This window comes from Oryctolagus cuniculus, chromosome 1, assembly GCF_964237555.1.
Source record: "Oryctolagus cuniculus chromosome 1, mOryCun1.1, whole genome shotgun sequence".
Classification (NCBI taxonomy): domain Eukaryota; kingdom Metazoa; phylum Chordata; class Mammalia; order Lagomorpha; family Leporidae; genus Oryctolagus; species Oryctolagus cuniculus.
Genome location: NC_091432.1, coordinates 141305679 through 141409509, shown reverse-complemented (window position 1 = coordinate 141409509; position 103831 = coordinate 141305679). Strand labels below are relative to the sequence as shown.

At 49.0% G+C, this 103831-nt stretch overlaps 2 protein-coding genes across 5 annotated transcripts; both read right to left on the bottom strand.

Moving 5' to 3' along the window:
* Window positions 1-12101: 12101 nt before the first annotated feature.
* On the bottom strand, window positions 12102-69901 carry SLC35D2 (solute carrier family 35 member D2). Of its 4 annotated transcripts, none has more exons than XM_051818600.2 (12): window positions 69677-69901; window positions 54863-54896; window positions 49700-49786; window positions 42542-42609; window positions 39326-39397; window positions 38572-38640; window positions 33457-33559; window positions 32252-32344; window positions 27214-27281; window positions 15636-15714; window positions 14284-14366; window positions 12102-12120 (listed from the first exon to the last, which is right to left on the bottom strand). In XM_051818600.2, coding segments are annotated over exons 1-12 (897 nt in total). In that variant the 5' UTR covers window positions 69817-69901; the 3' UTR covers window positions 12102-12119. The 4 variants fall into 4 exon arrangements, with proteins under 4 accessions (XP_051674560.1, XP_002708311.1, XP_008255974.1 ...); XM_002708265.5 differs by lacking the exon at window positions 12102-12120 and adding an exon at window positions 12531-12921 and having other exon boundaries at window positions 69677-69899; XM_008257752.4 differs by lacking the exons at window positions 12102-12120; window positions 69677-69901 and adding exons at window positions 12531-12921; window positions 68805-68986.
* A 2496-nt stretch (window positions 69902-72397) lies between these two features.
* ZNF367 (zinc finger protein 367) lies at window positions 72398-101181 on the bottom strand. The gene is made up of 5 exons (XM_051818581.2): window positions 100360-101181; window positions 83756-83906; window positions 80984-81103; window positions 78016-78154; window positions 72398-74967 (listed from the first exon to the last, which is right to left on the bottom strand). The coding sequence occupies exons 1-5, from the start codon at window positions 100771-100773 to the stop codon at window positions 74745-74747; spliced, it is 1047 nt and encodes a 348-aa protein (XP_051674541.1). The 5' UTR covers window positions 100774-101181; the 3' UTR covers window positions 72398-74744.
* Between the last annotated feature and the right edge of the window lie 2650 nt (window positions 101182-103831).

Sequence of the window (103831 nt, the reverse complement as noted above, 5' to 3'; positions counted from 1 at the left end):
CCTGGCAAGCTGCGTGGACTGACCGCAGGGGTCATGAGGAAGGCTTTTGGATTGATGGAGATGCTTTCCAAGCATGTCTTTGTGCCTCCATCAGAGCTCATGGCACTGGGCTAACGTCTGTGCCATATCTGAATTTTAAACAAACTTCAGCCTAGTTATTTTTTGGGTGGTGAAAAACTGACATTACCAGAAATAAAAATAGCATCCCATTCGTGGGCTTCTCCACCTTTTACTTTTCGACATCCAAAAATACATCATCGAGCAGGCCTTTCCCCTAGCTGTTAGCACAGCAGTTAAGATGCTCACATCCCACAGGGAGCGCCCAGGTCTGAGTCCTGGCTCCGGTTCCTGCCTCCAGCTTTTCACCAGTGCTGACCCTAGCAGGCAGCAGTGATGGCTCAAGTCATCGCATTCCTGCCACCCACAGGGCAGACCTGGGTTTGAATTCTCAGTGCTGACGTCAGACCCAGCATAACCCCAGCCATTGCTGGCATTTGGGGATCTCTGTCTCTTTTTCTGTCTCTCAAGTAAAAACTTAAATGGATGGGTGGATGGATGGATGGGTGGGTGGATGGATGGATGGATGGAAAGATAGATAGATAGATAGACAGATAGATAGATAGATGATATCCAATCCCATGTAATAGACTGAAAAAATTACATGGCATTATCTGACGATGAATTGAGCAAAGCTTTTTAAATGTCTATTTTACTGCTCACAAGATGCTATGGACTGAATCAGAGCCCCACCAACCCAGATTCGTATGCTGAAGCTGCAACTCCCAGCACAATGGTTGTTGGAGTGGGTGATTAGATCACGAGGAAGGAGCTCTTATGATGGCTTAGTGTCAGGGGCTGGTGCTGTGGCACAGCTGATAAAGCCACTGCCTGCGACACCAGCATCCCCTACGGGCACAAGTTCATGTCTCAGTTGCTCTACTTCTGATCCAGCCTCCCTGCTAATGTGCCTGAGAAAGCAATGGAGGATGGCCCAAGTGCTTGGGCCCCAGAACCCCACGTGGGAGACCCGGATGAAGCTCCTGGCTCCTGGATTCTGCCTGGTCCAGTCCTGGGGCCATCTGATGGGAAAATCTCTTTTTCTCCCTCTCTATCTCTCTCTACCTCTATCTCTCTCTATCTCTGACTTTCAAATAAATAAATAAGCCTCTTTATAAAAAGAGAAGAGACACAGATTGATCTCTGTCATCTATCATCTCTTGTGAGAGGACACAGCAAGAAGACAGGCATCTGCAAGCCAGGAAGAAGGCCTTCCCCGGGAAGCAGATGGGCCAGCACCTTCATCCTGGGCCTCACAGCCTCCAGACTGCGAGAAGCTCCCGCTCTGTAGGCCACCCAGTCTCGGGCAGCTTGTCTCACGGCCACGCTGCCACCAGGAGGGCCTCAGCACATGTGCAAATGCAGCTCTCCAATGCGAAGACGTGCTGCTTTCCAGCTCATGTCCACCGTGTCCCCAAGGGCTGTGGCCAATTGAACAGTGCTGTGAGAGCAGCTCCACTAACTCCACATGTTTAAATAGACTGCCTTGAAACCCCAACAAATGACGAGGGTCATATGCCTGCTGTACATCCAGGAACTCTAAAGTAGTTTGAGAATGGGATTTCAGGAAATGGGATCATAAACACCAATGCCTCTGGTCAAAGGCGACAGGCGAAGTCCACTGGGGTCTCCCAACACCCGCAGAGTGGGGAGAAGACCCCCCTGCCTTCCATTTTCCCTGCAACCTCAGTTCTCCTGAGCCAGCTGTTTTCCCCTGAGCTGTGAGGGACTGACACAGGCACAGGGAAGGAGAAAGACTGGCAGGGACCCTCAGTGTCAGGGACACAGAGGACCACCACCAACAGCAGCGAACCAGCAAAGGAAGCTGGGACAGGGCTTGGACGAGCGGCTAGGGCGCCTGCACCACGCTTCGGAGTCCCTGCCTCCAAGTCCCTGCTCCGGCTCCTGGCGCCAGCTTCCTGCTAAGGCAGACCCGGGCGAGTTCACTGAATGCCGTCTTCTCTTCCCCGCTGTGGAGTGGAGGGAGGGATGGAGGCAGGCGGCAATGCGGTGATTCGCATCCAGAGGAGCTGACAGCTCCAGGGAAGGACACAGGAAGTCGGGCAAGCCCAGGCCAGCGACGGCCCAGAGGGGACCCTGGATTTAGGACACAACGCACACCAACAGGGAAGGCAGTGAGCACCTTGTGGAGGCGCTGAGCAGAAAACAGCGCAAAGCCGAGGTCTGAAGAGTGTGCAGATCTGTGGAACGTTAAACTTCACCCATGATTGGAAACGTACGTTACGTGAACAAAAGACACGAAATGCGCACAAGCGAGGAAATGAAACGACAAGCTGCCGTGGGGCCCTGCATCGGGACACAGTGACACCGAGACCCTGCTGCGGCCCTGGTGGGGCCAGCACGAACAGGCAAACCTTTCTGAAACCCACTCTGTGCACACGCTCTTGAGCAAGTTCAAAGAAAATGCCTGTCGTGAAACGCCCACATTTTTCGTAGCAAGATTACCTTTTTTTAAATTTTTTCACAGGCAGAGTGGACAGTGAGAGAGAGAGACAGAGAGAAAGGTCTTCCTTTGCCGTTGGTTCACCCTCCAATGGCCGCTGCGGCTGGCGCGCTGATCCGATGGCAGGAGCCAGGTACTTCTCCTGGTCTCCCATGGGGTGCAGGGCCCAAGCACTTGGGCCATCCTCCACTGCACTCCCTGGCCACAGCAGAGAGCTGGCCTGGAAGAGGGGCAACCGGGACAGAATCCAGCGCCCCGAACGGGACTAGAACCCGGTGTGCCAGTGCCGCTAGGCGGAGGATTAGCCTAGTGAGCCGTGGCACCGGCCCGCAAGATTACCTTTTAATTCTACTTTCCCATCAACTTTTCAACTCCCCTCTTACAAGAGCTTACATGGGGCTGGGTGTGGGGCTGGGAACTGAGTGCAGGTGGGCACAGGGACACTTCGGGGGTGACAGAAGTGTCAAAAAACATATCATGGTAACGGCTGCATACTTTGATAAATTCACAAAAAATAGTAAAACCACACTCTTGGTGAATCTTCAAGTAGTCAACAAAGCTGTTTTTTTATTATTTTATTTTATTTTATTATTTTTTGACAAGCAGAGTGGACAGTGAGAGAGAGAGACAGAGAGAAAGGTCTTCCTTTGCCGTTGGTTCACCCTCCAATGGTCGCTGTGGCCAGCACACCGTGCTGATCCGAAGCCAGGAGCCAGGTGCTTCTCCTGGTCTCCCATGGGTGCAGGGCCCAAGGACTTGGGCCATCCTCCCCTGCACTCCCGGGCCACAGCAGAGAGCTGGCCTGGAAGAGGGGCAACTGGGACAGAATCCGGGGCCCCCACTGGGACTAGAACCCGGTGTGCCGGTGCCGCAAGGCGGAGGATTAGCCTAGTGAGCCATGGTGCCGGCCCAAGGCTGTTTTTTAAAAACCTGCACCACCCGATTCTTCCAGAAGGCGCCCCATCCCAGCTGCCACCCCCCTGCATCATGGCAACAGCGGGACAGCCGTGGGAAGAGAGGCCCAGTGATCTCAACGTCGGCAGCTTCTTCAGTCGATTCCCTCGGTAAAGCACACAGTGAGGACCGTCTCATTCAGCCACCAACGTGGTGACCCTACCCACACAATATTCTTTTCTTGAAAAATACTGACTTATTCATTCATTTATTTGAAAGGTGGGGGAGAAGGGGGGAGAGAGAGAGAGAGAAAGAGAAAGAGAGAGAATCTTCCAGCCGCTGGTTCACCCCCCACGTGGCCATAGCAGCCGGGGCTGGTCCAGGCTGAAGCCTGGGGCCTGGAACTCCACCTGATCTCCCACATGTGTCTCCCCAGAGAACCAGCAGTTCTTCCAGACCATTCCCAAGACCGCTGACCACTGGAAATGGCAAGAAAGCACACCGTGGTCCCTGGTCCCGGGAGAAGTTGTTACTGTGTCCTCCTTAGATTGTTTCTGCATGAGCTCTCCAGGATGAAAGGAGGGGGCAAAGAGAAGGCCAAGGTCACGTGTGACGGGCACAGGCTCTCCAGCCGCCCTCCTGGAGCCTCCGAAGGATGCACAAGCCTGAAACAGCAGTGATGGTTGCAAACACTGGGGGGGGGGGGGTGTCTTATCACTTTTACTAAACAACACTCAGTGGTTTGAAGGGTTTGAATTATTTTGTTTTGATCCATTTGTTTAACTTGAAAAATAAAGGAAAGGGAGAGAGATCACAGCCACAAATAAAAGTAGTTACCCCCATCGCATCCCAGAGCTCTAGACGGAGAAGTGAGTATTACTCCTACCCAGCTCGTGCCTGATGTCGAGGGGACGAACTCCAGGGTTCAAAATCTTGTGTAAGTGGAAATCAGGGGAAAAAACCACATGGACACATCTGAAGACCATTCATTACCTATCGGCCTGGAGAGGCAAATGACAGGAGAGCTGAGCAGTGAGGTTTAAAAATTTTATAAAAAGGGGGGGGGGGATCAGGAAAAAATTGTATCTGTACCTAATATACATAGACTTTTTTCTTGTCATCATTCTCTAAAAGAAAAAAAAAAAAACTGTGCAACACTATTGACATAGCATTTACATTGCATTGGATATAAGTAGTTTAAGATGATTTAAGGCACATGTGAAGATGTGCATGTTAAATGCAAATGCTAGGTTGTCTCACGTGTGAATTGTGCATCTGCAGACTTTGGTATCCATGGAGACTCCTGCATCCCATGTCCATGGATACTGAGGAACAAAGGAACTTTGTTATTGGTCCCATCCAATGACCCGTCAGGGCCAGGCTGGCCACACTGCAGCTCCCCAGTGCCAGGGTTCTATCTGTTGCACCAAGTCCCAATGTGTCCAGGATAATGACTGTGCTAGGGAACAGCCCAGAGCCCGGCCAATCTCAGTGCTGCCGATCTCCAGGTCTCTCATGCCAGGGCTGAGAACCTGGAGAGACAAGGAGGTCAAGAATAGAGACCCACACCCCACCAGGCAAACCTCATTCATTTGCAGGTTTCCTTACTTAGGAAGACAGAATTTTGCCTTCATTTTTCTCCTTATCTAAGTACATGAAGGGAAACAGTTTGAAGAAAAAAAAAATGGGGACATTATACCACTTGCCCCTTGAGTATATGCTTTATGAATTTGTTTGACAAGTGTTTTGGGGTGTGTGTGTGTGTGTATAGTGGACCTCTTCTCAGAATTTTTGGAGATGGCCTCATGAGCATAACCCCCACTTGAAGAATCACTGTCTTTCTGTGCCAGGGCCACTTAGAAGCCAAACAGCCAGGGCTGGCACTGTGGCATAGCAAGTAAAGCCGTCGCCTGCAGTGCCGGCCTCCCATATGGGTGCCAGTTCGAATCCTGGCTGCTCCACTTCCAATCCAGCTCTCTGCGATGGCCTGGGAAAGCAGTAGAAGATGGTTCAAGTCCTTGGACCCCTGCACCTGCATGGAAGACCCGGAAGAAGCTCCTGGCTCCTGGCTTTGAATCAGCACAGCTCTGGCCATTGTGGCCAACTGGGGAGTGAACCAGCAGATGGAAGACCATTCTCTCTCTCTCTCTCTCTCTCTCTCTGCCTCCCCTTCTCTCTGTGTAACTCTGACTTTCAAATAAATATATAAATCTTATTTTTTCAAAAAAAGAAGCCAAACAGCCACAAGCTTTTTTGTAGTAAGTGTTGCTGGTGTCCCTATCTGCGCTTTCAGGATAATTCATCCATACCTATGCTGAAAATGTGTATGAAGCTGAGGCTTAGAGAGCACAGCACAAAACAAACTCTACACACACTCTACTCCCAGGAAAAGAATGAGAAGGGCTGTGGGGACACTGTGCCTATGCAACACTCTGAGCTGCTTCTTGCAAACGTTGCTTGCTGCACCTCGAATGTCATTCCACTGCCTCCTGGCACCTGTTGTCTCTGATGAGAAGTCTGCTGTTACTCATATGGGGCTTTCCTTGTAAGTGATGAGTAGTTTTTCTGCTTTCAAGATTGTATGCTTGGGGCCGGCACTGTGGCACAGTGGGTTAACGCCTTGGCCTGAACTGCCAGCATCCCATATGGGTACTGGTTCTAGTCCCAACTGCCCCACTTCTGATCCAGCTCTCTGCTGTGGCCTGGGAAAGTAGTAGAAGATGGCCCAAGTGCTTGGGCCCCTACACCCACACGGGAGACCCAGAAGAAGCTCCTGGCTCTTAGCTTCGGATTGGCGCAGCTCTAGCCATTGCAGCCAATTTGGGAGTGAATCATCGGATGGAAAACCTCTCTCTCTCTCTCTCTCTCTCTGCTTTTCCTCTCTCTATGTAACTCTGACTTTCATATAAAAAAAAATAAATATTTTTAAAAAGATAGAATGCTTGCATTTGGCTTTCGCTATTTCACATCTGTGTCTTTATTTCAGTGTTTGACTGTGGATGTCTTCACATTTGTCTGTGGAGTTTTTTTAACTTACTTCCTCAACATTCCCCTCCTATCTCTGTCCCCTTTCTCCCACTGTGGTCTACTGGTGTGCTTTCCTTATTCGTCTTCCTTCATTCTTCTCTGTTCTTTGGAGTAAATCACTTTCTCCTCTCTCTGAGGTCACTGATGCTTTCTTGTATAAGTTTGAATTTGTGGAGTTCTCTAATAATTGTTTTAGTTGTATACTTTTCAACTTCAGAATATACTCATTTGATTCTTTTCCCTATTTTTTTCCTATTGATTTCTCTATTTCATGAGATGTTGTATTCATACACTCCCCAGATGGCCACAATGGCTGGAGCTGAGCTGATCTGAAGCCAGGAGCCAGGAGCTTCTTCTGGGTCTCCCACATGGGTGCAGGAGCCCAAGCACTTGGGCCATCTTATACTGCTTTCCCAGGCCATAGCAGAGAGCTGGATCAGAAGTGGAGCAGCTGGGACTTGAACCAGCGCCCATGGGATGCCAGCACTGCAGGCAGAGGGTTTACCCTCTATACCACAGCACCAGCCCCCACAGTGACTCATTTGAAGTCTATGGGTTTTTTTTTAAGATTTTATTCATTTGTTTGAGAGGCAGCGTTACAGACAGTGAGAGAGACAGAAAGAAAGGTCTTCCTTCCATTAGTTCACTCCCCAGATGGCTGCAACGGCTGAAGCTGCCAATTCGAAGTGAGGGTGGTCTTGGGACCCCCCAACATCTCAGTTGTCCAAAACTCACACAAAGCCCATAAAACAAGAGCTCCAAAGCACTCCCTAAAACTTTATTTGAAACAGAATGTAGGAGAAATCCATGCTTATGACACCTTGAAAACAGCCAGGAGCCAGGAGCTTCTTCCAGGTCTCCCACATGGGTGCAGGGGCCCAAGGACTTGAGCCATCTTCCACTGCTTCCTCAGGCAATAGCAGAGAGCTAGCTTGGAATTGGAGCAGCCGGGACTAGAACTGGCACCTATATAGGATGCCAGTGCCACAGGCAGAGGATTAACCTACTGCACTACAGCACCGGCCCCTTTAAGCCTGTGTTAGATGTAACACAGGTCCCTCTCACAGAAGGCTGCTCTGTAGCCTCTTTGTATGGGCCACACTTTGCTGTCTCTTTCACTGTCTTAAATAACTTCTTACTAAAAATCTGACATTTAGGGGCCGGAGCTGTGGTACAGTGGGTTAAAGCCCTGGCCTGAAGTGCCAGCATCTCATGTGGGCACCGGTTCTAGTCCAGGCTGCTCCTCTTCCAGTCCAGCTCTCTGCTGTGGCCTGGGAAAGCAGTAGAAGATGGCTCCTGCACACATGTGAGAGACCCGGAAGAAGGTCCTGGCTCCTGGCTTCGGATCGGCACAGCTCTGGCCATTGCAGCCATCTGGGGAGTGAACCAGTGGATGGAAGATCTCGCTCTCTGTCTCTGCCTCTCTCTGTAACTGTCCTTCAAATAAATCTTTAAAAAAATTGATATTTAGGGTAAGGTATCATAGCAACTCAGGATGCCGATTCCCCTCCCCAGTCCCCGAGGCTCGTCTTTGTTGTTGTGACTTAGCTAGGCACTAACCTGTTCTAGGGACACAGATCTTGCCCTCCGTGCCACTCCTGAGCTGTGCACACCTCACTCTGCAACCGCATTGGGTTTAAAAGCTCTCTTTGCCTCTTTCCTTGGCTTCTACTCCACAGGCTCTCTGCTGCGTTTGGGGTTACACCCAGTGGATGAGGCTCCAATTACCAACTGATCGCTCTATTGCTTTTGAGAGTACCCTGGGGCTTAAGTTGCTTGGCAGTCTGATCCAATTAAACTCTGGCAGGGGCGGATGTTGAGGCCGGTCTTTAAGGTTTGTGCTGACTCCCAAGAACTCTTCTCAGGGGCGAGCTGTTCTGATTCTCACCGGGGAACCTGGTGGCCTATGAGCCAACGTGCTACCCTTAATTAGGAGGAGCGCTGTTTTCAAGGTGTCATAAGCATGGATTTCTCCTACATTCTGTTTGAAATAAAGTTTGTTCTTTGGAGCTCTTGTTTTATGGGCTTTGTGTGAGTTTTGGACAACTGAGATGTTTGGGGGCCCAAGACCACCCCCACTTTTCATACCAGCTGCAAGTCTGAGGAGCTCCCAAAAACAACTTCAGTTTTGATCATTTGCTCATAGACCTCACAGAAAGCTGGAATGCATATGGCTATAGTTTATCACCAGGAAAATACAGACTAAGAGCAGCCAAGGCACGGCAGCTAAGCCACCACTTGGGAAACCTGCGTCCCATACTAGAATGCTCAGGTTCAAGTCCCAGCTCCTGCTTCCTACACGCAGACTGTGGGAGACAGCAAGTGACAGGTCAAGGAGCTGGGTCCCTGCCACCCCACATCTGACTCTGCTCAAGTTGCAGGCTCCTGGCTTTGGACTGGCTCAGCCCCAGCGGTGGGAAAATCTGGATGGGAAATCTCTCTCTCTCTCTCTCTCTGCATGTGTATGTGTATAAATATACATTTATATAATTAACAATTATAATTCAGCCAGGGGAAGCAAAGCATAGGGCAGAGTCTGGAGAAGAACCCTATGTGGAGATGCCCTGTCCTCTCTCCACGGAGTGGGACATACCACCTCCCAGCAGGGACGTGGGACCCTACACACAGAGTACTGCCACTCAGGAAACTCACTAGAGCCTCGGTAGCGTTCAGAGTCTTTATCCAGGCTCTGTGACACAGGCCCAGCTGCCTGCCCCATGGCTGATCTCCACCTCCAGTCTCCAGCCCTCACAAGCGTCACCCAAAGCCCCCACCCCTAAACCACACTGTTGGTCCTTCCGGTGTGGCCACCCTCCATTCAGATACAGCCACCTCCCAACCACAATCACACTCTCACGCTGTCCACTGCGAACCCGGGCAGCAACGGTGCCCCTGGGGGCAGGGACCAGGCAGCCCTGGGCACCTGGGGCATGGCCTCCGTCACATGGGAGTGAGAGCTCAGCAGAGGGAGACACTGTGCCCTCAGCTGCACTCACTACTAAGTGGGTGCCTTCACCTCGCAGGGAGTGAGAAATTCTGGGGGCCTGGCCCTCCCAAGGTAGCAACCCTCGGTTGAGAGCAGAGAATGGAAGAAGCCCCCTCTTTTGAGACACATCCACACCTGAGCTGGAGCCTCCATCAGGCTGAGTGAGAGGAGGAGGAGAGAGGGAGGGCGTGGCTCCAGTCTCCGGTGCCACTGCCTTTACTGCCATTAGGCTTTCTTGAGCCCACGTTTCTTTATTCGAGTCCTGTTCCTTCAACAATCTCAGCTCTCAGCCTGTGCCCCTGTACTTGAGACATATTGAAAATAGAGAAAAAATATTCAAATGGCAGGAGAAAGTCCAGATGAACAAATGGGATAACTGTTATTAATGCAGTACAACAAAATAAAACATCAAGGAAATTCGACTTTCTTTGACGTGTCTAGAACTGATTTTTTGTAGCGTGTTCTCTATTTGGGAGGCAGAGAGAGAACTCCCATCTGCTGGATCACGGTCAAGAGCCTGCAATGGCCAGGGCTAGCCCCACCCGAAGCCAGGGGCCAGGGATGAATGTGAGTCTCCCACGTGAGTGGCAGTGGCCTTCACAGATGCTTCTCAGGGTGCACATTAACAAGAAGCTGGAGTCAGGAAGAGGCACAGGGAATTGAACCCAGGCAACCAGGGTGGGAAACGAGCATCTGAACTATCAGCTGTCTTCCCTCCCTGCCCCAACCCCTGCAGCCCCCGCCACCCCTCCCCATAATGGTCTTTTTCAAAGACCTGGGTAATGGGACTACATTCATTTCTTCATGTCCTTGGGGCTCACAGAGCTCTTCCCACCACCTCTCTGCCTTCTGCGCTCCCAACTGACTCACTGGAAGCCAGTCAGAGCTCCCTCCAACCCCAGGCCTTGGGAACTTGGTTCTTAGGCAGTATGTGCAAAAATTGTAACTTTCAGCCCAGCTGAAAACAGTGTGCCCGGCTTCTCTTAGAGTGCCCTCTGCTGGCCAAATGTGGAAGCAGGGGGGCAAAGTTTTATAACCAGCAAACCTTCCTTTTAAGAATGCCAAGAATAAAAATTAGACATTAAAAAAAATTAGGGAAAGAACAGAAAAGCTAGATTTTATTTTGCTTAGCATTTTTGTCCTCTGGTTTTCAGGAACAATGCTAATGGTGCAACCTAAGGCAGTATCATAACAGTTTGGAAGTCCCAAACTCACACTCATGAAGCTCGTTATAAGTACATTGAGGGGCCGGCGAAGATGCTCTTGCTCGCCACTGTCATCCTAGATCGGAGTGCCGGTTCAAGCCCTGGCTGCTTCACCTCTGAGTCGGCTTCCCATTAATGCGCCCTGGAAGGCAGTAGATGATGGCTCAAATGCTTGGACCCCCGCCATCCACTTGGGAGACTAGGGTGGAGTTCCCAGCTCCTGGCTGCAGCATGGTCCACCCGTGACTTGCAGCCATTTGAGGAGTGAGCCAGTGGATGGAAGATCTCTTCCTGAGTGGCTCTGTTTCAATCGTTGCCCCTCAAATCAATACATACATTTTTTAAAAGTAAATTAAGCAGTAAAGAACTACAATGCAACAACCTAAGAAGTGAACAGTGGTAGGCACTTAGCCCAGCTCCCAGGTTCCATATTGGAGTATGTGGGTTCAACAGCCAGCTCTGGCTCCTGACTCCAGCTTCCTGCTAATGCAGACCCCAGGAGGCAGGAGTGGTACAGGTTCCTGCTGCTTGGAGTTCCTGGCTCATGGCTTAAGCCCATCCTAACGGCCTTTGTGGGCATCTGGAGAGCAAACCAACAGATGGGAGTTTCTCTCTCTCTCTCTCTCTCTCTCTCTCTCATAAAATCAAATAAATACAAGAAATGGGAAAAAAGGATTTAAATAGATATCTCTCTGAAGAAGATATACAAATGGCCAGCAAAAAAAATGCTCATTATCACTGCTGAATTAGAAAAATACAAAGCAAAACCACAACACTCATTTGGATAGCTAGTACCAAGAAGCAAACAAACAAAACCAAAATAATACACTCTTGAGGCTGCGGAGAACTTGGGCAACTGTCTGTGGGAATGTGAAATGATGTAGCCACTATGGAAAACATGACAGCAGTTCCTCAAAAACTTGACCATGACCCAGCCACTTCTAAGTATGTATGCAAAAGAATGGGAATGAGGCCGCTGCTGTGGCATGGTGGGTAAAGCCGCCACCTGCAGTGCCAGCATCCCATATATGCGCTGCTTCTAGTCCTGGCTGCTCCACTTCCAATCCAGCTCTCTGCAATGACCTGGGAAAGCAGTGGAAGATGGCCCAAGTCCTTGGGCCCCTGCACCAGCATGGGAGACCTGGAGGAAGCTCCTGGCTTCTGGCTTTGGATCGGCACAGCTCTGGCCGTTGCAGCCATTTGGGGAGTGAACATGAGGATGGAAGACCTCCCTCTCTCTCTGCCTCTGCCTCTCTGTAACTCTGCTTTACAAATAAATACATAAATCTTTCCCCAAAAGTCAACATAATTGAATACTTACAAAAATGATGGGAACCTGGGCTCCTGTACCCGCATGGGAGACCAGGAGAAGCACCTGGCTCCTGGCTTCGGATCGGTGCAGCGCCAGTTGTAGCGGCCATTAGGGGAGTGAACCAACGGAAGGAAGACCTTTCTCTCTGTCTCTCTCTCTCTCACTTTCTACGACTCTATATGTCAAAAAAAAAAAAAAAAAAAAGCTAACAAAGCTCTTTCTTGTCTGGCTGTTAACTGGGTAATTTTATTGAAATAACAGCATGTCTCTTTACACTGTGCTCTGTGTGTGTGTGTGTGTGTGTGTGTGAATGTGTGTAAACCTCACTGGCCCTTGGCTTTGGCTACTACCTTTGAAATGAGGGCCAGCGTGCCTGTCACACGGTCGACCCTGCAGCATCGCCAGCCGACAGAACAAGGGGACAGCACGGGTGTGTCCACAGCACCCAGCACTGCACCAGGGAGCTTCCAAAAGCTCACAGAAAATGAACTGAAAGAACTTGATTTGGTGTCTTTAAAAACGTTCATGAAAACACTTACTATAAAAATTATGCCTGGATTTCAATGAAAAAAATTCGACATCAAAACAAATTTAGCTTTTAATTCGGTTTTTCCAAAAACCTTCTAAAGGATCCTTATATTTGGGTACCAAAAACAAAAAAATTTTTTTTAATTATGCTGAGTTTCACGGTAATGCCAATCACCAGGGTTTCCTGAAGACCCCTCGTGTCGACGCCAGTCTTGGCGGCTTATTTCAAAAAGCCTCGCTCTCAGCTGGTAAGGGCTCCGGGACGGCTCGCGGGGCAGTGGGGCGTGAGGTAGTTCTCCTTGCGTGCTCCTGGGAGCTCCAGGGGCTTGGCCTGCGCGCGGGGGCCTAGCCCTTGGAATCCGGGGGGCTGCTTTCTTCGTCCTCAGGCTGCGGGGGCTTCAGCTGGCTGCGCAGCGTCAGGAAGGAGTATCTCAGGCCCCCTGCCATGCTGAGCCCCGGAGAAGAGAGAGAAGTCAGTTCGCGGGAATCGCCCAGGGCTGCCCTCGGCGGCGGCCCACAGCCTGATCCGGAGGGCATCACTCCGATCTGTTTCCTCAAGTCTGTGGACTCCTTGGGGAGAATTTCCCCTCTTAGGCCCAAACTTTTGTGGTCAGGAAAAAAAAAAAAAAAAAAAAAAAAAGAGTGATCCAATCGACCATGGAAGTTTGGAGAGGAAACCGGCCCTTGTCTTTTACTGAATAATCCTGATTTCATTATCTTTCAGTAGCGTCTCCGGTGGGAGACCCCAGAAGGGCTTTCCAAAGCATCTCTGTCAGCCCTCGAAGATGTTCAAGGACATCTACCTAAGGCTCTGCAGGAAGACATGGCTTAGGCGACTTCCGAGGAAGGCGCAGGGCCCGAGTTCACATCCCAGCCCCGGGAATGCTCACTACATGCCACTCAGAGCCATGTGAGGAGCTGCGGCAGAGAAGCAGAAGCGGGGTTAGCCGCCGCTGCAGCACCAGCCAGCATCTCATATGGGCACCAGTTCAAGTCCCGGCTGCCCCACTTCCGACCCAGCTCTCTGCTATGGCCTGGGAAAGCAGTGGAAGATGGCCCAAGTCCTTGGGCCCCTGCACTCATGTGGGAGACCTGGGGGAAGCTCCTGGCTCCTGGCTTCGGGCTGGTCCAGCCCTGGCCACTGTGGCCACCTGGGGAGTGAACTAGTGGATGGAGGCGCCCTCTCTCTCTCTTTCTTTCTCTCCGTCTCTCTCTGTAACTCTGCCTTTCAAATAAATAAATAAGTATTTAAAAAAAGAAAGAAAAACAGATGAACTGAGTAACTGAAGTAACTTGATTCTAGAAATTACAGTGTCAGTGGGGCTGGCGTTGTGGTGCAGTGTTTAAAAAATTGCAGGGCCGGCGCCGTGGTGTAGTGGGTAAAGCCGCCACCTACAGTGCCAGCATCCCATATGGGCGCCTGTTTGAGTCCTGCTGCTCTACTTCCAGTCCAGCTCTCTGCTATGGCCTGGGAAAACAGTAGAAGATGGCCCAGGTCCTTGGGCCCCTACACCTGCATGGGAGACCAGGATGAAGCTCCTGGCTCCTGGCTTCAGTTCGGTCCAGCTCCGGCCATTGCAGCCATCTGGGGAGTGAACCAGTGAACCTCTCTCTCTGCCTCTGCTCTCTGTAACTCTGTCTTTCAAATAAATAAATATTTAAAAAAGAAAGAAAAAAGAAATTGCAAAGCCCAAACACCCCCGGGCTTACAAGACAACATCCGTCTTGGCTCTTTGGCTTATCACACATGGATCAGATGGCAGAAAATTCTTGTTGGACTAAGGCAAGTTCACTAAGAGGTGTCACTCACCAAATATTTAACCCTACAAAGTTTAACACGGAGAAAATGTAGTCTCCACCGAGCAGCATCCCAATGTAGGCCACGGATACGTTCTGCAGAGAGAAAGAGGGCAAGTCAGCATTTAAGTAACGCACTTAGACCCGGCAAGCCCAGAACCCAGGTGTGTGAGTGAGGCTGCATGGGCCTGGACACTGTACACGTCCACAGGACTGTGCGTACATGAATGAGACCCATGCACATGGCTTCAGAAAGCAGTGGAGCGAGTGGCACATGAAGCACACTGCCCACTCTGCTCTGCCCCCTCTCCTGGGACTACCCAGGAGCAAGGGCAAGAGTTGGGGTGGAGGCACCAGCGCTGTGGCTTAGCGGGTAAAGCGCTGCCTGCAGTGCTGGCATCCCATGTGGACGCTGGTTCTAGTCCCGGCTGTTCCTCTTCCAGTCCAGCTCTCTGCTGTGGCCTGGGAAAGCAGTGGGAGATGGCCCAAGTGCTTGGGCCCCTGCACCCACGTGGGAGACCAAGAAGAAGCTCCTGGCTCCTGGCTTCAGATCAGTGCAGCTCCAGCCATTGTGGACAACTGGGGAGTGAACCAGCAGATGGAAGACCTTTCTCTCTCTCTGCCTCTCCTTCTCTCTCTGTGTAACTCTGACTTACATATAAATGAAATAAATCTTTAAAAAAAAAAAAAAGAGTTGGGGTGGAACCAGCTGGCGGCATCCCATCTCCTGACCGCCACTGGGGCACCATTTTTTCATCCTAGTGACCGTAAGCCTGGGCAGAGTCGAGCCGTCTAATAAAGCCAGGCAGTGCTGTGTCCCAGGCACCCCAGCAGGCCGGTAGGCAGCAGGAGACCCGAGTTCACAGAAAAGCAAGCAACAGTGGAAGAGCAGTCAGGACTCAACATCCTGTGCTCACCCATGAGTGTGTGCTTTCAAATGTGCACACATACACACACACACACACACACAGGGCAGCCTGCACGCTCATTACTGTATAACTGAGCATTTGCCTAGATGGAAAACCATTCTGCACAAGGCTCCCTTCCTCCACGGGCAGCTTCTCCCAGAAAATCAAGTTACAGATCACAAGGGATCGTGAGGCCCGCAGTGCCTGGAGTTTCCCCAGTATTTTTACACATTTTCCCAGAGCACCCCTTCCCCCTCACCCCTCATTTAAAAGCTACTGTTTCTCTCTCCTTTTCTATCTAGCAGGGCCTCCCTTCTGATTCGTGCACTGGGAGATGAGAAGAAGCAGGAGGGGATCTCCCAGCCCCCAGCTGCAGCTGTCACTGGCCACAGACAGCAACAGCAGAATCGAACCCAGCTTCTGCATGCACAGTCAGTCCCAGGCTCCGCCCACCTACCTTGATGGCTCCCACAACCGCTGTCGTCAGGGCAGAATTGTAATAGCTGCACAGAACCGTGGAGTACATCAGTAGGAACCTGAGGCGAGGAAGTAGACACCTGAGTGTGTGTCCTGCTGAGCTGGGTAACGACACAGGGCTTGACTGTGAGTCCGCAGTCAAGGGCAGGAGCTGTGGCGCCTGGGACTCCTCCCTCCCACATCCCATATGGGAGTGGCTCCACTTCCAATCCAGCTTCTTTTTTAAAAAATTGTTTCAAGATTTATTTATTTACTTATTTGAAAGTCAGTTACACACAGAGAGAAGGAAAGGCAGAGAGAGAGAGAGTGAGAGAGATCTTCCATCTGCTAGTTCACTTCTCAATTGGCTGTAGTGGCCAGAGCTGCACTGATCCAAAGCCAGAAGCCAGGAGCTTCTTCCAGGTCTCACACATGGGTGCAGGGGCACAAGGACTTGAGCCATCTTCTACTGCTTTCCCAGGCCATAGCAGAAAGCTGGATCGGAAGTGGAGCAGCCAGGACTCGAACCGGTGCCCATATGGGGTGGCAGCACTGCAGGCAGCGGCTTTACCTGCTATGCCACAGTGCTGGCCCTAGCTTCTTACTAATGTACCTGATCCACTTAGGAGACCTGGCTGGAGTCCCTGGCTCCTGGCTCTGACTTCTATATGGCCTTAGCCCTGGCTGTTGCAAGCATTTGGGGAGTGACCCAGAAGATGATCTGTCACTCTCCATTTTATACAAATAAGTAAATCTTTAAAAAGAAACACAAGTCACAAAAGCTTAATAACCCTTATCGTAATAGATCTCATCCACTGGACTCATTACAGGAAAACTGTCGGCTGCGCAAAATCCCTCCCTCCCCGGGGGGGTCCTGCTCACTTCTCCTGCGGTCCACGCAGTGGGGTATGGAGGGGACAGTTTTCAATGACCTGAAACCTGTTGGCAGCTGTGTTACAGCAGTGGTTTTCAACCCTCACCCTCTCTGGGCACTAGAATCACCTGCTGAGCTTTTTAAATTTTTATTTGAGAGGCAGAAAGAAAGAGAGACATAGAGACAGAAAGAGATCTCCCGTTCACCGGTTCACTCCCCAAACGCCCACAGCTGCCAAAGCAAAGCTGGGTGCTGTGAACTCAAGCCAGGTCTCCCACAGAGGCGCTGGCCATCACTTGCTGCATCGCAAGGTGCCAAGTAGGAAGCTGGACTTGGAAGTGGAGCCAGGAGTCAAACCCCAGTTCTCCAGTAAGGGATGTGAGATTCCCAACTTAACCACTGCAACACAAACACCTGGCCTACCCATGCGCACAACGACCCAAAATGCCAGTAACCACCTGCCGTGAGCCTGGGTGACTGGGACATTCATTCACCACCAGGGCTGAGCCAGGGCAGAAGAACCCCTCTCGGCACATTCTCTAGTGAATTCTGACTTCTGAATGGGCAGCAACCATCCTCCATAACCAACTGATGGTGTCAGGACAGAAAGGCTGCACTTCTGCAACTAGCCACTAGATGTCCCCAGAGAGGGCGAATACAAACCCACCTGGACCAAAACCTGTTTCTGTGTGCAAATGAGTATTGTCCAGGCCTGTGGCCTAGACCCAAGGCTGTGAAGTCAAAGAATCTGCATGAAGTCTGTACGAGGGAAATCACTCTTAGCACCAAAAAGTCAACCTCCACAGGACAGCAGTTCTAATTCGAGCATTTGTATGCTGATGAAACGCAGACGCTTGAAAGCCCTGGACACGGCTGAATTTTGCAAATTGTTGCCATTGCTTCTTTTGAAATAACACATCTGTCTGGTGCACATTTATGCAGACAACAGCTGATAAGGACCCCAGGTGGAAATCCCTAGACCGGAACTTCTGCTCGGAGGTTTCTTACTGTTTCTGAAAGCAACCCAGGGGCCGGCACTATGGTGTAGTGGGTTAAGCCACAGCCTGAATTGCCAGCATCCCATATAGGAGCCGGTTCAAGTCCCGGCTTGGGGAGCTTCTGGCCAGCCGTGCCAAGTGGAGCAGGCGGAGCTCACCGTCCCGGCCTAGAGGCGTGCACCATACTCCACAGGGCCGGGGGTGTGGGGGTTCCCGTACTCAGGAGCCTTCCAGACCTCCCCCACTGTGTGCCTTCACCAGGTGCACCCTTCAGAGGTGGGCGTGGAGGCAGAGCGGGTTACAGTCGCTGCTTGAGACACTCACACCCCATGGCGCAGCACCAGGGTCTGAGGCCCACCTCTACTTCCATCCCATCTTCCCGCTAGTACACACCCTGGGAGGCGACAGGTGACAGCTTAAACACGTGCACCCCTGCCACCCACGTGGGAGTCCCAGATGGAATTCTGGGATCCTGGCTTCAGCCTGGCCCAGCTCTGACAGTTGCAGGTATTTGGGGAGTGAGCCAGCAGATGAAAGATCTCGTTCTCGGGCCGGCGCCTGGCTCACTTGGCTAATCCTCCACCTTCGGCGCCCGAATCCCATATGGGCGCTGGTTCTAGTCCCGGTTGCTTTTCTTCCAGTCCAGCTCTCTGCTGTGGCCCAGGAAGGCAGTGGAGGATGGCCCAAGTGCTTGGGTGCCTGCACCCGCGTGGGAGACCAGGAGGAGGCACCTGGACCCTGGCTGCGGATCGGCGCAGCGGCCATTTGGGGGGTGCATCAACGGAAGGAAGACCTTTCTCTCTGTCTCTCCCTCTCACTGTCTGTAACTCTACCTGTCAAATAAATAAATATTTTTTTTAAAAAAAAAAAAAGCTCTCGTTCTCATTCTCTCTTTCTCCTCCCTCTCTCTCACCTGATCTGCCCTTGAGGACATGAAAATAAATACCTAGATGATTGATTGATAGAAGACTGATAGATGACAGATAGACAGCAGACAAAATGCCCTTTATAACAGACTGGTAAACTAAGTTCAGGGTCCCCCCGAGTTCTACGAGGTTCTGTAGCAAGCAAACTGCGGAGGTGGTCACAGGAATCCCCAGTTGGATCTGGGCGGCCCAAAGTTGTGGAGGCCCAGGTTTCCAATTGGGTGGGGGTGGGGGGGAGTCTGCTGCAGCTAACGATGCCAGCCCCAGGTAGAAGGCGGCAGAGCCAGGGGTGGAAGGAGAAGGCCCCCAGCTGGGTCCCCTGCAGAATCGCCTGCTCGCCTGTAGGGGGCAGAAACCCCACACCTGCTGGGGCACACAGGTGGTCTGGGTGGTGAGGGTGCAGGAGCAGAAACTGCGTCTGGGTTTCCTTGTTCCCCTCGAGTGAGCACCTTCCGCGGCTCACCCCTGCCCCCTGCCCCGCGTCTGGAAAGGACTTGGCGGGAGGCACGCGCCGGGGAAGGGGCGGTTCTCAACGGACAGCGGCATCCCGCGGCGCTGACAGCTTGTCACTCCCGCCCCCAAGCACAGCGCTGGCGGCTGAGAAAGGAGCTCAGCCCTTAAAGCTGTGGCAGGAACGACCCCCACCCCCCACCCCCGCCTGCCCGTGGGGCAGGAACAGACCAGCTGCTGGTAGCAGTGACCCGGGCTTGTGGTTTCTGAAACAAGATCTGCAAAGCCCTCTCTCTGCCTCTCCTTCTCTCTGTGTGTAACTCTGACCTTCAAATAAATAAATAAATAAATCTTTAGGAAAAAAAAAAAAAAAAAAAAAAAAAAACAAGATCTGCAAAGCCCGCCAAGCTGGCTGTGGACTGTAACTCCAGCCTTCACTTGACTTCTGACCACTCCCGGCTTCCTGGGCCCCCAGCTCCATCCACCTGCTGTCTCCCAGAGCTGTGGTCCTGCCCCCAGGGCGTGCTAGACGCTGCCTGCGGGCTCAGCCACGATGCTATTGTCCTGGTTACACACCTTTAAAGCACGGGTAGTTTGTTTTGTTTTGTTTTTAAGATTTATTATTTATTTGAAAAGCGCAGTTACAAAGAGGCAGAGGCAGAGAGAAAAAGAGAGGTCTTCCATCCGCTGGTTCACTCCCCAAGTGGCCACAACGGCTGGAGCCAGGCAGACCCAAAGCCAGGAGCCAGGAGCTTCATAGTGGTCTCCTACGTGGGTGCAGGGGCCCAAGGACTTGGGCCATCTTCCGGGGCTTTCCCCAGGGCCGTTAGCAGGGAGCTGGATCAGTGGACCAGCTGGCACTGGAACCGGAGCCCATATGGGATGCTGGAGTCATAGGCAGCGGTTTTACCCACTACAGCACAGCACCAGCCTCGTGAATCTTTTTATAAAGTCGACTTTCCTACATCAAAAAAAAAAAAAAAAAAAAAGGTGCTTATTTTGGTGCAAAAATTTTTGAAATCCACGCAGTCTCTTCATCACATGTATTTAACACGAACTCTCTGAAGTCATCTCGATTTACTGCAGATATGCAAATGATCCCAACATGGACTCCTCTGAAAACAACAGGAAAATAAGATTCTGCAGAGCCCTCACTCCAGGGGCCGGTGTGCAGACACGTCCCATGTAGAGCACAGGTTCAAGTTCTGGCTGCTCTGCTTCCCTCTCTCTCACTGCCTTTCAAATAAATAAATTTCTACAAACATTTATCCCCCACTCCAAGACTGAAGCTCCCTGGCAAAACAGTTTCAGAATTAAACCTGATTAAAAGGGCCGGGGCTGTGGTGTAGTGGGTTAAGCTACCACCTGCAGCACCAGCCTCCCATATGGGTGCCAGTTCAAGTCCGGCTGCTCCACTTCCCATCCAGCTCCCTGTTAATGCGTCTGGGAAAGCAGCAGAAGATGACCCAAGTGCTTGGGCCCCTGCACCCACGTGGGAGGCCTGGAAGAAGCTCCTGGCTCCTGGCTTTAGGCTGGCCCAGCCCTGGGCATCATGACCATTTGAGGAGCGAAGCCGCACATGGAAGCTCTCTCTCTCTCTCTCTGTCTTTCCTGCTCTGTCTCTCGGCAACTCTGCCTTTCAAATAATTATAAATTAACTAACTACTTAATGTAAAAACCTTGCCCACAACAGGTGAAGGGTACAAAACAGACAAAAAACAGTTGAAGCCATAGGGCTTTAGGTAGAGCCAAACCTCTCTGGGGTGAAGACAGAACAAGCAAGCTAAGCAGGCTGACCTCAGAAAACCAATATCATTACAAAACACAGACACATACCCACGTTTCTCATTACACACCTTCCATGTGTTTCACACTGCTCTAAGTTTCCTTTACTTGTCATTTATTCGACACACATAACCCTGCCCTATGAGCCAGGTGCTTCCATCACTGTTCCCATTTCAAAGATAAGGTGGAGAGGAAGGCACAGAGGGTTAAGCTGCCACTTGGGGAACCAGCATGCCATATGAGTACCACTTCAAGTTCTGGCTGCTCCACTTTCAACCCAGCTCCCTGCTGATGCCCCTGGGAGGCAGCAGACGATGGCTCAAGTACTTGGGAGATGGGGCTGGAATTCCTGGCTCCTGGCTTCAGCCTGGCCCAGCTATGTTGTGGCCATTTGGGAAGTGAACCAGCAGATGGAGGATACCCCACCCCCTTGCTCCCTTTCTATTTCTCTCCCTCTCAGTCACTCTCCTTTCAAATAAATATAAAAAAAGATAAGGTGAGGTGGGTATTTGGCATAGCACTTATTGTGCCACTGGGTATAGCCCATCTAATATCAGAATGTCTGAATTCAAGTCCTGGCTCCACTCTTGATTCCAGCTTCCTGCTGATATGCACACCCTGGGAAGCAGCAGGTGATGGCTCAAGTGGTTGAGTCCCTGCTACTCAAGAAAGAGATCAGGATTGAGTTCCCAGCTCCTGGCTTCAGGTGGGACTGAAGCCTGGCTTCAGCTCTGACTGTTGTGAGCATTGGAGAGTAAACCAGCAAATGGACAAACTCAAACTCTCTCTGTCTCTGCCTTTCAAAAATAAGTTTTGCTGGCGCCACGGCTCACTAGGCTAATCCTCCGCCTGAGGCGCCAGCACACCGGGTTCTAGTCCCAGTCAGGGCGCCGGATTCTGTCCCGGTTGCCCCTCTTCCAGGCCAGCTCTATGCTGTGGCCAGGGAGTGCAGTGGAGGATGGCCCAAGTGCTTGGGCCCTGCACCCCATGGGAGACCAGGAAAAGCACCTGGCTCCTGTCTTTGGATCAGCGCAGTGCGCCAGCCGCAGCGGCCATTGGAGGGTGAACTAACAGCAAAGAAAGACCTTTCTCTCTGTCTCTCTCTCTCACTGTTCACTCTGCCTGTCAAAAAAATAAATAAATAAATAAGTTTTAGGGGCTGGAGTTGTGGCATAGCAGCTTAAGTCTCTACCTGCAAAGCCAACATTCCATACAGGCACCAGTTCAAGACCCGGCTGCTCCACTTCCCATCCAGCTCCCTGCTCAAGTGCCTGGGAAGGTGACAGAAGATGGCCTGAGTTCTTGGGGAGCTGCAGCCATGTGGGAGACCCGGAAGAAGCTCCTGGCTCCAGGCTTCACCCTGGACCATTCTCAGCTGTTAAGGTCATTTGGGGGAATGAACCAGCAGATGGAAGATATTTCTCTCTCTCGATATATATCTCTCTCCCCTCCTAACTCTGCCTTTCAAATAAATAAAAAATAAATCTTTAAAAATAAAATTTAAATGTTAATAAATAAATAATAAAAAGAAGGTAACAGACCTCAAAAAAAGTTGACTAACTTGTCCAAGAACCCAGGGATAAACTAGTGGAAAGCTAGGATTCAGACTCGAGCCATCTGCTTCCAGAACGCAGGCTCGGAAGCCCGGGGATGGAGCCATGCATTTAGTGCCCTGAAAACGCCCAGCCTGTCAAAGGGCATCTGCCTGGTTGCCATCCTGGAATGCTCCTGATCTTATCGCTATCACTGACTCATCCATCATTACTACGCTTTTAGGACTTTCTCATTTACAAAATGACTACTGAGAAGACAAGAGCGTTTGTTTTCTAAGAGGCGCATTATTAAACCAGAGAAACGGAGCTGTACACCAGTGGAGTCCACGCTCGCCTGGCTGAGACCGGAGTGACAGCTGGAAGCAGGGTTGCCCACCCCTCTCTCACTGAGCACGCAGGTTTTACAGGGGTTACCTCCTTTTTTTCATTTTTATTTATCTATTTAACAGCGAGACTGAGAGAAATCTCCTATCCTCTGGGTGACTTTCCCAGGGTTGTACCAGGCTGAAGTCAGGAGCCAGGCACTCAACCCTGGGTCTCCCACATGAATGACAGGAACCCAAGCACTGCATTCATCACCTGTGGCTTCCCAGGGTGCACTCGCAGGCAACCAGAGCCAGCAGCCAGAGCTGGATGTTAAACCAGGTTTAAACCTGGGGCCACCGCTGCTGCACAGCGGGTAAAGCTGCCGCCTGCAGTGCCGACATCCCATATGGGCACTGGTTCAAGTCTCAGCTGCTCTACTTCTCATCCAGCTCTCTGCTGTGGCCTGGGAAAGCAGTAGAGGATGGCCCTAGTCCTTGGGCCCCTGTACCCACATAGGAGACCTGGAGGAAGCTCCTGGCTCCTGGCTTTGGATCGGCTCAGCTCTGGCCATTGCAGTTGTCCTGGGAGTGAACCAGTGGATGGAAGACTCTCTCTCTCTCTCTCTCTCTCTCTTTCTCTCTCTTTCTCTCTCTCTCTTTTTCACTGCCTCTGCCTTTCTGTAACTCTGCCTTTCAAATAAGTAAATAAATCTTAAAAAAAAAAAAAAAGGTACCCCTATGTGGGACACATGTTTCTCCACCAGCAACTTAACCTCTAGGCTAAACACCCACCCTTAGAATGTTTACATGATGGCCAGCGCCGCGGCTCACTAGGCTAATCCTCCATCTGCGGCGCCAGCACCCCGGGTTCTAGTCCCAGTCGGGGCGCTGGATTCTGTCCCGGTTGCCCCTCTTCCAGGCCAGCTCTCTGCTGTGGCCAGGGAGTGCAGTGGAGGATGGCCCAAGTGCTTGGGCCCTGCACCCCATGGGAGACCAGGAGAAGCACCTGGCTCCTGCCATCAGATCAGCGCGGTGCGCCGGCCGCAGCGGCCATTGGAGGGTGAACCAACGGCAAAGGAAGACCTTTCTCTCTGTCTCTCTCTCACTGTCCACTCTGCCTGTCAAAAAAAAAAAAATGTTTACATGATATAGTGCAATAAAACTCAAAACAAACACCAGTACTTCACCATGTCTATAATGAACGAGAGAAGACTGAAAACCACTGATCTACTGTTCGCAGGAACACCTGGGCACAAAGCGCCAGGGGCTCATCTGCACTGGCGCTGCTCGTATTTCATTTTCTGAGCAGAGAGTGAAAACAGTAAGACACACGGTGACTCACAGACACGGCTTAGCAGATTTCTTTTTCAAGTTAAATGTTTCCAGGCATCAACTGGGAAGACCACAAATCTTTCCCCAAACATCTGCTAAGGACCCTAAGGGACCCTCCCGCGGCACAGCAGTCAGTGCCTGCACACAACGCGTTGCCTGAGATGTTGAAAGTGACACAAAATCCCTCCCTCAAGAAAAAAGAAGGAATAGGTTCCGAATGACAGGGCACCGGGGCCAGGGAGAAGTGATCCTGGCAGACAACTGGACAGGGCTGTCCAAAAAGTGAGCCATGGGCCAAACTCCAGCTAGTGGGGTGGGAGGGAGTCTGATCCCAGCCCCACAAAGGGTCGCCCAGGTCCAAGGTAACTCCTGGCTCAAGCAGAAGCAAATGCAATGTGCCCGCTGCGAAGAAGGTTCTATCTCATTCCACAGGACTGACGAAGGTTAAGTGATTCTCACAATCACAGGTTACAAGAAAGCAAACCACAAGGACAGATGTCTGGAACAACAAAATGTCAGGAGACTTCAAAACGCTTGTGGATAAACAGGAATAGGCACCAGCGTCGTGCCTGCAGTGCCGGCATCCCATTTGGTTGAGGGTTTAAGTCCCAACTGCTGCACTTCCAATCCAGCTCCCTGCTAATGCACCCGGGAAAGCAGCAGAAGATGGCCCAAGTGCTTGGGTCCATGCATCCATGTGGGAGACCTGGCTAAAGCTCCTGGCTCCTGGCTTCTACCTGGCCCAGCCCAGGCTATTGCAGACATTTGGGGAGTGCACCAGCAGACAGATCTCTCTTGTCTCTTCCCTCTCTGTAACTACATTTCAAGTAAATAAATATCTTTTAAAAGAGCAAACAGAAATCGAAATCCAAGCATAGTGTTTCCATCATCTGCATTCCCATGAAGTTTCTGAACATCCCATGTATATACTCAAACTCTCCATAACTGCAGATATGGAATCATCAGATACAGAACAGACAACGGTTATGTGTGGGCAGGCATTTGGTGTGGCAGTCAGGATGCTCCTTGGCATGCCTGCATCCCACATCAAAGCGTCTGGTTCGAGTCCTGGCTCTGCTTCTGATTCCAGCTTCCTGCTAATGTGCACCTTGGGAGGCAGCAGGTGAGGGCTCAAATAATTGAGTCCCTGCCACCTGCACAGGAGACCTAAATGGAGTTCCCAGCTCCAGACTTAAGCTTGGCTCAGCCCTGGCTGCTGCACGCATTTGGGAAGCGAGCCAGTAAATGACATCTCTCTCTCTCTCTGTCTCTCTCCCCTTCCCTCTCTGCCTTTCAAATAAAAGTTTTTCAAAATAATAACTGTGTAGCATTTAAAGAAAGAAAAGGCACGTTCACAAAGATCACCAATAAAAGAATGTCAGGAATGAATTTGGGGGAAAAAACTGGAACTTTTACAAATAAAACATATAAAACATATAATTGTTAAAATAAAAAGCTCCATCCACAGGTTACACATGAAGTCACATGGCTAAAGAAAGACTTAATGAGGGGCCAGTGCTGTGGTGTAGCAGGTAAAGCTGCCGTCTGCAGTGCTGGCATCTCATATGGGTGCTGGTTTGAGTCCTGGCTGCTCCACTTCTGATCCAGCTCTCTGCTATGGCCTGGGAAAGCAGTGGAAGATGGCCCAAGTCCTTGGGCCCCTGCACCCACGTGGGAGACCTAGAGGAAGCTCCTGGCTCCTGGCTTCGGATCAGCACAGCTCTAGCCATCGCGGCCAATCGGGGAGTGAACCAGTGGATGGAAGACCTCTCTCTTTCTCTGCCTCTCCTTCTCTCTCTATGTAAATAAATAAATAAATCTTTTTTTAAAAAAAGGACTTAATGAATGGAAGATATGCATAAATATACTTATTGCATTGCTATAGCACTGCAATTAAAAGCAAGCTTGGGGGGCCGGCGCTGTGGTGCAGCAGGTTAATGCCCTGGCCTGAAGCGCCGGCATCCCATATGGGCGCTGGTTCGAGACCCAGCTGCTCCACTTCTGATCCAGCTCTCTGCTAAGGCCTGGGAAGCAACAGAAGATGCCCCAAGCCCTTGGGCCCCTGCACCCACATGGGAGACCCGGAAGAAGCTCCTGGCTCCTGGCTCCGGATCGGCACAGCTCCAGCCATTGCAGCCAATTGGGGAGTGAACCATCAGATGGAAGACCTCTCTCTCTATTTCTCTGCCTCTCCTCTCTCTGTGTAACTCTGACTTTCAAGTAAATAAATAAATCTTCAAAAAAAAATCAAGCTTGGGAACTGAACTTACACATAATGAAAATTGTAGTACTTGTGTTTAAAAAACAAGGGGGACTTTTCTTCGCAGGACAAATCCTTTGGTAAGCATTTCCCTGAGACGGTACTCTGCAGCCCATCAGTCTGGGACGTGGCACGTAGACCTGTGTACACTGGAGCCCAGCAGGGAAGGACACTCTGAAGAACTCCACCAAGACTGCTCTAGAGGAGAACTGCAGGACTGCTGGCTGGGATGAAGGCAGCCAGTTCATTCTCTTATACCTGCTCAAATACTTACTAGACGCACATAGCGCCTATTCACACAAAGAGATTTTCGAGTGCTTAGGATTTTGTTTTAACCTACTTGAAAGGCATGGAGACAAAAACAGAGAGAGATTCCATCTGCTGGTTCACTTCTCAAACAATAGACAGGGCTGGCTCAGACTGAAGCCAGGAGGCCAGAACTCAACCCCAAGTCTCCCACATGGATGGCGGGGACCCAAGTACTATAGCCATCTCTCCAGCTGCCTCCCAGGGAGCCCTTGAGGGGGAGATTGGAACTGGAAGTGGAGCCAGGATTGGAACCCAGGCACTTTTATATGACACATGGGTGTTCCAAATAGCATCTTAGCTATTGCAACGAATGCCTGACCCAGAAAAAAAAATTCACTTTTAATTTAAAAGGCAGAGAGACAGAGAGAGATCTCCTACCTACTGGTTCACCCCCAAAATGCCTGCAACAACCAGGGCTGGGCCAAGCTGAAGCCAGGAGCCCAGAACTCATTTCAAATCTCCCTCTACAGGGTCCATTACCTGCTGCCCCCCAGGACTTCCTGCACAGGAAGTCAGAACCAGAAGCAGAGCCAGGATTCAACCCCTGGGACTCATATTGGCACCCAGTGCCTGCCCTCCACCTTAGAAAATTTAGGACACATTCCACATAGTCTCTGAACCAGAAGAGGAAAAACACACACATACTCCCACTGCAAACTTTAAATCATCTCGAGGTGGCTTGCAATACCTAAAACAATGTAAACGTTAGGTCTCTAATTGTTATACTAAATCATTTAGGGCTGTCAAGAAACGTCATCCACACTTCTACTCATCCATGGTTTCTTACCCCAAGAAACAGGAAAGAAGAAATTGCATGATAAATAGAACATTCTTCCATTGGTTGAATTCAGTAGCCTATTAGTAAAAAGAAAACAAAAACTAAGGATTAATTGTATTGAAATTTAAACATACTGGTTTTATCAAACTGTGTATTTTGATACATGAACCACCTTCCCAGACAGAAAATACAATGTCAAAAATCCTAAATGATACCTACCACTTATATAAAGTTGTATTTATCACTTTTTCTTCCCGCATCTCAGGCTCATTTCACAAAATAGGGATTATTTTAAAAATAAATAAAGCCCTCCTCAAAAGGTGGCTGCAAGGTGGTCAGCACTGTGGCACAGCAGAGTGGCCACTGCCTTTGACACGGGCATCGTGGATCAGAGTGCTGGCTGGCGTGCCCCTGTTTCACCTCTGATCCAGCTTCCTGTCCATGTGCAAGGGGAGGCAGCAGAAGATGGCTCAAGTACTCAGTCCCTGCCATGCGGGAGTCCTGGCTCCGGGTTTCAGCCTGGTCACGCCCCAGCACTGCAGCTGTTAGTAAAACGGTGCCATCTATGCCCCAGACGCCATCCTGAGCTCTGGCCCCTGCTAGAAGCCTTGCTGGAAACCAGGTGACCAGATGGCCCAACCACAGGTGTCAGCTCCACCCTCACTCTAATGGGATTTGCTGCTCCTATTTCCCTGCCCGCCCCCTGGAAAAGGTTTAACAGGACCTGTTCCTGAACACCTGTATCTTTCTTGATATCTCTCTCTCTATCTCTCTCTCTCTCTCTCTCTCTCTTACCCTCTCTTACTCCCTCACCCTCTCCTCCTGGCCCATTGGGCTTCCCCCACCCGACATTCAACCTTTCCTCTCTCTAACTCCGGTGTTTGGTGTGTTTTGTGGTGGCCTTAGAGCAGCCAACTGGGGAGTGAACCAGTGGATGGAAGACCTCTCTCTCTCTCTCTCTGCCTCTGCCTCTTGGTAATTCTGCCTTTCAAATAAATAAATAAATCTAAAAGAAAGAAAACAGTATCTAAAGTCAAGATAAAACTGGAGTAAGAGAAAAAATATGCCTCAACTTTGAAACCAAAGGATAGAGAGACATTTATTTACTCAAAGAGCTGGAAGCATTTTGTTAACAGTAAATAAAACTATCAGCTCCTGATACCAAATAAACCACTGAGGGCTATTTAGTAATTTTCATGAAACGGTTTAGATGCTTCACTAATCTAGAATCTTGTATTTTCTTTATTAATGATGACATCATTTAAGAAATAATGTTGCATGGTATCTATCGTAAAACAGAGACCAACAGAAAATAACAATAAAGTTCTTCTCCCTTGAGATTTAATGTTGCAGTTAAAAGTATGGATTTCTTCAATAAGATTTTTAAAATGCTTTCCTATTATCCCTATTCATCAGCATAAGAATACACGAGATGTACTTTGAGGCAGTTACAGCGATGAACCAAAGTTCACTCGCTGACTATTTTCCATGGGCCCAATGTGTTCCTAAGAGGACTTGCTAACAACCCTGTGGATCAGATGGAATCAAGGCTCTGTGAACAGATGTCCTGATCGTGCTAAGTCCAGAGTCCAGGACTCGGTTCCCGGAGCAGTGAGTCACAACCGGCTGTACCACAGCCTCTGATCTCTCCACCTCGCCAACCAGGACAAACGACTCATCCAACTCCCGCTGTTAACAAGAGCAGCGAACACCTCGCTCTAACTCAGCAATCGGCCTTCAGTACCGACGGCTCACACGTGGCCAACAGAATGTGATATTCCACTGCAGGCTAACAAACACAGATGCATTTCTTTCTTTCTTTCTTCCTTTCTTTTTTTTTAAAAAGATTCATTTTATTTACTTGAAGGGCAGAGTTGCAGGAGGAGGGGAAGAGCTAAGAAAGAGAGAGAGAGAGATGTCTTCTATCTACTGGTTCATTTCCCAAATGGCTGCAACAGCCAGGGGGCTAGGCCAGGCCTTATCTAGGAGCCAGGAACTTCATCAGGGTCCCCACATGGGTACAGAGGCCAGGGTCTTGGGCCATCTTCCACTGCTTTCCCAGGAGCATCCGCATGGAGCTCTGTAACTCCTCTCCTGCTGTTCTAGTCCAAGGCCGTATCAGCTTCTGCCTGGGAGAACCCCAGTGGTCTCTTGTGAAGTCCTGGCACATCCATTTGTGCCCCTTCAAGTGTGTTCTCCCAGGAGCTGGACGGTGTCTTCCACACGCTGGTATGATCCCAGTGCCTCTACTCCACCAGGCAGAGAGCCGGCGGGGAACCATGTGGAGCCAAGTGTGCGGTTAGGAGCAGCCACACGTCATGCAGCACGGGCAGGAAAGCAGAGAGCAGACGGCCAGAAGGCTGCACGCCCGAAGGCACAGGACAACAGGCGGGTTTTTCTCAGAGTGGTCCCCAACCTCGGAGGGATTCAGCCACCGTCAGAAGTGGCCCAGGGAGGACGTTCAGCCCAAACCAGTGAATTCAGAGCAATGTGGGCGGTGAAAATCTCACCACCTTTCCCCACAAGGCTGCTCGGTTTTCTTCCTGATAACAGTAAGCATCCTGCATCTTTTGACACTTCTTGTCATACAACACGTGTAAAATAAAATGGTTAAACTGTTAACTGACTTTTGAATTTTGTCATTTTTATAGAAGCCCTTCTCATAAACTTTTCTCCTGATAATTTTTATAGCTTTTTAACATTTAAAACATTTACCTTACATACAAAGCTCTGAATGTCATTTTCTACAATATTTTGAGTACCGTTGTGCAATGTGGAAATGGCCATTTGTGGCCTCACGCTGACACTCAGAAGCTCCACATTCTGGAGTATTTCAGATTTCAGATTTTCAGATTAGGGATGTTCAACCTGTACTAATTTACCATTATTTTTGTCCTTCACGTGGTAAGAAAGACAAGACGAAATGAATAAAACCCTCTCAAAAGTCAAGTGTAGATCCTGGAATATTTAGAGATAAATGGCAACAATGTCTGGGCTGTGTTTTTAAAGGCTCTGGAGAGAGGCTGCTGCCTGCAGCATTGGCATCCCACATGGGTGCTCCACTTCTGATGCAGCTCCCTGCTAATGCGCCTGGGAAAGCAGCAGATGGCCCAGGTGCTTGGGCCCCTGCCACCCACGTGGGAGACCTGGAAGAAGCTCCTGGCTTCTGGCTTCCACCTGGCCCAGTCCAGGCCACTGTGGCCATTTGTGGAATGAACCAGCAGATGGAAGACCTCTCTCTCTCTCTCTGTAACTCTGCCTTTCAAATAAACAAAATAAACAAATAAATAAATCTTTTTAAAAAATAAAATGAATGCTCCGGGGAGGTGTGTGTGGTTGAGAACGCATCTGGGCTGGCGCCGCAGCTCACTAGGCTAATCCTCCACCTTGTGGCGCCGGCACACCGGGTTCTAGTCCCGGTCGGGGCACCGGATTCTGTCCCGGTTGCCCCTCTTCCAGGCCAGCTCTCTGCTGTGGCCCAGGAGTGCAGTGGAGGATGGCCCAAGTGCTTGGGCCCTGCACCCACATGGGAGACCAGGAGAAGCACCTGGCTCCTGGCTGCAGATCAGCGCGGTGCACCGGTCGCAGTGGCCATTGGAGGGTGAACCAAAGGCAAAGGAAGACCTTTCTCTATGTCTCTCTCTCTCTCACTGTCCACTCTGCCTGTCAAAAAAAAAAAAAAGAGAGAGAGAGAGAGAACACATCTGGTACAGTGTTTAAGATGCCACTTGGGGTCAGGATGCCCGCAACCCATGTCAGAGTGCCTGGGTTCAAGAGCCAGCTCCATCATGACTCCGGCTTTCTGATTTTGCACACCATGGGAGGCAGAGGTGGTGACCCAAGTGCTTGGGTCCCTGCCACCCATGTGGGAGACCAGGATTGAGCTCCTGACCTCAGTCTGGCCCAGCCCCAGCCACTGCAGGAGTCAATCAGCAGACGGGCATGCTCATTCATTCTCTCTCTCTCATAACTCAAATAAAACTGTGAAGAAATTAAAAATGGAGCATTGGAGAGGAAGTGTCTCAAAAACAAAATTTCTGAGTGGCGGGAATATGGAGACAGGCACACTAAGAGCAAAACGCAGAAAAACCTTGAAGCTGGGTGATGAGTGCAGGACAGTTCACTGAATTATGCTACTCCGTGTATGTTCCAAAATGTCCCAAGAATCAGTAACAAATAAGTAAACAAACCCTTTTTCAAACTATCGAAATGCTCCACTTAGCTAAGTGACTTTCCTGGAGGCCAAGCAGACAGGGACAATGGGACCAGATTTTTCCATCGTCATTGCGCTCCAGAAAGTTTCAAGTCCAGAATTTGTTGCTGCTTCTCACATCGCTGAACACAACGCCAATGCAAGGCAGGGCCAAATGCATGAGGGCAGTTCCAAAAGTTCAGGATACATGGAATTAAAGGATCCATTTAGTTTGGGGTAAAAAAAAAAATCCAAATATAAAAAAATTTTCATAATATGCATTTTCCATAAACTTTTTGAAGATGCCTGATAAGTAAGAATTTCAAACTTTTTTGTGCCAAATTTATTTTTATTTAAGTGAAAGGCAGAGAGAGACAGATGGAGATCTTCCACCCTCTCGTCCACACCCCAAATGCCTGCAATGGCTGAGCTGGGCCAGGCCTGCCTGAACCAGGAGGTTGGAATTCAAACTGGGCCTGCCAGGTGGGTGGCAGGGAGCCAAGCACTTGAGCCATCACCTGCTGCCTCCCACGGTGTGCATTAGCAGGAAACTGGAATTGGAGCACGGGAGCCAGGACCCGTGCCCAGGCACTCTGATCCGTGCTACAGGCATCCCAGGCAGCGTCAGCTGCCCCGCGAAACTCCCGGCCCCTAAACCTCTCTTTCAATTCCATTTTCCCAGCACCTCTGGGAAGTAGCTTGTATCACGAGGGCTCAGGAACATCGGGCTCTCCTGTGCCCTCCTGGCAATCCTCGTACCTTCACACTTTTTATCTCAGCCAGAACCAAAGGTCCAGTGCTGAGGTTGCAGAGGGCGGCCAGGTGAGACCAGCGCACTGCTGGGCACCAGCTCACCTGCTGAAGGTCTCCAGTGGAGACGCTGATGATGAGAGTCGGGACGATCATGAAGCAGGCGTTGTAGAAAAGCACTCCGTATTTCCCCAGCTCCTGCAAAAAGCAAAGGACACCTTGTCCGGTTCTAGAAATTTCCCCCGGAGCCATTTCTACAGCCATGCAGTTACAGTGAGAACACTGCCTGGGCTGCTCCCAGCACTGCTGGGATGGCAAACGCCTCATTTCAAATCTACTTTGATCCTAGAACACACACTGACAAAACTATAGATAAAACAGAGGGCAGGCAGAGGGCGCCGGCATCCCACCCCTCCCTAACGTCCCCCGTGTGCAGGGTCTGTTGTCTTGAAAGCATGTCACTCACAGCGGAAAATCTGGAACAAAAATAAAGACGATCGAAAATGCTAATAGAAACAGAACTCCTTATGCACATCTGCTCTCTCCCGTTGAAGAGCAGCGTTTCGCGTTCACTTTCATCAAAGTGGCTGCAGCCCTTCTCTGCCAGTTCCCAGCAAGGGTGACATATTGCAATTCTCAAAAAGCAAGAAGTCTGTTTTTGTGAAACTGCCACCATTAAAAAATAATAATAAATGACCCTGCAGATTTAAAAAAGAAAAAAACAAAACAGCCATGGAAATAAGGCTGGCGGTCAGAGCCAACTCCCTCACAGCACACAAAGGCCAGGGAAACAAAGAACCTTCTGCCCGCTCACCCTGCACAGCCTCCCGAACAGCTGGGCGTGGGTGAGGCCCCCCACGCCAGGCAGCCCCTGACAGTCAACAGAAGCCGTTCCTGCAGGACAACACATTACAAATGAGCCATTCCAACCGTCTCCTTCCACAGACAAGGAACCGGCCGTTTGCAGTTCATGTTCAATGTCATGATGGCCAGGAAGTAGAAACACCCGAGCGCGCAGCCCAGCGTCTCCGGACTCTCAATAGACAGACAAATGCCCTGACCGTGTCTCGGCCTTGGCCGCTGATGATGCTGGCAAAACAAGCAACTAACTTGTGGTTCGAAGCAACGCCCTCTTTCTATATTCTGCAAGCGCTAGGGCCGTGTCTTTTCCCCAGACATTAGTAACAGACGGATCACAGGACATAAAGGGAACGACACGCCAACTGTCCAAATCCATTTTCCTTTCTGCTTGTGGCGGTCAGGGGCCAGGGGTCACAGCCTATACTCCCTTGGGAGGGAGGATCTGCTACCTTCGGGTCCATTTTCTGCTTGGTGTAAACCCCATTGGCGGCTGTGAAGACGTCGTTCAGGAACACGAAAACGTAGCCTTCCAAGTTAAAGGCAAGGTCCGAGCTGGTGGGCAGAACACAAGAGGCTGATTATTCAGAAGCTCACGACCTGGCCTCCTCCTCTGCCTGTTCCACCTTTGGCTAAGGGGGTTCACGTGCGACGCTGATCGCTTTTCAATGGCACATCTCCTGCTCCGAGGCAGGGCACAGTTCACTCCTCCGCTCTGCCTCCCAATGGAAAACAAACAGGTGGCTTAACTTGATCTCGGGGGGCTTAACGCTGGAGGGCCACTGACCCTCTTCCTTGAGCTGCAAAGCCCTTTCATTGGCTCGATGGCCAGTGGAATCGGCAGACTCACCGGCAAGCCCTGACTTTTCTATCGAAAGGCAGTGGCCCGCCTGCTCCACTCAGGGGCTGAGGAGTCAGCAGGGCCATCCCCAGGGGCCAGTGAGTTGGGACAGCTGGGCAGGGACTGGAGAGAGAGAGAGGAAGTGACACCTCCATCTGTGCCACAGTTCCCCTGTCCATCAAAAAGGCAAAGCAGGAGGCACCCTTGTCTTCTCTAAGACTCCTGTTAAGGCTCCTTTCTTCCATTCTTTGGAAACAATCACTTTCCATTTTAAATAAATAACACCAGGGGATGCAGAGCGAGGAGGACCAGAGGGAGGACAATAGCTGGGCCATGAAGGGCTCTGGCCACCTGCACTGCAGAGGGAGCCCAGGAGGAAAAACTCCCCTACCCTCTTAGATTCAGGCTCTGGGGCCTGCAAAATTTAACTGAGAAGAAAAAAGAAGAAACAGACGAAGAGGAGAGAGGGAATACAAACTGCATTAATATCATATGAGCATGGAAGTTCACAAAAAAGAAATGAAACTCAGAGGAGCATGCACGCTGAGGGCACTTAGGTTGCATGTGAGCATTTAGCAAGAGGGACCGGGTTTTGCACGCGTCGGAACATCAGGGGCCAGACGCACTGCTCTAGGGTTCATGTACGCGTGTCATCCCGCTGTGAGCTCTGTCTCCAGTGACCAGGTCACCTTCTCTTCCTGGTCTGGCAGAAGGGCCACCTCCACAAAGAAGTCCGTGCCTGCTTCCCAGGCAGCAAAGAGGAAGGCAGGGCTCCTCTCACATCAGAGAACACTCCCCTGTTCAACTCAGAATAGCCTGTAACCCAAAGCGGCCTGCTTGGGCGTGGGATGCCCTCACTCACTTGCAATAACAGCAAATTAACATTATCCCTAACCAAAGAGAAAGAAATAGGCCAAAACTGCCTCAAAATCGGAATGCAAATTGAATCAGAGTTCTATCTGAGGCTTCCACTGGTATTATTATCTATAAATATAGATAGGAGAATGTAAATTGATTCCAATTCTGATGATAAGTCAGAATTCTCTGGCTCCCCACATGGGAGCCCTGGACAGGGTTCCCAGCCCCTGGCCTTGGCCTGGCCCAGGTTTCTTATTGTGGCCATTTAGGGAGTGAACCGGCTGACAGAAGATTTCTCTTTCTCTCTAACTGCTTTTCAAATAAACTCTTAAAAAAAAAAAAAAACAAAAAACAAACAAACAAAAAAAAAACCTCTCTAGCTCAATCATAAGAAATGAATTTTCTCAGGGTTGGTCTGCAGTGCCAGCATCCCATATGGGGGCCAGTTCAAGTCCCAGCTGCTCCACTTCCAATCCAGCTCCCTGCTGTGGTCTGGGAAAGCAGCAGAGGATGGCCCAAGTCCTTGGGCCCCTGCACCCATGTGGGAGACCCAGAAGAAGCTCCTGGCTCCTGGCTTCAGATCAGCGCTTCCGGCCATTGCAGCCAATTAGGGAGTGATCCAGTGGATGTAAGACCTCCCTCTCTCTCTGCCTCTCCTTCTCCCTCTGTGTAACTCTGACTTTCAAATAAATAGTATTTTAAAAAGAAGACATGAATTTTCTCAAAGTAAGCCTTCCAAATCTTTTCTTGCCTATTCTCATTTGATCTGATTTTGTATCACAAAGAGCTTGCCATGCAGGTGTTTGGCCACACCCCCTATTCAGAGTGCTTGGTTTCAAGACCCTCCTCCACTTGCTGACTCCAGCTTCTTGCTAATAGTGCACACTGTGGAAGGCAGCAGGTGATGGCCCAAGTAACTGGGTTCCTGCCACCCACGTGTGACACCTAGACTGAGTTCCGGCTCCCAGCTCTGGCTGTTGGCAGGCATCTGGGAAGTGAACCAGCTGTCTCTGTCTCTCTCTCCCTCTCACAACCTGGCCTCCCACTCTATCTTATCTTTGCTAATGGAGTCCATGTGCAAGGCTAGTAACCACCTTTATAAAAATAAAGAGTTTGCCATCCCCTAAGACTGCAGAAACTGTGTCAAACTAAACCCTGTCTGGCTTCAGGATGTCTCCGGATTGATTTTTTTTAAGATTTTTTTTCTCTTTCTTTTTTAAAGATTTATATATTTGAAAGTAAGAGTTACACAGGGAGAGAAGAGAGAGAGAGAGGTCTTCCATCCGCTGGTTCACTCCCCAAACGGCCGCAATGGCCACAGCTGTGCTGATCCGAAGCCAAGAGCCAGGAGCTTCTTCCAGGTCTCTCATGCAGGTACAGGGGTCCAAGGACTTGGTTCATCTTCCGCTGCTTTCCCAGGCCGTAGCAGAGAGCTGGATTGGAAGTGGAGCAGCCGGGACTCAAACCGGCGCCCATATCAGTTGCTTAACCTGATATGTCACAGCGCTGCCCCCCACCCACCCACTGATTATTACAGAAGGAATACAACCTAACTTGGACCCTAAGCTAGCTCACAGCCTACCTCAGGAGTACACTTCAGTAGCAAACAGCTGAGTCTCTGCCCGTCACAGGGGCCAAGCTTCACTGCACTGCAGGCCACCAGTTAATCCAACCGCGTTCACACAAGGCAGCCACCACGCTGCATCCAGCCAAGCCGTCTCTGTACCGTCCCTCCTCTTTCTGGCCTTAAGTACTACCCGACCACATGGTAGCATGGAGCTTCCAAACATCTGCTGGTTTGCCAATCCTTCTTTTCTCAATTAAACTCCTGCTAAATTTATCTGCCTAAAATTTTTATTCTAACGGAGAATGAGTAGAAAAGGCTAGGCTTGGGAAGGCGTGCACGGAAGGCGCTGTTTAGTTCAGAGAGCCCGAGGGAAATTTCCAGAACCTTCAGTTCCCCCCTCCGGAGGCCAGGAGCTCCCAACAGTCGTGCGCTCATCCCTGAAGCCGTTCGTGCTGTCAGGTGTCTTACTCAGCGCTCACTGTAGGCCGGCAGCCAGGTGTGGAGTGTGCGAGTTGGCTCTGCTTTATAAATCAGAGCAGACCCTAGGCTAACTCTGGTGGCTGCCTTGCGGGCTTCCTATTTCAATTCCTTTAAGCCGCGTGACTTGCTTTGTTGAATAAAAAGGAGGAGGGAAACGCGGTGCGGAAGCTTCATCAGCCAGGGCACAGCGGCCCCTACATTCCTCTTCTCCGCCAGGATGACACAGGAAGGCCCCTTTGAGGCTCAGCCCACGGACTGCCATGCACAGCTGCCTGCACGTGGATGCACTAACAGGAATGAGGGGAAGAGGAGGGTCCCAGCAGGCCTGCAGCCAAGTGCTGTGAGTCTAAATGAGTTAACCAGTTTAAGCAAAATTCCTCCAACTTGTAGTCTTCCCCCTTGCTTCAGGTGGGTTCATTTGCTGGTATTACCTTTGCCTTACAGATCGGGTAAACTGAGGCCCGGAGAGGCCTGGAAACAATCGGCAGAGGGCAGGCTAAGTTCTGAATACCAGGATGAGGGCGGGGGGTCTGCACAGCAGTTTAGATGCCAGTATCCCACACTGCAGCCCATGTTGAGTGCCTGGCTTCAAGTCCAGCTCAGCTCCCGATTCCAGCTTCCTGCTGCACCCTGGGAGGCCCAGGTGGTTGGGTCCCTGTCACCCATGTGGGAGACCTGGATTCAGTTCTGGGCTCCTGGCTTCATTTGACCTGACCCAGTCCCAGCTGTTGTAGACATCTGGGAAGTAAAGCAGTAGAGGGAAGATCTCCCTCTGCTTGTCTGTGTGTGTATGTGTGTGTGTGTCTTTCTGCCTTTCAAATTATATATATATATATATATATATATATATATATATATATATTTTAAATCCCTGAGCCCCAGGAATGTTAACTGTGCAGCTGTGTTAAGCACCATGCTATAGCAAACAGAAATCCAAGTACTTGCCTGCCAATGCAGACAGGAGGATGGGGGGGGGGGTCCTCATTCCTGCTCGTGCACACTGAGGGTGAAGGCAGCAGTCCGGCCGCCCCTGCTGCCTTGTATCCCCAACATACAAATGCCCTCAAGGACGGCATGCTATGCTGGAAATGGTGACTGCTACGCTATCACAGAACGATCAAACCATCAGCATGCAGGCTTTAGAAAGTCCCCGTTTTTTTTTGTTTTGTTTTGTTTTGTGTTTTGTGTTTTTTTTTTTTTTTTTTTTTTTTTTTTTTTTTTTTTTTTACAGAGTGGACAGTGAGAGAGAGACAGAGAGAAAGGTCTTCCTTTGCCATTGGTTCACCCCCACAATGGCCGCTTCGGCCGGTGCGCTGCACTGATCTGAAGCCAGGAGCCAGGTGCTTCTCCTGGTCTCCCATGGGGTGCAGGGCCCAAGCACTTGGGCCATCCTCCACTGCACTCCCTGGCCACAGCAGAGAGCTGGCCTGGAAGAGGGGCAACCGGGACAGAATCCAGCGCCCGACCAGGACTAGAACCGGGGGTGCCGGCGCCGCAGATGGAGGATTAGCCTATTGAGCTGCGGCGCCAGCCTAGAAAGTTTTTATACTGGAGACAAATATCAGTAATAAAGGAAAACAGTTCAGGTGAAAATCTGTATTAATATCCCAGGCACTCCCTGCGTACCCTCAGACATGTGGTGGCGGACGTGGGACCCAGTGTGACTGTCACAGGAACACACGGGGACTCTGCTAACTTCAACAGATTTGTCTCCTGGCCACTCAATTCAACTGCAGCCAGATGGGAAATGAAAAACCAGGGAAGGGGCCTATTGTCAGAGACACAAAGACGTGATTGAGCCAAAGCGGCCCAGAGTCTTACCCAGCTGCTATGAACGCCCCGAGAATGATGGCGAAGACGCTGGCGATGATGTGCAGCGAATACTGCTTCCTGCCACGGGCAAATAATAAGAGAGGAAAGGTGACGGGGAGGCGGGAAGTAAGAATATGGATTACATTTTGCAGACAAACTGGAAACACACATCAACAGTTCCCTGCTTAAAAATCCAACACACAGAAGCTTCACAGAGCATCTAGAAGTCAGACCAAGCTGACAAACTCGCCTCAGCCTTTTTCTTCACCTGACTGCAAACCAGGGTCTGTGCTGTCAGCTTGCGGCATGTCAGCCTGAGTATCCCCGTGTGAGGTCTGTACGCCAACATTAAAGAGTGGCTTCCCCTGATTTCTGTTACAATCACCGTACGCTAATCGACCTCCCTGCTCTCCTACACTCCTGTGCTGTGTGTATACGTGGATAGTTCTTCTTCCATTTGGCTCTGTGAACAGATTCATATCCGTTTGGGGTGGCGGTTTTTCCTTTCATCATTTTCTATCACAAACATGTTAATTGTTTAATGTAAAACTGCAATTTAAAAAAAAAAAACCCTTTGGGTTCTTTGGAAATTACACACACACAAGTGGCTTCTTTTAGGTCAATAAACAACTTGTCCTTAAGTTCTTGCAACCAGAAACTCAGATCAACTATTTGGGCAGATGGCTGGATGACAGAAGTCGCGGGGTAAAGGTAATGCGCGCGATGGGGGACACACAGGACGAAGGGAACATAGAGAAGTCACCCGAGGATGAGCGTCTCGAGGAGCAGAGTCAGCGGGATGGTGAACTTCCTGAGGACGGTGAACATCGGCAAGCTGCCAGATCGAGACGAGAACACAACATCAGATGGCAGTAAGCACCGCTGCGGTGTCTTTCTGTTTGAACGGCCTAGCCATTCTCCAGATTCAATATAACCCTCACGTTTGCCATGAACAAATCATATGAAACCCTAAAAAGATACAGCAATTACATACTTCACATCATCCCCACCATCACACTATCGACCACTACAAAGACTGTGCTAAACCACTTGGCGATGGGGACGACGATCCAGCCTCCAACAAATCAGGCTGGCACTATATGTCAACAGTCGTTACACAGTCCTGACCTTGGGTCCAATTAGTCTAAGTTAATCATCCAGAAGAAAGGAAAAAAATTGCACAGACGTGTGCAAAGCAGTAATGCTTTTGGAAAAGTATCAGTAACGATCTAAATATCAGACACTAGCAATGGTAAAATAAACATACATACATCCACTGAGAGAACATTATATATATATATATATATATATATGTATATATAAAAACTCTGGAATATAAAAGCTCATTTTCCAACAGTGGTTAACGTGGAAGATACCAAACTAAATGTATCACTATCGTAAGATACATTCTGTATATGGGAAAAGGCTAAACCGAATACCTTACATTATGTTTTTATTCCTTTTTTTAAAAGATTTATTTATTTACTTTGAGAGTCAGAGTTACAAAGAGAGAAAAGGAGAGGCAGAGAGAGAGAAAGAGGTCTTCCATCCAATGGTTCACTCCCCAATTGGCCACAACGGCCAGAGATGCGCCGATCCAAAGCCAGGAGCCAGGAGCTTCTTCCGGGTTTCCCACAAGGGTGCAGGGGCCCAAGGACTTGGGCCATCTTCTACTGCTTTCCCAGGCCAGAGAGATCTAGCAGAGACCTGGATCGGAATTGGAGCAGCCAGGACTTGAACCGGTGCCCATATGGGATGCTGGCACCGAAGGTGGCGGATTTACCTATTACACCACAGTGCCAGCCCAAATGATGTTTTAAAGAATGGAATTATGGGCTATTAACATAATAATGCCATGTTACCCCCCCAAAATTGAGGGGTGTTTAGCACAGTGGTTAAGATACCACTTAGGATGCCAGCATCCCATATCACTGTACCAGGGTTCAGTCCTGGCTCAATTTTTCATTCCAGCTTCCTGTTGCACACCTTGGAAGGCAGCAGGTGAGGGCACAAGTCGTTGGGTCCCTGTCACCCACAGATGACAGAAGGATGAAGTTCTGGGCACCTGGCCTCAGCCAGCCCCAACTCCAGCCCAGGCTGTTGTGGGCATGTGTGGAGCAAACCAGTGCATGGAAGATCTGTCTGTCTCTTTCAAATAAGTGAAAACAAATAAATAAAACCAACTGTAGTAATCCTTGAAGGAAACAACAAACAACTAAACATACTACTGTGTGTTCTCACCACACACCCCAACCCATGGTTTCACTTCCCATGGCTGCACTCACCCAGGATCAACTGCGGACCCAGAATGTCACGTGGAAAATTCCAGAAACAATTCACATTTTTAAATAACTTTTACTGCAGTACATTGCAACCACTGTCCTATTATTAGTTTTGCTGTCAATCTCTTACAATGCCTAATTTTTAAGTGAAACTTCATCATAGCTCTGTAGGGATGGGAAAACACAGAATATACTGGGTTCAGAACAATCCCTGTGTCAGGGGTCTTGGAACTTAGCGCCTGTGGATAAAATGGGACACCATGATGCTAAAACCCGTATTTCATGGTTTTTTTCTTTTTCACATCACCATGCGCCCTTTCGAAAGGAATGACAAAGGGTGTCACTTCACATTGGTCATTTTTATATGTCCTCCTCCTGGTCTACCTCTCACCTCTCCATTTCCACTCTCACTGCACAAACAGGTCTTCCTCAATTGCTGTCACCCTCAGCACACGCCCTGTTTTCTCATTTTGTAGATTTCCATTCACGTGTGCCATTAGACTACATAGTACACACAATTTTCTCCAGTTTATAGGATGGCTTAGTCTTTTCACTCCTCCACTGTGATTATTTTTTACAGTGACTTTTTCCTTTTCCTCTTGAAATAATGATTTCCTTTTATGTTACTTACTTGAAAGGCAAACAGAGAGAGAGAGAAAGACAGAGAAAGCTTCCATGCACTGATTCACTCCCCCAGATGCTTGCAATGGCTGTGGCTAGACCAGGCCAAAGCCAGAGCCAGGATCTCAATCCAGGTCTCCCACGTGGGTGGCAGGGGCCTAACCACTTGAGCCATCATGGCTGCCTCTCAGGGTCCATACCAGCAGGAAGCTGGAATCATAAGCAGAGCTAGGACTCAACCCCAGGCACTGTAAAATGGGATGTGGCTGTCCCAGGCGGCACCTTAGCTGCTGTGCCCAACTCCCACCCTACAGTGAGTCTTGACAAAAGCAATCAGGACCCTGAAATAAATGCAAACTTCTTAATTATTTTATATAGCACACACTTGAAAACTGTCATTTCTCTTCCACACAAACCAGATAGAATGTTGCTGAATTTTATAAAACTGGGATAAAACTAAAAGTTAAACAGCACCATAATCACATAAACAAATCTACCTGGATAAAGCATACCGTCCCTACCTTGATGTCATCAGGTCTCATATTCTGTTTTTGGATTTGACTATAAGAAGAAATATAGGGGCCGGCGCCGTGGCACAGTAGGTTAATCTTCCACCTGCGGTGCCAGCATCCCATATGGGCACTGGTTCTGGTCCCGGTTGCTCCTATTCCAGTCCAGCTCTCTGCTGTGGCCCAGGAAGGCAGTGGAGGATGGCCCAGGTCCTTGGGCCCCTGCACCCATGTGGGAGACCTGGAAGAATCTTCTGGCTCCTGGCTTGGGATCAGCGCAGCTCTGGCCGTTGTGGCCCACTGGGGAGTGAACCAGCGGATGGAAGACCTCTCTCTCTCTCTCTCTCTCTCTCTCTCTCTCTGTGTGTGTGTGTGTGTAAATAACTTTCAAATAAATAAATCTTTAAAAAAAAAGATTAGGCTTTGGAGAAAAAAAAAACTCCAACTTAATTTCTTAAACTGCTAAATATCAGTCTCTTCTCTACGTAGCCTGAGCAATATCCTGAAAAAGCAAAGTTGAGAAGCAGATAGGGAAGGACCTCCCAGCAGCCCTCCACCTGCACCCACCTTAATTTCCTTGTGCTTGACAATCCACTTATGTGGTTCCCAACATAGAGGAGGGGCAGAGGAAACAGCTTCAATTTAAAAAAGAAAGAATATTTGGTTAGGAGCCAGTAACGTGTCTTCCTTCAGAAATACACTGGGGACATTCACCGCCTCCTCCACCAGTGGGAGAATCAGGTTAGTTCCTGCGTCTAAGAGGACTGGATTTTCTAGAATCCAAAAGACGTGCACAGTCTCTCCATGTGGTCCAAAGAGTTAGGTGAGCAGTGACGCCCACGAGCCTGGCGTTGGGGAGGGAGGGAGATGGCCATCTTGACCAGGCCTACGCAAGGAGAATATGTCCCTACCCCTGCACACACGTGCAGTCCTGTTACCTGCACACAATGCACTCCTCTGTCCCTGCACACACGTGCACTATTCTGTCACTCACACACACGTGCCCTCCTGTCCCTGTACACACATGCACTATTCTATCACTCACGCACACGTGCCCTCCTCCACCACCTGCACACACATGCACTTCTCCATCACCTGCACACACGAGCCTTCCTCTGTCCCTGCACACACATGCACTTCTCCATCACCTGCACACACGAGACTTCCTCTGTCCCTGCACACACATGCACTATTCTGTCACTCACGCACACGTGCCCTCCTCCACCACCTGCACACATGTGCACTATTCTGTCACACACATGTGCCCTCCTCCATCACCTGCACACACATGCACTTCTCCATCACCTGCACACACGAGCCTTCCTCTATCCCTGCACACATGTGCACTATTCTGTCACTCACACACAGGTGTCCTCCTCCACCACCTGCACACATGTGCACTTCTCCGTCACCTGCACACACGAGCCCTCCTCTGTCCCTGCACACACGTGCACTATTCTGTCACTCACACACACGTGCCCTCCAGTCCCTGTACACATGTGCACTATTCTGTCACTCACGCACACGTGCCCTCCTCCACCACCTGCACACATGTGCACTATTCTGTCACACACATGTGCCCTCCTCCATCACCTGCACACACATGCACTTCTCCATCACCTGCACACACGAGCCTTCCTCTATCCCTGCACACATGTGCACTATTCTGTCACTCACACACAGGTGTCCTCCTCCACCACCTGCACACATGTGCACTTCTCCGTCACCTGCACACACGAGCCCTCCTCTGTCCCTGCACACACGTGCACTATTCTGTCACTCACACACACGTGCCCTCCAGTCCCTGTACACATGTGCACTATTCTGTCACTCATGCACACGTGCCCTCCTCCACCACCTGCACACACGTGCACTTTTCTGTCACACACACGTGCCCTCCTGTCCCTGCACACACGAGCCCTCCTCTGTCCCTGCACACATGTGCACTATTCTGTCACTCACACACACGTGCCTTCCTCCATCACCTGCACACATGAGCCCTCCTCTGTCCCTGCACACATGAGCCCTCCTCTGTCCCTGCACACACGAGCCCTCCTCTGTCCCTGCACACACGTGCACTATTCTGTCACTCACACACACGTGCCCTCCTCCATCACCTGCACACACATGCACTTCTCCGTCACCTGCACACACGAGCCCTCCTCTGTCCCTGCACACACATGCACTATTCTGTCACTCACACACACGTGCCTTCCTCCATCACCTGAACACACGAGCCCTCCTCCATCACCTGCACACATGAGCCCTCCTCTGTCCCTGCACACATGTGCTCTGTTTCAGGCAAATCAAGGGTCAGGTGTCTTACCGGAAGCCACCAGGTTAGTGAACCTTTGGAAAGCTTGGGAACACCAGCCACATTCCTGTGGCTTCGCTGTATTTGTTTTGAAGACTTGGAATGATTAAATATCTACTAAGGTCAAATAAGGTACAACAGCATCGCACTACGGTTACTGAACTCTGAGCTTCTGAAGTATTTTCTCACCATCAAGAGGAATACTGTTCTGAACAGGCAGAAGAAACACACGGGATGTGAAGTCTTGCCTTCTGCAATGCATGAACAAACAGCGTCCTCTTCCAAGATCATGTGAGAACTCAGACTCTTCTAACCGGTATCACAGCCCAGAGCTACCAACAGGTATCCCATCTGTCTTTTCCCACTACCAAGAAGCAAGGCGTTCAACTCAGATAAGACATCCTTTGAAGCACTTTGAAATACTGCCATTTCCCCAAAAATGTTACAAAATTGTATTACTACATTTGCTTAAGAAAGAAGATAAAAAAGGACTTCAAAAGTACGTAGAGGGGCCAGCACTGTGGCGTAGAGGGTAAAGCTGTCGCCTGCAGTGCTGGCATCCCATATGGGCACTGGTTTGAGACCTGGCTGCTCCACTTCTGATCCAGCTCTAGATGGCCCAAGCACTTGGGCCCCTGCATCCATGTGGGAGACCCAGAAGAAGCTCCTGGCTTTGGCCTGCCCAGCCCTGGCTGTTGCAGCCATTTGGAGGGGTGAACCAGCATTTGGAAGATCTCTGTCTCTCTTCCTCTGTCTGTAACTTAGCCTTTCAAGTAAGTAAGAAAGAAATCTTAAAAAAAAAAAAAAAAGGGTTTGTAAAAATGGGCTCAGGTGTTTGATGCAACAGGTTAAGACACCACTTGGGAATGACTGACCTGGCCCAGCCCTGGGTATTTCAGGCATCTGGGGAGTGAGCTAGTGGTTGGCAGATTCTCTCTCTGTGTCGTCCTCAAATAAATAAGTAAATAGTGTTGTTGTTCTTTTTAAGTTTGTGAAGGGGTCAGCACTGTAGCACAGCTGGTTAAGCAGCTGTTTGCAACGCTGGCATTCTGTATGGGACCACAACTTCGAATCCCAGCTGCTCTACTTCAGATCCAGCTCCCTACTACTGGGCCTGGGAAGGCAGTGGAAGATGGCCCAAGTGCTTGAGTGTGCTTGCCAAACACGTGGGAGATTTGGATGGAGTTCCAGGCTCCTGGCTTCAGACTGGCCTGCCCAGCCCTCACTGTTTGGCCTTTTGGGGAATAAATCAATAGATGGAAGATCTCTCTCTCTCTCTCTCTCTCTGTCTCTCTCTCTCTCCCCTGTTACTCTACCTTTCAAATAAATAAATATTTTAAAGATAATAAAAAGTTTGTGAGAAAGAAGAAATAAAAAATAATGTGGAGGGCCGGCACTATGGCTCACTTGGTTAATCCTCTACCTGCGGCACCGGCGTCCCATATGGGTGCCGGGTTCTAGTCCCAGCTGCTCCTCTTCCAGTCCAGCTCTCTGCTGTGGCTCAGGAAGGCAGTGGAGGATGGCCCAGGTGCTTGGGCCCCTGCACCTGCATGGGAGACCAGGAGGAAGCACCTGGCTGCTGACTTTGGATTAGCGCAGCGAGCTGGCCGTGGCGGCCATTTAGGGGGTGAACCAATGGAAGGAAGACCTTTCTCTATGTCTTTCTTACTGTCCAACTCTGCCTGTCAAATAAAAAAAATAATAATAATGTGGGGCCAGGTGTTGTGGTGCAGGGGCTAAGCCATTAGCTGGGACACCCACATCTCATACTATAGGGTCAGTTTGCGTCCCAGCTGCTCTGCTTCTGATCCAATTTCCTCTTAATGCACCTGGGAAGGTGGCAGGCGATGGCTCAAGTGCCTGGGCCCCTGCCAACCAAGTGGGAAAGCAGGGATGAGCTTCCAGCCTCCAGCTGCCACGTGGTCCAGGCCTGGCTCCCGCAGGCATTTGGGGAGTGAACCACTAGATAGATGATCTTTCTATTCCTTTTTCCTTCTAGTAGATGAATGAAAATAAATAAAACATTTTTAAAATAATAATGCATAGCGGGACTGGCGCTGTGGCACAGTGGGTTAACACCCTGGCCTGAAGCACCGGCATCCCACATGGGTGCCAGTTCTAGTCCCGGCTGCTCTACTTTTGATCCAGCTCTCTGCTATGGCCTGGGAAAGCAGTGGAGGATAGCCCAAGTCCTTGGGCCCCTGCACCTGCATGGGAGACCCAGAAGAAGCTCCTGGCTCCTGGCTTCAGATCAGCACAGCTCCGGCCATTGCGGCCAATTGGGGAGTGAACCAATGGAGGGAAGACCTCTCTCTCTCTGTGCCTCTCCTCTCACTATGTAACTCTGACTTTCAAATAAATAAATAAATCTTAAAATAATAATGCACAGCTTCTATGAACTTTTTAAAGGCCTCTCAAGTGAGAAGCAGGGGATGATGGATCCAAGACGTCCCCTTTCCTAGTCAGCCTTCTGGTTATGAATGACTCACAATAGCACAGCTGGTGATAGTACAACTTAGGCTTCAAAAACAACAGCTGTTCCCATTGGCTGTCCCCATTTCCACGCCTGATCCAAAAACAAAAGCAACACCGACTGCTGAACTGTGTGTGCTAATCCCCTTGCTGGAAACAGCATTGGATAAGGTGACTTTTAAATGCTAGGTCATTAACTTAAAACCTTCATAGATGCATAAGAGGACTCAGAAGACCACGAGGAACCCGCAGGGCAAGACTAAAGGAAAAACGTAAACCTCGAGGAAAACCAAGGCAAGCCCACAGGCACAGAACCCTGGACTAGTTCTTTTTTAAGATTTATTTATTTATTTATTTATTTATTTGAAAGTCAGAGTTACACACAGAGAGAAGGAGACGCAGAGAGAGAGAAAGGTCTTCCATCCACTGGTTCACCCTCCAAATGATTGCAACAGCCAGAACTGAGCTGATCTGAAGCCAGGAGCCAGGGGCTTCTTCTGGGTCTCCCACATGGGTGCAGGGGCCCAAGGACCTGGGCCATCTTCTACTTATTCATGGGTTGATTTAAACTTTAAAGATATCAATTCTTCCCAAACTGATTGATAAATTCAATGCAGACCCAATCAAAACCTTGAACATTTATTTTTATGACAAGCTGCTTCCAATGTCATATACTAATGCAAAGGACCAAAAACAAGGAAAGCATTAAGATTTGTTATAAAGCTATAGTAATTAAGTCTGTTTGATTATGGTGCAGGAAACAGCTTCCAGAAACAGATCCATGGGTGATCAACAGTACTGTAGGAGGCGCAACAGAGAACAGGCACCTGGCCAGGCAACTAAGGTGCCAATGAAGACACTAAGGTGCCCATACCGAAGTCCTGGGTTCAGGTTCTGCTTTGCACCCAATTTCAACTTCCTGCTAACACAACCCTAGAAGGCAGCTGGTAATGGCTAAGTACTCAGGTCCCTGTCACCCACATGGGAGACCTGCATTGAGTTTCAGGCTCCCGGCTTCAGCCGGGCCCAGCACTGGGCATTGCAAGCAGTTGGGGAGTTAACAAGTAGATGGTGGAAAAACATTCTCTCTCTCTCTCTCTCTCTCTCACACACACATACACACACAGTCTCTGCCTTTCAAACAAAAGTTTTGTAAAAATTGAAAAGGTTTTCAACCTCATTAGTCATAAGGGAAGTGCAAATTAAAGACATCGCCACACATTCACCAAATCAACAAAATCTCAAACGACTGCACACCAGGAACTGGCAAGAACGTGAAGCAACAGGGACACGGGTGCACTACGTGCTGGGAATACGAACTGACAGAACCGCTGTGGAGAAGGGTCTGACCTTGTCTGCGGCACTGGGGGATGTGCAGACCATGGGAGCCAGCAGCAGTGAAGCCCCAGGGACACAAGTGCGCATGTGCTGTCAGGGACTGAACCTCGCCCCCTCGCCCCCTCGCCCCCTTCCCCAGGGTGACTGCTCCTGAAGACAGGACCTCTAAGGGGTACCAGTGGGGCCCTAATCCAGTGGGACTCAGGTCCTTGTGGGAAGAAGGAGAAGGGGCCAGCGCTGTGGCATAATGGGTTAAGCTGCTCCCTGGGACGCCGGCATCCCACATAGGATACTCTAGATGCTCCTCTTCTTATCCAGCTCTCTGCTGTGGCCTGGGAAAGCAGTGGAACATGAGCCCCTGCACCCACGTAGGAGGCCCAGAAGAAGCTCCTGGCTCCTGACTTCGGATCGGCTCAGCTCTGGCTGTTGCAGCCATCTGGGGAGTGAACCAGCAGATGGAAGACCTTTCTCTCTGTCTCCACCTCTCTCTGTAACTGTTTCAAATAAATAAAAAATAAATCTTCAAAAAAAATGCCTGTCCTAATGCCTGGCACCCTGGAACTGTTTGGTGTAGGGTGGCTCCATTCCACATTCCCAGGAAGGAACGGTAGATCTTCTGGTTCCACCAGAGACAAAAATCATGCATTTCTATGCATGACAAATTGTAGTCTCCATCTCACTCATGGTTTTTTGCAATCCAAGCTAATGATGAAAACTTAAAACAGGAATAAGCAGCCCAGGGTGCACAGGCCAAATCCAGCCTAGAAACGAAGAAAGGTACTGTATGTATCCAAGCTAAACAAAACCATTTGTACTGGATACATACAATCTCCAGGTGCAGACAGAGAGAGAGAGAGAGAGGTCTTCCATCCACTTGTTCACTCCTCAAATGTAAATACGTAAATCAATTTTACTGGAATAGAATTAGATCGATTCATTTTCCCATCACCTTGGGCTGCTTTCACTGCACATCAGCAGAGTTAAAGAGTAGAAAGGAAGGTGGACTGGCCCTTTTACCAAAACGTGTGCCGGTCCCTGAGTTAGAGTTTTGTCACGAATAAATTTGAGGTCACACAATACCCATGTTTGTCATGGTTGATGTCTGTCACGATGTATGTATTTCAGGTCAGTTACAAGGCACATACTCTTATTGTGATTGTACAACAGACCTGGACACCTCAATGACAGATAATCTTTTTTTTTTTTTTTTGGACAGGCAGAGTGGACAGTGAGAGAGAGACAGAGAGAAAGGTCTTCCTTTCTTCCACCCCCCAATGGCCGCTGCGGCCGGCACACCATGCAGATCCGAAGGCAGGAGCCAGGTGCTTCTCCTGGTCTCCCATGGGGTGCAGGGCCCAAGCACTTGGGCCATCCTCCACTGCACTCCCGGGCCACAGCAGAGAACTGGCCTGGAAGAGGGGCAACCGGGACAGAATCCGGCACCCCGACCAGGACTAGAACCTGGGGTGCCAGCGCCACAGGCGGAGGATTAGCCTAGTGCGCCGCGGCGCCGGCTGACAGACAATCTTTACAGAGAAGTTTCTTACCAGTGCACGCAGGGGTGTGCATTTCCCACGTCCCATCACGGCTTTGTCACATACCTTTACAGGAATTTTCTTGTCAAAATCGGGGAAGTGAATGATTTTATTCAGCTTGGACACATACAGTATCATTATGGTGGCCGCCATCTAAAACAAGCGGAGAGACAAGCTTCAGCAAGATAGCTGGGAAGACTGCTCGACGTAGCAACATTACCGGAAGAAAACAGACTCATCCGAAAGAAACAGAACAACAAAATCAGTGTTCCGGGTTCCAGGAAGAATATTCATGGAACTCTGAAATAGGTTTTCTTGCCACTAAGCGGATTCCGGCAAAACTACAGGCAGAAGCTGAACATCAAACAGACTCACGGATACACATATTATCCCCAGGGGCTCCAGGAATGGTGGCAGAGGCGTACAGGGAACCCTCAGGGCAACAGCTGGTAAGGCCCCACATGGACCTTGTACCACACTTCCCATGTGTGGAGGATATGGGCACCTTCCTACAAGGTGAGCAATGCAAACAATTAAAAAAAAAAAAATAGTGGGGCTGGCACTGTGGCATAGTGGGTTAAAGCCCTGGCCTGAAGTGCCGGCATCCCATATGGGCGCCGGTTCAAGTCCCAGCTGCTGCTCTTCCTATCCAGCTCTCTGCTATAGCCTGGGAAAGCAGTGGAGGATGGCCCAAGCCCTTGGGCCCCTGCACCTGTGTGGGAGACCCAGAAGAAGCTCCTGGCTCCTGGCTTCAGATTGGCACAGCTCCGGCCGTTGCGGCCATCTGGGGAGTGAACCAGCAGATGGAAAAACCTCTCTCTCTGTCTCTACCTCTCTCTATAACTCTGTCTTTCAAATAAAAAAAAAAAATAGGAAACTCCACACAGACACACTTTTCAGAACTCCAATATTTCCTTAACATGTAACATAAGAGAACAGAGAAAAACAAATTCAAAAATGGATTTTTCTCTCCAGTCTTGACAGTACATCAAAAACGTCTCCTTCAAATCATATCAATATGGAATACACTGGGTAGATTAGAAGCACTCCATACAGAGTGGCCTGGTGGTTAATATGCCCATATCCCATTAGCAGAGTAGCCTGGGTTCAAGTCCCATCTCCCGCTCCTGACTTAACCCTGAGTGGTAGCGTAATGGCTCCAGTAATTGGGTTCCTGCCACAGGAGACCTGAATGGCTCCCAGCTGGGCTCATTGCAGGCATTTGTGAAGTGAACCAGAGAGGCCGGTGCCACGGCTCACTAGGCTAATCCTCCACCTTGCGGCGCCGGCACACCAGGTTCTAGTCCCGGTCGGGGCGCTGGATTCTGTCCCGGTTGCCCCTCTTCCAGGCCAGCTCTCTGCTGTGGCCCGGGAGTGCAGTGGAGGATGGCCTAAGTGCTTGGGCCCTGCACCCACATGGGAGACCAGGAGAAGCACCTGGCTCCTGCCATCGGATCAGCGCGGTGTGCTGGCAGCAGCGTGCCAGCCACAGAGGCCATTGGAGGGTGAACCAATAGCAAAGGAAGACCTTTCTCTCTGTCTCTCTCTCTCACTGTCCACTCTGCCTGAAAAAAAAAAAAAAAAAAAAAAAAAAAGTGAACCAGAGAATGGAAGCACTCGCTCTCTCTCTCACTCGCTCTCTCTCTCTCTCTCTCTCCTCTGTGTGTCTCTGCCTCCCAAACAAAATATTCTTGAAAAAGAAATAAGCCTTATTATTTATTATTAGGAAATAAAAAATGTTAATGCCTTTCCATGCAAATTTTAGAACTTAATTTCCTCTATATGAAGATACAAACTTTAAGGATTTATTTATTTATTTGAAAGACAGTTATGGAGAGAGATATCTTCCATCTGCTGGTTCACTCCCCAAATGGCCACCACAACCAGGGCTGGACCAGGCCAAAGTCAGGAGCCAGGAGCCAGGAATGCCATCTGGGTGGCACCCATGAGGGTGGCAGGGACCCAAGCACTCAGGTCACCTCCTGCTGCTTTCCCAGGTGCATTAGCAGGGAGCGGGATCAGCACTGGGACTCCAACCAGTGCTCATATGGGATGCCGTGTTGCAGGTGGTGCTTAACCCTCTGTGCCATGACGCCAGCCTTGAAAGCTTTAGAGTTATAATCCTAGCGAATTTACAAACTTGCTCCTAGTGAACTACAAACTTGATACAACAGATTTGTATAACTCAAGTCCATCCTGATTTATGACTGAACTTCACCTTGAGGTCTCACCTTGTAATTCTTTTTTTTTTTTTAAGATTTATTTATTTATTTGAAAGTCAGAGTTACACAGATAGGAGAGGCAGAGAGAGAGAGAGAGAGAGAGAGAGAGAGAGAGAGAGAGACAGGTTTTCCATCCGATGGTTCATCCCAAATTGGCTGCAACAGCTGGAGCTGCAGCGATCTGAAGTCAGGAGCCAGGAGCTTCTTCCAGGTCTCCCACACAGGTGCAGGGGCCCAAGGACTTGGGCCATCTTCTGCTGCTTTCCCAGGCCATAGCAGAGGGCTGGATCGGAAGTGGAGCAGCTGGGTCTTGAACCAGCGCCCACATGGGATGCCGGAGCTTCAGGCCAGGACGTTAACCCGCAGAGCCACAGCACCAGACCCTCACCTTGTAATTCTTAAAGAAACATACTAACTCAGTTAAAATTCAAAACTCACTTTAAATAAGTCTAATTCAGACTTTCTAAGTTTCGGTCTGGAAGACCACTTTTGTGGCCATTGTGGAAGTGAGCCAGCAAATGGTTTCTCTCTCTCTCTCTTTTTCTCTTTGTCACTCTGTCTTTAAAATAAATAAAAGTAAATCTTTTAAAAATTAATTAAATTAAAGAATTAAAAAATTAAAAAAATAAAATTGGGTCTAACTGGCCTCTTCACGCAACACACTGTAAGTTAGGAAGGCCTGACCATAACTGAGTATAAGCCAGTGGATCAAACAACCGTGAATTTATTTGGCTTGGGGACTACAAAGGTTATATTATCACATATTCAATGAGTCAGCATAATTCTATTAAATTTTTAGGTATTTATTTTCATTGTATTTGAAAAAGGAGAGGGACAGAGACAGATGGAGAGAGATGTCCCATCCATCTGCTGGTTCATTCCCCAAATGTCCAAAACAGCTAGGGTTGGGCCAGGTGAAAGCCAGGAGCCAGGCATTCCAACTGGGTCTCCCACATGGGTGGCAGGATCCACAAGTACTTGGGCCGTCACCTGCTGCCTCCCAGGGTATGTGCATCAGCAGGAAGCTGGATTAGAAGTGGAGTGGCTGGGCCTTGCACCAAGCACTCCAATACAGAATATGGACACCCCAAGAAGCAACGTAGACTACTGTGCCAAGGTTATTTATTTATAATTCAAGAAAGACAGGCAGAGTTCCCAAATGCCCGCAATGGGCAGGGCTGGTCCAAGCTGAAGCCAGGAGCCAGGAATTCAATCTGGGTCTCCTACGTGGGCGGCAGGGAGCCATCACCTGCTATCTCCCAGCGTCTGCACTAGCAGGAAGTTGGAATCAGGAAGAGCTGGGACTCAAACCCAGGCATTCCAGGTGGTATCTTACCAGCTACCCAAATACCTGCCCCTCACTGATCTTTTGTAAGTGCTTTTTTCCTATATGTTTTTGCATTGAAACATAAAGATAGTATGTTTTTTGTACAACATTGTTTCCTGGTCATAATTTTTCTTCCTAAAGTGATACTGCAAAAAGCTATTCGTTAGCATACTATTTACTCAGAATAATGTTTACTCACAGAAATGACAGGTTTCTCTAGATTCACAATTAAAATTTAATTAACAGGTACAATTTTCATAATTTTAAGCTTTTCCCTAAGTAACTTAGAGCAAAAAACACTTGGACGCCTGTTACTGCTTGTTTACTAGAAATCAACAGCCCATGACCAAAGGAATAAAATAAACACGTTAGTATTAATGGAACATTTCAGAAACAGCCAAATGGACTTAGTTTGAACATTTACCCAAGTTTACGCTGGTACCTGAGAGCAAATATTGGAAACTGCAGTAAGCAGGGCTGGCATTGTGGCACAGGGAGTAAAGCCACTGCCTGGGATGCCAGCATTCCATATGAGCACCGGTTCAAGTCCCAGCTGCTCCACTTCCAATCCAGCTCCCTGCTAATGCACCTGGCTGGGAAAGCAGCAGAAGATGGCCCAAGTCCCTGGGCCCCTGCCACCCATGAGGGAGAACTGGATGTAGTTCCAGGCTTCTGGCTTCAGCCTGAACCACGACAGCTGTTCAGGCCACTTAGGGAGTAAACCAGTGTATGGAAGATACCTCCCTCTCTCTGTAACTCTGCCTTTCAGATACATAAAGAAATATTTAAAAGAAATTGCAGGAAGCAAACTGCAGACATATTTTCTTGGCAAAAATTGTAATCAGTCTCCAGCATTTACCAATGTGGAGATTTGATAGAAAAATTCAAATTCCTTCTTTCTCTTGAGAAAGCCCTCAAGTTCTGATAACAAGGAGGTGGTGATTCTCCCCCCATCACATCAATATTTTTCCAATCTGTACACTGGCTTAATTAAGTACCAAGCACAGGATTCTGAGAGCAAAAATTCTCAGAGCCCGCGCTGTGGCGTAGCAGGTAAAGCTGCCACCTGCAGAACCGGCAGCTCATATGGGCGCCAGTTCAAGTCCCAGCTGTTCCACTTCCAATCCAGCTCTCTGCTGTGGCCTGGGAAAGCAGTAGAAGATGGCCCAAGTCCTTGGGCCCCTGCACCCACGTAGGAGACTAGGAAGAGGCTCCTGGCTCCTGGCTTCGGACCAGCGCAGCTCCGGCAGTTGCGGCTAATTGGGGAGTGAACCAGCGGATGGAAGACCTCTTTCTCTCTCTGCCTCTCCTTTCTCTGTGTAACTCTGACTTTCAAATAAATAAATAAATCTTTAAAAAAAAAAAAAAAAAAAGAATTCTCCCCAGCCCACCGTGTCGCTCTGGGTCCTCAGGCCCCCAGCTTATAGTAATTCCATTCAGTGAAAGAACTTAGAGCAAATAGTTTTCTTCCCCCCACCCCCCCACCCCCACATACAGCAGTCCTGCATTGGAGACTGATTGCACAGAGTCACGACTTCACCATGTCTCCTCACCAGTGGCAGGATCCCCCACCCTTTAGAAACACCGACTGAATTCATAAACCGTGGTCTTACCCAGAGACCCATAAACATCATCATGTACCCTGTCTCAGGAAGAGACAGGTTTAACTTGTTCCCTTACCTGTCCAATTCCGAGAACAATCGGTGATGGAAAGCTATAAAAAACACAGAATAACAAAGTTCAGCAACATATAAGAATATGAATACGGTGCATAAACATGACAATGGGGCTGGCGCTGTGGCACAGTTAATAAAGCCGCTGCCTGCAGTGCCGGTATCCCATATGGGCACCGGTTCGAGACCTGGCTGCCCCACTTCCGATCCAGCTTTCTGCAATGGCCTTGGAAAGCAGCAGAAGATGGCCCAAGTCCTCGGACCCCTGCACCTGTGCGGGAGATCCAAAAGAATCTCCTGGCTCCTGGCTTCAGATCATCCCAGCTCAGCCTTTGCAGCCATTTAGGGAGTAAGCCAGCAGATGGAAGATTCTCTCTCTCTGCCTCTGCCTCTCTGTAATTCTATCTTTCAAATAAATAAATAAATCTTAAAAAAAAAAAAAAACATAATGACAGGAGCTATTATGGGCTAGACAACGCAAACTCAACTTTCTTCACTTTTCAGCTAACTGGTCCTTGCAACACCTGGAAGACAAATGTAAACGACAATATGACTGTGTATGTGGAGAAGCCCCAAGAGGCTGCTGAGAAGTGACTAGAACTAACGGAATCATTTTAGAAAGCTCATCAAATACAAGATAAATACATTTTTATTTTATTATTTTTTTAAGATTTATTTATTTGAAAGGCAGAGTCACAGAGAGGCAGAGACAGAGAGAGAGAGAGAGTGAGAAGAAAAAGAAAGAGAGAGGTCAATGCTGTGGTGCACTAGGTTAAAGCCCCAGCCTGCAGTGCCCACATCCCATATGGGCACCAGTTCGAGTCCCGGCTGCTATGGCCTGGGAAAGCAGTGGAAGATGGCCCAGGTCCTTGGGCCCCTGCACCCACGTGGAAGACCCAGAAGAAGCTCCTGGCTCCTGGCTTCGGATTGGCACAGCTCTAGCCATTGCGGCCAATTTGGGAGTGAACCATCGGATGGAAGACCTTTCTCTCTCTCTCTCTCTCTCTCTCTCTCTCTCTCTCTGCCTCTCCTCTCTCTGTGTAATTCTGACTTTCAGATAAATAAATAAATCTTTAAAAAAGAGAGAGGGAGAGAGATCTTCCATCTGCTGGTTCACTCCCCAGATGGCAGCAACAACCGGAGCTGCACTGATCCAAAGCCAAGAACCTCTTCCCAGTCTCCCACGCGGATGCAGGGGCCCAAGCATCTGGGCCAACTTCCACTGCTTTCCCAGGCCACAGCAGAGAGCTGCATTGGAAGTGGAGCAGCCAGGACCCAAAATGGCACCCATATGGGATGCCAGCACTGCAGGCAGCAGCTTTACCTGCTACACCACAGCGCCAGCCCCAAGATAAATATATTTTTAAAAGGCAACTATATATCTATATGCCAGCAGGAATCAAAGAAAATGAGCAATGTAAAGACATTTTACAACGGCACCAAAAAGAATCAAATAACATTAACTGAATATTTTGAAGGAGCTTTTTTATTGTTAGGTATGACACAGTATTAGTGTGTGCTGCTTTATGTTGGTTTATTTGGAAGGCAGAGACCAAGACAAATAGACAGACAAACATAGAGCTCCCATCTGCAACGTTCATGCCCAAAATGATGCCCGTAACAGCCAGATATGGGCCACGCCGAAGCCATGAGCCCAGAACTCAATCCAGGTCTCCCATGTGGGTGGCAGGGACTTGAGTGCTTGAGCCGTGATCACCTGCTGCCTCTCACGGTGCATATGAGCGGGAAGCTAGACTTGGGAGCAAAGCTGAGAATCAAACCCAAGCACTTTGATCATGGACGTGGCTGCCCCAAGTAGTGTCTTTTTTTTTTTTTTTTTTTTTTTTTTTTGTCATGAACAGATAGGTTTATTTCAATAGTAAGTTTGAAACTCTTGTCTTTAAGCAAGGATACTACAGTAATTTTATCAAGAATAGACAATATCCTATACTGTCAAATATATAAAAGTTCCTTTTGCCTTTCCATACGCCTTTAAATCTAAGTCTCTGGAGAACCTGAGAAGCACTACTCCCTCTCTCTGTATTCAACACAGATACCATGGAGTTGGCAGGGTGAGAAACAATTGCGCTGGCTCCTGGCTTCGGATCGGCCCAGCTGCTGCCATTGCAGCCACTCAGGGAGTGAACCAGTGGATGGAAGACCGACCTCTCTGTCTCTCCCTCTCATTGTCTATAACTCTGCCTCTCAAATAAATAAATTTTTTTAAATAAAAGCATTTTCAGCACAAACACACGTATGGTATACAAAGTGATAAAGTTTATTTAAATGGTAAGAAAGCAGACACACACACAGACACACACACACACGTATAGTTATGGTGGGCCAGAGAGAGAAGGGGGTTGGGGAGGGGAAGTGTCGCTCCCCCTCTTCATGGAGGAGCGACACTAAACCCTGCCTAGGCTTCATATCCGAGTCATGGCACCATTATGTCGCTCCCCGTCTTCGTGAAGGAACGACACAGGACCCTGCGTTGTTCTTTCGTCTGCTCGGCCCTCCCCGGGTTTGCTGCTGGTTCTTCCCGGGTTGGCTACCGACCCTTCCACCTCCGTGGAAGGGCGGTTCCCCCTGCCACTTTCCCCACTTCCGCGGGGGAGCGGCACACCGCCGGCCGGCTCTCTCGGGGGCTGCACAGGTGTTCCTTCTGATAGATGTTCCTCTTAGATGTTCCTGGTGCATGGTGTCTCTCTCCTCCTTTATAGTCCTCTTCCACCAATCCCAACTCTGCTACCCACACGCCGAGCACGCTGCTCTCCTCCAATCAGGAGCAGGTCCTGCAGCTTGTCAAGTTGGTGAGAGGCAGCTGGGTAGAAGCTGTTTGCTCCTCTCCCAGCGCCATATTGTGGGAGAGCAGATGTATAGAATAAGTCTTAATTCCAGTAACTTAGTCTAGTCCGAGTTGCTCCTCACAGGGAAGTAGAGAGAGGGGAACACCCTCAGGACCTCCTCTTGTTCTTGCCTAATGAGAGACCGAGTACCCCCCAGCACCTCCTTTTATGAACCAATGTGGTCACCTGGGAGACTTATGACCCCTCCATAAAATTCCACATTGCAGCTTAATGCACATGACGTGGGGACCCTTCTCCAGGTATCCTGGGAAAGGGAGTGTTCTGACCGACAGAATAAAATGACATGGGGCAGGGCCTTGTGGTTTGCGACCCCCAGCTCAGCTAGCTACCTTGAACCATATCATACCTGCTTAACACATTTTTTCAAGTGAAAATAAGGTCACCACAAGTGAGACTGTGTGCTATTTGCACAATGATAGTGGACAGGTGCAGAGAGGATGAGTATATAGATAGGATAGGATGGACAGGTGCAGGTAGATGCATGTATAGACCCCTGCATCAGACAAGGATGCCACTGCAGAGGCCCAAAGAAGGCTTGCAACAAACGGCATTGGGGGATTTGGGTACAGAATCCTGACCCCTACCTCACATTGTTCTTAACAAAGCAGCAAGTAGATCACTTGATTGCTCAACCCTTCCTTGGTGCCCAGGCATTCTCTGAGAACACCATAAAAGCTCAACTATATCACTCAGCCCTCACTCTGCACGTCAGAGAGAAAACACACCTGTCTCAGATAGGGTACGAAGGGACAGAGTAAACCCACCTCAGCAGAGAAAATAGGGTGGATGTCTGGACAGCACCACCAGCAGGTGCTGGGTTGCACCTGCTCATGTGCCCACTCTGGACAGAAGCACTCTCCCCAGCGGGGGCCTCCCTAGCACAGCTACCCTCCGAGAGCTCCCTGTATTCCAACCACTGGTCTGTATAAGGGTGCAAAGGCCAGGGCCCGTCACCCCACTCAGAACAAATCTGTAGAGCCATTGCAGTAGCACAGCCTGTGGATCAGCCTTTGTGGTGAAGCGCTCCACTCCCTGCATGTCCAGCGCATCTCAGATTATACAACCTGCAGCACGAAGCAAGATAAGGAGGCAACACCATGAACACACAGTGCTTAGGGAAGATCAAAGAGCTCAGCCATCCTCCTGCACACTCGCTCTAGGCTATAGAGCACCTCAGGAAGAGTAAGACACAATAAAACAGGAGCTCAAACTGACATGAGCAGTCAAAGGAGATGAAAGGAGAGAACAGACCCAAGGAAAACACAGGAGACCAATCACTGGAACTGCTGCGTGGATAAACAGCGTCAGAAACACAAGGATCCATGTGGGCACTGCCGAGAACACCTGAGGAAGCCACCCCAGTGCATGGAGAGGAAAAGGACAAACAGGAGAGAGAGAGAGAGAGAGAGAGAGAGAGAGAGAGAGAGAGAGATGGAAGTCAGACCAGCAACACACTATTGGGGTGAGTGCTGTGCCTGATGTGAGTAACTCAGTAAAAAAAAAGATGGTTTAAAGATAAAAGACAGGGGGCCGGCACTATGGCACTATGGTGCAGCGGGTTAAAGCCCCAGCTTGAAGTGCTGGCACCCCATGTGGGTGCTGGTTCGACTCCCGGCTCCTCCACTTCTGATCCAGCTCTCTGCTATGGCCTGGGAAAGCAGTAGAAGATGGCCCAAGTCCTTGGACCCCTGCACCCTTGTGGGAGACCTGGAAGAAGCTCCTGGCTCCTGGCTTCAGATCAGCTCAGCTCCGACCTTTGCAGCCATTTGGGGAGTGAACCAGTGGATGGAAGATCTCTTTCTCTGTCTCTACCTTTCTCTGTAACTCTTTTAAATAAATAAAAATAAATCCTTTAAAAATAAATTTTAAGAATAAAAAGATAAAAGACAAAAACTGATTTTCCTAAAGTGAGTGGGGGAAAAAATGAATCTTCAGATCTGCCACCACACAGTGTTACAGAAGAACCAGCAAATGAAATCTCAACACGAGCAACACAGCAGCCACGAACTGTCCATAAAAAGCCTAACAACAGAATCCCGTCAATGAGAGACATTGATGAAGTTGAGAATGAAGACATATGGACAAGGAGTTATTGCATCCATTTATTTACTTGTGTGTTTATTTTAAAAGATTTATTTATTTGAAAGGCAGAACTACAGAGAGAGGAAGAAACAGAGATCTTCCATCCACTGGTTCACTCTCCAAATGCTTCAATGGCCAGGGCTGGGCCAGGCTGAAGCCAGGAGCTTCTTCCCGGTCTCCCACAGGAGTGGCAGGGGCCCAAGTACTTGGGTCATCTTTTGCTGCTTTTCCTAGGCCATTAGCAGGGAGCTGGACTGGAGGTAGAGCAGATAGGACTTGAATCAGTGCCTGTACAGGATGGCGTCACAGGCGGCAGCTTAACCTGCTACGCCACAACACCAGTCCCTACTGCATCCATTTAAACACAGACCGAGTTCAAACAAGGATGGGCCTATAATTAGCTTATAGAACATGGAACATGGAAGACATGGAACCCAGGGGAGATGAGAAGGAGTGTACCCTGTCCTCATCTCTCATAGTAGGGAGGTGACACACGTTACCAGAAATTCAAACATGGATTAGAAACAAACAATGGGGGTAGGTGTTCTGTGCAGCGTTTAGGATGCCTCTTGGATTGCCTGCATCCCAAGGCGGAATGCCTGGATTTTTCTCCTGACTCTGTTCCCGATTCTAGCTTCCTGTTAAAGTGAGCCCTGTTAAAAAGCAGGTGATGGCTCAAGTCCTTGGGCCCCTGCCACCCACATGGGAGACCCAGATGGAGTTCCAGGCTCCTGGCCATGGCTTGGCCCAACGGGGACTGCTGTGAGCATTTGGGGGAGTGAGCTAGATGATAGGAGCTCTCTACCTCTCTTTCTGTCTTGTGAAAGAAATGAAATTCTTAAAAATTGAAACATAAGTTTGCAATAAACATAACAATCCTAACTTCTTAGTTTTTATACTTTTTTAATCTCTAGTGGGATCATTTAAGAAATATTTACCCTTGTAGTAAAGAAATTATATTTGGAGCTGGCCCTATGGCATAGTAGGCTAAGCCTTCGCTTGCAGTTCCAGCATCCCATACGGTCGCCAGTTCCAATACCCGGCTGCTCCACTTCTGATCCAGCTCTCTACTCATGGCCTGGGACGGCAGTGTTAGATGGTCCAAGTCCTTGGGCTCCTGCACTCATGTGGGAGACCCAGAAGAAGCTTCTGACTTCTGGCTTCAGATGGGCTCAGCACTGGCTGTTGCAGCCATCTAGGGAGTGAACCAGTGGAAGAAAAACGTTTCTCAAGGCCGGCGCCACAGCTCAGTAGGCTAATCCTCTGCCTTGCGGTGCCGGCACACCGGGTTCTAGTCCCGGTCAGGGAGCCGGATTCTGTCCCGGTTGCCCCTCTTCCAGGCCAGCTCTCTGCTGTGGCCCGGGAAGGCAGTGGAGGATGGCCCAAGTACTTGGGCCCTGCACCCCATGGGAGACCAGGAGAAGCACCTGGTCCTGCCTTCGGATCGGCGCGGTGCGCCAGCCAAAGCGCACCAGCCGCAGCGGCCATTGGAGGGTGAACCAACGGCAAAGGAAGACCTTTCTCTCTGTCTCTCTCACTGTCCACTCTGCCTGTCAAAAAAAAAAAAAAAAAAAAAAAAAAAAAAAAAAAAAAAAGACGTTTCTCCCTCTCTCTCTCAAATAAATAATAAAAAATCTTTTAAAAATAAAATAAATTTTAAAAATATTTTAAAATCCCTGCATAGTTTTTCTTCATAGCACTCATTTTCCATAAACTTTCTGAAGGCCCTGGTCCCTATAATTCGCAGTCCCCAACTGAAAAATCAGAGGATCTGACTGGTGCCACATACACTGGAAGGCTGTGATATGAGGTTCACAGGGTCAGCCGGCCAAACTGCTTACACTGAATGAACTCAATCTTTTCCATCTAACTTTCAGTTAAAGAATAAAGGAGGCCGGCGCCGCGGCTCACTAGGCTAATCCTCCGCCTAGCGGCGCCGGCACACCGGGTTCTAGTCCCGGTCGGGGCGCCGGATTCTGTCCCGGTTGCCCCTCTTCCAGGCCAGCCCTCTGCTGTGGCCAGGGAGTGCAGTGGAGGATGGCCCAGGTGCTTGGGCCCTGCACCCCATGGGAGACCAGGAAAAGCACCTGGCTCCTGGCTCCTGCCATCGGATCAGCGCGGTGCGCCGGCCGCAGCGCGCTGGCCGCGGCGGCCATTGGAGGGTGAACCAACGGCAAAGGAAGACCTTTCTCTCTGTCTCTCTCTCTCACTGTCCACTCTGCCTGTCAAAAAACAAACAAACAAACAAACAAAAAAGAATAAAGGAAAATAAATCAGTTAAGATTTCTAACAATAAAAAAGACAGTCAATAACATGAGGTATCCTACTAAACAACTGGTCCAAGTTTTTCAGAAAATTAATGTCAGCTGTGCGCTTTTGGCACAGCGGTTACGATCCCACTGAGCATGCGCACATTCCCTATCTGAGCACCTGCTTCAAGTCCCAGCTCCACTGCTGATTCCAGTTTCCCGGGAGGCAGCAGCTGACGGCCCAGGTACTTGGGTCCCTACTGCCACTCATGTGGGAGTCCTGAATTGAGTTCCAAACTCCTGGCTTTAGCCTGGCCCAGTCCCAGCTGTTGTGAGCAATCCAGTGAATGGGAATCTCTCTCTCTCTCTCTCTCTCTCTCTCTCTCTCTCTCTCTCTCTCTCTGCCTTTATGGGGAGTGGGTGGATAGGGATCTTTTCTAGGTTAAAATAAACTACAAAAACATAACTCCATGTATTGCATGGGCCTTGACTGGATCTTGACTCAAATGTTAAAAATAACCATAAAAACATGTTGGAGACAATTGGGATGGTTACATAGTAGCTGCTAGGCTATTTTAGGACTTTATTGTTACTTGTTAAGAACAACAATGGTACCATGTAGGAAAATGTTTCCATGTCGATGGCTGGGGAGGGAAGCAAATGGAATGAAGAGTGAACAGTTACGGCATGTCAGTGCTGTGCACAAGTGCCTACACTTCTCAGAATGCTGGCAACCTGCCAGGGCAAAAACTGGCACGGGGCAAAGCCTAGGCAATCCTCAAAAAAGTTAAATAATGTACAGTCCCCTTCTCCAATTTCTCCTGGATTAAAGAAAACAATCTATAAATAAATAAGTGTCATATGGATCCATTTTTAGAAAAAATCAATCTATGCCTCCATCTATCGATATCTATATCTAGATATCTACTCATCTAAAAAGTGTCTGAAGTTATCACCCAATGGTAACAATAGTAATTTTTTTAAATTTCAACCTAATATTTTGTTTTTTGTTTGAATCCTTTATAATGACCATAACAGAGACTTTTCTACAAAGAAAATAAAAGATACTTCAAGATGATGATTCTACTTTAAAATTTTTTATTCATTTATTTAAAAGGCAGAGGACAGAGAGAAGGGGAGAGACGGGGAAAGACAGAGAGATCTTCCAACCATGGTTCATTCCCCAAATGTTCACAACAGCCAAGGCTGGAGCAGGCAGGAAGCCGGGAGCCCAGAACTCAATCTGGGTCTCCCATGTGGGTGGCAGGGACCCAAGTACTTGAGCCATCACCTGTTACCTGAGGGAAGCAACAGATGGAAGGGGCCTGGTGTGATGGTTTCGATTTTCTCAATGAAGGACCAGAGGAAGAGGCCAGGAGGGGAGCCATGGGAGGTTTCAGGATGGAAAAGAAGCAGGAAGCCCCCATCTCAGAGACCCAGGAGGCAAGCGGCAGGTGGTACAGTGCCCCTTGGGGTGTGTGATCAGCAAGTTAAAGCCAAACCAGTCAGCCCAGATGTGGTTTTCTCAAGCGCAGGTGAGGCAGGCAGGCAAGGCAAGAGCGGCTTTCAAGTGAGCTCAGCAGAGAGGTGACAGCAGGAGGGGCAGAGGCAGCAAAGAACAGGACAGGAGGCCGAGAGGGTCGGGGAGTGGACACCCAGCCGCCCTATCTTAGGAGGCCGGCGTGGTGCGGAGGGCGGGGCCAAGGAGCAAGAGCGTTCTTGGAGATGAGACTAGACTGTGAGGGTTCAGCATGGGAATCCTGCAGTTGCTGAGGGCTACCCCGAATCAGGGTGGGGAGGCACTCCAAGACTTCCTTGGTTTTTTGTTTGTTTGTTTTAATTAGTTCTTTATTCAAAAAGCAGAGTTAGAGATGGACAGACAGACAGAGAGATCTTCCATCTACTGGTTCACTCTCCCAAATGCCTGCAATGGCCAGGGCTGTGCCAGGACAAAGCCAGGAGCCCAGAGCTCCATCCTGGTCTCCCACATGGGTGGCAGGGCACAAGCACTGGGTCACCTGCTGCTTTCCCAAGTGCATTAGCAAGGAGCTGGATTGAAAGCAAAGGAGCCAAGACTTGAATAAGCAGTCATATATGGGATGTTGCAAGCGGTGGCTTAACCTGCTGTACTACAATGCAGCCCTTTTTATTATATATATATATATATATATATTGGTTTTTTTTTTTTACTTACTTGAAAGGCAGAGAGAAAGAGAGAGCCCCCTCCACCCCCCACCCAAATCCTCAAAGGCCCACAATAGCCAGAGCTGGGCAAGGCAAAGCCAGAAGCTGAAACTCAGAATCTCAATGCAGGTGTCCCATATGGGTGGCAGGAATCAAACACTCGAGCCACCAGCAGTGCCTCTCAGTTTGTACATTAGCGGGAACCTGGAATCAGGAGCAGAAACCCAGGCACTCCGATATGGAACGCGGACGTCCCAAAACAGCACCTTAACTGCCACAGAGAACCCAGGCCCCCAGAAGCTTTTATAGAAACCCCTCAAAGTGACTCAGACATCCAGATAGGTTTGGAAACTTCGGTGCTCAAAGATCCCAATGGCCTGTCCTGTGATGCATCGCCAAAGTAAACACACACGGCAAATGCTGAGCAAGTATCTATTGAACTGAATGCAACCAGATTCAGTATTTTTATGAAGCAAAGCATTTTGTATCATAAAGTACGGGGTTTTTTTTTTAAGATTTATTTTATTTATTTGAAAGACAGAGTTAGAGAGAGAGAGAGAGAGAGAGAGGTCTTCCATCCACTGGTTCACTCCCTAAATGACCATAACAGCCAGAGCTGAGCTAAGCTGATCTGAAGCCAGGAGCCAGGAGCTTCCTCCAGGCCTCCCAGGCAGGTTCAGGGGCCCAAGCACTTGGGCCATCTTCTACTGCTTTTTTAGGCCACAGTAGAGAGCTGGATCAGAAGTGGAGCAGCCAGGACTTGAAGCAGCACCCATATGGGATGCCAGCACTGCAGGCCAGGGCTTTCACCCGCTGCGCCACAGTGCCAGCCCCTAAAGTATGGTATTAAAATGGAAAAACAACTGAGACCACCTGTACATCTGTGTGAGCTTCATCACAAAAGACAAGTGGAACCAACTGGCCACAAACTCAGAAGACCTCACTTTGTCCCCGCCCAGGCAAAGTCTCACAGTTCAGGTCCACGGCCTCTGTCCAGCCACATAAACCTAGCACGCAATGAAGTAAAACTTACAAATGGAGCTGGCGCTGTGGCGTAGTGGGTAAAGCCACCACCTGCAGTGCCGGCATCCCTTATGGACACCAGTTCTAGTCCCGGCTGCTCCACTTCTGATCCAGCTCTCTGCTATGGTCTGGGAAAGCAATAGAAGATGGCCCAAGTCCTTGGGCCCCTGCACCCACCTGTGTGGGAGACCTGGAGGAAGCTTCTGGCTCCTGGCTTTGGATTGGCCAAGCTCTGGCCTTTGCAGCCAATTGAGGAGTGACAGTGGATAGAAGACCTCTCCCTCTCTCTCTTTCTCTCTCTCTCCCTCTCTCTCTCTCTCTGCCTCTCCTCTCTCTGTGTAACTCTTTCAAATAAATAAATCTTTAAAAAAAATAAAACTAACAAATGGCTAAGGCCACCCAACAGTTCTGTTCCCCAACCAGAGGAAGAGAAATCCAAGATGTCCAAAGAGAGAAATCATGGCCTCATGCAGACACACGACCCTGTGGATTGGTGAAAGTCTTATCCTCTAGCCCACTGTTCTGGCCTCACACAACAAAGGGTTGGATCAGGTTACTACAGTGGCTGTTTATGGTTGTAACCAAATCACCTCAACCCAACCCTCCAAAACTTGTGCCTAATGCTTTTCGAGATGAGAAAATGGACACTGTTATTTGAACAGGGTTTTCCAACTGCACCCAAGATTCTGTGTGACAGATCATGGGGAAATGTGAAACGTTTATGTGAAATGTTTATAAGGGGTTTGGTGTTCCTGAGGGGAAAAAAAAAAAAAAAAACAGGACGAACGATGTTAAAGCCGGAAAGGCCGGGAGGTAAGACACCTGCCGGGACAGGGACACAGCCTTCACCTGCACAGCATCAGCCAGGGTCTGCTGGCCCCTGCCTCCAACAAGTGCCGTGGCCACTCGGTCACTCACTCAGGTGCAGGGGCTGGAGACGTCTGAGCGCACTTTGAAAAGTTCATGCGAAGTGGAATTAAAAGGTAAGTTTATGTTGGTATGGACATTTTTTGAAATCACAGGGCTGGCGTGGTACAGTGGTGAAGATGCTACTTGTAGCACCAGCATCCCACACTGGAGTTCCTGTTCAAGTCCCGGCTGCTCCACTTCTGATCCAGCCTCCCCACTCTTGTGCCCGAGAAAGCAGAGGAAGATGGCCCATGTATTTGGATCTCTGTTACCCATGTGGGAGACCCAGAAGAACTCATGACTCCTAGCTTCAGCCTGGCCCAGCACCCACCTGGAGAGTGAACCAGTGGACAGAAGATCTCTGTCTCTGTCTCTCTCTCTCTCTGCCTTTCAAATAAATAAATCTTTTGAAAAAAATTGTTGGGACCGGCGCTGTGGCACAGCAGGTTAACGCCCTGGCCTGAAGCGCTGGCATCCCATATGGGTACCAGTTCGAGTCCCGGATGCTCCTCTTCCCATCCAGCTCTCTACTATGGCCTGGGAAAGCAGTAGAAGATGGCCCAAGTCCTTGAGCCCCTGTACCCATGTGGGAGACCTGGAAGAAGCTCCTGGCTCCTGGCTTTGGATCTGCACAGCTCCAGCCATTGCATCCATCTGGGGAGTGAACCAGAGGATGGAAGACCTCTCTGTCTCTACCTCTCTCTGTAACTCTGTCTTTCAAATAAATAAAATAAATCTTCTAAAAAATTGTTTTGAAATCTATGCATACTTTTTTCATAATATACATTTCCCATGAATTTTTGAAGATCCATGATATGTATGTTTTTTTATACCAAATAAACTTATCTTTCAATTCTACTTTGCACAAACTTTTTGATTCAACTAGCAGCCACTCCCGAATAAGCCTATTAACGGCACTCTTTTATTCTGAAGTGGGTTTTGGTCTTTCATTAGCGTGCATTGTGTGTGTTAAAAGATCCAGGTTTAGGTTTCCTAAGGTTGCATTTCCCATGCCCAACCAGGAAGCTCCAACACACAAGTAGAAACCTTATAGAGACCATCACCAGCTGTAGGATCGCCAGAAAACATCCCAGGTCCCTCTCTTCCATCCCCACGGCGGCCCCACACCCAGTCCTAGCTATCTCTTCCTAAGGCCAATACCATCAGTTCTCCAGCCATCCACCAGCCAAAAAAAAAAAAAAACCTTAATCACAACCCTGTCATATCACACCCCAAGTTAAGCCTTCCCAGGGCCGTCCAGTTGCTTCTGAACTAACATTAAAGCTATTTAGCACGGGCATGCTGCACACACCTTGGGCTCCCAGATCAGCAGCCAGGAGGCTGTGTGACTCCCTTGGCTCTCCCCCTCCAAAGTCCCTGCACAACCTGCCTCTCACTGCTCTCCGGCCCCCTGCTGGTGCCAGTCCCAGGGGAAGTTGTCACCCCTCTGCAGCTGCCACCCTCTCCGACCTGGTCCAGCAAGGCTCCTTCCCAACGTCACCCCCTCAGGGAGACCTCACTGCTACCCCTGCACACCCCTCCTACTCCCCAACTCCTTTTCCTGCCGCCTTCTCCAGAACTCGGGTCACATCCAGTGTGTCTGTCCCCTGCGATGCAAGCTGCGTGAGGTTATCAGGGGACCCGCTCTGTCCACTTTTGGTTCCCAAGTACCTGGAACAGGACCTGGTGTATTGCAGGTGCTCAGACAACACTACTGAACGCTCTGGTTCCTCTCTTCCTCCTGGACCTCTCTCCCACCTTTCTGGTGCTTGCCCATTCAGTTTGAAGCCATCCAGTGGGGCTGGGGTTCTGTGGGCCCCTCAGACGTGGGTAGAATGTCCGTCACAAGCAGGCTGCCAGCTGTGGCTGGAAAGCCTGTCTCCAGACCGACGGCATCTCCCTAACCAATAGCTTCCTGTGCTGCACGTGTGACCTTGTGGCTTTAAGTCACACCTTCAGGGTGGGGGCAAGCTCTCCCCCAGAGCTGGCCGGGTAGGGGCTGAGCCCCTGGGGAGAGTGGACTGGCTCCAGGAGATCCTGGCTACCTTATGGGATCCTTACAGGTTTAAATCATGCCTTCAAGGTAGCTGCCATCTTCCACCCAGAGCTAGCAGAGGAGGGGGCTGAGCCCCTAAGGAGCCAGGCTGTCTCCAGGAGACCCCACTATCTCCACGAGCCCCGAGCCAATCAACACACCTATGTGAAACCCCCATCAAATGGGCACCCCCACGGAATGACCCAATGGAAAAAAAAAACAGTAATGCCTTAAAGACCCGGGACACTGCCCCAAGACCAGTGTTCCGTTTGCACTCTACCTGCTCTCCTCTCGGACCAGACATCTCCTCTGTCGCTTGCCAATCAAATAAAAGTTTCATTTCTGCCTCTTTGCAAACGGTTTCCCGGTCTTTTGCTTCTATACTGAGCTGAGGAAAAGAACCCATGAGACTCGCTCCGACGACCACCCTCCCCCGAGCAACCGGTAAGAAGTTCCAGCCACAGTTCGGTCCGCCCCTCCAGCAGGGCAAGCCCGCGCCTACCGCAGCACCCTAGAATTGCTGCCGCCCTCCTGGTGGAATGCTCTGGCGCCAACCACTCCACCCCAGGCGGCATATCTGAAACCGCCTTGCTTACTCACGAGCCTGCTTGCTTATTTTGTCTCCACCACTGAAGCAGGACCTCTGTGTCGGGAGCAGCTGCTGCCCTGGTTCCTTGCAGTGGGCTCAGCCCACAGTGGGTAACTCAGTAAAACACCTGCTGGAGGTGCACTGTGGGCCTCGGTGTTCTCCACCAGGAAACAAAAGGGCTGCAGACACTCAGGTCTCTGGGTTCTCACCGCCTCTCTTCTAAGAACCCACACTCTGGAAAGCCCTCCCTTGGAACACTTGGGCGGCACGACCTGGGTTATAATTCCCTAGATTTTACCTCTGAGCAAACTGCCGAATCTGGGACCAGCGCCAACAGGCAGAGCTGTTAACCAGGGAAACTAACTAGATGGAAACCTACAGTTCTTTTCAACGTGGCGACCACGCAAGCAGAACTGACCAGGACTCCCTGGTCCTCAGAAATGAGTTTAAGAAAGGGCCAGTTTGCTGCTTTACTTCGCACTACTGGGACAGCGCGCGTGCCACGGCCCGACTGCGTTGCCCGCGTGTGTTCCCACGCGTAGGGCTCACGGCTCAGGACTAGACCGGGTGCCGAACGGCAAGATTCGTCTTCGAGTTGCTCACTTTAAAAGCACATTTAGGCCACTGCGGTCCGCCTCTGGCGTGGCTCCACTCGCAGTAGCTACTCGGGAGTGCGGCGCGCCCGAGGGGCCACAGAGGTGCGGTGGCCCCCCAGCCCCACCCTGGGAAAGACTGGGTCAAGGTGCGCGCCAGGGCTGCTGGCTCCGTCGCCACCGGCCGGGGGGGGGGGGGGCGCTGCACCGCCGAGGCACACGTGGCCAGGGGCTGTGAGACGCCTTCCCCGCACTCCGGCCCGCCGCACCCGACCCCCGCCCCACCTCACCCGTAGGTGGTCAGCAGCGCCTTGTTGACCAGCACGATGAGGAAGGAGCAAGTTCCGTAGAAGAGCGCCGACAGCAGCCTGGCCAGCCGGGAGGGCAGCCGCGCCGCGCCGGGCTCCGCGCCCGCGCCCTCGACCGTCATGTCCTACCCCCCACCCCCGGGCCGCGCGGACCCCCGCCGCCAGCCAGCCTCGGCCGCGCACTGTCCCCGGCGCGGCTCGGTCCCCGCCCCCGGCCGGCCCGGGAAGAGGGCGCGGCAGGAACAGGAAGAGCCGGGCGCGAACCTCGGGTGCCTCGCGCGCGCTGGGGACTTTTCCGGGTACCTGGACCCCCGGCGCCTCCGGAAAACGGGCTTGGGGCAGTTGGGAACTTCCCGCTCCACCAAGATCGCGGTCTTGGGGAGAAACGCTCACGCTTAGGGTTTTGCTTTTTTCCCCCGTGCTAAGCTTATTTTCTTGGACGTGTCATTTACAAGCAGTGAGAGACCAAGTGTGAGATGAGCTTTGGCAAATGCGCGCATCCGAGGAACCACTCCCAAGTCAAAACAGCATTCCCAGCACCCTCAAAAGTTCCTTTGAGACGGGGCTTCGAGTCCCGGCTGCTCCACTTCTGATCCAGCTCTCTCCTATGGCCTGGGAAAGCAGCAGAGGATGGCCCAGGTGCTCGGGCCCCTGCACCCACTTGGGTAGACCTGGAGGAAGCTCCTGGCTCCTGGCTTCGGGCTGGCCCAGCCCTGGCTGTTGCCACCATCTGGGAGTGAACCAGTAGATGGAAGACCTCTGTCTCTCCCTCTCACTACAGTTTCAAATCAATAAATCTTAAAAGTTCCTTTTGTGCCAAGTTAACCCTCCCACCACAGTGCCTTCCATGACTGTAGGTTACATTTGCTTTATTCTAGATTACACACACAGGATGCTTTCTGGAGTTTCTTATGTACCCGAAAGGCTTTTGCTCTCCCCATTCATTTTATTTGTGCCACACATCCCTGTGGTTTCTTTCCCCTTTCACTCGCCAGAAAAATAGCACTAAAAAAATCCAGGAGAGAGGCCAGCGCTGTGGCACAGCGGGTAAAGTCGCCACCTGCAGTGCCAGCATCCCATATGAGCACATGTTGGAGTTTCGGACTGCTCCACTTCCGATCCAGCTCCCTGCTGTGGCCTGAGAAAGCAGTAGAAGATAGCCCAAGTCCTTGGGCCCCTGCACCCGAGTGGGAGACCTGGAGCAATCTCCTGGCTTCTGGCTTCGGATCGGTGCAGCTCTGGCGTTTATGACCAATTGGGGAGTGAACCAGCAGATGGAAGAGTCTCTCTGCCGCTGCCTCTCTGTAACTCATCCTTCAAATAAATAAATAAATCTTTAAAAAGAAAAATCCAAGAAAGCACAAATTGTGCAAAACAAGAAAGAAAACCACAGGGAAGCCTGTTTTGAAAAACAAACTCATATTCAAGTCATTTTAATTAATTCCCTCAAAGTGATCAACTAAGCTTCCAGGGAGTCTCCAAATAAAATTTGACTGCAAAACAGTATCGTTGGAGGCTGGCGCCGTGGCTCAATAGGCTAATCCTCCACCTGCAGCGCCGGCACACAGTTGCTCCTCTTCCAGGCCAGCTCTCTGCTGTGGCCCGGGAGTGCAGTGGAGAGTGGCCCAAGTGCTTGGGCCCTGCACCCCATGGGAGACCAGAAGCACCTGGCTCCTGCCTTCGGATCAGCGCGGTGCACCAGCCGCAGCGCGCCAGCCACAGCGGCCATTGCGGGGAGAACCCACGGAAAAGGAAGACCTTTCTCTCTGTCTCTCTCTCTCTCACTGTTCACTCTGCCTGTCAAAAAAAAAAAAAAAAGATTTAAAACAGTATCGTTGGATCAGCAGGTTAGGCAACTGGAGGTGAAATCCTGAGGTGTTTGGCTGCTCCGCTTCTGATCCAGCTCCCTGCTAACATGCCTGGGAAAGCAGCAGAGGAGGGCCAAGTTCCTGCCACCCAGATGGAGTTTCAAGCTCCTGGCTTCCATCTGGCCCAGCAGCCAGTGAACCAGCAAGTGGAAGATCTATTCTGCCTTTCAAATAAATAAACAAATCTCAAAAAAAAAAAAAAAAAAGGTATCATAAGTCTTTCAGTGGTGCCCTTCATCCTATCTGCATTTGATTTGCTTCTGTATACACTTCCTGGACCTTCTGTCACAATCCCTTCCTTATCCTGTTTAACTCATTGCTCACTGCAGTTGTTTGGGAAAAATCAGAAGAGACTGGTTGATTGTTCATTGATCTAACAAAAGTAACTGAAAAGAAAAATTAATTTACTAGACTCTTCAAAAGTAGACAGGTTCTAAATGGATTCTGGGGGAGGTGTGCCTCAGAAGAAACACATCCCGAATGTACGCGGAATAAAACCCCAGTTCCCTATCACCCCAATTTAAGGCCTGGGATACAGCTGGCGATAGCTTACTACTTATCCCTACCAGTGTTATTTTTAAACCCAATAAGGAAGTTAAGTGTTTATAACCTTAAAGGCCCTTACAAAGTAAGAAAAAGCAAAATCTCACAACAGTTGCAACTATGCAACAATGATGCCTCCGGGAGACTGGAATGATATAAAATGTACCAGAATACTGCTGGAGCAATGCCAGGCTACAGGGGACACTTCTGTGCTTTTACTTTTTTTTATATCATGGTGATTATATTTTTGAAGGGAAAACAAATTAGAAAGGCTTCAAGAATGACCATAGAGTTTAAATTAAAATAAATTTTTATTCAAAGCATCTTTTAAAAATTACAGCATGTTTATTTGTATGCTGGTAACTCTGCCAAACTACAGCTTAGCCATATGAAGCATAAAACACTTCAAAAATCTGAATGTAAACCACATTTTTAAAACAAAAAGCAGTCTTAACACACCTCAAATTTTAGATGCCAATGTATTTTGTCCAAGTAGATAGCTTATATAAAAAAGAACATTTTAAATGTTTCTATAGTAAACAGTTCTACTAATTTCTTAAACTGTTCCAATTATACAAATTTTAAAAAGTTTGTGAATAAAACTATTATAGTTGACAAAAGCTGACTGGAGAAACAAACAAACAAACAAACAAACCTCTTACTTTTAACGGCCTAAAATTTTATCATCTGTGAACTGGCAAATACTCATACTTTAAAAAAAATTCTTCCTGCCCTTCCTTCTTTAGATTATCAAATTTTAAATTTCCCAAGACTGATGAGTGTTGCTTTTAGTCCATTTAAATCATATTTGAGAATAAGTTCTAGAGGAAATGTTGAAACCTAAACCAAGAAAATTCAGATGCTATGTCTCTTACCATACTTATAAGTGCTCCAAGTTAAAATTCTATATACCAGATTACAAACAAAATTCTTAGACCATTACAAATATAAATTCTCTTATTACAAAAAAACCCTAAAGATTTGTAATTTACTGTACAGAGGAATTACATTTTAAAGTATGTCCTCATCATACACATTATTTGTTAACTATCACGTCTTTCACACTTCAGTTCCTCTTCAAGACATTTACACAACTCCCCTTCCCAAGGCCATGCATTTTTAAATGCCTGTGTACTGCAACACACTGGGATTTTTTGGATACAGAAGCCTACGTTCTAGATGTTTCTAGAAGTTTCAGCCATGGCTGCAGGAGACCACTTCAACTCAAAAAAATAAAACAAGGCGCTGAAGAGCCCATAGTTCCCTCTATTACTCTGAGGCTTGCTCCAATTAAGCAATCTAGAGATTGCCATGCTAGGCATGTCATTTAGTTCTGCTTGTAACAAAAGCTAAAAGGATGGAGGTTTTTCCCTACATAAAGGAGGTGGACTGCTCGGCTCTTACTTTTCCTGTTTATGCTTCAGTACATAAAGTGATGTTTTATAACTTCATCTATTTGGAAAAATGGTTTAAAACCACCACACAAGTTAACACACTTGCAGTTAAAACTATTCCAGAAGCCTGCGTATTTGAGTAGCTAATTTCTTCTGCAGTGTTTAACTGAGAGCTACATTTAGTGAACACAAAATAGCTTGGCATGTTATTCTGAAATAAAGCAAGAAGGTGGCTTTATGCACTGAAAATATAAATATGGAGGCTTCCATTTGCTAACAATTCTAAAGAAGCAGTACAATTAAAATTTAGTGTTTGCTAACAAAAGATCTAAAACATCTCACTATGAAACAACCCTGTAGGTGTCCCTTTTATTCATAAAAATCCAAGTGCCAAATCTCATTACAGGGCCCATAATACACATTTAAAAAATACCAACTACCATGTTACCTAGACTTTGCAAGATTAATCACTCAATTTCAGCAAATGAGAAATGAAATGTGCAAAAGTTCCCAAGTTAACATGCTAGGGATGACAAGTGCTTTTCAAACCTAAACATTATGGTGAGTTATAAAGCCCCAGAAAGATAGAATAAGACTGATTTTTCTCCAATTTTGAAGATTTTGAACTACTGCGCATCTTACCAAGGTCCTCAAATATCTGTTTTATTCCAAGTCCACAACTAAGAACATCTTCCAAAACAGTCAGCTTCCCATGACTTTAGCCTTATTGGGCACACTATTTTGCAATTAAAAAAAAATACATATCTTACACACGTATCTCATACTTCCTTGTTTGCTTCAGTGTTTACAGTATTATTGTTAAACATCCTAATATACATCACTAAAAATGATCTTATAAATAATTCATTTCAACCTTCTTTGGCTATTTGTACCATTCTGTTTTTTTCACACAAGTGTCTTATTCAGAAAGTGCTTCCTGTGAGAACTGCTTCCAATGAATGCATTAAACTTGCAAAATCTAGCTTCCCACAATATGTAGTTTTCTACCCTGTACTGTGCAGTCCATATTTACAAAATATTTTAAACTTTACATCAAATCCATTTCCATATAAAAAAAAAAGTGCAATTCTCTCTCACCCCATATTCTGGGGCAATGACATTCTTCATGAATTTCTACAGAATAGCAGCCTATGATAAGCAAATAAGGTGCTTAGCTTATGCCCAAGGATCTACTTTGTAAGTACGCTGGGCAGTACTCTCGAACAGTGAAGCGTCAGCATCCAGCTACTGCCGGAGTGGCGCCCCGGTCAGGTTGGCCAGCTCGATCAGCGCCAGGGCTCCGTGCAGGCGCTCCCGCTGCTCCTGCAGGCGGCGCTGGGCACCGCTCTTCCCGTCGTCCTCCTCGTCAGACTGGAGGTATTCCAGGGGGTCCTGCTGCTCCTGATCGGCCTTCTGTGCCAGCTTGCCTTTCAAGGTGGGGGTGCGCTGCTCTCGCATCTCCCAGTACCTGTGGAGGAGAGGCAACGGCATCACTTATCCGGCATGTAGTAAACAGATTCGCTTTCACCACTGCTGTCATGCGCCTCCGTTTAGAAGGTTACGAGGTGATTTCACATACATCCATTTCCTCATTTGCAAAGGGGGAAAAAAATCCCACATGCGAAAAAGTTGAGGGCCTTACTCAGACTTCTGTAATCAAAACCTGAGAGTTCCAGATCTCATACTCAACTATCTAATCAAATGGTTTTGTCATTAAAATAACTGTTGCTGCCTTTAAGATCACTATTTATCTCGGCTACAGAGGAATAACTTCCTTCAGTGTGAACTGTGTCCAAAGCCATAATTATGACAAAGGGATTAACATCTGTAACACAGTTTCCATAAAAAACACCACCACCACTGTCATTCTAGTATGTAGCCAACTGATATTTTACAAGATAAAGTGCACATGGCTCAACTCTTTGGTAGCTAAAAAGAAATGCAAACTTAAATGACAATACCGGCCGGCGCCGCGGCTCACTAGGCTAATCCTCCGCCTAGCGGCGCCGGCACACCGGGTTCTAGTCCCGGTCGGGGCACCGGATTCTGTCCCGGTTGCCCCTCTTCCAGGCCAGCCCTCTGCTGTGGCCAGGGAGTGCAGTGGAGGATGGCCCAGGTGCTTGGGCCCTGCACCCCATGGGAGACCAGGAAAAGCACCTGGCTCCTGGCTCCTGCCATCGGATCAGCACGGTGCGCCGGCCGCAGCGCGCCGGCCGCGGCGGCCATTGGAGGGTGAACCAACGGCAAAAGGAAGACCTTTCTCTCTGTCTCTCTCTCTCTCACTGTCCACTCTGCCTGTCAAAAAAAAAAAAAAATGACAATACCACTGCATGTCAAAAAATGTCCAAACAATTATATACATTCTATTTTCTGATTATTATTATTTATTTGAGACACAGAAGAAGAGAGTGTCCATCAACTGGTTCACTCCCCAAATGGCCCCAACAGCTGGGGCTATGGGACACGTCTGGTAGTTTCATGTGAAATAACCAAAAACAACCCAAATGTTCATAAACAGGTAAATAAACAAGTAGAGGTGCAGTTTCACAATGGTTTACTATTCAGCGATAAAAGGAATAAACTGTAGACAGCGTTTCAACAGCCTGGGCTGACTCTAAACAACTACATGGAGTGAAGATGCCAAACAGGAATACACACAGATGACCGCATCTGTCTATATGAAACACAAGACAGTGTAAACTAATTTAATGGCAGATCAATGCTGTTTTAGAAGGGGAACGGACAAGGAGGGGGCAAGGAGAGGTGGGTAAGGTGTGCCACAAAGGGGCAAGAGGAAACCTGGAAGTGACAGGTGTGTTCCTGATCTTGATTGTGTTGACGGTTTAATGGTGTACACTTACGTCAAAACACACCCAAGGGTACACTTTGATTATGTACAACTTAATCAATGTCAGCTATACTTCAAAGAAACTATTCTTTATGTAAAATTACACACAAAAATAATATAACCACCAAATTTCAGGAAATCTGGACTGCTTGAACTAGAAAATGTGGCAATGCCTACCGAGGTATTTTAAAAAAGGCAAATAGTTCACTATGATTTGAAGGATGACTGAAAAAGCAAAGTGGCAGAAGATGAGTTCAGCAAGGCCAGTACAAATAACTAATACAGGGCTCTGAATGCCCTAATAAAGGGTTAGACTTCACACTGAAGATACTGGGGTTTTAGAAAGATGTGGCAGCAGCATGAAGAATGGCTGAGAGCATTCAGTGGCTGAATTTGAGTTGTTGAAGGGGTAAAATCCATGACTCAATCACCAAGTAGATGAAAAGAAAGACAGGCTAAATAAAGACAAGGATGACCAGTAAGTTTCTGGCTTAGACAAAATTAATAACAGGGCAGTGGGGGCCAACCAGGAAGGAGGGAAGAACACGGAGGCAGAAATACTTGGTTTACAGCGCCCGTAGGATATCCCACCCAAACAGAACATTTCTGTGCTGGTACTAACAAATTTCCTTGGACTTGAATAATTGAATCCTATTTTCAGACTTTTATCTGACTCTTGGATATTTTATCCAAATCAAACACAGAGTTTATTCATCCAAGTATTCTTCCCGCCCGATGAGCTGTGCTATATACCCTAGGACGCAGCAGTAAAGCAGACATCCTTGCCCTTGTGGGGCTTCCAGCCCAGCAGGGAAGACAGACACTGAACAAGGATGAGTGTGATGGACAGACTCAAAGAGAAAATGCATCCATGTGGGTCCAGCGCGTGGACAGGGGTGTTATGGAAGCACATGTTTGTTTGGGGGCATTGATGAGTGAGTCATGGAAGCCTTCTTGAAGTAATATTTAACCCACGTAGGCAACAAAGGGGAGACGAGAGTGGCTAAACAAAGAGGGTTGCAAGCACTCCAGGCAGAGGGGAGCGGCACATGCACACAGCCCCAGAACAGCACCCAGGTGGGTGCAGTGTGGCGGGAGACAGTCCATTACCACAGGGAGGCAGACATGCTGCAGCTCAGCAAGGGATCCTGGACTTATCTAAGAGCCCAAGAAGACAGTGAAACTGCGAACAGGTGCAATCGCCTGCTGCTTGTATACAGTAGATGAGCTCTTCTGTCAAAATATGCTGAGAAATTATTTTATACCCTGTGGCTGTCATTAGAAAAAACTAAAGTGGGCACTTTCTGGAATATCCCTTTAGAAGAACCTCTAACCTCTGTCCTGTTACATCAGCACAAGCTACCCTTATATAAAGAAAAAAAATGACAAGGGGCTGAACTGATGACAAATGAAATCCAAGACAAACGGAACTTTCTTTCAAGACAGGGAAACACCTCCTTTTCAAATAAACTGTGGTCTGGGCAAATCAAGCTGATTGTCATCCTAAAGTTTCTATCACGTGTAGATCGTTATGTCACTTTTCATTCTGTAGGAAGTAAAAGTCCATTCTGACTTACTTTATAAAGCATGTATAAAAGCCACTGAACTTTCGCAAACCCAAGCCCTCCACCCGCACCTGCCCAGTGGACCGCGTGTCAAGAGCCTTACTTTGCCAGCCACTCGGCGGCAGCCTTGTTGTCCGCAGCCTGGTGCTTGCTGAGTGTGTCTGTGGGTTCCTCTCTCTTCAGCCTGGCGTAAGGATGCTTCGGACAATGGCGGTTTGCATGGGTGAATCTGCTCAGGCAACCTTTAAATCATTCAGGGAAACACTTGTCAGAACCTGGACATGCAGCAAACAGACACAAGCAAAATGTGCAGTTTCACTGGTACCCAGGAAAGGAAATTACTGCGGAGAGACTTCGCATTCTGTAACTTGGAGGAGAAACCCCCCAAACCAGCCTCCCTAGAGGCAGCCATGCTGGTGGGGCGGGTGGGAGAACAATTCCACCACACACATGTGCCTAACCCCACCACAAAGTGATCAGTCACAAAAGTTCTCACATGGTAATTCCTTTTTTGGAATCTATCATAAGGAAACATCAATAAAGATGAATAAAACCATAAAATAGCTCCCCTCAGCTTTGTTGGAAGCAATTTTTTTTTGACAGGCAGAGTTAGACAAGTGAGAGAGAGAGACAGAGAGTTATAGACAGTGAGAGAGTGACAGAGAGAAAGGTTTTCCTTTTCCGTTGGTTCACTCCCCTAATGGCCGCTATGGCCGGCGCTGCGCCGATCCGAAGCCAGGAGCCGGGTGCTTGCTCCTGGTCTCCCATACGGGTGCAGGGGGCCAAGCACTTGGGCCATCCTCCACTGCCCTCCCGGGCCACAGCAGAGACCTGGACTAGAAGAGGAGCAACCGGGACTAGTACCCGGAGCCCCAACCAGGACTAAAACACGGGGTGCCGGCGCCGCAGGCAGAAGATTAGCCAAGTGAGCCACAGCACCAGCCAGCAACAAGTAAATTTTAAAAACAAATTAAATATTCAATAACCCAACATTGAGGTAATGAAAGTGTATGAGAAATTTAAAAAAATCCATGGAAAATGTGCATTAGGAAAAAACTATGCATAGATTTCAAAATTTTTTCGCATCAAAAAATTTAATTCCATTTATCCACAAGCCTTTTGAAGAACCCTCATATGCTTAAGCAAATTCATTAAATAAATTTATAGACATCTGTAACAATAATCAAAAAAACTGGGGCCAGTGTACAAGGTAAAGCCACTGCCTGCCATGCCGACAGCATCCCATATGAGCACTGGTTTGTGTTCTGGCTGCTCTACTTATGATCCAGCTCCCTGCTAATGGCCTAGGAAAAGCAGTAGAGGATGGCCCAAATAATTGGACCCTGCCACCTATTTGGGAAACCTGAAAGAAGCTCCTGGCTCTTGAATTCAGCCTAGCCCAGCCCTGGCTATTAAAGGCATCTGGGAGTGAACCAATAGATGGAAGATCAATCGATCTCTCTCTAACTCTGACTTTCAAATAACTAACTCTTTAAAAAATAGTAATACGGGGGCTGGTGCTGTGGCATAGCGGGGAAAGTCACCACCTGCAGTGCTGGCATCCCATATAGGCCCCAGTTCAAGTCCTAGCTGTTCCACTTCTGATCCAGCTCTCTGCTATGGCCTGGGAGTGCAGTGAAAGATGGCCCAGGTCCTTGGAAACCCGCAACTGCATGGATGACCTGGAAGAAGCTCCTGACTCCTGGCTTCGGATCGGCACAGCTCCAACCATTGCGGCCATCTGGGGAGTGAACCAGAGGATGGAAGATCTCTCCCTCTCTCTCTCTGTGTGTGTGCCTCTCTGTAACTCACCCTTCAAATAAATAAATAAATCTTTTTTTTTTCTTTTGACAGACAGAGTGGACAGTGACAGAGAGAGACAGAGAGAAAGGTCTTCCTTTGCCATTGGGTCACCCTCCAATGGCCACCACGGCCAGCGCACTGTGGCCACCACACTGCGCTGATCCGAAGGCAGGAGCCAGGTGCTTTTCCTGGTCTCCCATGGGGTGCAGGACCCAAGCACTTGGGCCATCCTCCACTGCACTCCCTGGCCACAGCAGAGAGCTGGCCTGGAAGAGGGGCAACCGGAACAGAATCCGGCGCCCTGACCGGGACTAGCACCCGGTGTGCCGGCGCCACAGGTGGAGGATTAGCCTATTGAGCCATGGCGCCAGCCATAAATAAATCTTAAAAAAATAGTAATACAGAGCAACAGAACTGTACTGAATTCCAAATATAACTATAAAATTGTGTTTAAAAAATCTTTTTAAATCTGTTATTTATTTATTTATTTAAAAGGCAGAGCAACAGAGAGAAAGAGATCTTCCATCTCTTGGTCCACTTCTCAAATGCCAGCAATAGCCAGGGCTGCACCAGGTTGCAGTTGGAAGCCTGGATTCTACCTGGGTCTTCGCATGGGTGGCAGGGACTCAAGTATTTGAGCCATCCCCACTGCTTCCCAGAATGAGGAACCAGGAGATGGAGCAGGGACTTGCACCCAGGCACTCATGACAGCTATTTCCTCTGTGAGGGGCAGCCCGCACTAGAGAGTGGATTTGTGTTTATTCCCTACTGTTCCTATTTGCACATAATACTAGTCTCTGCTTTGTGTTTTTACTTCTTGGTGAGACAAGAACATGGACTGGAAATTCATAGTCATTGCTCACCTCACCAGGCATCCATGTGGGTAGCAAAGACCCAGGCACTTCAGATATCATCTGCTGCTTTCCCAAGTGCATTAGCAGGGAGCTGCATGGGAATTGGAGTGACTGGGACTCAAAGCAGCACTCCAATAAGGGATGTGAGCATCCCAAGTGACATGCTGCAACGTCCACTGCAATGTAGTATTTTTAATTGCTTGTAAGGTTTATATATTTAAAAAAAAAAAAAAAACCTCTTATTTTAAAGTCATTTCCCAAAAAATTCAGCATGGATCACAATCAGCAAGGTAGTCAGCTACACTGTTTTATAAAACTTGTATTAAAAAATGTCCCCCAAAATATTCAAGGAGAAGACATTTAACCGTTAACTCACAACAAGTTGTTCTACAAACTTAACATGTAACACCATACCATTTTCTGAACAAACGAAAGGCTTCTCTCCGGTGTGAAGACGCTGGTGTGTTTTGAGCTGTCCACTTTGAACAAAGGCTTTCCCACAGTCTGGATAGTCACACAGATAGGGCCTCTCACCTAAGGAGAGACAGGATACAAATTACATCTCGGACAGCAGGGCCAGTAGAGGAAGAGGGTGAGGGCGGAATCAACCTTTACAAAACACATATCACAACTCCTACAGGGTTGGAAAGACTAAAGGTTGATTTTTTTAATTTTTATTTATTTATTCAAGAGGCAGAGTTAGAGAAAGAGGGAGAGACAGAGAGAGAGAGATCTTCCATCAACTGTTCACTCCCCAAATGGCTACAACAACCAGAGCTGGGCCAGGCTGAAGCTAGGAGCCAGGAGCTTTTTCCAGGTCTCCTACTTGAGTGCAGGGGCCCAAGCCCTTGGGCTATCTTCTACTGCTTTCTTAGGCCATTAGCAGGAGCTGGATGGGAAGTGGAGCGACTGGGACTCAAAGCAGCACCCATATGCAATGCTGGCACTGCAGGCGGCAACTTAACCCTGCTACACCACAGCACCGGCACCAAAGGTTGATCTTTGATGGTGTCAAGAAGCTGTCCTCTAAGGAGCACTGTGCTCTTAAGTTTTCCAGTCCTTCAAGTTATCCATTTATGCTAGTGGACACAACAGCTCCCTTGGCTTGGGTGTTCCCAAGTCATCAGCCTCAAGTGAGAGGGGCTCAGAGGAGAGCTTTATTTACTGTGACAAATAAAGGCAGCAGTGGGAAAGCAGAGACCCTTAAAGAAACTGCCTCACTGAGAAGCAACTTGCCAGCTGCCTTTTGTAACAGAGGTTAGGGGAATGTCCAGGATATAGAAAAAGGGGCCGGCACTGTGGCGCAGTGGGTTAATGCCCTGGCCTGAAGTGCCAGCATCCCATATGGCGCTGGCTCAAGACCCGGTTGCTCCACTTCCCATCCAGCTCTCTGCTATGGCCTGGGAAAGCAGTAGAAGATGGCCCAGGTGCTTGGGCCCCTGCACCCGCATGGGAGACCCGGAAGAAGCTCCTGGATTTGGATCGGCACAGTTCCGACCGTTGTGGCCAATTGGGGAGTGAACCAGCAGATGGAAGACCTCTCTCTCTCTCTGCCTCTCCTCTCTCTGTGTAACTCTTTCAAGTAAAAAATGAATAAATCTTTAAAAAAAAAAGGAAAGAAAGAAAGAAAAAGGGAAGCAGAAGGGCCCTTCCTGCTAGTAATATACATCTTCACACACTGTTTAAAACTGACTCAGCTGGGAAACTAACCAGCACTCATTTGGGATGAAAGTGATACAGGCAGGCGAGCAGGCAGGACGATATCAAGTGTCACAGGTGGTGGGTGGTGGCTTTACCTGCTACACCGCAACGCCGCCATAAAAATAAATCCTAAAAAAAAAAGTCACACGTGCACATTGGGCTGCAGAGCTCTAGACGTGGTGGTAACTAGTTTTTGGTTTTCTCAGTTTCCTTGTCTGTAAGCTAGGAGATGAGTAATAAGGTTCTTTCCTCTGGGGCTGACTCTAAGGAGAGAACAAGGCCCTCTATAAATCATTTTTATATTTGTATTATTTAAAATGCAAGTAAAAAAAATTTTTTTTGACAGGCAGAGTGAACAGTGAGAGAGAGAGAGACAGAGAGAAAGGTCTTCCTTTGCCGTTGGTTCACCCTCCAATGGCCGCCGCGGCCGGCGCGCTGCGGCCGGCGCACCACGCTGATCTGATGGCAGGAGCCAGGAGCCAGGTGCTTTTCCTGGTCTCCCATGGGGTGCAGGGCCCAAGCACCTGGGCCATCCTCCACTGCACTCCCTGGCCACAGCAGAGAGCTGGCCTGGAAGAGGGGCAACCGGGACAGAATCCGGCGCCCCGACCGGGACTAGAACCCGGTGTGCCGGCGCTGCTAGGCGGAGGATTAGCCTAGAGAGCTGCGGCGCCGGCAGCAAGTAAAATTTAAATACAAATAAAGATGTATAGTAATCTTGGGAGAGTCACAACACATTCAATTCTGAAAACTTGGGGTTCACTATATTTAATGATTTGCAGGACAAATACTTTGATATCTTAAAAACTCTACAAATTCTAGCCGGCGTCGTAGCTCAATAGGCTAATCCTCCACCTTGCGGCGCCGGCACACCGGGTTCTAGTCCCGGTCGGGGTGCCGGATTCTGTCCCGGTTGCCCCTCTTCCAGGCCAGCTCTCTGCTATGGCCAGGGAGTGCAGTGGAGGATGGCCCAGGTGCTTGGGCCCTGCACCCCATGGGAGACCAGGAAAAGCACCTGGATCCTGGCTCCTGCCATCAGATCAGCACGGTGCGCCGGCTGCAGCGGCGGCCATTGGAGGGTGAACCAACGGCAAAAGGAAGACCTTTCTCTCTCTGTCTCTCTCTCTCACTGTCCACTCTGCCTGTCAAAAAAAAAAAAAAAACTCTACAAATTCTATTGAAAACTTGAATACTATTTCTCTAGTCATTGACTTACAAATGAATTTTAACAATTACGCAGGTTACCTAACATATTAAGTAAAATTAGGGAGGTACAGGGTAGAACTGAATTTAACAATAATATGACTGACACACAGATTAGTTACCATAACTTTAGAAGTCCCATGGAACCAGTCAGTGATCACAAAACCACCACTCCCCACCGAAAAGAAACTACCATATAGTGCCTGATTTTTGCAACTTAAACACTCAATGAGCTCTCAGTTCAGTACTACTTCACAAGTGCCCATAAAATATTCAACTTACCTGTATGAGTCCTTTTGTGAGCCTGGAGTGATTTTTCCCGTGGAAACACCCTATTACAGATGTTACAACGGATTCTGCTGGACGAATGTTCTCCTTCATTTATTAAGTCCCGGACTGTATCTGCTCTGGGTCTACCACGTCGGATCCCATCCTGTTAACAGTTTTCATAAACATTAATTTCTTAGACTCTACTCAATAGAGCAACACAATATAAAATGGAATTTTTTAAAAAAATTTCTTGAGGAACTTCAGCAAAAATGGAACAGTAGCTCCAACAGCCTAGTCCCCTCCATGTTCCTGAAAAATCAAGCAAAATCTTAAGACTAAGCTTCATCACAACTTCAGAAAACAGTGACGCCACAAACACTGACTCAAGAATATACTACAGAGAGGAATTCAGAAATGCCACATCTGCACAGGACAGGATGCGTGCTCAGGAAGACCTGGAGCCTAGACTCTGGCTGACCAGGTAGGTACTGCGCAAGCAGAAAATGAAAGCTAAGGCAGAGTGTAAACAGCACGCCAAGCATTAAAGAATGGAGGCACCACGCCATTCTGCAGAGACTGGGAAAGGGTTTCCTCGCCCACTTTTGTTTGTTCTTTTTTTCCTTTTGGTTTGGTGCAGGGTAAGGGGCAGTCAAGAAAATCTTAGAACATCAGCTGACCACAAGCTAAAGAAACTTCAGAGGACAAATGCAATTTAGAACACAGTTTACAAGAATAGTGCAGAAAAGTCGTTAAACAACTACAGCCCACAGCATACAACAAAAGGAAACTGAGGACTGAGTCTGACTTCCAGAGTCACCACATTACACTACTGCAAACATCTAGTTTTCAACAAAATGTTACAAACTATGCCGAGAAATTTTTTAAAAAAAAGTATGGTACACACAGAAACACAACAGGGGGAAACATGAACATTGGGCTTAACTAGACAAAGACTTTAAAACAACTGCCTTAAATATGCTCGATGAGCTAACAGCAACCATGAGCAAAGAATAAAAAGAAAGTGAGCCAGGCAGCTGGTCAGTAGTGGTTAGAGCACCACTTTTGGACACCCACATTCCCTATCGGAGCCTGGATGGGAGCCAGGATTTGAGTCCCTGCTCCACTCCCAATTTCAATTTCCAGTTAATGTGCACCTTTGGACATTAACTGCAGCTAAGTCCTGGCCACCCACACGGGAGACTGCTTCATTTCCCAGTGCTCAGCTTCAACCTGACTCTATTGTAGGCATTTGGGGAACAAACAGCAGATGAGAGATTTTCTCTTTCTATCTCACTTGCGCGTGTGCACACTCTCTCCCCCCTGCCTTCATATATAACTTTTTTAAGAAAAGCTAAGAGGGGCAGGTGTTTAGCCTAAAGGTAAAATGTTTGTGTCCCACATCACAGTACTCGAGTTTAATTCCTGACTCTAGCTTCCTGTTGATGGAGACCCTGGGAGGCAGCAGTGATGATTCAAGTAACCAGGTTCCTGTCACCCACATGGGAGGCCTGGATAGCATTCCTGGCCCCCAGGTTTGACCCCTGGCCCAGCCCCAGCTGGTGTGGGCACTTCAGGGGGTGAAGCAAAGAATGGGAACATTCTTGCTCTCTTTTCCTCTGCCTCTCAAATTAATTAATTAATTAAAAACAGGAGAACAATCTTTCAAAGAGATAAAAATAATTTTTTAAAGGAACCAAATACATATCTGGAGCTGAAAAGTACAATAAGATGAAAAAGATTTATTAGAGGGGCCAGTGCTGTGGCATAGTGGGCTAAGGCTCCACCTGCAGTGCTGGCATCCCATATGGGTGCTGGTTCTAGTCTTGGCTGTTCTACTTCCAATCCAGCTCTCTGCTAATGGCCTGGGAAAGCAGTGGAAGATGGCCCAAGTCCTTGGACCCCTGTTACCTATGTGAGACCAGGAAGAAGCTCCTCTTCCTCTCTGTAACTCTACCTTCCAAAAATAAGAACATGGGTAAAGGATACTATAAAAGTAAATACAAAAGTCAGAATTATTACATTTCTGGTTTGTAACTCCTCTTTTCTTTCCTATATAAAAGAAAAATACCAAATCCATAAACAATTCTAAGTCCATGTTAGTGGAACCACTTTGTATAAAGATCAAATCTGTGACAACATAAAGTGGAATGGACAGAGGAGTACTGTTTTATATACTACTGAAGCTAAGATGGTATCAATTCAAGAAATCCTTAAAGGGGAATGGATTTGACATAGTGATTAAGATGCCACTTGGGCACCTGAAACCCATACTGGAGTGCCTGTGTGTGAATTCCCAGCTCCACTCCAGATTCCAGCTTCCTGCTAGTGCAGACCCCCAGAGGCAGCAATGATGGCTCAAGTACTTGGGTCCCTGACACCCACATAGGAGACTGGGATTGAGTTCCAGCCTTCCAGCTTTGGCCTGGCCCAAAGCATTTGCCAAGATGGGAGACCTTACTCTCTCTTTGCCTTTCAAATAAATTAAAATATTTTAAAGAGATTATTACATGTCTTTTAAAAATCTATCTATTTATTTCAAAGTCTGAGTTAGAGAAAGAGAAAGGGAGAGACAGAGATCTTCTATCCACTGGTTCACACCCCAAATGGCTACAATGGCCAGGGCTAGGCCAGGCTAAAGCCAGGAGCCCGGGGTTTCTTCAGGGTCTCCCACATGGGTAGCAGGGGCACAAACCCTTGGGCCATCTTCCGCTGCTTTTCCCAGGCCATTAGCAGGGAACTGGATAGGAAGTGGAGCAGCCAGGACCCAAAGCAGCATCCAAACTGGATGTCAGGGTCTCAAGCAGCGGCTTTACCTGCAAGCCACAATGCTGGCCCCAAGAGAATATTATAAACTTAAGAGGCTAGTTGAAATTTTCTAGGCAACCACGAAGAAGTCTTAAGAGAAGGAATGAAAATGGTATACTATGGGCTGGCGCTGTGGTACAGCGGGTTAAATGCCCTGGCCTGCAGTGCCGGCATCCCATATGGGCGCCGGTTCGAAACCTGGCTGCTCCACTTCTTTTTTTTTTTTTTTTTTTTTTGACAGGCAGAGTGGACAGTGAGAGAGAGAGAGAGAGGTCTTCCTTTGCCGTTGGTTCACCCTCCAATGGCCGCCGCGGCCGGTGCGCTGCGACCGGCGCACCGCACTGATCCGATGGCAGGAGCCAGGAGCCAGGTGCTTTTCCTGGTCTCCCATGGGGTGCAGGGCCCAAGCACCTGGGCCATCCTCCACTGCACTCCCTGGCCACAGCAGAGGGCTGGCCTGGAAGAGGGGCAACCGGGACAGAATCCGGTGCCCCCAACCGGGACTAGAACCCGGTGTGCCGGCGCCGCTAGGCGGAGGATTAGCCTAGTGAGCCGCGGCGCCGGCTGCTCCACTTCTTATCCAGCTCTCTGCTATGGCCTGGGAAAGCAGTGGAAGGTGGCCCAAATTCTTGGGCCCTTGCAGCCGCGTGGGAGACCCAGAGGAGGCTCTGGGCTCCTGGCTTTGGATTGGTGCAGCTCCAGCTGTTGCAGCCAACTGGGGAGTGAATCAACAGACCTCTCTCTATCTCTACCTCTCCTCTCTCTGTGTAACTCTGACTTTCAAATAAATAAATCTTTAAAAAAAGAAAAAAAAATAAAATGGTATACCACAGAAAAAAATCAATTAAAGACATAAGAAAGCATTAATGAAGAAACTGGAAAACAAAACAGGTATAAGGGGTAGGTGTTGTGGCAAGCAGGTTAAGTTCCAGTGAGCTGGCATCCCATAAGTGCCTGTTCAAGTCCGAGCTGTTTCACTTCCAATCCAGATCCTTGCTAATGCACCTGGGAAAGCAGTAGAAGATGGCCCAAGTGCTTGGGCCCCTGCTCTCATGTGACAGACCTAGATGGAGTTCTAGGATCCTGGCTTTGGCCTGGCCCAGGCCTAGATGTTGCCGCCATTGAGAGGCAACCAGCAAACAGAAAATATCTGTTTCTCCCTCTCCCTCTGTTCACCCTGCCTTTCAAATAAATAAATAAATCTTAAAAAAAAAAAAAAAAAAAAAACACTGGGGCCGGCACTGAAGTGCAGCAGGTTAAAGCCCTGGCCTAAGGCACCGGCATCCCATATGGGCGCCGGTTCTAGTCCTGGCTGCTCCTCTTCCGATCCAGCTCTCTGCTATGGCCTGGGAAAACAGTGGAAGATGGCCCAAGTCCTCAGGTACCTGCACCCTCGTGGGAGACCTAGAAAAGGCTCCTGGCTTCGGATCAATACAGCTCCGGCCGTTGCGGCCATCTGGTGAGTGAACCAGCGGATGGAAGACCTCTCTCTCTCTCTCTCTGCCTCTCTGTAACTCTGCCTTTCAAATAAATAACAACAGGGGCCAGGGCTGTGGCACAGTGGGTTAAGCCACAGCATACAGCGCCAGCATCCCAGCTGCTCCACTTCTGATCTAGCTCCCTGCTGATAGGAAAGCAGCAGAAGATGGCCCAAGGCTCAAAGGCTTGGGCCCCTGCCACCCATGTGGAAGACCTGGATGAAGCTTCTGGCTTCTGAGTTCAATCTGGCCCAACCCCAGCCATTGCAGCCATTTGGAAAGTGAAGCAGTGAATGGAAGATTTCTGTCTCTCCTCTCCCTCTGTAATTCTGCCTTTCAAATAAATAAATAAGTCTTAAAACAAACAACAAAAAACACAATGGAATGATATGCTGTATACAAGACCTGCTCTGAATGTAAAAATAAGTTAAAAGTGAAAATGCTAGAAAAATATAATGATGATAAATATACTTGCCCTTAATAACACAGCCTCTAAAAATCTGTATATGAATAAACTTGACTGAATTAAAGAGAGAAATAGTTCACAGATTGCTGGGGACTTTAATGCCTCACTTTCAATAATGGACAAGGATAAGTAGGTAGATAGACCTTATATTAGGCTACAAAATAAGTCTCAACAAATTTTGGAAGAGTGAAAGCGTCTAACATCTTTTCTGGTCACAAGGACTGAAACTGTAAGTCAATAACAAAGGAAAACAGGAACAAATACGTAGAAATTAAACAGTACCCTCTTAAACAGCCAAGGAGTCAATAAAGAAATTGCAAAGAAAAAGAAAAAATACTTTGACACCCATGAAAATAAAAATACGCCAGAATTTGTAAGATACAGTTTAAGGACTTTGTAAGTGGCAACACTACCCAAAGCAGTCATACAGAGTCAATGTAATCTATTAAAATTCTAATGTCCTTTTTGCAGAAATGGAAAAAGCAATGCTCAGATTCACACAGAACTCTAAGAGGCAACAAATAGTTTGACTAAGAGGATTCAGACTTCCCAACTTCAAAACTTACGAAGAGCAATGACAAGGCAGCTGGCATTGGCATAAGGAAAGACATAGAAGTCAATGAAATAGAATTGAGAGTACAGACATAAATGTATCCATGTATGGCCAGGTGATTTCAACAAGGGTCCCAAGAACATTCAATGGAGAAAGAATACTTGTCACAAGAAATGGTCCTGGGATAACTAGATTTCTTTCTTTTCACTTTAATAAGACACTGAGTTTATTTCATATGCATATTTTTGTTTCCCTACCATTTCCATGTCTGACCACCACTACTGCTATGCCCTATCATAATATTCCATACACACTTAACGTGAAGCAAAGGGTAGAATCCCACCTTTAAAACCAAAATAGGCATTTTGGACAACACATTCTTGGCAATGGAATGTGGACAACATTTAGCAAACATGGTAAAGTGTTCACTCTGCATTATTAAAAGGACAGCCAGATATCACCTGTCACAGAAAGGAAATCAATATGGAAAATTTCAATAGGGCCGGCGCCGCAGCTCAATAGGCTAATCCTCCGCCTAGCAGCGCCGGCACACCGGGTTCTAGTCCCGGTCGGGGCACCGGATTCTGTCCCGGTTGCCCCTCTTCCAGGCCAGCCCTCTGCTGTGGCCGGGGAGTGCAGTGGAGGATGGCCCAGGTGCTTGGGCCCTGCACCCCATGGGAGACCAGGAAAAGCACCTGGCTCCTGGCTCCTGCCATCGGATCAGCGCGGTGCGCCGGTCGCAGCGCACCGGCCGCGGCGGCCATTGGAGGGTGAACCAACGGCAAAGGAAGACCTTTCTCTCTGTCTCTCTCTCTCACTGTCCACTCTGCCTGTCAAAAAAAATAAAAAAGAAAAAAAAAAAAAAGAAAATTTCAACAAATATTTAAACTATTTAAGCTTCTATTTATTTATTTGAGAGATCTACAGACAGAGAGAAAGGTCTTCCATCTGTTGGTTCACTCCTGAAATGGCTGCAATGGCCAGAGCTGGGCCGATCCAAAGCCAGGAGCCTCTTCTGGGTCTCCCACGTAAGTGCAGAGGCCCAAGCACTTGGGCCATCTTCAACGGCTTTCCCAGGCCATCAGTAGAGAGCTGGATTGGAAGAAAACACCACAGGAGGAGGCTTAGCCCACTATGTCACAGTGCCAGTCCCTAAACTATTTTCTTAAAGACTTCCTCCACTGCCGAGATCTTGAATAATCTCCTGGTCAGTCACCAGGAAGCAATTCTTCACATAACTGATTAACTTGGGCACAACACTAGGTCCTTTTGGTGGTTTTCCCCCATTTTTTGAAGGATTCTTGACTTTTTGACCTTGATATCTCCTGACTTTGGCCTGGTCCAGAACTGACCATTGTGGTCATTCCAGGAATAAATCAGCATATGGAAGATCTCTCTTGCTCTCTGTCTCTTTGTAACTCTGCCTTTCAAATAAATAAATCTTAAACAGGATATTATCAAGAAAGTCAAAAGACAACCTACAGAATGGGAGATATTTTCAAATAATGTATCTGATAACAGTCTGGCATCCAGTATATATAAAGAACTATTTTGGGAAGTATTTATTTATTAGAGAAGCAAAGGGACAGAGAAAAAGAGCTCCTATTTTCTGGTTCACATTCCAAATGCCCACAAAAGCCCCTGGCTGAGGATGGAAGGCAGGAGCCAGGAACTCAATCCGGGTCTCCCATCCACGTGGCAGAGACACAAACACTTGAGCTATCACTGCTGCCTCTCAGGGTCTGCATTGGCACAAAGCTGGAATCAGGAGCCAGAGTCAGGTTTTGAACCCAGGCACTCCAATGTGAAAATGGGCATCCCAACCAGTGTCTTAACTGCTACACCTGCCCTCAAAAGAACTCTCATAATCCAACAACAAAAAGACAAAAGTGTAACTTAAAAACAGGCAAAGGGATTGAACAGACATTTCTCCAAAGCAGTTGTACAAATGGCAAACAAGCACAAAAAAAGATGATCAACATCATTAATCATATGATCAAAACAACAGTGAAGGGTGGCTGTTTATCCTAGCAGTTAAGACATAGTTTAGGGGCTGGCGCTGTGGCACAGTGGGTTAAAGCCCCAGTCTGCAGCACCGGCATCCCATATGGGCGCCGCTTCGAGTCCTGGCTGCTCCACTTCCCATCCAGCTCTCTGTTATGGCTGGGGAAGGCAGTGAAAGATGGCCCAAGTGCTTGGGCCCCTGCACCCACATGGGACACCCTGCCTCCTGACTTCAGATCGGCACAACTCCAGCTGTTGCGGCCATCTGGGGGAGTGAACCAGAGGATGGAAGACCTCTTTCTCTCTGCTTTTGCTGTGACTCTACCTTTTAAAATAAATAAATAAACCTAAAAAAAAAAAAAAAAAAAAAGGACATAGTTTAAGAAACCCAGGTCCATACTGGAATATTGGGTTCGATATCCACCTCTGGCTCCTGACTCCAGCTTTCTACTACAGCAGATGGTCCAGGGAGACAACAGTAATGATGCAAGTAATTGGGTTCCTGCCACTCACGTGAGAGACCTGGGTTGAGTTCCCAGTTCCCAGCTTCAGCCTTAGCCAAGCTAGGCCAAGCCTTAGCTAAGCCATGAACCAGAAGATACGAGATCTCTCTCCCTGTCTGCCTCTTAAATAAATAAATGGGGCCGGTGCTGCGGCTCACTAGACTAATCCTCCACCTGCGGCGCCAGCACCCCGGGTTCTAGTCCCGGTTGGGGCGCCGGATTCTGTCCTGGTTGCTCCTCTTCCAGTCCAGCTCTCTGCTGTGGCCCGGGAGTGCAGTGGAGGATGGCCCAAGTGCTTGGGCCCTGCACCCACATGGGAGACCAGGAGAAGCACCTGGCTCCTGGCTTCAGATCAGTGCGGTTTGCCGGCCGCAGCGGCCATTGAGGGGTGAACCAACAGCAAAGGAAGACCTTTCTCTCTCTCTCTCTCACTGTCCACTCTGCCTCTCAAAAAATAAATAAATGAAAATAAAAAAAAAAAACCTCCATGAGATATTACTTCACATAAACTAGGTGATAGGAAAAATAAAACTCAGTAGGAAATTAGGGCTTTTTGGAAAAAAAGCTGGTGGGAATCTAAAATGGTTCAGCCATTGTGGAGAAGTCTGACAGTTTTGTATAATATCACAGACACACTCTGTATGCATATATGCATCCACAATGGAATGCACATACGTGTATACAATGGAATCATTATTCAACCATGAAAACAGTGTGTGCTACAAGGTGGGTGAACCTCGAAAACAGTGTGTTAAGTCAAAAAAGCCAGACACAAAAGGCCACATCCTGTATGATTCCATCTAATGAAATCTCCAGAACATGCATCCATAGAGACAGAAGCACATTGGTGGGTCCCAAGGACTGCATGTAATGGACACAGAGTTTTCCTCTGGGGTGATGAAAATGTTTTAGAACTTATATAACATCATGAATGTGCTAAACATCACTGAAATGTAGACTTTAAAATGGTTACTTTAGGGGCCAGCATTGTGGCAAAGCAGGTAAACCTGCCACCTACAATGCCGGCATCCCATATGGACGCTGCTTCGAGTCCCGGCTGCTCCGCTTCCAATCTAGCTCCCTGCTAATGGCCTGGGAAAAGCAGCAGAAGATGGCTCAAGTGCTTGTGCCCCTGCCACCCACATGGGAGACCTGGAAGAAGCTCCTAGCTCCTGGCTTTGGCCTGGCTCACCCAGGCCGTTATAGCCATCTAGGGAGTGAACCAGCAAATGGAAGATCTCTCTCCATCTCGGTAACTCTTTCAAATAAATAATTTTTTAAAGTTAGTTATGCCATTTCACTTCAATTTTTAAAACTAAGGCAATTTAAAAATACTATGGGTTTCAGTTAATAACAATGTATCCATATTGGTTCATTGGTTGTAACAAATGTATAATACTAACCTAAGATATGGCCAACAGGGGAAACTGGGTATAAGGTTTATGGGAATTCTGATTATCTCTGCAAGTTTCCTATACTATACATATAAAACTAACATAAAGTTGGCACTTATTTGAAAAATATCTTTACTATTTCCCAGGCAAGTTAACTTAAAAAAAAAGATTTATTTATGTATTTGAGAGGCAGAGTTACAGACACAAACAGGGAAAAACAGAGAGAGGTCTTCCATCCGCTGGTTCACTCCCCAAATGGTCACAATGGGCAGAGCTGGGTCGACCTGAAGCAAGGAGCCAGGAGCTTCTTCTGGGTCTCCCACGTGGGTGCAGGGCCCACGGACTTGGGCCATCTTCCACTGCTTTCTCAGGCCATAGCAGAGAGCTGGATCGGAAGTAGAGCAGCCAGGACTCAAACCGACACCCATATGGGATGCCAGCACTACAGATGCCAGCTTAACCCTCTGTGCCACAGCGCCAGCATCACATATGGGTGCCAGTTCTATCCCAGCTGCTCTTCTTCAAATCCAGCTCTCTGCTGTGGCCTGGGAAAGCAGTGGAAGATGGCCCAAGTCCTTGGGCCCCTGCACCGCACAGGAGACCCAGAGGAGGCTCCTGGCTTCAGATAGGCGCAGCACCGGTCATTGTGGTCAACTGGGGGGTGAACCAGCAGATGGAAGACCTTTCTGTCTCTCCCTCTCTCTGTAACTCTACCTCTAAATAAATAAATAAATCTTTTAAAAAAAAAAAGGGATACTATGATAAGTGAAATAAGCCCATCACAAAAAGACAAACATTGCATAATGCAGCAAACATTAGGTATCTAAAGTAAATTATTTTAATGTCTTTTTAAAAATATTCATTTATTTATTTGAAAGGTAGAGTTACAGATAGAGAGAAGGAGAGACAGGGAGAAGTCCTCCATCAGCTGGTTTACTTCCCAAATGACCACAATGGCCAGAGCTGGGCCAATCCGAAGCCAGGAGCCAGGAGCCTCTTCAGCTCCCCCACACAGGTGCAGGGCTCAAGCACCTGGGCCATCCTCCACTGCCCTCCCAGGCCACAGCTGAGAGCCGGGTTGGAAGTGGAACAGCCAGGACCCGAACCAGGTTCCATATGGGATACCAGTCCTGCAGGCAGCAGCCCCACCTGCTACACCACAGCGCTGGCCCCTATTTTTTTCTTAATGTTCATTTACTTTCATCTATTTGAAAGGAAGAGTGACAGAGAGAGATAGAGATCTTCCATCCACTGGTTCACTCCACCAATGGCTGCAATAGCCAGGGCTGGACCAGGCCAAAGCCAGGAGCCAGAAATTCCATCCAGGTCACCCAAGTGTGGGGCAGGGGCCCAAGCACTTGAGCCATCACCTTCTGCCTCTCAGTATGCATTAGCAGGAAACTGGATGGGGAGTGGGGTAGCTAGGACTCAAACTGGCACTCTGATATGGAAAGTGGGTATCATTTATGTGCCATAATGCCCACTCCTGAGGTTAACTTTTTTTTTTTTATTTGACGGGTAGAGTTCGACAGTGAGAGAGAGACAGAGAGAAAGGTCTTCCTTCCGTTGGTTCACCCCTCAAATGGCCGCTACGGCCAGCGCTGCACTGATCCAAAGCCAGGAGCCAGGTGCTTCCTCCTCGTCTCCCATGCGGGTGGCAGGGCCCAAGCACTTGGGCCATCCTCCACTGCCTTCCCAGACCACAGCAGAGAGCTGGCCTGGAAGAGGAGCAACCGGGACAGAATCTGCCCCAACCAGGACTAAAACCCGGGGTGCCGGCGCCGCAGGCAGAGGATTAGCCTAGTGAGCCATGGCGCCGGCCAAGGTTAACTTAGAAACAGAAAGTAGAATGCTGGTTGCCAGGGACTGGAAGGAGGAGGAAAAGGTGAGCTCAATGGGTATGAAGTTTCAGTTTTGCAAGAAGAGTAAATTCTAGAGATCTCTTATAAAAGTGTGTGCATATAGTTAATACCACTGTACTGTATCTTAAAAATGTTTAAAATTGCAAATACTATTTTTACCATATTTTTAAAAAATGTGAAAGTACTATGGCAAAATATATTATTGTAAAAATATTCATTGACCCTTCAAACAAGCAATCACCTAATGCCTAAATAAATGAATACAGATCATCTTTTCAAATAATGTATTAAAGCAAGCATAAAGATCATTTCCATCCTGGCCTTAACAGTAAGAAAACCTGTTTCCTGGGCCAGCGCTGTGGTACAGTGGATTAACCCTGGCCTTCTAATGCCAGCACCCCACATGAACACCAGTTCAAGCCCCTCCATCTCAATCCAGCTCCCAGATAGTGCACCTGGAAAAGCAGTGGAAAATGGGCCTTGGGCCCTGTGCCCACATGAGACTTGGTTGGAGTTCTGGCTTTCTCCTGACCCAATCCGAGCCATTGTGGCAATTTGGGAAGTAAACTAGTAGTTGAGATATCTCTCTCTCTCTCTCTCTCTCTCCCCCTGTCACTCTGCTTCTCAAAAACATAAACATGTTTCCAAGTACATTTTGACGGTTACAGAGTATTAACTCATCAGTGAACAAACGCAACAATAGCCGGATGACTCACAAAATAAAGCAAGACCAACATGAAATTCTAAGAAGCAAAATGAGTACACTGCCAAAAACTTCTGCATATTTTATTAAAGATAGTGTTTTTAAAGACTTTATTTATGATTAGAAAATGGGTTCAAGAGGAAGAACTAATTTTTTAAAATCTTTTTAGAACATTCAAATTGCTTCCTTTTTTGAAGATTCTATTTATTTATATATTTGAGAGGCAGAGTTATAGACAGAGAGAGAGACTGAGAGAAGGTCTCCCATCCACTGGTTTACTCCCCAGATGACTGCAACAGCCAGAGCTGGACCAATTGGAAGAAGAGCAGCTGGAACACAAACTGGTGCCCATATGGGATGCTGGCGCCATAGGCGGAGGCTTACCTACCATGCAACAGTGCCGACCCCTAGTAAATGCAATTTTTAGAACAATCTCTATCCCTATAGAAGGCGGGTTAGTGATTTTGAAAGCGTTTAGTCATGTTACAATTAAAAAACCTAAAAGACCTTAACACAATTTTTATACAATTCAAAATCAAATAAAAAGTACAAACAACCTAAGTAAAAGAAACGTTAGGTACATGCAGCTTCACAAGAAAATATGATCGGGGCTGGCATTGTGGCACTGCCAGTTGTGACCCTACATGGAGCCTAGAAAGCAGCAGATGAAGAACCAAATGCTTGGTTTGCTGCCGCCCACATGGGAGACCCAGGCCTGGCCCAGCCCGACCTGGCCATATAAGTTTCCCTCCCTCCCTCTGTCATTCAAATAAATGACTTTTTTTAATTAGTTCCAATTTTTTTATAGATTTATTTATTTGAAAAGCAGAGTTACAGAGAGAGGGGGAGAGGAAGAGAGAGCGTGAAAGTGTCTTCCATCCACTGATTTACTTCCCAAATGCTGCAACGGCCAGGACTGGGCCAGGAGCTCCATCCGGGTCTCCCACGTGGGTACAGGAACCCAAGCACATGGACATGCTTCCACTGCTTTCGCAGACACATTATCGAGGAGTCGCATCCAAAGTAGAACAGCTGGGACTCACTGGAGCCCATAAGGAACACTGGCGCTACAATACCAGCCCCAGATCCAAACTTCTTATGGATCAAATATCCCTCCCAGACTTATCTTCACAATCTACCAAGTCTTAATTAAGTTGTGTGGACCCTTACAGACAGCATATAAATAAAATATATTTCTACTATAGAATGTAAATCTACCTACATCAACTTAATATTAAAAATTTCTCCTCCTTCCTCAGGTAGACAAGATTGAATGAATTCAAAATGTTAGAATGTTCAACCAGGAACCCAGCAGATTGCTGTTACAAATATGCAGTGTTTATTCTGTCAGGTGGCTAACACGCCCTATTCAGCTGCTTACAAGACTACGTGCACTCTAGACACTTGACACAGAGTTCAGGTAACAGAAAGGTGAAGTAGGACTGGCAGCCGCCAGGTCCTGCAGGGTGACTGGTTTCTGAGAAGCCAGACCCTGTAAGCCTTCGCTTTGCAGAAGTAATCTCAGCGATGCAGTAGGAGTAGAAGACACAACGGCACACGGTGGGGAGCCTCGGAATATTCCATGGCAGAGGGAAGTCAGACCTGCTCCCTTCCCTCCCAGAATTCTATAACCCAGGGAATGAAGTTAAAATGTGACAACAGGACAAAGCAATCTTAAGATAAGGAGCCTAAAAAAGGTGGTAGATGATGGATGTCTCCACGCAGGGTGGGCAGCGCTGGTTAGGAACAAACGAAAGATCAAGAGAAAGCTGACAGTGCACAGGACTTGCCCCTGGGAGCAGGGGCAAGACAGTCAGGGAACACAAGTCGTTCTCCAACCCACAGCTGTTACTGCCGAGGCACACTGGCCAGCTGCAGGGAGCATGCGATGTGGCACTGGCTCCATCACAGACGTGGCTTCCACACTCCCACACGTGAGCACACTCAGGCAGCATGATTCACCCGAGCTGCAGGTGCAGATGAAGAACTACAGCTACATTAGGGAAGCAAAACAAAGGCGACAGGGCTGTGGTTCCCTACCCTGAGTCCAGTGGTAAAACAGGCATTAAATTCATAGAGAATGCATTTTAAGAGGAAACAATGCATGGATTTCAAAATTTTTTTGCAACAAAATATCTTTTAATTCCATTTCCATTAACTTTTTTAAGTACTCTTGTTCTGACCACAAGTTTTTATTTTTATTATTTCGAAGGCGGAAAGAGACAGAGAACTCCCATTAGCTGGTTCACTCCCCAAATGGGGCTGGGTCAGGACAAAGTCAGGAGCCCAAACCGACGCTCTCACGTGGGTGGCAGGGATCCAACCAGTTGATCTGCTGCCTGCCGGGTACACATCAGCAGGAAGCTGAAATCAGGCCAAAGCCAGGATTCAAGCCCAGGCAGTCTGATAAGGGACATGGGTGTTTCAAACATGTCTTACCCACTGCTCAAACGCTCATCCCGTAAACACACATTAAAGTAGGCAACATTCCTCAATAAAGGTTTATTTTCCCTTAAGGTGGGGGAAGTACATGAATAAATTTTTGGACTATTAACTGGATTGCTTCATCATCGAAAGTACAAGTTAAAGTCCGTTTATCTAATGATTTATGAACATTTGGGCCAGTACTGTGGCACAGCAGGTATAGCTGCCGCCTGCGAAGCTAGGTTCGAGTCCGTGCTGCTCCACTTCTGATCCAGCTCCATTCCAATGTCTTGGGAAAAACAGCTGAAGATGGCCCAAGTGCTTGGGCTCCTGCCACCCATGTGGGAGGCACAGATGAAGCTCCTGGCTAGCAGAGAGTGAACCAGAGAGGTAGATGACCTCTCTTTGTCTCTCTCTCTTTCTGCAACTGACTTTCAAATAAATATTTTTTTTAAAAAATAGTAATTTATTAATGTTGTAATATGAAAGGCTGTATGAGTGGGGGGGGATAAAACAGCCTTTTTACTCTACATGTTCTTCCTAACTTCTAGTATATTTTACCTCTGAAAAGAAGTGGGCATGATGGAAATAAAATTCAAGCCCATGCACTGTATTAGCTTTTTTTTTTTTTTTTTTTTTTGAGAGAGAGATTGCATCCTCAGGTCCATTCCCTCAAATACCCACAAGAGCCAGGAGGTGGGAACTCAATCCCAGTCTCCCACAAGAGTGGCAGGGATGCAACTACCTCAGCCATCACCTGCTGAATCCCATGGTCTGCATTAGCACATTAGCAGCAAGCTGGAATTGGCTACTGAAGCCAGACTTAAATCCAGTTACTCCAATATGGGCCGCAGGCATCTTAACCAGAGTTTTGCTCCAGCAACCTTCAAAATTTGTGTGTGGATGTTATGTTTTTTTAGGTGTTAAAAAAGTAAATAAAAAAAACACCCAGGAGCCAGTGCTGGGGTGCAGTGGGCTAAGCCTCTGCCTGTGGTGCAGGCACACTAGTTCACGTTCCGGCTGCTTCTCTTCCGATCAAGCTCTCTGCTATAGCCTGGGAAGGCAGTGGAGGATGGCCCAAGTCCTTGTGTCCCTGTACCCACGTGGGAGACCCGGAGGAAGCTCCTGGCTCCTGGCTTCCGATTGGTTAAGCTCCGGCTGTTGCAGCCATTTGGGAAGTGAACCAGCAGACAGAAGACCTTTCTCTATCTCTCCCTCTCTCTGTCTCTGTAACTCTACCTCTCAAATAAATAAATAAAATATCTTTTAAAAATTCGTTTACGCTAACATTAACTCAAAATTAGATTGTTGCAATTAAGAATAAACAAAGATTTTGCAAGGTCTGTTACACGTATTTGTGCATGTATGCCTTTATTTTGGTCAATTATATAACACACTGTATAAAAAAAGACACTAGATTACGTTACACAGAAAACCACCTGTAACACCAACCATCTCAGGCTAGGGAGGGCCAGGCGACAGCAACTGACCTCTGCACGAATACTCAGCTCTACTAAAAACATTTCTACTGTTTCTTCTTTCAAATGTTTCAGTGTCAAGACTTGCGGTGTGTCAAAGCACACAGTCCTACAACTTCACAGCTCTTCAACACCGTTAGTCACCAAGTGCTTCCATTTCCCCAGCGCCCAGACGACGTGGAGTTTCAACATTCTTTGGATCAGCTAATTTGTTTCCATGTACGCAGGACACACACGCACGTATCCACCAGGCGACTTCTGAATCAACATCTTTAGCAAACTCCTCTACACAGCCTCTAGCCCAAGTGTCGCCTGTGCGTCTACAGGGCGGAAGGGCGAGGTCCTGGCCCTCCTGGGGACCCCGCAACACGGGCAGCAGGAGCAGCCGCCACGTCCCGCCTCTGAAGCCACTCCACCCACCCCGCCAAGTTTCAGGGAAACGCAGGTCTGGAACAAGGGGTCCTTTCTCCCCAGCGCTAAACTCGGAAGACTGAGCAGCCCGAGGGGGAGAGCCGACAGCGTCCCGCGTCGCTGTGCGCGCTCAGCACCCGGCAAGCAGTAGGCAGCTGCGCCCTTCCCGCGGCCACGGAGCACCCCCAGCCCCCTGCCTCCCTCGCGCCCGGCCCAGCGAACCGCACTGGCGGTTTGCTCTGGCTCCTCTGTGACCCCGGGCTGCGCGCCCGCCCGCTGCACCTGCTGGCCCCAAGCCCGCGGCCTTCCCCGCCACCGCGCCGGTCACGTGACCGGCCCTGCTCTTCCCCCTCCCACCCCACCCCGGCGGGGGCCGGTTTTGGCGCGCGGCAGTGACGTCAGCGTCCTGTCAGCCGCCACCGCCCTTAGCGACCTCGCGTTTTAAACTCGGCCCCGCCCCGCCCGGCGCGTCCGCCGGCCGCCCCAGCGCGCCGTTAACGGGCCCCGCTGCCCCGCGCCCCGCCCGCCCCCTCACCTTGAGGTGGCCGCTGTCCGGGCTGCTCGCTTCCTCCTCATCCTCACCTCCCGAGGCGGCGGCGGCGGCGGCCGAGGTGGCGGGCGGGGGCGCGCCCCGGCCCCGCAGCCCCGGGTGCTCGGCGGCGGCGGGCAGGGTGGCTGCGGGGACGCCGCCCGCGGCCCCGGGACTGAGCGTCACGTTGTGCGCGTTCTCGCCCCAGCGCCACGGGTACACCATGAAGTCGCTGAAGCCGGGGCTGGTGGGGATGAGCGGCGGCGGCGGTTCCGGCTCCCCGGCGCCGCCGCACGCGGGCTTGATGGGGGTCGTCCGGATGACCGACACCAGCACCCGCTTCGGGGAGTCGTGGCAGATGATGACGGGCGGTGGCTGCGGCGGGTTGTCGGCCATCGGCGCCTCCACGCCCCGGATCATCGCCCGGCCGCGATCCGCAGCTCCGGCGGCCCCGGGCTGCAGTCCCGGGACTCCCGGGAGCCTGAGTCTGGACGCTCGCTCGCTCGCTCGCCCGCGCCGCTCCGAGTGGCCGGCTCAGTTCCGCCGGCTCATGGCAGGCGGGCGTTTCCCGGACTCCTGCGCAGCGGCCACCGGAGGAGTTGAGCGGCGCGGGTCGGCCGGCAGCCGACGGGCAGGGCCGGACCCTCGCCCCAGGCCGAGTCTGCCCTCAGCTCTCTGGACTGTCCCCAGCGCAGTCTGCAGAAGCAGGAAAGCAGCCGATGGCCTGGTCCTCGCGGTGACAGAAAAACAGCACGCGCGGCGCCGAGCCCCCGAAAATAACAACCTGCCGCCGCGCTCCCTGCTCCGGCTTTTCCCGCGTTACATTTCGCGCCTGGGCGGAACCAATCAACGCGAGGCCCCTGCCGGCTGGCCACCGCGGCGAGTGACAGATCTCGAGAGCCAATGGCCGGGCCTAGACCCGTCTCTAGCCAAACGGGGCGGGGCCGGGCCCTGAGCGCGGGTCCTTTCTGCCACGCCATTGGCCGCCGCTCTTCTGTTTTTTTTTTTTTTTTTTCCTGCCTCGAGGGCCAACTGCGTTCGAAACTCCAGGGGAGCGCGCGACGTCGGCGCTCGCCCGGACACACCCGGCCGGGGGGCCCTGCCCCCTTCAGCCCCCCAGTAGTTGCGGGCCGGGGTGCGGGCCGGTGAGCTAGGGGTTGATTGGAGAGGGGCGCGGAGGGGCGTGGCGCGGGGGCGGGCGTTGGTCGACTGCGGCGCGCGCTCCGCTCGGCTCCGCCCCGCCGGCCGCGGCCTCCTGCGGCTGTTGGGCTGCGGTTCCCGCGCGCCCCGAGTTTAAAGGGCTCGGGCCTGGACGCGCTGCCCGCCCTCAGCCCTCAGCGCCCCTGTGGGCCCCGAGCGCGGGCGCCCGGTGCGGGAAGCACCGACCTGCGGGTCCCGCGCCGCCACGCCGGTTCGCCTCAGCGGCTCCGCGGCAGCCCGGGCGCCCTCCGCCGGTCCGCCTGAGGCGAGCCCACGCCGGACGGCCCTGCGCGCGCTGGAGGCCGAGCGGCCGAGCACCAGCCGGACGCCGAGACCGCTCGGCCGAAGCAATCCGAGGAGCCGCCGGCTGGAGCCCAGAGTGCACGGCTTCAGACGAACGAGTGGAAACTGTACTGTTAGGAGCCCTTTCCAAGACTTTTTTTTTTTTTTAAGTTAAAAAAAATTAAAAAGGCAAAACAAGCGACAATGTGCAAAATTTAAAAAGCGAGAGAAACAATAAATTGCATCCCTGCTGTTGGGTGTACAAAACTGACAAGATACAACAAGAAACTGACAGGGCATCAGGTGGCTTCAAGGAGGGAAGCCGTGGCTGGGGAGCGGAAGCGAAAAGACTTCAAAAGACACAACATGTAATTACCGCTTTTGAACTTGGAATCGAGTGAAAACATCTCAAGAAATAAGACCACGTGGGGCCGCTAATACATGCGGAGGGCCGTGTGGATGCTCACAGAGAACCCTCACAACTCTACCAAGAAGCTCTTAGCTCTGTTTCCATAAGATCACGTAAGAAATCCTTGGAGGGCCGGCTCAGAAAACTGCCTCCGAATTGTATTTTACAGTCTGCTTGGGGAAAATGAGGGAAAAGGCTGAAACATGTCTCCCACCCCAACCCATCCCCGCCCAAGATTCCGGAGTCCCATTTCTCATAGTCCGAAACCTGCAGGGTTTCTGGGAAAATCCAGTTTGGTATTTTAATAGTTGAGTTAGACAGCTGAAAGTTTGGCTCTCATCTCACTTAAAACGTAGTAAGCATTTTATTTGTATAATTTAATACCAAGTAATTGCACCGGTCTTCTGAATCAGTTCAAAGGGGAATATGCATCTATTTCATATTTGAAAAGTAGTGAAAAAAAAACTGGTCTATCCATCATGAACATTCAAACTGTTGTGTAAGATCCAACGGATTAAATACCAACCAATAGTTACTGTTTAACATTCACAACATGCCCCAGAGTGAGGGACATTGACTCTGCTTCTAAAAATTACCCTTCATCAACAGTAACCTGGCAACTCCACTTGCTCTCTGTCACAAGAGAATGAGAGACATGCTGGGAATGTGTGAACTGGACAAAGGGTGATTCCAGGAACAGAGCTGAGGTCCTGCAAGACATTTGCTTTTTTAACTCCATTTTCATGCAAGCAGGAAGCTTCCTGATTGCTGGTACCTTTGTTGTACCCCAGATACAATATACAATCAACAGCCCATATAGTGTATACTATGAAGGATACAAAATCATTTCAGTATACTGAATATTATTACGGTAGTCTTTCCAATATTAATAATGTGGGCCCCCTTTTCATAAAGAATCCCAAATCCTCTTTTTAAAATGTATTTTAGGGACAGGCATTTGATACACTGGTTAGGACACCACTTCTGACACCTGCATCCATGTCAAGAGTGCCTGATTCAAATCCCAACTCTTCTGCTTCCAATCCAGCTTCCTGCTAATGCACACCCTGAGAGGCAGATGATGGCTCAAGTACTTGGGTCTGTGCCACCCACTTAGGAGATCTAGTTGAGTTTCAGCCTGGCCCACCCTTGGCTCTGGCAGGCATTTGGATGGAAGATCTCTCTCTCAGCCTCTCTCACTTTCAAATAGAACGTGGGAAATAATTTTTTGTTTTAAAGTATCAAGATAAATTGAGTAAAGCAAAGCAAAATTTGTTGTCAGTTGAAATGCATATGCTTTGGTTTGGATGTGGTTTAAGTGTCCCCCAAAGATTCATACTGGAAGCTTAGTCCTCATTATGAGAGTGTTAAGGTGGCAGGTCCTTTAAAAGGTAGGGTTTCAGAAAGGGGTTTGCATAGGGGTTAAGACTCCCACTAAGACCCCCATATCCCATATCCCAGTGTCTGAGTTCAATTCCCAACTCCAGCTCCTGATTCCAGCTTCGGCCCATGGGAACCCTGTGAGACAATAGTGACAGCTCAAATGGTTGGGTCACTGTCACCTACGTGGGAGTCCTGGAGTAAGTC

Excerpts from the sequence above, each read along its gene's own strand:
- SLC35D2 (XM_002708265.5), bottom strand. The coding sequence starts at position 69,816 with ATGACGGTCGAGGGCGCGGGCGCGGAGCCCGGCGCGGCGCGGCTGCCC. Across the intron at positions 32,345-33,456 it reads AGCAGAAAATGGACCCGAAG|GAGCTGGGGAAATACGGAGT; the intron begins GTAGCAGATCCT and ends TGCTTTTTGCAG. Across the intron at positions 14,367-15,635 it reads CGGTTGTGGGAGCCATCAAG|AACGTATCCGTGGCCTACAT; the intron begins GTAGGTGGGCGG and ends TTCTCTCTGCAG.
- ZNF367 (XM_051818581.2), bottom strand. The coding sequence starts at position 100,773 with ATGATCCGGGGCGTGGAGGCGCCGATGGCCGACAACCCGCCGCAGCCA. Across the intron at positions 83,907-100,359 it reads CGGACAGCGGCCACCTCAAG|GATGGGATCCGACGTGGTAG; the intron begins GTGAGGGGGCGG and ends AACTGTTAACAG. Across the intron at positions 74,968-78,015 it reads GCCGCCGAGTGGCTGGCAAA|GTACTGGGAGATGCGAGAGC; the intron begins GTAAGGCTCTTG and ends TCTCCTCCACAG.